Source organism: Haemaphysalis longicornis, unplaced genomic scaffold (genome assembly GCF_048455015.1).
Source record: "Haemaphysalis longicornis isolate Haplotype H1 unplaced genomic scaffold, Haemaphysalis longicornis Haplotype H1 scaffold_9, whole genome shotgun sequence".
Taxonomy (NCBI): Eukaryota; Metazoa; Arthropoda; class Arachnida; order Ixodida; family Ixodidae; genus Haemaphysalis; species Haemaphysalis longicornis.
This window is the reverse complement of record NW_027526460.1, coordinates 152070431-152193330: the sequence shown is the minus strand read 5'-3', so window position 1 is coordinate 152193330 and position 122900 is coordinate 152070431. Positions and strand designations below refer to the sequence as shown.

The 122900-nt window shown below is 45.8% G+C and overlaps 1 protein-coding gene across 1 annotated transcript; it reads right to left on the bottom strand.

The window, feature by feature from the left end:
• Positions 1-3490: 3490 nt before the first annotated feature.
• Positions 3491-116209, bottom strand: LOC144151660 (protein O-mannosyl-transferase TMTC1-like). Its single transcript, XM_077682778.1, has 18 exons — positions 114465-116209; positions 52699-52876; positions 48580-48653; positions 45537-45758; positions 34979-35057; positions 29797-29900; positions 25781-25979; positions 23457-23623; positions 21797-21955; positions 20821-20934; positions 17373-17516; positions 15895-16106; positions 13081-13216; positions 12487-12631; positions 9673-9810; positions 7327-7449; positions 6719-6796; positions 3491-6202 (listed from the first exon to the last, which is right to left on the bottom strand). Exons 1-18 carry the CDS (start codon positions 115130-115132, stop codon positions 5945-5947), a joined length of 3198 nt encoding a protein of 1065 aa, XP_077538904.1. The 5' UTR covers positions 115133-116209; the 3' UTR covers positions 3491-5944.
• Between the last annotated feature and the right edge of the window lie 6691 nt (positions 116210-122900).

The window sequence follows — 122900 nt, the reverse complement described above, 5'->3', positions numbered from 1 at the left end:
ACCACAAACATCGACGTCGTCGACGAGCTTGTCAACGGAGCGGTGGGAAGTCGCAAGCTTTGCGAGCGAGGAGTGGTGGTCTTGACGCGGCGGCGCCCGGTTTCGATCCCACGACTCTCTGGCCGCGACGGGAGGTACGTGGCGCTCTTCCCACTGCGCTACAAACCGAGACGCGAGCATGTCTACGAACGCGCCTTATGTTCTTTACTCATTCAGATGGTGCGCGCCATCAAGAAGACCTATAACAATGTTTCACGGTTTCACCGATAAGCATCTTAGCTTCGCCCCTCTCATCATCATTCACTTCGTGGGGATGGCGGGATTTTTTTACCGTCAAATTTGGCCGTCAGTTGTCAAATCGGTGTACATTTGATTTCGCCAATAATCTGCCGATATAACGATTCAATGTCTTAGGCTTACTAATTGTGCATTTCTGTACAGATACAAGCCGTTAAACGGATTTGCTTTTTCACCATTTGTTTCGTGTTTTTGTTAGCTATATAGTTTTTATTTTTGTCTGAGTATGCAATTAGGCCACTCAATGGGTAGTCAATTTCAGTTCTGTTAGTTGATGTCTAATTTTCTAAAATTTACCTTTATAATATAACTTGTGTTCTTCGAATGTACCATTAGAACCAATATATTACGTTATTTAATTTTGTTCGACCATTTACACAATTATAACTATTGAATGCGTTAACTTTGGCAAGTCCTAATTCCTTGGCGTACACGCAGTTGGCGTATTTTCCCATTTTTTGTTTCGGTTGTCATTGTTTTTCTTTTAGTGTACGTCGTCAAGAGACAGTGTATATAAATATTTTTGCTATTGTTATTTTGTTTTTATTTATTATTTTACTTTGAATATTTTATTTGGCTTTAACCCATATTGACGCTATTATGACGGGTGAATATTTCGAAAACTGCGCCAACTGTGCATTCTATCACCTATACGCCTGTTCCTCTATAAGACACATTATTTTCTTTTTTTGAATGTTGTTCCGAAAACACACTTTTCCCAAACGTCATAAACATAAACGTTTTCCTCAGCAGACAAAACACACGCTGGTGTGTATCTAGATGTTCCCACGTGTGCATCTTCTTCATGGGTCAAAAAATGCAAATCTTGGAGTATTTTACAGAGAACATTTGTTATGGTTAGGGTTCCGTAGATTTTCCAGGTGTAGGATAGCAAACTAGGCCACAGTCTGGTTGACATTCCTGCCTTTACTTTACCTTTATTCCTTCCTTGCTTCCCCATGCACGTGGGCAAAAACGCCCAATCCTGCACGCGTATTTGGAGCACGAGGCCTCCCCGAGAATTTTGTGTGCGGAAATCTGTTTCCTTGCGGGCTTCCTTGCTTTTTTTTTTTTTTTCACTTGCTTTAACGCGAAAGGCTTGCCGCAGATTGGCCGCCTTGCGAACAGCGTCGGCCATGTTTACGCTCGCGCCTTCTTCTCTGTGTCGTGGTATCAAGCGTCGTGGTCAATAGTTTTTTTTCCCTTCGCCTCTCCCTTAATGGACGGCAGCCGTGCATGTCTACTTTGCTCCCGTTGGCGGGCACGTGAAAGCTTCCCCCGTGTCTAGTTCGTCCGTGTCCACGTGTCGGCGGTATTCGTCTAAGCGAATGTACACAAAACCAGGAATACGAGGCAATATATGTTTGCGCGCCCCTTTTGCGACGATGGCCACCGATCAAGACTATAAAGGTGTTCATACATTTGTTCAAAGTTCTGTGTCCCCTAAGTTTCACTGGTCATCCGCACTAACAGAGTTGAATAGATGATGGCTTTAGATGGCGAGTAGGTTTTTCTGGCGTTATACCTGTTCGTCAGAGTAATCTTCATTGAATAGGAGTTGCGAGTTCAGCACCGAAACGTTTGCGGTACCGTGATCCGCCATAAAGTAATATCCGACAATTGCCTCTTCGTCTTAGAATGCGGTCGTGATGTTTTGAATGGAGCCTTCCATTGGAACAATATCTTCATTGACAATTTGCGTTGTATACATCCTCCACTATCGACAAGCATGTTTTGTTCTTTCTAGAGTGTCACTAGGATAATAAATAAGCACTAAGACTATTAATTCCCTGTGAAGTTCGGTATTTAGGAGAGGTGGGCTATATACCCTTTCTGTCTTTTTTTAAATTGCTTGAGGAATTATTTTGTGGTCCGACCTACTTCCAAGGTCCGGGCCCAACAGCACTGACCAAACGCACCAAGCTGTTTCCTTTACCCACACCCCAGCTCAGAAAATCAACGCTCTTCTTCGTTCAGCCATTGCGAACATATAACCTACACTTCAATCTCATTGGTCAGTTTCATCATTTTTTTCATTTTTTTCTTTGAGAATTTGTGATCGTACTCTCGACGTTACCTCCTTACTCGCACTTCAAGAATAACTGATGCATTTTCCATTTTACGTGTATGCCTTCCTTGTTTTGTGCATTAAAACGTACCAGGTCAATTTCACGCAAAATAATATATATGCTCTGGAAGAGTGGTATTGTAGGGCCATGGCAAGCGTACTCGCGCTAAAGTTCATGCTACGGTCAAAACAATAGTTAGAAAAGAGTGAACTCACCGCTCTTGTTGCTAATGTTGTCTCACATAAAACAATTTAAGCACTACTACGTGGCTCATTCTCTCAGCACGGTGGGGGGACGGGGTTCAATACCAGCAGTGAGAGCTTTCCTGACGTAGGCAATAGGCAAAGCCTCGTGTGTCTATGTTTAGGGGCACGCAAATATCCCCACCTGATTTAAATTACTTTGCGCCCACTAAGGCGTGCTCCTGATGGCCTAGGTGATGCTCCGGCGTGTAAAACAGCCACAAAATGAAATTACGAACATGTTGAGTACAGAACAATTTTCAACACGGAAATCATCACTTAGCTGTTAGCCCAAGGACGCGGGTTCGTTTGCCTGCCGCGGCGGCCGCTTTTCTGATGGAAGCAAAAAGCGAAACGCCCATGTGTTCCAGATTTCGGGGCACGTTAGTGACCCCCAGGTGGCCAAAATTAATCCGGTGCACTCTACTACGGTGCGCCTCATCGTCTGTGCAGCGTCAGCGCGCTCAACCTCATCACTATCATCACCACCATTTAGCTGCTACAAGACAAAAGCTCTTTCAAGCCAACAATGTGTACAGCCGTCCACTGTCTTAGCTGGAGAAACGCTTTATCCACTTTTCGTCTCTTCCGGCCTTGGTCTAAAGTAATTCAGTCCCAACTGCTGCACTTTTGCAAGTTCAAGGGGCACTAAAGTCCTCTACATTCGCTTGAACAGTTTTCTATTCCACTGAATACATATTCTACTCTAAACTCAAATCTGATATTCCAGATAACCCTGTGGACCACTGTACGGCACCGGCTAAGTGCAAATAAATCCACGTCAATCACGTCAGGAACAACACACGCGCAGTGAGCTTTCAACTACAGATTAAAACCCGCATTTCTACACAAAGTTTTTATTCCTCCTTAAAAGAATTCTACCCGACATATTTCAGGCCATGGCTCATTCAGCGATACCAGTTTAGATAAAAGCTAGCCCAACACAAGGAGTATGTACAAGGTAGCGTCATTCCCACGCATGAGGCTATCAGCCAGGCCACCCTGCGCAACGTCTGGCCCGACAAGACGCACACACACAGACATCATTTAGAAACATGAAGACAAGTTCACAAAGGTTGACTTTCAATTATATATCACAACGCGTTCAACGTGGTTCATTCTTGCAGCATCACATCGAGTGTCCGAGAACATTTCGATGTCCTGGCTAGGGAAACTGGACAGAGACAATACGTTAGTCGTTACAACAGTATCACATTGTTATTACAAAATGGAGTAACACGCAGGAGAAAAAAAGGACTCGCTGCTCATTCCCTTGAAACACGGCTTCAAAGTAACAAAAAAAAACTGAAATATTCGAACAACTCTGCCTCTCAAAGCCTGTTCATCCCTAATGGCCACTAATAATTCGTACAACGTATGCGACTTGTACTCTTCTGGTTGGAGCAACAAGAAGCGCTTAGTTATGCATTTCTGAATTGCACGTTCAGAAGAAGCCGTCAATATGTGAAGTTTTGATTATAAAGCCTGACACTGAAACTCTACAAACTGATGAAAAATATTGCACACAATGTCATGTAAGCCTACATCCTTCTATGCATGTACAAGAGCGCGAAGCAAGCCGATTAGTTGGTTTTAAAAAAATTCCGCACCAGAAGGAAACACAATACCCTCAGCGCACGTTTTTTACGACTCTTGTAACAAGTACAAAAAAGAAAAGGGTTTCAATGAAGGAGCCAACGCTGAACCACAAACAATTACAACAAAGGAAAAAAACAGCCGGCGGCGCTTTTTCCAGCGCTCAATGTTTGGTTTTTATTTAGGAACCACCGACGGGCGTACGAGCTACCAAATAATTTTTCTTTGTAAAGGCTTCTACTCTCTAAGCACTATTAAAGCGCCTATCATTACAAAGGTCTTCACCGCTTTGTTAGAGGCATTTCAGAAAAGTGTGCCATTAAAAACCGTCGGGCGTGCGTTTTTTATGTATTTCACAACGCAGGCTATTTTTCCTGGATTGCGCAGTCTCTCTAGAATCACGTAAATATACAATTTTTGTGGAGCCGTTAAAAATCTTTCACCTATATTAAAAAGTAAATTATAAGATCTTAGCAAATATCTTGTATTCCCAGTGTACAGAGATGCCAATGCAGAAAGAACCTGTCTACCATTTAATAGTCCTCTGGGTTCGCTTCCTCAAATTGTGCATTTCTAATTTTTGTATACTAGTAAAAGAATTGGCTTATCCTGTTATTTTACGCGGTGAGCTAAGGAATCGGGCGGCCGGGCCGTCCTGCGAAGCAGCATGGGTAGGCACTACTGGGACAACAAGAGCGAAGCTGTTATTGCTCACCTTTAGGGACACAACGGCACACCTTACACACATACATAAATAAAGCGGGGGGAGTCCATATGTCACTGTTAACGTATTTCCCACTACCATAAAAAATACAGCGTAACAAAGCAAATATATGATACCCCGCAGTAACTTCGCCAAAGCTTCTCGCCGAAAGACAGCTGTAAGCATCCGAAAATCTCACACACTACGTTAACTCCTGTACTACCTTCTCAAAACACTTATTCCCAAACAGATTTTTATGGATACGAAGTAAAAAACAGTAAAGGCAGTATGGAGCACAAAAAACAGACCACCGTACTTTGAAAAATATCTAAACACCCTTGCGTGTTTGTGTAAATGGTGTGTCAGAGTAGGCTCAAGGTTGCATAGTTGAGTATCACCGCCCCAAAAAACAGCTTTTTTCATGAGAAAAGACGCATATTTACGCTAACAGCGCAGCAGATGTTTTCCCAACCTTGAAAATGAAACATGAGGGCGTGAGGCTAGCTATTTGTTGACTTCGCCTAGAACCCCGACTTCGCTCTTATTCCTCAACGGCATTGGCAGCAAGTGCAAAGTTCTGTTCAATCAATGCAGCAAAGTAAGTAATGTACAGCCGTAAATTTCGGCTTGTGGGAGAATCTCAATCAAATTCTCTGCAGTATTTCTTTTCTCACCTCCTAGCAAATGTAACAATTCCCTGACAGCTGTATGTGGCTTGTTCTAGATATCCTTTCTTGCCGTGGGAAACGACGTCGGGAGTATGCTAGATATAACAGCGGTAGTAGACGCACAAAATAAAGCAAAAAGACATTCGCCCTGTTTATTATCATCCACTCTGAATACCAAAAACTAAACGATTAAGGCAGTACAAAAGGGCTCACTTCATACAGCGCTTCCCCAAATGCGTGCTGAAAGGTCAGTAATTTGTGTGATTTCTTATCACAAAACGAAGGTGTTCTTGATTCCTTCTAACCACAGAAGCTCGCTTCAAGGTGCTAGTTGGGCTTCCTTTGCCGCTTTTCAGGCGTAGAGAACTGCTAAGAAGTGTTGATCTTCTGAGTGTCATGACACTTCACAAACTTTTGCTGACTGATGTGGAAAGCCGCATCGAGGCCAGCTGCACCAGGAAAGGAAACAGCGTCTGCGCAGGGCCCGTTCCCTTTGGCCCCGTCACTCGAGGCCCGTTGGCGAGTGAGCTGTCGCCTAAGTTTCGCCATGTTGTCTATGATGAGGGGATTCTTTTTGTCCAGAGAGAAGGCAGCTTGATAGTGGACGAGGGCTGTCATGTAGTCCCCCTGGGTGAGGCAGTAATCACATTACCACTCTGCAGTTTCTCTGCGCAGCAAGTTTCACATGTATTCAGTCCTTTTTTCCTCCATTAGATTAAACGTATTGAAGTTAAACACATTTAAATTTTGCCTGTGATATCATTTTCCTGTTACATCAACAATGCCTGATATATCATTCGTTTTTAGGTATAAATACATGAAATATAATTTTTCTTTCGTGCGTAATAAGAAGTGTGCACCGAAAATAACAAATACAGGCTAGATTTTGTAAAGCAGCAAGTTAATAGACAAGGGTTTGCAATCAGACCAATCATTTACAAGGGATTATGGGCATTGCACGTTTTTCGCATCTCAGCGAGACGTCCTTATTTTCTGATCGCATCATCGCTGTGCTGGTTATATCGTTGCGTCGATGCCGCTATATCGGCAAACACATGGGGAGAAGCTACACACATAGACATGAATACTTATTGCAAAAGCCCAAAATTTCCTATGATCAACCATTATACGATCTATGCTCACCTGCAAGTGTCTTATTACTGCTAGGTTGAGATGTGCATGGGCGAGGTCTGGGTCAAGTCCAATAGCCAACAGGTAACTCTGAAAGTACACGAAAACATTTCCACCCTGTTATTTACTGCACATTCTATCCCCTAAAATGTTATCACAGCCTATAACTAATGCCTTTATACAGTCATCTAGGATAGAAAATGTCGGTGGTCTTGGTAGATCTAAAGTCAGAAGAAAACTAGGTTGTAAAAGTTAACTTTACTTCTCAAAGCCTAAGCTGAAGATTTACTCAAGTATACAGTGTTTGTGACAACTTTGTCGACTACTTGCAAACTAAAAGCTTATGTTGATAGTCTTCATGGTATTGTTATATTCTTGTCTTGTTATAGTCTTTTTCTTGTTATAGTCTTCTTGTTATAGTCTTGTCTTGTGATAGTCTTGTTATGGTCTTTTAGAACATAATTTTTTGCGTTTGGAGGCTCTTCATTTTTTGAACCTCTAATACAGTAAACCACCCTGGTAGCAATTTATTTTCGAGTTAAAAAGGTGAAAGAATTGTTTTATAAAATAAATAAATAAGCCGTAAGCTGGCATCCGGTCATTCCTTGGACAATGTGTACCTGTGCTGAAGAAGTGAGGTCATTGAGGTCCTTGAGGATATCTCCGTGTTCCACATGTAGCTTTGCACAGGATTTGTCTTGTACAGCGCACAGCCTCAGAGCCTTCAAAATGGAGTCCATAGCCTGCCATGTGTCCGTGCAAAAGAGAAAAAATATTCTTATATCACATCAATGTTTTCACACAACGCACCGAATGCACCGAATGTAGCGCGATAGCGCTACATTACTGGTTAGGAACAAACGCGTCTAGTCTGTGAAGCATCCCGGAGGGTGAACTCCAAGCCCTATTACACGACAGCGCGCGCGCCTGAGAAGAACCCGGAGATAGCAAAAAATAGGAGTGCGTGTCTTCGTTGCTACGAAATATTCGGCATTCCCAGCGCAATTTCGCTGCTGAAGGAAATAAGGCGGAGTAGCGAGAAGCCCTTGTGCGCATCTTTCTAGCTAGCCGAAACGTTCCTGGCGCTGAAATGCACAGCGCTGCCTCGTTCGGCCGTCTTTGCTCGCTGCTTTTTCTGTAGTGCGTGGTTTTAGCGTAGGCATGAATGACTCAGACCCATCAGCTGGTCGTAAAGGCGAACGCCGAGTGAAAGCATGGGTAAGTATGAGAAGGATTGTCGTTTCACCCTAAAAATGCAAATTTGAAATCCTTCCACCTCGGTTAGCTGACAGCCACCTTTCTTACAGCGTCCACAATTTTAATTGCACCTGCCCAGGCGTCATTACCCTAGCTTACACTGCCACACTACATTAGTCTAGCTGCAGGGAATCCGTTGCGATTAAAGCTGTTCATCTAAATCGGGGGCGAGTTGCCCAGTCTGTGAATGTCTTTGCACATTCGTAATCATATGAAATAGAACACAACCATGGACCTGCGATATGACAAATCAGCTAGAGTCACAAAGAGCCTGCATACCGCTTATTCGCCAATCCAAGATTTACCCTTTTAAATATGCGCTAAATGATTTCTTTCGAGACATCAAAACCTTGAATAGTATTGATAAAAATGGTCCGTCTTCTCATTCCAATACTTTCTTGGTACTCCTGTAGCTCTGCTGTTACTTAATACAATATACTCACGCCACTTCCCATAGTTGCACTTTTGTGGGGAGCATTGTAAACACTATTATTCTGACGTGGTGTAGAATTATGATTCCGTTTTCACCCCTAGCCTCAAAGTACAAATACAAAGAGCACCATAATGCTCTAGCGCCTCACATACCCCAACTATATTTTCTTACTGAGAACCAGTTGAACTATTGATGGTGCATGCTCAATGTTTTCCTGCGGAGAACAACAAGAACAAAGAAAGAACTCTCGCCTTGTTTCGTTCTTTCTTCGTACTTGTTGTTCTTTGCTGCAAACGTTTGATATTTCCTCACAAACCTCACGCACAATGCTGCCATCTGTGGAGAAATATTGTTGACGAACGTGGAAAGACCTCGGGGATCCTTGTTTCTTAATGCCCACCAGAGCAAAAAATGGCTCGCATTCTTACCATTGCTTTTTCGTGTTACGAGTATACCCCTTATACCCCTGTGCGTAAGAGGTGGAACGCCTCTTACGCGCAGCCAGATTGTTTCCTTGCTTTGGTAAAAATGCAGTGCTTACAGAACTTTCTTCACGCGTGCGCGCCTGTTTTTCCCTCCTTTCTGTCATGGACTGACTACTCTCGCTGGGGGCGGGGGATTCCTCCACACAAATTGACAGTACAAGCATACACAGAGTTTACTCCAGAAATATCCTTCAGTAGAGAGCTCGGTAGCAGTTGAAGAATATATAACGGGTGCGTCTGATAAATACATTTAACAAAGTATAGAACAACATATACTGTAGGTGGCGCTTAAATTACGTGCCTTGACCTTCTCTTCCTATAATCCTTTCTGAATGTACCAGTTTCATACTTTCGGGACACAAGGACATCTCAAAAGAAGTGCTAATTTTTCCAACTGTACAATATTTTTGTGTGGCAATGCTTGCAGTGGTTGAGGTGAGCTTAAAACTGCCTGACACAATTTTAAATCAATTGCTACAATAAAGTTATACCACACAGACACCAACGTCGGTATTCTGTAAAGTTGTCCCTTTATGTGGATAAAAACATGCACAAAGCTATCACAGCAGCCTTACGCCTACAAAGCACCACCGACGCGTGGTTCAGAAAAAACTTTGAGGATAGCTTTTTTGCTATATTCGAGCATAGGTATAAGAGAACACATTGTAGATGTTTTCATTCCCTTCATTAACGGTGAGTACACGACTACTGCAACTTCACAAGGCATGTGAAACAATTTCTCTCCTGTAGAAAAGGAAGTGTACAAGATACATTATCGCATAAAGTCTTACAAGTGTGGTGCGGTTGGTGTGTTTGTACAGCAGAGCTATTTGGTGCAGCGCTTCTCGGTGACCAGTGTTCAGACGCAGGGCTTCCAGCAGTAGGTCCTCAGCAGCGCCGAAACTGCGTCTTTGCATCAGAAGCTGTGCCTAGGAAAAGCAAATAAAACACGGCTAGTATTTCTCTCAGATTGCAGAAAAGTATTCTTTATTACTGCGAACGTCTCCGCTGTTCTGATACCGCGGTTATACAGACACCGTATTTGCGAAGTAGTACATGGTTACAACATGACGATTACTTTCCTAACCGTTTATTTGATTCTCATAAAATGCAGATTTCGCGCCTAAAAGTGTAAGGAACCAGCGCGCAGAAAAATTGGCAAGCACTCCATATTTCACGGGACCACTGGATTTTCTCCTGGAAGGTTGTTTTATCTTTTCGAAAAACAAGCCTCCAGCATCATGTTACGCCAAAGAAAAGCATAGCGATAAGCTGTACATCGAGTTTTTACAACTTTTGCCCCCAAGGCAATATGAACTACCAAGGTTGTTTTGGGGAACATATAGCCCGTTTCTTTGGTATCAGTAGTACTCATTCAGTTATGAATAAAAAAATAAATATTCGCACAAAAAGTCTGCAAGAAATGAAGGAAACAGTATTTTGTTGGCAAATGTGTATAATCAAATTCTCTCCAATGAAAACGTGTGGTAAACGTGACACTGAAAAAATTAGTTTCCTGAATGCGGGAATATGTTGCGAGTGAAAACGCATATTGGAAAATACACTTTCACAACATGCTGAATGAAGAACGAGGTAGAACAGAAAGTGGGACTACCTCACACTGCATATCAGCATTACAGCTGAGATCACTAATTCCCCGTACCGTGCAATACATAAGATAGAACTTGGAAAAATTTGAATGAGCATCAAATGTGAATTATGCTTACGTGCCTGATGCAGATTTTTTAATTGCCAGATAACATGGTGTCATCTTTAGAATAGTTCCAAAAACTTCAGATGAGCAGTTTCTAGACATTCGCGCATAGCTCATCCGTTATTTTTTGACACATTTTATGACGTGTTCGAATCCTAGAGCAACAGTGCAGATAAATGTACAAGTGTGAAAGCAATGGTGTAATCAGAAATACTTTCCAACCTTATCGGTGGTTTCGCCCTTGTTAACTGATAAATGAGAGTTAAAAATTTACACCATCTTCCCGCGAGGGGAACCATAGGTAGATGCGACGCATCGGCAGCTCTTCGTTGTCGTTTACGTTCCGCATCGCGAGCTCTTCTCTTCGCAGCTTTGTCTTCGCTGGATTCGATGGCTTCGCTGGTGCTAGCATTTCTGGTATCGGGTTGGCCGGTGCTTGCTACGGTTGCGCCGACCATCGCGATAGCAGGCCTGTTAGTCTCCATTCAAATCATCGGTGGTCATCGGATGTCATCGGAGCGGCGGAACGACTGAGCGGAGCGGCGCAGTTACCGCGTTTATATGTACCGCGCGTTAACGGTGAGGGGAATGAGAGAGAGCAGCGCATGCGCATGTGTTAGGTGTTTAACCGAGCGCTAACGTGCGCTGACGCACAGCTGGCACGGCGACGGGAGCGAGCGCTAACACGCAGATGGCGCTGCAGTGAGAGCGGCGTTACCGCGCAGCTGGCGCGGCGAAGAGAATGGGGGAGGGATGCGGACTACGGACGACGGAAGACGCCGGAGGGACAAGGCGAGTTAAAGAGAGGCGTCGCATCTAAAATTCGGGCATGCAATATTATGCTGATGGTCACCTCCTATACCTCTGGGAGGTTGGCTGTCACTTTCAAAAACCAGGGCACACGTCTTCCTAAAGCTGAACTGGCATTTCCTCAACCCGAGGTGGCACCCTAATGCTTCATCATTCAGCGTTCCACTAGCACAGTTCTTTCCATGGCTTGTGAATCCGAGAAATAAGTCAGGCCTGGATTACTTATTAAAAATTTATATACCCTGCATTTTGTAAAACACTCCATACATGTATAGCGGTGCACACATTCTAAATGAGTTCGTTAAGCGCTTGCCCAGTTAGCACACACACACACACAAACGTAGCCACGCAGATAGGCATTGCGCGACCTAATTTCTTCTCATTTCTAGTCCTCCAAAGATCAAGTAGCACTTGTTCTTACCTGTGCAACAAAGAAAGCTTTCAGTTAAGCCCTCATAACGCACGGTACAGAGTAAAGTTAGTACACAAAACGTTGTTTCAGGGAGCAAGTAAGACAGGGAGAGAAACTTCATTAAAGTTGTGCGTACTGCACTGAATGATTTCAACTTCCTTCTCATGGTTCGAGGTTTCCTTGTAAAACAATTTCGTTTATTTAGAACTAAGTAACGCCCGCACCAGTACAAAAAGTAGGAGTGACAACTTTTAGGTGACTCAAAGCCAGTCGCCACAAATGCTGGCATGTTATTAAATAGGTGCGCTCTTTTATGGATTCAGATTATGGTGTTTAGTGCGCCAAAGCTACCCGTGTGCTATGAGGCGCACCTATTGGAGGGCTCCGGAATAATTTGGCCACCTGGGGATCTGACAAGTACGCCTAAATATGAACACACGGGCGTTTTCGGTTTTGGCCTCCATCAGAAAAGCAGCTGCACCAGTAAGAAGCCTTAGCCACTGAGCCACGGTGGTGCGTAAATCTTTTTGCGAAAAAAGAGATTGGGTTCGAAGCAACGTAAATGGAAGCTTTGCGAGTATATTTGCCTCAAGTTGACTTGCCCTGACGTTGATAAAAGGCGAAGGCTTAGTCGTAGCGGATTAAACTTGCTTTTGCAGTGAGTCTTACGTGGTGAACCTTGCTGTCGAGGTGGTCCGGGAACAGTTCCCGCACTTCTTCGTACACATGTCGCGCTTCATCCATCCGGCCAGCGTTAATGTAAAACACGGCCAGGTTGTCCATCACTTGTGGGTCCCGCTGTACTTTCAGGGCTCTGCGGGCGCGTGCACAGGCGAAGATTGATGTAAGTGCAAAGAGATAATGTAAGCCTACCACACGGTATACTGTTCGCATGCAATTCGATTTGCATGAATATGTATTCACAAGGGAAGTTACTATCAGTTTTCAGGGCTTTATTTATATTTCTTTCAGATATGCAACTGCAAGGCATTAGCAGCGGCCTCTGAAAGCTTCTTCAAATTCTCAAGGCTACACGCACGAGGAGCTCTATAACCGCAGAAAATTGTTCTTGCATTAGTATTTGCACGCAGTCCCCCAAAAAACTCGCAAACGTTCATCTACAAACGCTGATGCAAACTTACTTCAAGCAATAAAAGGTTTCCTATAGACTTTGAGCACTCTGTATAACTTATCCACGTATTGTCTTACCCTTCAAACCACACTACATCTTACACATTGTGGGTCGAGAAATGTGAAGCAAACCTTTTGTAAAGGCTCTCAGCCTGGACGTTTAGCTTCATACTTCGGAGGCTTCTCGCCGCGTTTAGCAATGCTGCAGTGTGATTCGGCTGGAGCTCGAGGGCCCGCTGGTATTGCGTAACGGCCTCCTCCATGCGACCTGAGGGATATAAAAGTTGACACATTTAAGGTATGGCGCGTCTGTGCAGGGGCAACAAGTAATTTGATATCCCTTTCATAAAGCGTTCAGTTTTGGCAGAAGAAAGATAATGTACAACGGATTTCCTGTCAATGTCTTTACCCGCATCTAACTGCGCTGCCATCGTTGAACGACCTTTAAACACAAAACAAAAGCTTTGATCAGTAAAAAGTCTGGATTGTCCAGGTAACTATGATCCCACCCTTATCGCAAGCGCCGAACAAATATTATAGATATTAAAGTATGAAAAGCAGTGGAAACTTCCCAGCTACTTGCCGCGTATTTTTTTTTGACGTCAAAAAATATTGCTTGTGGCATTGGTGCCCAATGCCCTGAGCCACCGCGAAGAAACATAACTGGTCGTTTGTAGCGGGACCTCTAGTTTGACTAGATCATATTACTTAAATGTTAACGTGGAGTTAACAGACCGAGAACTGTGCTTTTTATTGCTGACCTACATGACGTTACTTCTGGCCATATTGCGTAACCGCAGAGCGAATTTTTTTATGACTTGTCTGCTGTCTTGCTCCGATCCCACGGAATATGCACGCCACATACCACAGAGCACGTCGAGCAGCGAGATCCCGCAACATTAATAAACAATGCCACACTGCAGTAACTGTTTTCTCCAACTACATCGAAACAGCTGAAGAGGTTACCATCGCCCTTGTCATTATTTTTAACCATTATTACTGACTACCAAGCCGCTCGCAGGAACTTCCTAAAAGGACGCATATCGCAACTCGCCCTGACCACCCTGACAATTCCACAACAAGCGAAACCACTCCCAGAACTGCAAAGAATTTGGACTCCAGGTCACGAATCCCTTGGTGGTAACGAGGCGGCACACGCCGCTGCCCGCGATTATTCACACCGGGCCGTTTCCCACCAGGGCCACGAACTCCAATTTAAAGTAACAGTTAAGCCCATCCCACTGCAAAAATACGCTGAAATACTCGCCCATTATAGGAATGAGCGTCGGTAATACCCATTCTATCACCTGAACCTCTCTCGTGATGAAGCTACTACCTTCCGGCGACTACAGACTAACACCTACCCACATAACACTCTTCTACATGCCACCCTACACCCTGCCACATGCAAATACTGCCCCCAGCCAGGCACCCTTTACGACATGGTATGGGACTGCCAGCAATCCCCTACCCTCACCCCTAACCCCAACCATACCTATGAGCAGTGGGTGGAGCCGCTGACCAGCACCGACCTTTTATACCAGGGACGATTGGAAGAGACGGCACGGATGGCCAGCATAGTCGCAAGCACCAAGGACTAAGGATGCCTCCACCGGGCGGACGCCCTAGCATCAGCACCTCGATTCAAATAAAGTTTATTCATCATCATAATTCGTGCCTTTATCTGTTAAAAAAAGTATTTCAAAGTCTTCTTCGTTGATGGTAGTGCGCCAGATTATCTCCATATTTTACCAGACGTTCGTTCTTGGGAGCAGAAGGCGATGCTTGTACCTCGTAGATAGTAGCCCGCTGTACATGCGCGTGGGCAGTGGCATGGGTCGTCTCATTACAGGCGAGGAATGTGCGTGCAGGTAGCCATACGATCTTTCCTCGGGTAGCCCAGCCTTACTTTTGAAGACACGGAGGGCTGGTTGGGACACGCGCCCCGTAACTGAGGCAAGCTACTTGCGAATCCGTAACCACAGTGATGGCGTCCTCACTAGTCGTTGCGGCTAGGGCAATAAGCAATTCCCCTGCGGTTTTCCTGTGTGTTGTACGGACGGTGAGAGGCCATTTCTTGACCTGTTGTGCTGGTTACGCATACCACCTTGGCTGGCCGTTGAAGATGATTGAATAGCAACTAAAGTTGACACTAACTACACAGAGCTCTCATTTTTGAGCAGCAATAACTACGGCGCGAACACGTTAACAAATTATACCAATGCGTTAAAGTTTCAATCAATTCAATTTCACGTGAAATCACCCCTGGCAAGTTGCTTCTGATATTCGGCAATCCATATTTCGTCTTTCCGTCAGGCTGATTTTGTTCACTCTAGCCTATCACGGGAAACTGCCTGGTCAACCGACTTTATGACACACGTGAGCACGGATTCCTGTGCCATGCTTTGTCGCGAGCTGCTTGAATCGCTGACGAGCGCGCGTACCTTCACAGGACGCAACAGCATCGGAGCATGTCGTCGCTGCTGCAGCGAGTGGCAAAGTAACTAGCGTCATTGTGTAGTTCAGCTCTGCCCTCTGGTCGATTAAACGTATAAGGTGGCCGGCCGCGGTAGTACGAACCGTTCACGCTGCACACGCATCCCTAAAATGTGAACGTTAGTTCCGGTCGGCCCTTGTAGGCGCGGCCGTCGTGCCTCTAGGTCATTGCTTTCGTGCTCCGTTCACTTCCGGCTGGAACTGCACGCGTGCTCGCAAAGGCAATTACTTCACTAGGGCCAGGCCTATATCATAGAACGCAATAAAAACGGGGGAACTTATCGAGATTGCTAAGCTGTTTATTTGCATTCAAACAATGTGAACAAGCATTGTGAAAGGGCTAACACCAGGGCTTGTGTAGGTTCAACCTTTTTCCGGTAGTCTACCTTTTTAGCCAGCTGTTTTTTACCGGGTAGTTGAAACAGGGAGGGCGGCTCCCAGTGGACTCACCCTGCGCTTGAAGGAACGTTCCGTAGTGGTTACGAGCATCGGCATTGCGCGGATCACTGCTCAGTGCCAGCCGGTGCAGTTTCTCCGACTTGGCAGGTCTTCCCTGGTCTGCTGCAAGCGCCGCCAGCGACGAGTAGGCCTCGCAGAAGTCCGGATCCAACTCCACGGCGCGTTCCAGCAGCCTCCGGGCGAGATCGTTGTCGCCTCGCTTGCTGCATGAGATAAACCGGTGTTTGTTGACTGCAAGGCAGTTACTTATACACGTACAAACTGAAGGTATTTCCCGAATTTAAGTACAGAAGCGAACGAGTTTAGTTGAGACAGTACTAGTGGTCATTCCTTTTGAAAAGGAGGAGTTTGAAAATGACGGAGACCCGAATGACACGAAGGAGGGCCTTTCCTTTTTTCCTGAATAACCCTGAACGGCATTGTCAAGACAACCTCATCGAAGATACATATCGAAAGTGTTGACCTCAATAATTGTGGTCACATGATTGCATTTCTTTTCTTTGTAACTGTAGTGCCGTTAGATGAAGCTATACCCCTAAAGGAAAAAGGATGGAGCTTCGCTAATTGTGCCGCTTAGGCCAGGTAGCTAGAAAACGTCGCCGTCCGAGTGCGTTCCCCTAACACATTTTTTCTCCAAGAACTTTGAAAAACGTACCGGTGGAAAGTATTTTTTACCAGCTACTGTAATCGTCTCGACATCTGTTTCTCCTAAGGACAGTGCCAAATTGTCATTTTTGTTGTTTTATCACCCTTTATTATGTTATATATTCGATACTCTTCTCAGCGTTGCGCTTGCTGTTGTGAAGCTATGAAAATGAATCACCTTGCATTTGCTTCTGCGGCTGCAGCCAATGCCGTGTTTTCGTAAGCCTCGCAAATTGAAGTTGAACCATTGCATGCGATCGCACATTCCGTTGAAATTATAACTCCCCAACTGGAATTCTCGAATACATTTTCAAGCTGGTCATCTGTATGACAAGCCCTTTAAAGACGGTTTTATTTACTACGTACACGTGCATTTCTGAAAAAAAAATGTTTTTTCTGCCGCGGAAAAAACGAGCCTGGAACAAAATTAAGACGGCCTAAGGAAGGAAACTGCAACGCACGTGTTTACACGCTGCCGACGCAGTTTTCTTCTTTCTCCCCCCAAGACGAATTCGTAATTGGTCACCCGCCGCGGTGGCTCAGTGGCTAAGGCGTTGCGCTGCTGAGCACGAGGTCGCGGGTTCGATTCCCGGCCGCGGCGGCCGCTTTTCTGATGGAGGCGAGAAGCAAGAACGCCCGCGTGTACGAGATATTGGGGCACGTTAAAAAACATCCACAGGTGGTCAAAATTAATCCGGAGCCCTCCTGTACGGCGCGCCTCATCATCTGCCTTGCGTCGGCACGTTAAACCCTACAATCAATCAAATCAATCAATTCGTAATTGATGGCATAAAGCACGTGCGCTAGTATTGTCTACTACCCACCTGTACGAATTGGCAAGGTTGAAATGGGCGCCAGGGTGAGCAGGGTTGATCCTCAGAGCGTGGCGGAAGTGACGCTCGGCGTCTTCCGCTGACGTCATCAGCGTTCCCAGGTTGTTGTGTGCGCTGGCGTGCTCAGGCCAGAGCCTGCGATCATCAAAATCTTATCTCAAGATATGTTCACAGTTTATCCTTTAAATGTCGTAGCATCAAAATCCTGTCTCAAGAGATGCTCAAAGTTTATCTTTATCCTCCTATCCCAAGATATGCTCAAAGTTTATCTTTATCCTTTAAATGTCGTAGCATCAAAATCCTATCTCAAGATATGCTCACAGTTTATCTTTATCATTTAAATGTCGTAGCATCAAAATCCCATCTCAAGATATGTTCAAAGTTTATTTTCATCTCTTAAATGTCGTAGCATCAAAATCCTATCTCAAGATATGCTCAAAGTTTATACTTATCCTTCAGATGTCGTAGCATAGCTGTTACGGTAGAGTGGTACTCTAAATTTCTTAGATGCAATATCCAGCAGCTGCCGTTTCAGATTTTCAGATTGCGGATATACCTAGTGGGCATTGTTTCTGTCCCGTATTGCTTGCAGTAAATGTTACAAGCAAAACGTCTGTAATTGAGTCGGTATCTGATTATTGGGAGTGGTTATGTCCAAGTCGCAGCCAAGCTGAGGTTGTTGAAACGGTCGTGATCTTTCAAAAGCAGCACCCATCCTCATTGCAAATTCATTGGAGTTGGAGTTTTCTTGTTATTCCCGTGTTTACTTTAACGTTAAGATCCCTGCAACACTTTCGATAAGCGCTTTCACTATTTCCTTCGTGTCTGGAACCACTTCCAAAGCTATAGTTATCGCCAGCACGGAGCGGCACTGCGTGACGTGCTCGTCGCCCCAGATAGGCATACTACGTCTGCTTTGTTTATGTGGTTTTTTTTAAGTTGCTATCGAAAAGCGGTCATTGCTGCAACTGAAGGAAAACCGGCCAACAGCCGCTACATCACCTTAGTGCCGTAATTTGCGCCGTCGAAGAACGTCGAGCGCAAATCCTTCCAGCGAGTTTACGAGTTGTGTGAGGGGCATAGAGCAGTAATTTTTAGCTGAGGTACTTTGCGACCCCCTAATCTAAGTATTGGGTTTATTGAGTCACTACGTTCTGCAAGCATTTAGGGTTTGAAAAAAAAAGTTCAAAAAAGTTTTGCAGAGTTCCTTTATTATGTAGCCTAACAAAGAGCAAATTAATCAACGTGAAAATGCGACTGCGAGTATCTGCGTCCGCCTATTGACGACGTTTTCTAAATCGAAAATCACAACAAACTCTCCCCGCACACTTCAGTCAGCTAAAGCCGTGACGACCCGCCGCGGTGGCTCAGTGGATAAGGCGTTGCGCTGCTGAGCACGAGGTCACGGGTTCGATTCCCGGCCGCGGCGGCCGCTTTTCTGATGGAGGCGAAAAGCAAAAACGCCCGTGTGTACGAGATTTCGGCGCACGATAAAGATCCCCAGGTGGTCAAAATTAATCCGGAGCCCTCCACTACGGCGCGCCTCATCGCCTGCGTTGCGTCGGCGCGTTAAACCCCACAATCAATCAATCAATAAAGCCGTGACGCCATAATGGCATTGGGAATGTCTGCCAAGCTTCACTCCCAAGCGCCTTGATTCAATCTCAGGAAGCCGCATTTTTTCCTACTTTTCTTGACAACGGTAAAACACTTTCGTAACTGCGAAAGTTTTTTGTTATGCTACCGTAATGCGATAACTTTGGTCCGTCCGTATGTCTGTCTGTAACTGGATTCAGCCGACTGACCAGAAGTGGAAAGAACGCTTGATGAACAAGCATATATAGGCGAGGCTATTCGAAGTTACTACAACTACTGACAGGTGTCTTAAATATTAGGACCGTTCAGCAACAAAAAAGAAACATTAGGTATATGTTAGGCAAAACATCACTGCATAACAACCCGCCGCGGTGGCTCAGTGGCTATGGCCTTGCGCTGCTCAGCGCGAGGTCGCGGGGTCGATTTCCGGCCGCGGCACCCGCTTTTCTGATGGAGGCGAAAAGCAAAAAACGCCTGTGTGTGCGACAATTCGGCGCACGTTAAAGATCCCCAGGCGGTCAAAATTAATCCGGAGCCCTCCAGTACGGCGCGCCTGATCGCCTGCGTTGCGTCGGCGTGTTAAACGCTACAATCAACCAATCATTGCATAACAGACACTATCGCCAGTCTTTCAATAAAGATATATGTGGGACAGTATTTCGCGACAGAAAATAAAAAAACGTGGTAAAAACGGTGTCGCAGAAATGAAAGATACCACTAAACTATAACGAACAATGTGCCCTCGAGCTGTTCTAGAAAAACTAGAAAAAGGTGGTCCCAACAAATGTGCAAACGCGGCATAATTGAATCTTTCTGCAAGAACGGCCATTTTTATTTATCAAGGCTGGAGAGAGAGGGAAGTGGAACGGCATGAGTGGTGCAAGGCGGGAGCTGGGAGGGTGTTAATAGGGGTAAGAGAGGCTATGGTCGTTCGAGGATATTTTCAGCGAAGCAAGTAGATACCTGAACACTTCCTTTATTACTTTGCTCCGTCGGCAATTTAAGGTGCCCTTACAATGCAACGGCCTCTGGACGGAGGTTTTCGTGCTCCATGAGCATTTATTGCTTTCGCATTTTAAAAAAGGTTGCTGGTACATTTGTCATTTATTACTTGAGCCCACAGAATTTCATAAAAGGAAGCCTCTGAAGTTGCGCAAGTGAGTAAGCGAGCTAACAATTTTATTAGGGCGAACTTCACGCGCTGATCCTTTGGCGCCCGCCCGGTGACTTTTATTATTAGGCCTCTACTACCCCGGTAAGTGCAAATTATGACGATTTTGTGAGTGCATGTGGAACGCCTTGCGAGACAAACACGCTAATGCCGTAAACTTTGGACTTAAGTCTAAGATACCTTCAAAAATATCGAGTTTTGAGGGCCTAACATGCCGAAACTACACCTGGCGTATGCGGTGTAGCATCGTGTAGTGCTCCGAAATAATCTTGGCCACCGGGAACGCCTAACGTGTGCCAACATTCAGAAACGTGAGCGCTCTCGGTTTTCGCCTCTCTCTGAAAACCGGCGGCCGCGACCAGGAACCAACCTTGCGTCCTCGGTCTCAACAGCACACCGCCATAGCCATTAAGACACCATGGCGGTCCTAAGATACGTTATACATCTCATTTTGCGCTGTTGTATGCGTAGTTGGAATATGTAGTCATAGGAGTACGCTACGCTGAGTTTTTTATAGGGAATGGCGTGCGACGATAACTTCAGTGAGAAGAACAGAGCGTGCCAACTCTAGAAACTGTGTTCTAATATGCTCCGAGTAAGTTGGTCTCGAGCACCCAGCCGTAGCCCCACACCCTGTCCATTCTTCCCCTTCTTCCCCGCAGGCAAACGTACTCGAGAGCCAGCTTGTAGTGTTCGACGGCCACTGCGGAGTTGTCCAGATCCTTTTGCAGGTTGGCGTAGTTGTAGTGGACCTTTGCGTTTCCTGGTGCGTCCCGTATCCCAGACCTGCGATGTAGAGAGACAATTGTTTCCACGTGACATCGGCGCTAACTAAAAGATTAAAACATCGTTTGACTTTGTTTAAAGGCACATTGTTTAAATCCACAGTGTTTAAAGCCACACGCTAACCATTTTGCACACTTTTATTTATTTATTTGACAACAAAGGATGCTTTCTTTGAAATCAAAGTTTCATTCTCAGGGTTGTCGTCGTCAGGGCAATTAGCGTTGCTTTACCAGAAGCGTTGTAGGAAATACCCGCCGCAATGGCTCAGTGGCTACGGAGTTGCGCTGCTGCGCACGAGGTGGCGGGTTGGTTTCCCGAACGCGGCGGCCGCTTTTCTGATGGAGGCGAAAAGCAAAAGCGCCCTTGTGTACGAGATTTCGGCGCACGTTAAAGATCCCCATGTGGTCAAGATTAATCCGGAGCCCTCCACTACGGCGCGCCTCGTCGCCTGCGTTGAGTCCGCGCGTTAAACCCTACAATCAATCAAATACGGGGGAAACAATTTCAGATAAAGGAAACAAATATATGCAGATACAGATGCGAAATTGCAGGGTAAGAAGGAGTGGTGGTGCATACAAAGACTTCGTCATGGCTGTATGATGACGATGTCAAGAGCACTTTAAAGCCATTTTCCGAGAGCGCGCGTGCATGCGTGCAGGCGTGCATACATGTGTGTGTGCGTGCGTGCTTGCGTATCCGTCTGTGTGCGTCGGCTCGAAATAAAAGCCGGGCCGACACCACAAATATGATCACGTCACGTGGTTTCAAGTATCACCAATTGACGTTATAATGGTAACGTTGTCAAACAACACGCGCTAAGGCAGCGAACAAAGTGCCCGTAGGAATACCAAAAAATACTCACTCGAAAAGCGCCTCACGGGACGCCCATACCAAGTTTCGGTTCCAGGTTCGAACCGAGAACAGTATTGCTATTGCGCAGTAGGTGACGAAGCACGCCACACTCAGCAGTCGACCCCGGAAGCGGCAGAAGCCTTGTCCGACGAGGAGGCAGAAGCCAATGCTGCGACAGATCAAGTTTGGTGAGAATGCATTCCATTCTCTCGATCTTCACCACAGCGCGCTGCATTTAATTCATAACGCAATCGTGATAGACTGTTCGGCGTCCCATGGTTTCACACGCTGGCCTCACTTTACCGCATTGTCAATAAATGCAGGCGCTAACAAAAAATTTACAAGAGAGCAGTTCCCGTTTTCTGGCCACGTAGGGACGCGAACCGGCCACCCGTGGACAATTAGTGTAACAGAGTGGATACCCAGAGATGGGTCTAGAAAAAGGGGAAGGCCAGTAATCTGTTCGACGGGTGAAATAGGCAAATTCGAGAGTAAACTTTGGACTAGAGCCGCGCAGGACAGGAGCAGTTGTAGGCCAGTGGGAGAGGCCTTCATCCTGCATTAGACCTGAGTACACTGATGATGATGATGATGATGATGATGATGATGAGTTCACGTTTTATTTTTTGCATCTATCAGCTTTCTGGGGTTTGATAAGTAGTAGTTCGGGTTTCAAAAAATCTCCCAGTTTTCCGCTAACCAATTCTTCCCGCTCAGCGACAGACGCTACCCAGAAGAGGAAAAACTACAGGGCAAGTGCTCGACCAGTGATAATATCCATTCTCTCTTGTGTCTACCACACCTTGTGTATACCCGCAAAGATTTATTCATCTGGTATTTGTTCTCAACAGATGGCCGCCGATGCAGGCGTGGATAACTAAATCTACTCTTTCTGTCGCTCTAACTTGCCGCCGATTGCTTTTCGGGCAAAATATTGAGAATTATTGAAGTTTCAAATTTTATTTTTTGTGGTAATCCGGCAATAGTGGCGGTGGACAATCCCGCGCGATGGACATGTTCCGGCGGAGTATGAAGATGTGGCGCGAGATGAGATAGGATGGAACATGGCGGACTCGGCTGGGCTACGTGTGTGCAGCCGGATCGGCTGAGCAGTGGACCTTGGCGGAGCGGGACTCCAAGTAAAGGTGTGATCGAGGGGGCTCAGTGTCTTTCTGGGGAACCGCGGCCGGGTGCAAGAACCCCGGTACCACAATTTTTAACGCTAAAGCGTTAGTGGTTCCACCAGGCGGAAAAGCTGTCAGCGGCCACTTGAAGGGGCATGTTACTTCTTTCGACGATCACTTGCGTTATAACTCCACGAGAACTGAGCTGTTCAGGGCTGAGCTGCTGTACAGCTGCTGAGCCGCTGTTTCACTGAGCTGCTACGGCCACTTTCGCCGCTGTCGTTCCTCAACGTCGTCTCTTTCACGGTGGGCAAGCGTTTTTGACAATTTCATGTTCTGATTTCCTGAATTTGTAACACACGTTTTTTTTTAAATAATGTTTGAAAGTAGCATTTCGCTCTAACCAAAGTAACGTCTCAATAAAACGCTTCTGTCGGACTGTAAATGGAATATCCTAATGTTATAAGTTTCTATGCACCACAACTTGAAGGCCTAGAACATTGTGAGCTCACTCATTCTTAACGCACGCGGTGGCTTTTGACTTACCTTGGTATGTAGAGCACTCTCTCCGCTACCACAAAGCCGACAGGGACAAACAGGTTCGAAGCCGGTAGGAAGGGTAGCACTGTTAATAGAATCGGGAGCAGAGGACCACCGTCAATGTTGCCACCGTTGTCCGTTCTTCTGATGCAGTGGCCATCTTGGGGGGTAACCTGTTCAATGAATCGTCGTTAGGAAAAGGAAAAACACTGTCCTTATTTTGCTAAAAACTTTTCCTCAACATAATTTTCTGTGAAAATGGGTTAGAAGTTAGGTATCACCATTTACTGCAGTTGTCCAGTAATTAATCCAGTCGATTCATCCAGTCATAGTGACGCAACCACACTCCCGTACAAAAACTGCACCACTCGCAGATCAACTGGCTGACTGACTAACTAAAAAGCCCGTTCGATATCACACAGTCAAAATCGCTTACCTACAGCCGTCAAAGTTCGATAATACATTCCTTGTGTGCTGTGCAAGTGCACTAAAATGGAATCTTTTAAAGCATTATCTTAACAGCCCAAAGAGACTAGAACTTGTGTTCAGAAATAAATGAATATCGTTTTCTGCCCTTAACCTATTGCTGTGTTCTTGCGCTTCAAAAAGGCTCAGTAATTTAACATATATTCCGAATTAAGCTCAACGGTGTGCATCTGAATTTTGGTTTGATCCATGTGTTATATTCGTTCATGAATGTTTTAAGACCCTTCAGTAAGGCGAATCCATCTGCGATTGAAAAGATTGGTCAGGGAGATTCTTACACACCATTTTCAGGATTTCGGGAAACTTTGCCAAGGACGACGTTAAGGTGAATGCCTTAAGTCTCATTGAAAGGTGACTTTGAAGGACTCCGGCGTCAAAAAATGTTAAACCCAAGGAAAGAAGAAGCGAACCCAAGCATGCCAACCATGTACAAGAAAATATATATAGCAAGGTGTTTGTTTTAGTGTTTTAGTGCTTGTTTAGTAAGGTGCATTAGGGTAGGAATAGCGCGGATCAAAATGAATTCGGGTGTATTAATATCGAATGATGATTGATCAGGTTACATTAATGTGGAATAAATACATCAGGTGGGTTAAAGTAGAATAATGTGGTATAATTGAGCATAGCGTGTGATTAAAGTAGTCAAGAGTGAAGCTTTGGCGGAGTAAAATGTATTTAGGTGATGAAGGTGAATGAAGAATAATTACGGTTTATAAAAGTGGTATCAGATGAACCAAGGCGGGTTAAAAACTGGACGGGTATAAAAGCATGGCTGAAGCGTCGACTCTTGTACGTGCATATAAAACGTACCTGTAACAATAGTACGCCAAACTTTAAACGTTAAAGAACTCGGGCGGTACTAAATTCCCCGAGAAAGTTTAAAATATGTACGTTCTATCCAACATGAATCACTAAAACACCCTAATTGTGTGTCTGCCCGTTCGCACACAGGGAGCACATCTTCTTTATTTTCTAATAGGAACGAGTATAGTCTAGTTCCTGAAAGAGTAACCAATGTTTTATTCAGCTTACTGTTGACGTTAAAAAGTATTGTCTTCACGCGCATATGCTACACCTAGGCTATGAGGTTCACAACGCTGGAGGGCTCAGGATTAATTGTGCAACCTCAAGATATCGTCTGTTGACCCCAATCTTTATTCAATAAACAAAAATTTCTTTATTTCGATACACTGATTATATTGTTCACGCTCTATCGATCATCGGCCTTCGCGCGATAACCATATGGGTGAAATATGCAGAGATGATAAAAAAGTCGCACAACACAATATCGGTCACTTTCTATTGAAGCTGCTTATATTGCAGAATTGGTGGTTATAGCATTTTGTAAAGCAACAAAAACGAGAAGCCCCGTCCATACTGAACGAAGAAGTAAAAAACATCCGGCCTCATTCATGTGGCATCCAATATACCATTAAGACAGCCGTCTAGAGCTTGGTGGCAGGCGGCAGATACCGGTATCCTCATAAGGTACGCGAAGTGCACTGTAGAGAACAATACTGGCTACATTATTCTGTCATTATTCTGCATTAGAGTTTCGTTTTTTTCCCGCCAAAATAAATAACAGTGATTAAAATCAAGTTTTTCTTCACCGGCACCGAGAATATGAGGTCCAACCACCAAAGCGAAATACGTTATTGCTGCGCGTTTAGTTTGGAATTGTCATATCTCTATGAATGCTCCAAAACGCTTCGAATAAGGAAAAATGATTGTTCAGGCAATTGTTCATCCTTAGCTTCCTTTCATGACTGTTTCCTGGACTGTTTCATACGTCTTTTGACTATTTAACCTGGAAAAACAATTAACAAGCGGGTACTTGTACTCACGTGGTCTTGGGAGTGGTCAGGCAGTGCCCTCCACGTGACTGCTGCCAGCGCAGCGAAAAGAGCAAGCGTCGCCAGATTGCGCGTGTCCAGCGGTGACTCCAAAAGCGGGATGGTGCCCATTTGCCAATCGTAGGAGAGCGTGCTCGGACACACCAGGAGCCAGGCATTGAAGGCACACAAGTAGGAATAAGTCAGCAGCCTGCAACAAAAAGAGTATGGCTCTCCTGAAACGTCATAAACGTGCTAAGTCACATTCATACATGCAGTACGGGACAAATTGCTGTCCCCTCAGTTGTAGCTTGAGCGCATTTGCGTGCTACTGACATCTGTTACCGTTTTGCTGCGTGAACATGACTGACGTTCTAAACATTCCATGTTGACAGTGCAACAAAAAACGCGTGAACTGAATCCACCACTGTTTTCATTCTCCTTCCCCGGTGGCAAAGTTCGATCGGACTAGGGTCGAAAACGAGACAGTCGGAAACGAGACAATGTAAAACCGCGAATATCACACACGTGTTCGCAACGGCGTGTTCGGTACAACAGCGTACCAGGCAACGTGGTCAATCTACGACTAGCCGAAGGATGACGAAAACTAGCGGCGCCATTGTCCACATAGCTATGTGCGTCAGCAGAAGGGCTTGAGAAATGGTTTGATTTGGCAGCTTCCTTCAACCACAATTTGGTGCATATTGCTGGAACGCGAAAAGAAGCACTGACTTCCAACTTATTCCACGCCAATCACTACATTCACTGTGTACTGTGGGAGCTCTTATTTGCATTCTGTCTTCAAGTAAGACCACATGCTCTTCTTCATGCATGTGTCAAAGCTATTTGGTATAAAAGCAACTTTCGGAATACTTCAGTGAAAATATCAGTCAATAAAAGACAATACAAACGTTATTTTTAAATACATATATGGGAAAGGTTTCCACGAAAAAAAGCCGCCCGCATTTTCCCACGGGGGGAACTCCAGTAAATGCGTCGCATCTACTCGAGTCAAGCAAAGCGTCACGTCAAGCGAAAGCCAAGCAAAGACGCCCTTGACTGAATTCCGAACGCGCGCTCCGCCGCTTATATACGTTGAGGGGACTGCGTAAGCCGGTCCCAGTCGATGACGACGTTGGCGTACTTGTAAAGCGGCGTGGACTCTAGGTGTTTGAGCCAAGCGCGGATGTTGCTTCGCCGGAGAACGGCACACCGGTTATATGCGCAGCGCGCCCGAAGGAGAGGAAACCGCGGAAGAGAGAGTACTGCACATGCGCCGGCCCCAGCGCGTCTGCCGCGGCTATGACGCAACGTGCCGCGGCTATGACGCAACACAATCCAACACAATCCACTTTAATCCAATCCAATCCAAATCCAATCCAAGCCAAGCCAATCCAATCCAATCCAAGCCAATGCAATCGAATCCAATCCAATGCCCCTCGCGAGAGAGTGTTCGAATCCAATCCAATGCCCCTCGCGAGAGAGTGTTCGCTCTCGCCTCGACTCGACGCGCATGCGCAGTGAGCGTGCGGACTACGACTACGGACGTCAACGTGGGTGACATCGTGAGTTACTGAAATGCTCTGCATTTAATATGAAATTAAAATTGGTCACCGATTGGCCTTGCGTAAGTGGATGTCCAGCAAAGCTGTTGCAAATCACTACAAATGGTTATGGAGGTGGGTATGAAATGTTTATCGTCTTCTGGGCGGGCTTGTCGCTTGCGCTCGGCTTCTGTCACTATACTTGAGCACAGAGTAGCCGCACTCCTTTCTCCTATTGTTCCGTGCCGTCGCCATGATCATTGCTCAGTTCGCATTACGTGACATTTGTTCACACTGCGATGGTTCATGGGCGCCGCCATTTCGTTGTTTATGCGGTTAAGTACGTCAACTCTGGTAGGCTTAGCTTGTCCTCTTTGCTCTGCGGCTGCGCGCAACTGAAGTCGTTCCGAATGCGAATCAAAGATAAAGCGCGTACGAGCATTTCGTCAGCAGAAGCGCGTCCAAAGATGCCACTTTTCTGCAACTTCAGTAGTGTTATGAACAAAGGACCTGGTCGAAGTTACCGGCGAGGCCGTAGATGCAGCTATCTTGCTACGCTAAGTAAAATCAAAATGGCCGCCGTTGCTGCTTTGCTTGCCTCAGTGGCGGTACCCTAATACCTAATCTACTGACCTTAAGCTCCTCTGTTTTTTCAGGCAGAAAATGTTGGGTCCTGCCCAGCCTCACGCGTACGCTCGGCGCCTTTGGCAAGAACTGCTCTATTTACTAACACTAGTCCTGCCTCAAAGCCTTCAAAGATAATATGCTAACATAATATTTACCAGGAACACACAGTGGAGGGGGCCCATTGTTCACGGGCGCCCTATCATCCATAAGGCGGTTTTGATGTTTGTTTTGTGGTTTCCCTAAACGAATGCTGAGCTCTACGCTATATGCCCGACTAGCCTGACGCATTCGCTGGGAGTCTTATGCCTGGGCGCTTTGGCGTTTTTTCCCTCGGAGATTGTTTTTGCCCGAGGCGATGAAACCGTTGGGGGTAGAGATACAGCTTGTCTGTAAAAAGGGGAGATGAAAGCGGACCAACCAAACAATATAAAGCAACACAAACTGTCGCCTGCTGTCGCTTGAGCGGCGCACAACGTTCGGGGGCTTAAACCGCGCTTATCCGGTCAAATCCGCACGGTCTATATTCCTTCGAGCAAAAAAAAAAAAGAGCGGAAGTCGCCTTCTGCTTCCCGTGGGAAGTGCGCTTCTGCTAGTGGCTGCATTACACCTTCCCAGGATTTCAGCAGATATGGCCGACCTCCCCGTTTCACGGCGCTCGGTTCGCTCATATTTGATTTTCTGGGTACTGAGATGCTTCGATGCAGGTGGAGCTCATTCATATAGATTCATACTACTCCTCTGATTCAGACTTGATTTATCAAACAAGAATAATTGTCACTCCCAGAAAGTGTTTATACCATTGATTACATTTCCCATCACATATGATTTAAATTGATATGCTTTTAACATCACTTCCTCAACCCTTGGGGCGGTCTTTTATCTTTTGTATTTATCTCATCCCGATCTCAAAGAATTTGGTACACCCGCCAGAACCCATACCGGAAACACTATGTGCATGCTTCAATGAATTTATTGTTTGAGTTATTTGAAGATACCTGCGACCGTTACGATCTGCCTCGTTGCCCACCCTTTGCTGCTTGCAACACATGAGAACATTTCAATGCTTTCTCGGAATTCTGTGTTCGCATTAGCGTTTTACTTGTGAGGTAATTCTACGTGAAAATGCTAAAGTGCCCAAATGTACCCGAACAAAGCCAGTGCCAGCGTTTCTTAAGTACTACTCCCCGCTCATAACTACTGCCTCCCTTATTTTTGTAGAATAATTATTCCACAAAAATGTGGAAGGCAGTAACAAGGAGTAGAAGCGCACGCGGAAAGAGAGCTGAATTCACGATACTCGGGTGCACCAGTGATGTCTTGTCCGTGGCATTTCTTGCCTAAGAATGTGCTGAACACATTTTCAGCGCTTGCGGGTCAGCCACTGCTTTTCCGGTGAATGCGAAAATCGCCTCAGCGGAAGTAAACCGACTATTAGTAAATTTGTTAGGTTCAAGAGGCAACCACGTAGTATGTGCTGTTTGCAAATGCAACCCAGAATTGTGTAGATTGAACAAGAGGCACTAATTTTGCAGCAGTGCATTCATTTCCTCGAAGATTGGTCCCCACAAGCATGGCGTAATTGTTGCAAATATTCTAGCACTAGTGATATGATAAAACACGCAAACTAAAAAACAATGATTAGACGTTCATTGAATCCTGAGCTGTTATAAGGAAGCGCAAAAGGTGTCATCACTGCGCAACCCGAGGCACGTCAATTATATGGTGCATGAACGCCATGCACCATAGTATCGTCAGTTGCTGCTATCCCCACAAGCTCGTACCAGTGCGTGCTGGTACCGCCACATGCTTGCAAGCGTTACACTAAAAGCCACTGTGGAAGTTGGTCCCAACACTCACCTGGTCATAAAATCTGGTGAGAACGAAGCCGGGTTGTCCATGTCCGAGAACTGAGGTAGAGATCCGTGCAGCATCCAGACGCGGAAGGACAGCAGCAGGGCAAACTGCGAGCGCATTCAGTTTAGGAAAAAATGAAAGTCGAGGATGGTAGACGTGATGGAGCAGCATAAAAAAGAAATAAGAAGGAAAACCACATACCATTAAAAACCCACGTTTTGACCACAAAACTGCCGAGATTCCGGCCCGTAACAAAACAGAAATACAGCGGGCAAACAAAACAAAGCTGTTGATTTGGAAAGCTTCTATTCATCTTTGTGCATTAGTTCAAATTATCAGTAAAGGCACCTAGAGTTCACCGCAATAAAACTTAAAGGAGCAGGAACATGTGCTTTGCTAACTTGGTTACGTCCTCGCTCTTAGAGGGTGCGTCGATCTGCGTCAGAACGGACTTGTAGCGTATTTTTGTTACGGTTCATAGTAATTGTTTCGTGACCTTTGTGTGTGCCTCCATAGACACGGTCCCGTGAGTGGCATTGTCTCTTATGCCAGTTGGATAATACCTTGTGAGGCAAGCCCAACGTGCTCGAGCTCTGTGCTGCAACGGCCGGCGTTGTGCGCGCCGTACGCAGTGCTTCTTTTTTCACGTGTTCATTCAAAGTTTCTCGTATAACGCCACCACTAAAATGAATGACCACCTAAATTCAAGCGCAAAAAGCTTGTTGTGTTAGCTTATAATTGTTTAATATGCGTTGTATTTCTACCGCTCAGCCAATCGCAATGAGAGGCTCATATTACGACATAAGTAGAGTGCGACAAACTAGCTGGTCAGTCGCACGCCTATACTCGGCTTTCATCCCGCAGCCTATCTAAGTGAAGTTTGCGTTAAAATTAGTGGCATTGTTTATCTAATCAGTCGACCTCTTGAATGAACTGAACTTTCTGTCGTCATGGCCGCTTCGAGTATGTTATGTTTACGACTGACATGTTCGCCATCTCGGTACTTCGAATCAGAGGAACAGTTTGTAGGGTTGGATTTTGTGCAGTATGGGCTGGTGGCAGTAAAGATATCGCCCATGTCTTCCACCTACTAAAAATTGGGCAAGGTATAATTCTGGCTTGAAACAAGTGAGGCATGGGCCTGATCCCCCCTGTTTTCATACCTACAAAGACACTTATTCTTGAGATCTTCACTATACGTATAACCGCACCCATGTAAGCCCGCATGCCCGGGACTTCGGAGAAGGATTTGAGGATTTTATAGAACCTATTAACACAAAGCTACATCGACGATAACAGCACTTGAAAATTGAATTTCAGGACCAGTTATTAGATAAATATCCGTGAAAAAATACAGAATAGGGCAGTGCGATTCGTTTTTGCTAATTGGGATCGTCAAATTAGTATGAGAGAAAGTAAAAGTAAACTTAAATGGAAAGAGTTGACAGATCGTAGACAAAACCTCAGGTTGACATTTTTTTCATTATAACCACCATTCGAAAACTGTAATCGTTAATGAGAAGTATATTCAAACGCCATCCTACATTTCCCAAAGACGGGTCCACAGTCTTAAAGTAAATGAATTTTCCGTTAAAGGTGACGCCTTGCGGTACTCATTTTTTGTCAGATCAATACGAGAGTGGAATTATCTTCCGCGTATGATTGTATCCATTGTTTACAATAATGATTTTTACCGCGCTTTGTGTAATTAATTGTATGGTTATTTGGTCTCAAATTTTATGCTTAGTTTACGTATCCCGCTGCTATAATACCTGCAAAGGCGAAGCAGGTATCAAATAAAAATAAATAAATAAATAAATGAATAAATAAATAAATAAATAAATTCTGCTAAAAGACAACGCCTACTGAGATTTCCTGAGTGTACGTCCTACAACCAACGTGAGAGCGCATGACCTAAAACACCATGCCGTGACTTGCTCTTGGCGATTTCAGGTGACACATTTGAAAACCTATTTTTGGCCCGATCCACGTGATGTAGCGTGCCCAGGCACCATTAACCACGGTATATGTGGGGAGGTTGAAAGCCACCCAGCGTGTCAAGACAGAGTCCGAAGTGACCGGAAAAGACACAAAGTCGGTCGAACCTCAACACTGGCAACCATCAAAGCTGTTTTTCTGCCCCTAGTGCACAATTTCGCAGCATATTTTCATTCTTCATATGGAAAGCATTGGTTGGCGACTCCCCTCAGTAATCTGCCCATGCGTCCGATCCAAACACACAAAACGACGCCCCCGGTAGGTATACACAATTCTTTCGGGCGTTGATTCAAGGCCTTTTATTACTTAAAGTTGAGTTTATTACTTATTACTTATTAGTTGAGTTTGCAGAACGGAATAACCTACGCATAATGAATACCTTCTTCTGTAAACGGGAGAGTCGGAAGTGGACCTGGAGGAGCCCGAATGGGGAGCACAAAAATGAAATAGACTTCATATTATGCGATAACCCTGGCGTCGTGCAGGATGTGGAAGTGCTCGGAAGGGTAAGGTGTAGTGACCACCGTATGGTAAGATCCCGAATTAGGCTAGATTTGAGGAGGGACCGCAACAAGCTAGTACGAAAGAAGCCGATAAATGAGCTAACAGTAAGACGTAAAGTAGAACAATTCAGGATCGCGCTGCAGAACCGATATTCCGCTCTTAACGAGGAAGCCGAGTTTACGACGCAGGAAGCCAGCGACAACCTTACACGCATTATTACGGAGTGTGCAGTAGAAGTCGGGGGCACTATAGCTAGACAGGATACTGGTAAACTTTCACAGGAGACTAAAGATCTAATCAGGAAACGGCAAACCATGAGAATCTCCACCGCAGCTGACAGAATAGAACTAGCGGAGCTCTCCAAGCTAATCAATAAGCGTAAGACAGCTGACATACGGAAGTATAATATGGAGAGGATCGAATATGCTGTAAAGAACGGAGGTAGCCTGAAAGCAGTGAAGAGACGTCTTGGCGTGGGGAAAAATCAGATGTATGCACTTAAGGATAAGCAAGGCAATGTCATCACAAATAGGGATAAAATAGTCACAGTGGCCGAGGAGTTCTATAGGGATCTGTACAGTAGCCAGGACATACAGGATAATGCCGAACGAGACAGTAGTTCACAGGAGATAGACATCCCACCAGTAACGACGGAAGAAGTAAGGAAGGCTTTGAAAGAAATGAAAGGGGGCAAAGCACCTGGTGAGGATCAGATAACAGCAGACCTCTTGAAGGATGGCGGAGAAATTGTCCTTGAAAAACTGGCAAACCTGTATACGCAATGCCTAATGACCGCAATGGTACCGGAATCTTGGAAGAACGCGAACATCATCCTAATTCATAAGAAAGGCGACATGAAGGACTTGAAAAATTACCGGCCGATGAGCTTACTGTCAGTCGTCTACAAGGTATTTACCAAGGTAATCGCTAACCGAATTTCTGCAACCTTAGATTTCAGTCAACCTAAAGAACAAGCAGGGTTCCGTAAAGGTTATTCAACAATGGACCATATTCACACGATCAATCAGGTGATAGAGAAGTGCGCTGAGTATACTGAACCCCTATATATAGCCTTCATAGATTATGAGAAAGCATTTGACTCGGTCGAAACCCTAGCAGTCATTCAGGCATTACGGAACCAGGGGGTAGTTGAGCATTATGTAACAATACTAGAGGATATCTACAATGGGTCTACAGCTACGATCATCCTCCATAGGGAGAGCAGTAAAATACCTATAAGAAAGGGTGTCAGACAAGGAGACACAATCTCTCCAATGCTATTCACAGCATGTTTACAAGAAGTATTCAGAACGTTGGATTGGGAACAGGTGGGTGTAAGGGTTAATGGAGAATACCTCAGTAACCTCAGATTTGCTGATGACGTTGCCTTGCTAAGTAACTCGGGGGACGAATTGCAAAGCATGCTTTCCGCACTGGGCGAACAGAGTAGAACCGTGGGACTGAAAATTAATATGCAGAAAACTAAAGTAATGATCAATAACCTCGGGACAGCACAGCGCTTTGACATAGGTGGCGAGGCAGTGGAAGTGGTAAGCGAATATATCTACTTAGGCCAAGTTGTGACCCCAGATCTAAACCATGAGGCAGAGATAATTAGAAGGATCAGAATGGGGTGGGGTGCATATGGCAGACATTCTCAGATAATGAATAGCAGCCTACCATTGTCGCTGAAGAAGAAAGTGTATGACAGCTGCATCTTACCGGTACTCACCTACGGGGCAGAAACTTGGAGGCTCACTAAGAGGGTTCAACTTAAATTGAGAACAACTCAGCGGGCAATGGAGCGGAAAATGATAGGTGTAACATTAAGGGACAGGAAGAGAGCGGAGTGGGTCAGGGAGCAAACTGGTGTTAAGGACATATTAGTAGAAATTAAGAAGAAGAAATGGACGTGGGCAGGACATGTAATGCGAAGGCAAGATAACCGCTGGTCATTAAGGGTAACAGAGTGGATCCCTAGAGAAGGCAAGCGTTGCAGGGGGCGGCAGAAAGTTAGATGGGAAGATGAGATAAAGAAGTTTGCGGGGATAAATTGGTCACAGTTGGCACAGGACCGAGGCAATTGGAGAATAATGGGAGAGGCCTTTGCCCTGCAGTGGGCGTAGATAGGCTGGTGATGATGATGATGATAATTACTTAAAGGGTTTTCGAATAAAGGGCCCTTGGTTCCCAGGCCTTAATCTGCAAGGCAAACGTAGGTAGATGTTTATTTAAATATTTATTTGCAAATGTTTAGTAGTTACATAGCGGACTCATACGTACACGGGCTGTGATGAGCCGCTACAACAAACGGTGATCCAAACGTTTGCTGACAGTGTCAACGATTGCAGTTTACATATCAGAGAGCAGTGTACAAATATAGTGCCAACCTTCATGATACATTTCAATCTTAATAGCAATGATAGCAAATACGCGGATAGGCTTATTCGTACATAAACAAGGTTGGTAATTTGGTGCAGCAGAGAAAAGAAATAAATCACACCGGGCGTAATAAAAACAAACTTTCGTAAGTTGAGACAACGATCCGGATTCCATAAATGACCTAATCATCATTGTAACAGTGCTTTGATAATGAATATATTGTTATTATTTAAATTCTCGGTACCTCATTATTACCGGTCCTGCTGGTATCGCAAAAATTCCACAAAGGGGTAACACTTACCAAGGCCGTGAGTGTAACCAGACACGGGTCTCGAAGGCCGTTGTGCGCCGTGTCTTTAACTGTACAGAAAACGGCGGACCTGGGCAAACACACAGCACTCATTGTTAATACCCAGTTTGGTTCTTTAATACTACGCAAGTAAATATTCCTGAGTCCTATTTGTTGGTGAATAGTGAACAGCAGACTGCGCGGCTCAGCCCACACGCACGTGCTACGTCCAATGTCGTGTGTTGTAGCGCTTCAGCTCAAAAATTCTTCCCCCGAAAGTCCAAAGCAACACGGTTAGCGATGAGAAGCAAACCATCAAGCCTTTTTTTTACGCTTACCACTCCTTGTTTATAGTGTATGGTATTGACAGTCACAGTGTGTCTTTTTAAGGTCTTTTTCCTCCTTGGTATACGTATTCTTATGTAGTTTCAGGATGCGAAGGCAGCGCTCTTCTTTCTGGCTTTCCTTACGTTTGTACGAGGAAGTAAAATAGTTTTATCAAGGTTGCCCCTATTCATTTCTGAAATACGCCACATACACAACAACAAAACAAATGAAACTGGAACAACGGGCAGGTATCACTTTTCTAAATATTCTGGGAGCCCGACTTTCCTAGTTTGTCATTTTTTGTTCTATGGTTCAATACAAATTAAAAGTTACAATACTTTACATTTGTGGTTTCAGCGCTTGTCTTTGCGCCCGTTTTGAGTAGCAAGAGACAAAATGCTTTAATATGCGTATATTACAGCTGAAAGATGGCGACATCAGTTCTTTTAAAAAATACTGGAAAAAAATTGTAACGAAAGATAAAAAAGGGGGGCTCGCCGTAAGAAACGTTCTGAAGCATAGTATTCCTTCCACAAACTACATTTTCTATTTTCAGCGTGCTGCAACACAAGAAAAAGCAAACACGTTCCGACTTCTCTCAACGGCCGAGAACTCTCGGAGTGTGCTGGAATATTCATTTTATGTAGTACGCATTTGCGGTACCATCTGTTTTCCTAATTGTTGCAGAGTTTTGTACGCGGTATAATATTCGATAGTTAAAAATGAAGTTCGAGAGAGAGCGCTTTTCATTTAGATTCTGGAAAAACACCAGCATTCACACGAAACCCCAAAATGTGAGCATGTTAGAAGGACACTGGAAAAATAACCAGGTTGCACGTGTCGAGGCACGATCCTGTAATTTCTATAATTTACACCTGGCGCAAGTATATGCCGTAAAACGTTATGCGTTTAGCAGAGAAATAAATTGGAATATTAATCTCTGCATCTTCATCAAGAAGGCGTTTATTAATAACGTTCCTAAATCAAATGCTCCTGTCCCAAAAATACAATAACGAACAGAGAAGTGCAGTCCGGGCACCCCAGGGCATAAGCATTATTAAACACGGCCGCAGTGCGCAACAAATTATCATTTTTTTTCCTGGGAACGAAGTAACCACGCAGTAAATTTCTATAACTTAGAGAAAAATGCAGCTCGACGAGGAGTTCGCTTTTTTTTTCATTGTTTACACCAAGACGGTGGAAAACCTGATTGCTTCAAGCCGGGTATATGTACGTCAAGCAAATCAAAACGTGTCTTGAGAAGTCGGTTCGCATGGCCATGATTTACAGCGCCATAACGGGCCATTCCTGATCCTGCTTGGTCACACCCTGTCAATATATGATTCTAGAGATATGTAAAAAAGAAAGGGAAGTCGGCCGTTCCGTAAGAAAGGTTTTACTATATTTTACAAACACCAGAAACTAAATATAGTATATTAGAAAAGTAAAGCTATAAAAACCTCTTCGTCGGGCAAGTTTGCCCGGCCATTCAAGATACCACCACATTAAAATATAAAGTATTTAAAATAAGGAAAGACACCGGTGCTAAATTTTTAACTGATAAAGGCGATAGAAAAAGCATCCGTAATTTTCTACATAGTGCAGATTTCTTCGGAAGCTTTTCAGAATTGTTTCGGCACTGCACCGAACAAAAAATTGAACAGTGCATTCTCTGCTGAAACACTGGCCGGCCGCCCATACCCGATTACTCTCAACTGCACGTGCTTCTCTCGCTGTTAATAGCCATGGCGGGACATTGGCACGACCGTTTACCGGCATAACGTATGCTGGAACAACTTTTCACTCCAACAAACACAGTATATCTTAGGCACGCCCTGTTGTATAATGATCATTACAAGAATGAACGCAAGCAATGGCCTGCAGGGGCTGCGCAAGTAATCTCTCTTCTGGGATAAGAGCATTGTAAAAAATGCATTAGGTGAAGCAACCTAGGCCACAATTATGCTCAAAGCGCGGCATTTCTATCAGAGTCAATGTGGCCAGTTTGTTACGGTGGCAGTTGTGACTCCTGGCTGCGTAGGCACATGCTATACACTAAACGCATTGATAAAGTTACCTTTAATGATTTCTTAAGCTGTTTAGGTCTTTTTTTTACTTTCTAATTGAAAAATACTTCGGCGAAACCATGAGCATGCATAGCATTTAGATAATACGAAATCATGTTGGATATGACGCACAGCTACGTTTCTAAACATTTCGAAATGATTCAAAAATACCTACATTCACAATATATTATTCACTCGCATTGCTTCTTCAATCGCAGTCAAATGGTCATAACAGTTTATTACCGTCCTTTATGAACGCTTTACGTATACTATTCAGGAGCTTATGCGCAGCTGAGAACCTCAAAAGCGCTGCAAAATGAACCAAGTGTAATAAACATTTATGTTCTCATGTGCTCCTCAAGTGAATGCCATTTGACTGTGAGTCACAGTTGGTATTGATTGCGAAGACTTATTCTTCCATTCACGAGCAATGTCGTGGCAGGGTAATTGCTTCTGCTCTTCATAAAATGTGACCAACTTCCGAACTCGAAAACCATAGCTTGCTCTTTGGCAGCGAAAGGAATCGTTATGTATTCTTGTACTCTTCCCATACTCTAACCAAAACTACAATAAAACTTTGAACGACGCCAACACTTGTTTTTTCTGTACGGAAATTCCAATGAAACTCTCAAATCTAAATAGAACGCAGTTGCTGATCGCAAGCCCTTTCACGCGAACGGAGCCCCGCAGACGACAACCTGAAACGTAAAACAAAAAAACTGCAACAGGCAATAAGAAAGTGGTATTGAGGGACAACAAACATTCGTGCGCGCTTGCAGTTCCTGCGTTCTAGAATGTCATTGGCTGTAAAATTTTGAAGTTCACAGCCGGCGGTAGCTCAGTAAGAGTTGTGGTGTTGAGGCTGAGGGCGCGTCTGGTGCCGCCGTATTTTTATGGATGCAAAAATCAAAAAGATCTTAGGATACCCAGGTTTCCAAAAGTAAATTTCAGCTTTCCACCACAGTGGCCCTCACAGCCCGGGGTCGCAAAACACCAAAATTTGTAACACCTAATTTAAAACGATAGGATCGGCTGAGCTGTTACTTAAAAGAACGGTGAAAGTTTCTACAAAGATAACCAAGTTTCTGCCAAGACATCGGCCTCTGTAAAAATTACCTCAATATGAACAGTGCACACCGACCACCGCGAAAATTAAAAACTTGCTATCAATGTAATAATCAACGCCTAAAATTACGACAGCGTAAAAGCCTTGCCACTTCTAACAGTATTGTTGGTGAACTCTACATTCGTACAATTAGCACCGGTCTGCCATGTGCAACACTTGCAGCCAGCGGCAATGTGAGGAGAATAACGTTAGTGCGACCGTACCTTTCGCGGCGGCCATTTCCATAGTAATTTTACGTGATATTTTCTCGAGCTCAAGCTCTTAAGCGCCCGGTCCTGTGGTTTCGTGGCGCCGCAGTCCCTCGACGTAACCGAGCGAACCAAGAGGATACTGAGGACAGCGAGACTAGCGGAGGAAGAAAGCAGGGCGACAGTGTGAGGGGGACGGCTGTATGCCGAGGCCACGCAAGAACTGTGGACGGAACACCGCGCCTTGACATCTAGTCGCGCCCGAGAAAGGACACGAAAAACCATGCACCCATGAAAGCACCAAAGCCCAGAACACTCTGCGTGCTGCGCGTGCATCGGTCCTTCGTCGCCCTCAATGTTGCGTGGCTCATCCGAACCATGTGGCGTTTGCGCGAAAAATTCAAACACGATTCAAACATGACCGACGGCGGCGACGCGCTGTGTGATAACGCCACAGTAACGCACACCGTCGCGCTGATTACGCGATCACTTCCTGAGATACAGAAGCAGTGCACCGTGACCGAGAAGACTGCAGTTCACGCTGCGCTCAAATTTCGCATGCGGGAGTATCGTAATCGTCAATCTTTTTCTAAAACAAAGCTTTCTACCTCTACCAGTGAACAGTTTCTTCGCGTGCGGATGAAGAAACTCCCAACCATACTAAATAAAACTGCTGGCTCCGCCAGGGATCGAGCCTGGGCCCGTAAAGAAGCGGAGCCAGAGCCCGTCGTCTTAGCGACTAAGCTACGCCCACTGGTGTAGACGGGGACACAGACGCTGGTTTTGATTCAGTGACTGAGGAGGAGAGGGCGCTTTGGAGGCGATGCATGGAACAGTAGTGACAGGGAGGCAGTGTAGCCGCGTGTGCCACCCATTTCCTCACCCTTCGAAAGACGCTCCTCTCCGTTTTCGCCCTGTCGACGCACGGCAGACGCTGCTGCGTTCGGGATGCCGCCCCCGGGAATACCATGTAAACGCTGCAGAATCTCTGGTTTCACTCTTTTTAGAGCCACGTGTGCGAATTCAAGTGACGTTGCATGGGCAATTGTTGTGGGTTTCGTTTACATCTTTGCTTTCCAAACACCTTCACAGCGTGGATTTGAGCCAATTTTTTTTGGAAATGATAATCATTGGAAATCCCCTGAGAAGGTCGTACGCTTTGACGTGTCTTTCTCGTTCCGATCAAGTGCTGCTACGATCACGGCGAATGGTGGGGTCTTTCGTGTTCCGAGCAAGTGTTGCCACGATTAAGGTGAACGCTGGAGTTTTTTGGAGACCAATCTTGGCCAATCTCCCTAAGTGGGTGTGCTTGGCTTGACATACGTGCGCCGAGGACGCTGGGCGGTCGTCGCTAGGCACGCACACACAAGCGCTAGGAATTTTCATGGTTTTGTTAACTGCCAGGCCATCGCCGCGAGGCCCGCACTCACGTGCGCGCTGAGCAATTTCTTTGTATTTTCCACTGCGCACACAAAAAATTGCGTTTTGCTAAACTGCGTTGCTGTAAAATATTCAATAAAGCATGAATAGAAATCGTATGTAGCACGTATGGTTGTCATGTGGAACGTTGGTTAATACCTTGCTGGGTATTCTTTCTTTATGTTGCAACCGGAGGGCTTAACCGGAGAAACGAAACGGGGCAGACATGTTTGGCTCACACATGACCACGACTGTGCACTTGTACTTAAATATGCGCTGCCGAAGACCAGACATCCGTCCTCGTAGTCCTTTTGCGTTCCATTGCATAACGAAGGAATTACGAAGTCTCTCTTCCACTAACGTTGTACTGGTTTGTTGCGCCTTAAAACTCACTGAATTGCCTCAATGACCGGCTCTAACGCATCTAGAACCTGCACCACAATTCTGCCAGATTGCCTCTGGAGAGCAGCGATAAGCTTTCGCATAGTGCTTAGCTGATTTTCAAGCCTGCGGAAGACTTTCTCATTGGCGAGCCTCTCTTCATCGCTGTGCTTGTTATGTGGGCCTTTCACTTCAATTGCTCACTTGTTTGCAAGAAGCCCTTTGTGCCAAGGGAGGCCAGTCATCTACGGGTACAGTTCCATCTGCAATGTCTGCGCGCAGAGGAGGTGGTCATGGTTCCTCCTGTGTCAACACTTGTGGAGGTGGCACCAATGGTGGCGCCGGTGTGGCTTGCAATTCATTGGGGCGAGAAATACTGCGATGTTGTCGACGTCTCCGAGGGGAGTTTCGAGGACGTCGCCGAACGGACGCTGCAGCCTTCTCTGGGTGGTGTTATCTCTCACCATAGTGCACAGAACTCGACGCTCATACATCATTTTGGCCATTCATTGAAAGTTGGCCTGTAAGGGCTTGAACAGTTTGCAGACTTGAGAGTGCCTTTTCATCTCCCGCGGCCATGCGCATTAAAACACCGCTTGCATGCTACGGCATTCTTACAAGCAGCACTGAAATTACCTAGCTTCTGAAGTTATGGCATTCAAGGGGCCGTGGCACATACGGACGCACATGATGTCGCACGTAGCCTACCTTCACAGACGCTGGCAGCGAATCGCACTGAAACACCACCTTCACGCACCGCGAGCGGCCGATGCGATGAATGTCCAGGATGCGCACCGTTGACGAAAGGAGCTGCACTAGGTCACTGTTGTTTATCTCCAGGTCTACATCAAAGATGATACCATTCGTTGTTTCCTTCCAATTTACCAAAAAAGAACGTACCTGGATGTTTCGTAATCCTGTGATGGCCTTCAATGTGTATACGATGCCGTCCGTGGTCGCGTCAACCTTGAGAACGTTCATTGGGCATTGCTCCGCATTTCTTTAACTTTTTTAGCCGCAACCCGGCCAAAAACCTTTGTCAGATCCTGACGGTTCACCATATTTACGTTATCGCTCTTCTTGACGGGTGCATAACCAAACATGAAGACCTTCTGAGCAGTGGTCTTTGCGGCTGTCGTCTCACTTGTCGTTGAGGTCCGGCGGAATTCCCTTTTCAAAACCCATCCCTTGGAGGGCAACTCTCCCTCAGACACGATGGTGCAACTGCACTGGAAGGCGAACTCTATGCAATCAATGGTGCCCTTAATCATATTTGCTACGACCTCAATACCCCACCACCAGCTAAAATACGAATTCTAACGGACTCGTTCGAAGCAATTCAAGAACTTCGCAAGCCACTCTCCCTCAACCCGCTCGGCAACTTTATAATCTTACACAAAGAACTCTTTAAAAGCCACAACGTGCACATCAGAATTGACTGGATTCTAGGCCACGAGGAGACCGGCCCAGGGAACCAGTCCGCCCACGAGGCGGCACAGGAGTGTCTGAACTTTACGCCTCCACTGGTTCCCCTTTCAGCCTCCACACCCACTCCTCCAGCCCTCCTACTTCTCCGACTAAAGAAACCTAAAAGACAACGTTACCAACAGGTTACACCCCCTGGGTATCTTGCCAACATTGTCTCCTGTAGCAGATCCGAGGAAGTATTCATTAACAAGCTGTGCGCGGATGCCGCCTACACTCCTCACATTACCCAGAAATGGACAAGATGCCCCAACACGCACCCACGATGCCCCTACTGCAACACTGACGTCAAATCAGATCTTCACCAGCTAGTGTAGACGTGCCCACCCTTTGCCAAACATCGCCCAGAGAGTTTAACAAACATTAATCCCGACACCCTACCACATGAAGCACATACTGGATTAGACGCATTTTTATTACGAACAATTGCCGCTTTTGCAGTTATGAGTGGTCTGGCGCGAGTAGTCTAACTGGGGCCGACCCCGGTGAAGACTTCCAGGCCCCCATAACACGAAGCCCCTCTTTGAATACGGACCTTGATTAGTAATCCCCTTCCTTCCATCCCTCTCCCCACTCTACGGCAAACGCCCTCCTTGCTCCAATAAAAAGACTCAATCAATCAATCAAATGACGCCCTGTGACGACGATGAATTCGCTATCCTAGTCCATTTCCTCAGTTATGGACGCTTCCGACTATTCGTAGCAGCCATGAGGATTCCAAGTTGTCGGCTCCCGACAACGCACACGACACCGACCGTTGTACAGGGTTTGGGGGACTGGGAGGGGGGGGTGGCGGGGGTCATTACCCCGATCCTAGAGGATACCGTGTTGATAAAACAGTTATTAAGAAAACTTGCGAGAAACCTAGAGAGCGCAAGAAACATGAATTTCCTTCTGCTTCTGCTTCTTGTCTTTCCTTTCGTAAACAACGTGAACGCGAGGCAAACCTGCCACCCAAAATCGCATCACTCGCTTCGCCGAGGGCAAGATAACAGTTTTCTATAACATACCTTTATTGCGGCCAGGACTCTACATTGGCCACACTGGCCGCTGCCTTAGCGGTGGAGCACAGTGTATCGGCCAGAGCTGTCACGGCTTCACTACACCGAACTGACCGTCACCCCTATGCACACGCTCTCCTGCTTTAGAGGTGACACTGGCCCTGCCCAACTGTGCAGCGCACACAAAAATAAAAATTTATGGAGCTTTACTTCTTTATTCTTAGCATGGCAAGCGCTTTTCAGGCACCCACTCTATTGCCCCCACGAGTAAAGAAAAATTATTCACAGAGGAATTTGTCAGCCACGCGTGTGTATTACCCTTCTCATTTATTGTAAAGTGTGTATTCTCTCATGTAATAATGTCAGTGAAGACTGCCGTTCGCCTCTTCTGCATTTCTAGTCCTTTGTCTTCCCCTGTGGCTGTTATGCTGTCAAAAGTGAGCAAACGACTACCACAAATTTAATGACTTATTATTTATTAACGTCCGTGTCCCTTGCTAACCGGCTAGGAGAGGTTGCTGAATGTTCATATAGGCCTGGCTTACTTTGTTTATCAGAAACGTTCTTACCTAAGCTACGCTAATCCCGTTGGTATTTCAAGATTCACAATAGGTGACGTTATAGAAGGTAGTGCTAAAACGTGCACGGAGTGGCGATACCCGTTGGCACCCTGTAGGGGTCTTATGTTTTAATAAAGTACTTCTGGCGCTGCAAAAGATATGTTATTTTACACAAAAAAAAACAATCTGCTTATAGAGACCGACTTGTAAAACAGCATTGTTCAGCTCGAAATGTTATCCTTGCACGCGTTTATTTTAGTTTTCGATGAAAGAAAAAATGCCTTTCTTCATTTAGAAAATCAAACACTTGTCTCGCTTCCCAAAAGACTCCAGACTATATATTGTTTGCCTAGCCACGGTAATTTTTACAAAGCTTCGCTTAAGCTGTGCTTGTGCAAACACTGAAACTCCGAATTTAAGTCAGAGCTCCAAGCACAAAAAGCCCGTCGTAATAGCTTTGCTTTCCTCGCACGGAAAGACCTCTTCGGAACGAAAAAAGGTGAACATCAGAAATAAAATACGCACGACATTTTTCTTGCTCGACATGCTTTCTCCTGCTTCGACCGTGTCGCGCATTACGGAAACGCAAAACAGGAAGAGAAAAATCTCGTCACGAGAATTAATCAAGTTCTCTTCACTGTTTGCTCTGCGCGAACCGAGGGGCGTGTTTTTTTTTTTTTTTAAATCAGCGTCCGGCCAGTTCCATTTTCCCCGATAACGTCGTCCGAGAGCGCGAGAGAAATAAGAAAACAACAAAATCACTGCGAATGAAGGATCCTCCTAATTATTCGCTTGCACGAACGGCTGTTGCTTCGGCTGGCCCGCACAATTAAAATGGGGATTTTCGTGCTTTCAGACAAGGTCCTTCCTGTCCTCCGGGGAGACAAAACCATCCTGGATTAGCTTACTCCCAGTTGTTCGCAGTGTTCATAGACTTCCGCAAAGATTAAGCGAAGAATGTTATTGTGCTTTTCGTCTTCTGTATTATAATTGAGGGAAAATATTATCAATGAAAACACCAAAACACTGTCTTTTGTAACAGGGAACAGTTGAGATCAGCGTGTTTTATCCACTCCATGAGCTGCTTCGTTCTGGAGCCTATCTCCGCCTTTATTTTCTTTTCAGTTCAAAAAACGTTTCTGAAATAACGTGATGCTTAAGCCGTGTGTAAATGGCTGTGTGCTTGCAGGACAAAATACATTTCCTGTCTCTATCGGGAAAAAAAAGAAGTTACTCCGAACATTTCAAATTTTACGTATAGCGTACGTGATGCAATTTATTTCTGTAATCCGGACGCCTAGTGCAAGCCTTCTTTCATCCAATTTTACATAAGTAATTCTCAGTGCTATACCTCTCCTTACCAAATTATTGCTCAGCAATTTATGAGCCAATCACTAATTTCAAATTGCAAGAGGCTAGTTCTTCAAAGTACGCCGAAAAACTTATTTCGGGCAATCTCTCCCCGCCACCGAGTGCGTATTGGTAAATCTCAACTAGTATACTTTATGTGGCATGCCGTTTTCGCGTTCCAGGGTACTGAAAAATAGACAGTTCGTTTTCATTTTATCAGCACAGCGACAAAATTTGCCCGATGCCTCCTCTGGCTGTCGGATAAAACCGTATGCCAGACGAGGTTACAGTGTCTTACAAGGTGTCCATTTAAAACAATGACCGCCCACTCGAGGCTTGCACAGGCAAAGCTCTAAAAATTACAACGACAGTGAAGCCTAAAAAGTGTGAGCTGAAAAATATCCCAGCCGTCTACCGCGCCCCCTACTGCGCCGAGTATTTGTCGTCTGAATTGTAAACGGGCTCAAAGAAATAAAACTTTCGGCGGGGACCTCTCTCTCTCTCTCTCTCTTCCAAAAAAAAACAGTGGTGGGGCGCCTCTCAGTACTTATTGTATTCTCTACTGTTGGCAAAGCTTCTACGGAAAATTCTGCACGAAAAAAGCGACGGGAAGTGTAACTGCCGCAGCATATGCACAAGTGCACAGACGGGCAATACAGAAGCTTACCAACGGCATTTATACCAGGGCGAGTACGGAGGTAGAGGGCTCTGCGACCGCAACAGCTGCCTCTGCGAAGCCACGTACAACGTCCGCAGCCTTAGGGTCATACAGAGCGGGAGGACACTGATTCCTTGCTCCTTGGCGACGAGGGAACAGGCGGCCATCAGTCCGCAAGCAGCGAGCCACTTGGCCTGGCAGCAGCTAAGGTGGCTGTGTGCCGTGGTACTCCTGCGCAATCACGAAGTCTTCAATTACTTTAATGCTGTCAACAGGAACCACCTGTGTACATATTGTTTATGACTTTCACTTCGAAACAGAGGCAGGAGCAATATATACAGACGCGAATGCAAGAAGGGCAAAGAAGGGCGTCACTTCTGGACGGTGTGGGGGTTATTACTTGTCAGAAGTAGTAACAATGGCGGCCAGTATCGTAAAGGATGTTGGCCCGAGGGGTAAGTCTTATACAGGGGCAAGCCTAACGGGCCTGCCGCACAGTGCATGAACTGGAAGGAATGCTTAAAAATATTAGTCTTATTACACTCTTAGGCAAAAAGGACTAACAGTTCGTCCTTTGGGGTACTAACAGCCTCTGCCACAATCATTAGTCCCTTTGGGGACTAACTGCGAGGGGACGAACGGTTAGTCCCCACCCAACCCGGATGGTCCGTTCCGATGCTCCCCAAGGACGAACTGCTGAGTCGCAGAAAAAAGAAAAAAAGTTAGCACCACCAGGGATCGTTCGAACCACCGACGCCCGGAATTAGACGCAATGAACGAGACGCGCTACCGCTGGACCAGGGCGCCGGATGGAACTCTCAGTAGATAATATTCAAGTGTACAGCGTTTAGTTCTGTGCATAACGCGGCAGACCCATAGCAACCCGAGTCCGAATTTCTATCCGTGCAAGCGAAGGTGACCGCGCTTTGCGCTTTGCGCTTTGCGCTTAGCGCTTTGCTAACTTTAGGTACTATTGCTCAGTTTGATTGTAAGTACAGCCTCACAGCCATAGTTTTTTTTCTCGTAAATAACCATGAACTCGTCGTCGCCTAGTTGAGGTAGGAGCTGGGCGATCGGACGACTCCTTTGTTTCCGCACAAATAGCGCAAACTAGGCGTATTCTTAGTGTTCGATACAGATGTTAACTGCTCTATGTAATGTGTGTGAAAGGTGTTGTCTGTTGGAGTGTTAGAATAGGGAAGCAGACCATATTTTCCTGCATTGGCGAAACCAAATTCGGTGTTTCTTTAGCCTGAATTCTTCAAGCTCGCGTCGCTAGACGATTGGGACTGGTAAATGCAAGCGGGTTTTACAGCAGTTGCAGCATTGTCATAGCTTTGGTGCACAAGGCAATTATGTACAGAGCGCAAAAGATAACTTCGAGACGGTTACCTGAGGCGAGAATTTTTATTAGCAGCTGTCATCAGCAACTATTATGTTTTCTCGTCTGTTAAACATTTACATATTCATTACGCTTAGGAATCCACGTTTGCTATTGTCACTAATTTTTGTGTTACTGTTAACGCGTTTGAAAGGTTTCATTGAACGTTATTTCCGCGCACGAATCGTATGCAACACAGCGTATCAATATAACCTAACCGAGAAGCGTCTGGTCATCGCGCTTCGCCGCTCGTTGCCATTACCCGGCGGTTTATTAATCCTAGGCGATTCTCTTATAATTAACATCGATATTTTCTCATGTGGCACCATCTAAAGGACCTGCTGACTGCAATGACGTGTGTTTTGGAAATCTAAAGCTGTTCACAGACATATGCGCGAAAGGGCAACGACGACGCATGAGGGGATTAACGACGCAGCAAAGACACTAACTGCATGCGTTTCGTCTTCCCGTTACTCCTTAGCGATCGGCGGGGACGAACAGTTAGTCCGCATTTGTGCACACGGCACATACTCTGCCGCAGATACTCCCCTTGAAGATGAGCGGTTGCCCCTGAAGACTAACGGCTGTATTTTAGTCCCTATTTTAGTCCTTTTTGACTAAGAGTGTAGGCCGCGGACCTTTGGCGGCCGTCTCTGGGCTGAGCCGCGTTGTCGGCGTAACCGAGTAAACGATGGCCTAGAACGACGAGTGAAGGAAGAAGCCAACGATCAAAGAAAGCAGAGGAGGAGGGTGTCGCGAAATTGGGAGGGGAGGGCGGTTCGCCGTGGCGACGCGAGCCAGCGCTTACGAAAGTGTGCGGTGGGGGAGGGAGAGTGCAGTATCCTGTGCCCGCACGAGGCGCTCCACGGCGCGACACTTGGCGAAAACGTGAGGGCGCGTGCGCGTGACTATGATTTGCGTTCGCTTAAGACGCCGTTTGCGGTCCCTTCCTGAAACGCACTTCGGGCCGCCGACGGAGAGGCTCATCATCGCTCCCATCAAGAGACCCCACCAGTGAGTGCTGCGTCAGAGCACTGCTGCTGCCCCCAAATATTGCAATAGGAAGTACAGTAATCGCCAGCCAATTTTTTCCTGTTTCCATTTCACATAGTAGAGTGCATGCGGCCTATAGCATCGCACTTATAACGATTACAATCAAGCTGCAAATGAGTCCACTCCACGAACCCTATCATTCCAATTTTTCAGAAAATTCACCGTAATTATTACATAAGCTATTGATAGGGCATGCCGGTTTCACCGCAGATCCGTAAATAGCGAAGAAAAAGAACTGGGGAGTACAGAGCACAAGTATATACCTCTCCATTCTAATCACGAACAAGTAAGTACAACTCGTTCCAAGCTCAAACAACTTCTTTGTGGCATGCCAATATTTCGACTTAGACAGCAGGTAAATTAGCGAACAAACTTCGTTTGTTTATTTTTTGTCTTTCATTTGTGCATGTTATAGTGAAGGCTGTAGCCGCAAGTCTCGCGAAGCCTTTGACCAAGTAAGCGTAGTTAAGAACAAAAACAACCAGTCCATCCCCTCGTTCGCTCATCGAGAAAAAATGTTCGCAAAATAGACACAACTCATGCCAAGTCATGCGTTCTATTATCGACTGCTGCAGGCAAAATACTGCATTTGTACCCTTAGTCCAGAAACAAACTCACCGGTGGTAGCAAAGAAATGACAGCAAGAAGAAAAGGCAGCAGAGGAGTTCAGCTCGTCCAACGATGCTCGCCACCTGCGATACCGAGAAGTGCAGATGGCGGTTTGGTACGTGGTACACAAAAGCTAGGCTACAGAGAACTAAGCGAAAACAATTATCCAGTAAGCCTCAAGAGCTACATAGCTACAGAAACGCTTTAGATTTTAGTGAAGCTGTCGGAAACAAAACTTCGAAGCCACAATTTATAGACAGGTAGAAGTCGCGCAAGGCTTGAACCACAGTGAAGCTGGAGGATTTCTTTCAGTGTAAGCACTGGGTGACCACCACGCACTGCGTTAAGTTTTACATTGTTTTTCATATGTCCCGTCATCTCTTTTCACTGTGGTAGTCATCATCATAGCCATCTATATCGTCATTTTCCTCGTGCATGACACGCGGACCCGGATCATTTTGTCTGGAGGCTTTCACATTTCCCCGAAAGTGTAACGCGTCAGAATGCGCTAGAACCGGCGGCAACCGCCTTTTCGACCTGGGTGTCTGTAGCGCGAGCTGTTTTGTGCTGCCCCCTTGAGGCGCGGGCACACGTGAACTATGTTCTTGGTAATTTTGCTGGCGCCACGCGCAAGCCTCGACGACGCCGGGCGCTCCTCGTAAATCGCTTTATCAAGTGAGCGATAAACGGTAGCAGTAACTATGCCCCGTGCATTTTTTTGATGACGCCACACAATTACGGCCAGCAACAGCAGCTCCGCGGTTAGCTCGGTTGGTAGAGCTACAGCTCCGGTTAAGCTGTGCTCCCGGGTTCGAATCCTGGACCAGGACGAATTTTTTCCAACTGCCAAGTTCCTGAGAAAGCTGTATAGCTTTCCTTTGTAGCCGTTGGCTGCAGTTAGGTGGATGTCAAACTTTCCTTCGCAGAAACTTACTTCACCTTGGGGATTTTCCCTAAATCTGTTCGATTAACACCTGTCCTTCACTTCGAGTTGTTGATCAGTTCGCTTTCGCGCCACAAACGACTAGCCTCCTGGTTAGCTCAGTTGGTAGAGCGACTGCTCCGGTTAAGCGGGAGTCCCGGGTTCGAATCCTGGACCAGGACGAATTTTTCTTCACCTGCGAAGTTTCTGAGAAAGCTGTATTGATTTCATTTGTCGGACTTTCCTTTGTCGGTCACTTCTTTATCAGAAATGCCGGTCTCGCCTGTCGGTGCCATTGTGGTTCCTACTGCCCCCATGTCCAGTGTATTTGAATCCTCCCTTCGGCTGTAGCACAACTGTTCGCCGAGCCTCTGTGATCAATACCTGCATCAGAGCACCCCGCCTCCCAATTTACGCGACGAGCGGCTACTCACGTTGCCATTGTCGTTGTTCTTGGTTTCACAGACGGCAAAAATAGGCCGCACACAAACAGAAAAAAGAACTAGGACTCGAAAGCGCTGAAAGAGCACCGTGGCGGCGAGGTTGGATGGGTAGATTCCCTGCGGTGCGTATCGCCCGAAGCCATTCGGATGTGGTGGCTCTCAAGCTAATGAGTTCGTCGGGCTGCGGCCGCTATATATCGCGTTCGCTCCGCTCGTACCTTTTTCACCTCAAACAACTCTGCTCCATTTCGAATTTCAGCTGACATTCCAAGGTGTTCCTGCGATTCAAGTATGCGCGTAACTTTTTCTCGGTAAATTGCAGTACGAAGAGAAAACTGTTCCGACATAACCGAATCGAGTATATCCACTGCACTTTGAATTCTGTCTGACCACTCGGTAACCAATGAGCTAGCATTAGTCGGAACCGATTCGATTTTTAATACGAAAGTGTTTTTTTCTGGGTACGCAAGGATTTCAGTGATGTCATATCCGTCGTGACGGTGGAAATGACGCCAGTACAACGAAGCAAGCGTCCTGTAAAGGGTGCACCTCTGCAAACAGAGTCTTCTTGCCGGGAAGCAATCTTTAGAACTAAAGAGTGCGTTATAATTAAAGTTGTTCGTTTTCGTGTTTTATACTTTAACACTAAACTTTTTATGCCGGGACACACGAAGATTCACTGACGTCATATACGTCACGGAAATGACGCCAGTACACCTTTACCGAAGCGGCCCGCCAGCAAGACGTCTCTCGCCATGCACACCCACAAGACAGCCGCCGACCCACAAATCATGCTTAGCTGCAGATTTCGCTGCACATTTCACTTTCATGTTTTACCGATTCCTATGACAGAGAAATCAACCAAAGATTTTTTATCTCGAATTCTACATCCCTAATTTTGCTTATTACTGCCTCATAAAAGTTCACTGCTTCCTATGCCTTGGGGAAGCTTCCATCAACCACAAACAGACTGTATTACGGACTACGCACCATCGCAGTGGGCACACCATCCTGCGCACTGTTGTCCATTATATTAAAGCAAAGCTTTCGATGTCCCACTCATGGCCTATTTCGTGCCAAACCGCACTGCACGAAAGCCGGCGTTCTCTGATTGTTAGAGTTAGTGAATGAAAAAAAGACACTTCCTGTGGTCTGAAATGAAGCCTACGTCTACTGAATTTCGCCCTTCCGGCACGGTAACAGCAGTTTGGATTTGGAGACGGGTGCGTGGACGAGGAACATCAAACAGAAAAGTCATACACCCCTCCACCTAACGACGATGATAGGTGACGAGAAGGTTTGTTCGTGCGGATTCAAATGGTGAAGGATCAAAGTCAAAACCGCATTGGTCAAAAGTTCAAACTGGGTGAGAGTCAAAGTCAAGCCTCAATGAGTCTAAGCCAGAGCTGAACGACTCAAAATCCAAACCGCCTGCGAGCAACAGTTGAAACTCAGACTACAGCCAAGGGATTCCTTACGAAAAGCTTCGCGTTCAACCATCAGGGTCGGTACACGGAGGGCAGCATTATTTTGTTTGTAATATCTTCATAAATTTCCTTTCCAGCCAGTGGTTATACGACATTTCGGCGAAAAAAACAAATTGTTTTTCGCGACAGTTGAACATCTGTTTCTTTTGCTTAAATACTGGGTAAAAACGTAGCCATGTTCTGCACTTTGTTTTGTTTTTTTCTATTAGTGAAAAGTGATTCAGTCCACCTCTTTTTTTTATTTCATCCACATCTTCAGTGTGGTTTTCGCGTGCAGCCGACTGGTATGGCGCAACAGTGATATTTTCGTCTCGGCAGTCGCCCCCATTTCTTGAAGTCAATAAATTGTAAGAAAACTGAAAATATATCTGGAACGTTCTTATTACAAGAAAACAGCTGTTTGTTTCCTTTAGTATCCCCAGGAGTACATTTAGTTACTTCGTTTGCTCTGGTATGCACTGCCAACTGTTGCATTCGCCTCCTCGTGCACTCGTACTATTTCTTATATATCTGAAACTCGGAGCAGAGCCTTATCGTTTGACACATAGGGCCACATTTTTAGAGTCCTTGTATAAGTTTGGTGTTTCGCTGCCCTGGCAGGTGTCTTTTGTTTGAATTTCCAGCGAAAATAAAGCAAAAAAACGATACCCTACAATAAAAAAGGCGGCCCCGGAAATTTATCAAACGAGAGTGAAGCAAGCCAAGAACAAAAACTGTCGTATGTATGTCGTGGTTTATTTGATAGCGCCTTTCTTCCTCTAGTAAAAACTATATATAGGAACTCGCACTACTTTACACATTTCTCTCACACATACCTATGGGCACTCGCACAAATTAACAAATGGCCGCGTCTCCGTTTAAAAGGCTTGTACCTGCGTGCAACGTTGCTAGCAGTGATTGCGGCGCAATTAGCCCTTTCGTAAAGTGCCCTTCCGATTTGCTTCGAATTTATTGTCAAAATCTTCACGACGGAACACGACCCAGAAAAGGGGTTCCCAGGTGTTAAAACGATTCTAACTAAATTTAATACGCTAAGATTTTGGAATAAAACAAACATATATATTCAGGGGAGCGGTAGTTGTGCGCTTACCTAAGCCGCGTTTCGTTCTTTTTTTACTATAGTAGGAAAGCCTAATGCGATTAAAGCAGTGGATTTTATGCCTTCATTCTTGCTATCTCGCACTCAGGACACACGCGGCATGTTTCGCGTCACGCTCTTGGTTCTCTCAAGACATATCGGTCAGCAAAAAAGACGGAAGAGAGTTCAATGACTCACGGCTTCCGTGTGCACAGGATGCACAGCGAATAGTGTCGCAGCCAAGCACGCTGGCAGCGGTCGCATCTTGACTGCAAGTTGGGCAACCGCCACGAGAAGCACCGAGCATGCGCAGTGCAGTGCCACGTTGACCGTGTGGTAGTTGCGTACGTGGAACCCGGAGGCCATGAAGTTCAGCCTGCGGACCATAGAAGAATGGTCATGAAGCCAACGTTTAAGTTCAGTAAGGCTTGGGAATGGGCTAGTTGGTGTTTTAACATCTTGCAGAGGTGCGCTGCCTGACACGAAAACGTACAACAGGGTGAATAACACAAAAGCAGACAAGGTGAGGCGCAAACTATCAGCTGTTTATTATCATGTGAAGGGGGGCGGTTATATATGATGGAAATGAAAAACATACACGAAAAATAACAATAAAACGCTACACGTGACATGATATCTATTCCTCACTTAGGAAACCTATGTCACTTGCCGACGTGCGTTAGCGCCCCTTCAATCCGGCTTTCAGCGCGTGAAATAGGTTTCCTAAGTGAGGAATATATATCATGTCACGTGTAGCGTTTTATTGTTATTTTTTCGTGTATGTTTTTCATTTCCATCATATATAACCGCCCCCCTTCACATTATAATAAACAGTTGATAGTTTGTGCCTCACCTTGTCTGCTTTTGTGTTATTCACCCTGTTCTACGTTTTCGTGTCAGGCAGCGCACCTCTGCACTTCAAGATGTACCAACGTTTAAAGTAGTCATACTTCCGAGAAATCGCTTACATGCTATCATGACATGTTGATTTGACAGCACAAAACAGAGGGGGAAGTACAATGTCATCGTGAGAAGAATGGTGGCAATGCGTGCGAATTCCTACTAGGTGATAAAATGTGTATAGTGCTCGCCTTACATCTTGAAAGTGCGAATGATGAGTCAGCTGTCCCTTCAAAATGCCTATTACATTTGCAGATACAGCAACCCCTTCTCACTGGCTGTGCGGTGCTGCACTAATAATTTCATTTTTACCTAGTGTTTATTAAAGCTCCGGCACACTCCTCTGGACTACGCTCAAATTATAGCAATAACATTTAGTTGAATGAACCAATCGACACAAAATGCGAAACTATTGCTTTTCAGTAAGAAAGTTGGCCAAGTGTCCGCTCGCTTTGCTGGAAATCACGACGAAAGACGATAGTCTTCCACCATTCCTGTCGCCGAAATGCCTCCCTTCTTTTTCCCGCCCACTTCTCCCACTCTACCTGTCTGGTTTCCCTCCTCCCACGGTAAGCGCAGTGGAGTTTTGTTCAAGTCAATTCAACTTGTCGGCCTTCCACTCCTTGCGCCATCTACTAGAAGCTTTTGTTACTTTGGAAACTTGAACCTTTGTCACGAGATGGCGCCGCGAGCGCGTTTTGTCTTTTTATGTCAAGGCATTTTAGTTTCCAGGCGTTTTTTTTTTACTTGCTATGGCAAAAATCAAGCAGCCATATACTCAAATTAAACGAACAATGCAAGTACCACTGGTGTATTAATGTCTTGCGTCAAATGTGTCTAATGCTTTTTTTTCTCAATAGCGTTGGAAAGTATCGACAGTGTCCACATGTTAAAGGAGTCATGAAGAGAAAGTGCAAGTTTGTTCTATTCGAAAGCTTTCGTGTTTTATAGTGCCCCCAGCGCTTGTCCGGATACAAACGGTGCTTTATTCACTGAGAAATTATTCAATTTAAGTAAAAATTTTGATTTGCCCGCTAAATCGTTTGTTTTCGGGGTCTGCAATGACATCACAGCAACCGACCGCTCTGCAGCCTAGAGTGCCTTGATTCACGCGTCCGCCGTACAGGGTAGAGACACGTATACGCTGGCGCCGCCATTTTGGCTCGGTCGCTCACCGCCGAAGCAAGTCATTGTGTCAAAAGCGCGCTTAAATTATCGCCGCAACGCGGTTTACTGGCGAAGTTTGAATCTTCTCCGTTTTGCGTTGCTAGGTCTCGTGGGAAACGAAAAGAACGCGTTCAGCACGCTGGCCCAATTGCGGCGGCACGGGACCGTTAAAAGGGTGTCTTTACTCTGTACGGCGCTGCTTTCCTCCAGGTACCCTACGGTGGCGTTCCCGCGTTTCGTTACATTACCTGAACCTAGATGGCACCACCATACCGTGGCAAGCCTTTGGTTTGTTTCTGACCCTATTTGAACCTGGCTTCTTTTTGTTCTGGGAGAAAATAATCGTTCCCTGAAACAGTGCTCGCTCGACAAATAGGGTCACGTAAGACACCGTTGCTTGCGTCAATCGGCCAGTGTCATCTGAGACAACCCCAAGCCCCGCAGTGCTGTGCAGCTAAACCAAGCATATAGCGCGCGCAGTACCAACAGCAGTACGCATCAATACTTCTATGTTTACATGTGCTTTCGTAACTTCCACTGTTTGTCCCACCATTCTTATTGCTTTGTAAAGAATGTGCCCTAAATTTAAGCGCAAATCGCTCGTTCGGCTAGCTTCTAAGGTCTACCTAATTTGCGTCTGCTTGTGCCGGCCTCCGCCAATCGCAGAGCTGGCTCGAATGACATTATAGGTTCTGTTGCGGGAAATGAGCTGGTGGGTCGCATGGCCATTCCCTTTTTTCCTAATTATGTAGCTTATTTGAGCGAAGTTTTCGTTAAAAGTGGTGTCAGTATGATTCTAACGAGGCAATCTTTTGAATGAACCAAACTTGTGTTTTCTCTTCATGGCTCCTTTAAGTAGTTGAGTGATGTTTTGCACACATAAACGTCTCGTTTATATAGGAAACCGGGCGGCTGTATCGAGGGATCGAGAGACAGACATACAGAGCAAACGTTTTGCGTTAAAGGCCAACTGCATTCACGCACGACGCAAACGGCTCTGGAGGATCGGCGTTTTCGGAACGGAAACTTAAAAAAAGGCGGCCATCACCTGCGGCAAGACGTGACGTAGGTGATGGAACGGATGCGGGTACGCCAGTACGGGCGGCTGCTCACAGCAGCCTTTAAGTGGGGTGGTAGCGTCGCGTTTCGCATTGTTATTTCAAATGAACTTCCGCTACCATTTGTCCATGCTAATAGACTTAGGCGCAATTCCAACATCCCGTTGCCATCAATAATGATGAAGTAGACCATCGGACAGTTACTTTTGCATCGCAAAAACTGCCGGAGTAGCAATCCTCCACATTGCGAATAAAAAAACGGGTCCAGGTTTCCAAAGCTCCTTGCTCGTACGGTGTTCAAAAGCAGCTCTGGTTAGCCGACGCCTCGGGTCTCATATCGCTCTTTTTCACAGGGACAAACCGCGTACTGGCGGAGATTATTCCCTATTTTTACTGTGTCATTAGGTGGATACATCTTTGTGAATATCGGCCCAGTGCTTTTCACCTCGCTGCACATCGAGGATGAAATCGTAGAATTGGCTTGAAACTGTATGTCAGCTTCCACAGATAGATGATGCACTAACCCAAAAAAAAAGTTACCTATTTACCGCTATTTTCTACTTTTCCCTGAGACATACCCAGATGATAGCATTTTCCAGTAAACTACATCTAGCACTCTACAAAAATGAATATTTTATTTCGGGGTTGAAAAAAAATGTAGTTTATTGGTTCGGAGAGGAGCAGTTACGTTAGCTGAAGGCGATGGCTGATCTCTATGCGTATGTATTTGCTACACAAAGCAAGGCTTATTTTGTGGCAGAGATACCGCGGCGGACGCGGTATCCCTGTGGCTGGTAGACCGCCGTGCAAGTTGCCGGAAAAGCGCAAGCTCCACAGGGCAGGTTTACTCTTCTCCGTCACAGACCACTCGGAACATGTCTTCGCGACTCTCCGCCAGGTGCTAACGTCGTCTGCTCAGAGCTACTTTGAACGACGGTACCTAGTGCTCCCTGGGCTTACGAGGCTTGGGATTTCGCAATGGTGAATTCAAGATCATAAGTTACTTGCTTTGATCAAATTGGGGCAAAGGAAAATTTGAGTGTACTTGGCAATGAAGCTCAAGACTATTGCGTTTAATAAAAAATGAAGTTCATTATACAGCATGTCGGTACCAATATACGAAAATGACCCACGGGTAGCATAACAAGATACTTAAACCTGCAAAGCTGTTTGCACAGCTTTTAGTCCGAATTCCACGTGTGCGTGTGTGTGCGAGCACGTGTGCAAGTGTGCACGCGCGCGTGTCTGTGCCTGTACGGTGTGTTACGGTACGGCAAAGTTGTACTGGTACAAGCAACTGTTAGTAGATAGCCATGTCAATACCAATATTGCTACAGTGTGGAGGGAGCTAAATAGCTAAGCAATAAACTACATTCTAAATGAAAAAAATTTCAAAATGTCGACGATAGTTCGCAAGCAATCATCCCAACGCAACCAATCTGCCTAGGCCGGAAAAATAAAAATCCATCTCACAGAAGTTAAAATAGCTACTAAAATCTATTGCCTGGAGATGCAACAACTCGTCAAACTTGACAAAACTTCCCTAACTTGCATTCAGATCATAAAAACAGAAAACAAATTGCGTCGTAAGAAATTCAGCACCCACACACTCCCGTGTTTCCTGGTTCTTCCTACCAGCTTCATACTTCTCTTTCTTTCTGACAAGGGCATCTGTCGCCGACATCCAGATGTTGTACAACTCCTGTCGTCAGGGTTTTTTTTTCTATTGAAACTCGTCTTGCCCTGTCACGTTCGGGGTTCTAGTCTTACTGGTTGGCGTTTCCTCAAACGCCTCAGTCTTTCGTTTTGGCATCGTAGTCGCACCGCAGCTGTTCAAACAAGACGTGACTTGAGGGACGACAGCGCACTCGAAATCAGTTGCTTCCAGGCACGTACCAGAATCCAGGAAGCACTTGCTGCTTTCTTTTTATACGGCGTGCACGACCGTGTTGGAAAAGAACTCGTGGAAAACTGGGAGTGTGTATAGATGTTTGAATCATCCAACCAAAAGTTGCTAGCATACATATCCTTCTCAGAGAAGGAAAACGGGACTATGGGGAATGTCGACTGAGCAATTGATACGAAACACGAGTAATGCTTCGTTTCTGATTCAGAAATTGTCATTTCGAGTTTGCTGACTTCTCTGTAAGACGAAAACTTACTGCGCACATTTCCACGAAAAAGATTTGTGGCCTATTTGCGTTGTGACGGGGTTGAACCGACCGGGAGTCATGCGTTCTTTGTAACACTAGCGCAATTCTATGTAATCACGATTTCCGAAAACATTTGTACAGTACTGACCGGCGTCAGTCACCTTCTAGGTCAGGATCTAGAGAGAATCGTGTGTCTCCGCTCACACCATATTTCAACAAGGCACGAAATCGGACTCTCCTGACTGTATCAAGATTTCACCTCAGGAAAGCTGGTATCTGCTCTGTCGAGCATTCGTAAATGAAAAGCCGCAGGCACTGATGGAGTACCATATTTTGTATTTTGAAACCTCCGTCGACAAGGAAAAATAGTAGAGCTGTATGCCTACAATAGACTTTGGGGGAGCTAACGGGAGCTAACGTCGTGGAAGCTAGCAAAGTACTGTTAATACTAAAACGCGGGAAAAGCACTACACCGCTAGAACCATTCAGACGATTCAGACGAATGAGCCTCACAAACAACATATTAATAGTCATCAAGTAATTATCAATGTATGCTATACGTTCTGGATGTAAAACCAGCGAGTTCTTACAAAAAACAACCTCCTTAGTTAAAAATCGACAAGACCATTAGTATAACAATATATAGCTAGGAAAACATTTTTTTTCTTTCAAGGGGAATCGCAAAATTCTAATTTTTGTGCGGAAAAATTACGCAAACTTATCAATATCTGCGTTGTCTGCCGTTCACCAATAGTACAAGCACAAACTCCCGAAGACCACATTTGTTAAACTTTTCCAGAGTATGGATGCAGTCATATACTCACAGATCGATACACATACACGTCACCTCCCTTTAAAATTTCGTAATGCACGTTCCTTTCGCACCACTTCCCCATACCTAGTTCTCGCACGACATTTTGTGAACGACTCATTACTATGCCTTTTCAAAGAAATTTTAATAGCAGAGCTGTTTGAGGTTTCAGTTCCGCCTTGGAGCATTACCACAAAAAAATACCAGGAAAAATAGCCTGGTACTCGTGAGGAGCGCCCGACGAGGTCCAGGCTTCCGCATGGGCTTTTGCCACGTGAGGAGTTTGCAAAAAATACCAGGAAACTAACGAAAGCTCACTCTAAGGCGTAACACTTGAAGGTAGCGAAGCTGTACGCAACCTTCACGACCATCACGGAGGTTTAAGTCCATGATTGCAGCCGATTTGCTTCTTCCCCGCCGCAACGACCTTTACTCCATCATTGTTGCTATAAGTGTGAAATTCCTTCATTTTTTTGGAAGTTACAATCGTTCTCCCTTCGCCGGACACCCGGCGGTTGAACCTCACTTGGATTTCTGAACTTGCCGCTGAAAGTTATCCATGAATGGCCGGCCTGGATAGTTTTGCTCGCAAGCCTCACCCTTAAGAGTGTTACACTATGACGTGTCTTTCTCGTACCGAATAAGTGTTTCCACAATTACGCTGAACGCTCCAGCTTTTTTTTTTTTTACCAATCTTGGAAATCTCCCTAACTGGGACTGCTTGGCTTGACAAACGTATGCAGGGGATGCTGGGGCGCGGTCGTCGCGCGGCACGCACACGCGAGCGCTTGGCTTTTTCTTGGTTTTGCTAACTGTCGGGCGGCCGCCGTGAGGCCCGCGCTCGCGTGTGCGTGCTCGGCCATTTCTTGGTGTTTTTAACTGCGGACATGAAAAATTGCGATTTTCTGAACAGCTTCGCTAGTAAAAAACACCAAGCTCACGTGAGCGCGCGCCTCGTGACGAGCGACCGGTGTCGGCCAGCTCGACCTTCGAGAACACTCTGCGTAGCGTTCGTAGTGTGATCTCTTGTGTGCTCTTCTCCTCCCCAGTTCAAGTGCGTTCGCGCCTGAAGTGGGCAGCACGGACGCCTAATACGCGCTACGTACATGCTACAGACGCCAAGCTCGCGAAGGCCGGTTGCCGCGTGTTCATGCGTGTGCTCCGGCGATCCACTTTGGGAGGGATGCGAGAGTATGCGGACAAAACCGTCCAGGCCTGTCAGTCATGCAGGACTTTCAGCGGCAAGTTCGGAAATCTATGTCAGGTGCAACAGCCGGGTGTCCGGCGAAGTGAAAGAGACCGCCAGACCTGCTCTTTCTCCAACCTTGTAACACTAGCGCAAGCTGCGCCATTTTTTTATCTTTTATTTCCTTTGTATTCCTTTAATAATTTTTGCAAATTAATACATGTACGACCAAGGGTTTGAAGCATTTTGTCGGTTACTTTTCAAGCTTTATGGTTGTGACTTTTTTTTTCGGACCTTTCACAATTTATATCTACCCCACGGTGCTGTGCTTGCATGCGTTAGTGTCAGATTACATGAGATACTGAGCAATGGCATGTTGCTCGGGGAGCATGTAACTAAAACGGGGTAAGCCTACTGCAAATCCTTTGTAACGTTCTACAGCAACTCTTTTCCGGATTGAAGCACGCTCGCGACCCACCCAGAAGTGACACGACAGGGTGATCCATGTTAAGTAGACAGGTATTTTTAAAATTAGGCGCTTAGATTTTCGAAAATACCGCCTCTACAGTGAGGTTATACGCACAGGGGGACACACAATGCTGTGGTAATTATTGATGCCGGTGGCTTAATTAACTAGAACTGGATAATTAACTTTTTAGCGGCTGCAGTCAGCAGGCATGTCTGTATTGAAAAGTTAGAGGCAATCGCGTTTCCACGCAGTTCAATTTGGCAGAATTCTTCTAGCGCATCCGTACTCCGAGATATGGATCTGCCAAGTTTAATTGCGGTTCGCATGATTACGCATGCAAGACCGTGAAATCAGGACCAAAGCTCCTTCCTTTTGTTACGTGCCTGCTGTGTACGGTGTTTAGTACGCAGACGGGGTGGAGGCACAGGAAAATGTGGTAACTGGCACCCTTTCAGCCTTGGCTGGAATCATCGCAATCTGCAGTACTCGGAACGGCTATAAAAACACAGAACAAAAAGGATGAGCTGCGCGGCGATCTTCAGTGTCTAGTATGCGTAATTATGCGAACGGCAATTAAACTTCGCAGTTCGATATCTGGGAGTACGGATGCGATAGAAGAATTCCGCCTAATGAAACTGCGCGCACACAGGATTGCGTCCAACTTTTCAATACAAACATGCCTGCTTACTGCAGCCACTAAAAAGTTAATTATCCAATTTTAGTTAATAAAACCACGAACATTATTAATTACCGCCTAGTTCCGTGTCTCCCGGGCGCGAAGCCCCACTGTAGAGGTGTTCTTCACGTGAATCTAAACCCCTAATTTAAACAAAAACTGTCGACTTAGTTTTTATCACTCTGTATAGCAGTAGAAATCCCCACTGCAGGCCAGTCAATAGAGTAATTATCGTCTATTATATTTGAACTCTATAATTTCGTGGAATATTTTGGTTAATTGACCGCTCATTGTTTCTATCTGTATTAGGCCGTAACATGTGCAAAAGACAAAAACTGAACATTTCGAGGTTGCACTTTCTCCTAATTCAGTTTTCTACCATGTATCTGACAATAATTTTTTTAAATCAATTCTGAACTAATAAAAATGAATCAACGAAAATTACCAAAATCTTAAATTCGTAATCTCGACGGGAACTGGCAAGGCTCAAAGATATTCTTCATTTAGCACGCACAAATATGCGACTCGACCTATCGGCCTTACTTTGTTCAAATCGCGTCCCACGAGGTATTATCATTCTGCAAACTGCATGCATACAAGCGAGCACTAAAAATTGTGAGTATTCATTTTTTTCGCGCTATAACCGACTCGTATAACCTTCTGCCTGAAATTATTTTATCCGATAGTATGCAGAAATGTATTCGTCAAATGTTTGACATGATTTTTTTTTATTTCTTCGACTTGTGTTCTCAGATAATATTTGTATTGCCTTGTCTTACTGTTTTTGCCCCGATACAAATTGTATGATTGGCCTAACTTTAACGTAACACCTCTACTCCTGCTTGGGCCGATTTGTGGCAGACAGTGCTTTATAAACATATTAAATCATTCGTAGACAACCGATCAAGCGCCCAGCTATATTAGGTGGTACCTCCTTACGTTGAAGTGAAGTCGTGTTAGTGTGCCATATTTAACCGCATATTTAGTCTCGCGGTTATTTAACACGCAAGCAGCTACGATCTTTTTACACATATGATGGGAGTTTTTCAGCAATTTTCAATGCATTGTTTTTTTTGTCGGTGCTTTTTTTGTTTAGCCTACATGCAGTGCTTTTGAAACTGTGCAGACGTATAATGTTACGGAGGTCATAAATACAGCATACCACTGCGCTTTATTTTAAATATGATTCACGCTCGTTGTAACGCCAATGTAACCACTCCACACTCACCAGCTACTTCCCCGCACTCCACAATTGGCGTCACCATAGCCTAATTTGCGCCAGTGGTTGGTGATTGCGAATGCAACCGCAAATAAAACAGGACTGCCAGCCGGAAGAAAACAATTCTCGTAGGAATATTAAATAGCGCCATTTTCTAGCAACACCGACAACAACAATTTCCTACACTACAAAAGTTAACTCCAATCCAACATTTTTTTCAGAGTGACTACAATGTAATTCAGAATATATGTATGACTTAATTTTAACTTGGAGCAAGTCTCATGTGCAGCTTTCCCGCTCATGGCAGTCCTTTCAACAGTGATTACTCTACAATTTTTTAGCGAAATGAAAACTGCTTTTTCACAGCTACTATTTGAGGTGAATACTTGCTTTGTGCGCAGTTTCAAGTCGCGCAAGTTGCGCGACTGGGTTCCTGAGCCATGGGAACTGTCCCATAGAAATGCATGGGGAGTTAGATTTGACAACGAATTACACAAAAAAATATTCCGGAACCTGAAATGTTCTTTCAGCGTTTTAATCTTCACGTTGGCTTCTAGCTTTATGCCAAATATCATTTTCCCAGAGTGGTTGTTCAAGGTTCCCGAGAGGTTGTAATTTTGAGAGAGAAAGCTGGGTATGCTATATTTTGCTCGTTACTTCAGCCTGTCTGCAGAGCCCATAAAGCAGGCTGTACTATCACGTATGGCATTCACCATCCTATAAAAGGGATACATATTTATTTGCCACCTTTACTACACAATAAAACCACTATGTAACCGAACCGTGAAGTAATCTTAAAGCCCCGGTCAGTCATTTTGTTACAGTAATCATTGAGGGATTCGGTGTCATAGAATAGCTTTCACGTCATTCTGACAAAGAAACCCTCAAGTTGGAGAGGAAAAAGAAAACACGTACAAACAAACTGTTAGGAAACATCTTAACAAATACTACAGTGTAAGTTTCAAACGACATCTGGTCTACCACTAAAATGGCAGTCTATATGTACGAGCCTACTAAACAAAAAAAAAGTTAAGAAATGTCTTCATGCTTATGAGCTTGTCTTCCCAATTAGAAAGAATGCCAAACGTCCCAACATTGCCCCCGTGAACACGCATATCGGGTATATATTAGACATTTATAAATGCCTAGTATTATTAGACTGACTTATCCACGGCTAAATTAGATGCCAGCCATCATAAGAGCTAAGCCTGAACTGCAATGAGGACTCCCGCTAAGACACATGAGCAAAACGTAGGCGCCCATGGCTCGCAGCGCATCTTTCAGATGCACCCAGACACAGTTTCTATGATGTGTAGGTTTACACTCTTCATTGGGCACTCAAGTGAACCCTCATTTCTGGCCATTACCGTGGCAACGGAAAAGTTGGGGAAATCCTCCAAAGAAGAGGGTCCAACAATCCCATGGCGAAATCTACGGCACCGTGAGAGCGATTGTCCCTACTCTTTCTGCGAGCACCGCTACTCTAGCCTCGGAAGGCCATCAATTACGCTTGGCGGCCGAGGGCCGAGCCCACGAAAGTACGAAAGTGCAGCTACGTGACAGCACACCTTCACTTAACTGTGCTTCTTCTAAAAGAGAATTGCTCCCCTCCTTGGCTTAGTTTTTCGCCGTTGCGTGGCCATTGCTTTTCTTTGTAGCCGCGTCGTTAAGTCAACCAGCACTGCCGATACCGGAGACCCAACATTTCCCTGCCTTTGTTCCTTTCATGGCCTGACTAACCCAAGTCAGCGCTGACCAGGCGATAAAAGGTTGCCGGAAGGAGCGTTTGCTGTCCCGAGCGAGTTAGTAGCTACCGTGAGGTTATCTACTAACGTTTTTTCCGGGGAGCTAAAAAACAACCTTCGGAGACCACAACGTCGTTCAATCCTAACCACGTACATTCGGAACACACAGCATTCAATTTGAAGAATTCTCGAAGAGAAGTTGTGATCCAGCTCCAGCTTGGAGTGGCATTGTGTGAAAAAATAAATGATAGAGCAGAGGTGCAAAAGCACTTTGTAGTTGCAACGGTGCAAGGAAAATACGAGTACGGAAAACGCACCAAGGCGAAGCAGTGCGTTTTAGCTGAAGTTTTTTAAAGCGAAAGTTTTCTTAGTGGGGCAGATGGCGTCCTGTCAAGAAGCTAGTGCGATTCCCCTTATTTATTTATTTATTTATTTATTTATTTATTTATTTATTTATTTATTTATTTATTTATTTATTTATTTATTTATTTATTTATTTATTCATTTATTTATTTATTTATTTATTTATTTATTTATTTATTTATTTATTTATTTATATGTTTACGGAACCCTCACGGCCACACCACATTGGAGAGAGGAGTGGATACATACACTAAAGTAATGATGAAAGCAGTAAATAAAAAGGTTACAGAAATGGCATCTAAACATGAAGTCACAGCTGACGCATAGTAAGGCAAGTACAAAGATAGCAATTTAGCTTCTACTTATACAATATTAGCTGATGCACAACAATGCGACAGTAAAGAAAGAAAAAGGACCACATAATTTTACAATGCTAGCTAGTGTGTTCTTAAATGACTCATGATCAATTATGGCAGCGGTTGTTGCAGGAAGGTGGCTCTATTCGACTGAAGTTTTGGGTATAAAGACTAATAAAGACGCATTTGTTTTTGACAATGGTCCTCAAACCTTGTTACCATGATTTAAGCGAGACGAGATAAAATGCGCAGGCAAAACGAGCCGACAATGTAGTTGTGGGTGATAAAATATTTAATGTAACAAGTATAGACGCGCAATTTTTTGGTGGCAACGTAATGGTGGCAGCTGCAAGCTACATTTCATCGCAGTTATGCTAGCAGTGCGATTAAAGTTAGAAAGAAAAAAAAACAGTCATTTTGTACCATTTATAGTGATTGTGTTAGAGTATCGTAACTTGGATCTGTTACTTCTGCGGCATACTCGAGTTTAGAACAAATGAATGTTTGCACATTAGTAATTTAAGTGATGAAGCGGCATTTGAGAAGTTGCGTCGGAGATATCCTAACGTGTGATTAGCATTGGAAATTGCATACTCGTTGTGAGTGCTCCGTGGGAGATAGGATGAAATGGTAACACGAAGGTATTTATAAGAGGACACATGATCTAAACGGGTGTTATCAATAAAGTGATTAGGTTACTGGTGAGCTGTTCTGGTGACACGTAAATTCTTACATTTGTTAGCGTTCAGTTCCATGAGCCAAGTTTCCCATGAGGAAGAAATAGCGTTAAGATCGGATTGCAAGCCGGTTATGTGAATGTCGCAAGTTATTTTCCGGTACACAAAACAGACTTTGGAGAATAAATGAATGTTAGAAGAAATTCACGCTGGCAAATCGTGAATGTAAACAGAAAAAAGAAGAGGACCCAGCACTGAGCCTTGTAGCAATCCGGAGTGTACACGTGTTAGAGTTCAAATTATTAGCGGACACAAACTGAGAACGGTTGGTAAGGAAAAACTCACGCCACGATAAAAGTTTGGAATCAATGTTAAGCTGATGCAGTTTAAACAACATTTATTTTTGACAAACCTTATCAAATGCTTTGTAGATGTCCCGCAAAATGAAATTGGCAAAAGAGGACTGGTCAAGAAAAGTATGTAATTCATGAGGGAACAATGCCAGCTGCGTTTTACATGAATACGTTTTTTTCTAAAGCCGTGTTGTGAGAGATAGAAATAACAGTTGCATTCCAAAGTTTTAAATAGAATCCAGAACAATATATAATTAATTAGTGTGCATTGAAAACTACTAATGAAATAGGGTGGTAATGAAGGGGTGAGTGTGTACTGCCGGACTTGTAAAAAGGAACTACTTTCCTATTTTAAAAAGAGCTGCTAGGACACATGATCAAGCTACTGCTGAAAATCTTTTGTTAGAATTGTGAAATAATGGGATCACCCGCCGCGGTGGCTCAGTGGCTAAGGCGTTGCGCTGCTGAGCACGAGGTCGCGGGTTCGATTCCCGGCTGCGGCGGCCGCTTTTCTGATGGAGGCGAAAAGCAAAAACGCCCGTGTGTGCGAGATTTCGGCGCACGTTAAAGATCCCCAGGTGGTCAAAATTAATCCGGAGCCCTCCACTACGGCGCGCCTCATCGCCTGCGTTGCGTCGGCGCGTTAAACCCTACAATCAATCAATCAATCGAAATAATGGGATCAAACATTTTGAACAAATCCGGTCGTAACCAGGAGAGGTTGATAGTCTTAATGACCTAATAAGTTTTTTAAACCACAAGCATCGATGGCAAGTGAGGCATCTGGCTCCACTTACCAGTTGGTCGATCGAAAAGCTCTGATAAAATCTCTGGATGCACGGCGCGTGCGTGGAACCGGGTTTCCATCGTGTAAAAACGGTTACTTGAGCTTCGCCAAAAAGGAACGGTTCTAGATAAGACAATACACGCATCTATCACGGAGAAGAAGTAAAATAGTGTACCTTTATCTCCCGTACCACTATGGGTATACGTTTATATCGTTTGTAGATGAGTTTACTTAGCGCGCGAAAAATCGTGGCATGGGTTCGCTCTTCGTTTGTGATTCGGGTCTTTGAAGATACCACGATCCACTGGACGTACTTTCAGCGAAGTTTGCACGTACTTTTACGGAAGATTCTGGCGCACTTTGACGCAGTTTTTGTGCCAGAAACCTTTGGCGCGTTTCCCAACTTTATTTAGGAAGGGGTGTTAAAGGTTTTACCGCGACGCTGTTAGCCTCTCGTTGGTCAGAAAATTTTGTGCCGTAAACAAAACACCCAGGCAGCACCCAGCAGCCCTCGGCCAAGACGCCGAGTGCACGCGTCAGGCTAATCACGCGTGCAGGATAGATCTCAGTATTGGTGTAAATCAAAAACCACAAAACAAGCATCGAAACCGTATGATGGGTGATAAGGTGCTGGTGAACAACGGGACCCTCCATGTGGTGTGGTAAGGATTGCGTTGCAGCTGCTCTCGAAAGGGGAGAGGCGTTGACGTCATTAGAGGGATGTCGCATGCGTCAAGCTAGGCAGGAATCAGCACTTCTCGGCGAAGACCCCGAGCGCATGCGTCAGGACCCAGCATTTGCCGCCAGAGAAGCCGACTTCAAGTGACAATCCCACCGAGACAGCGAGGAGCATTTCATACCTTCCCCCATCAACATGTATATGTACGTCGAGCTGTTTAAGCCTCGCAAACAGCAGCGCCATTTGCTATATCCTGGTGGTTCGGGGGGTCATTTCTTGTAGGAAAGATGCCACGCATGCCACGGGCTCTGTTCGCAGCATTCATATTACGTTAAGTGTCATCGCCCTGTCCTGGACAGCAACAGCCGGGATTATCACGAGTCACGCACGGGCGCCCACACAAAGAAGGCATCTAAGGTAACGTCATGATAACAAGGCCGAGAACAACGAACAGTTTGAGTGGCGCAGAGTAAAATACGTTAGCTGTTGATATTGTAGAACACCAGACAGATCGCAGATAATACAAATGGCAGGGAGGAACCGATGCATTCATCACGGCCGTTTTTACACCGTGTGTCAGGGTCAACCGCATAGATCGTTGCCACGGTATGCTGCAGGCAGCGGGTGATAACGGGTCGAGGAATCGCCACTCTTTTACCGATGCCCTGGCGTGCGCTACAGACAACTGTAGTAGGAAAAGTGCTGCGCTCATAGCGGCCTCTGCCCGGTACAAGGTGCCTATAGTGTTTACAGCAGCTGCACTGGACATCCACTTTCGCAGGGCAGGATAGCGTCCATTTCTCGTTAGAAGCAATCCATTTTGTGCGCAACATCAGCGTAAAATAATATAGAAGTAACAACAAAAAAACACCATAAACACCACACGGGTACGTATAGGGGTCAAATTGGCCGCACACCTGCATGCTTTGCTCCAATTATTTAAAACGTGATAGTCTTCTGCTACATCTGCAACGTAGCACCTTCTCCCCTGTTTCCTTCAACACCTCACGCTATTTCTCCCACCTCAAGCTCCGCCCAGGGTGAATGCAGTATAGTTCAATTTAATTTTACCTTATGGGTTTAGTGCTGGCATACAACCTGTTGGAAGGTTTTATTTCTGCGCCGCTCAGAACGGCTCAAACTGGGCCTGTGTTAAGCATGGTGGCGTTAAAAACGACGGCGAACCTGCCGGTTTTCTCCGCCTTTTTTACCGCTTTGTTATTTTCATATTCCAGGGTTTAAAAAGCAAAAACCAGAGTTTTAAAAGCAGTGTTTAAAAAGCAGGGTTTAGAAAGCGAGAGAGCAAGCAAGAAATCAAGCCAACAAGCCGAGTCTCTGCATGCAGCTTATATAAGTTTGTGCCAACCGCCTACTGTTGACATGTACTTGAAGGTGGAAAACAGCGACGCAGCCTCATTTTCTTAGCACCAGATAGACCTACAGACCTTTTTAGCACCCAAATATTCTGTACATTCTTCGCCAACCGTATGTGTGGGCGTGTGCGAGGTATACGGATATCGGGCTGTGGCGGTATTTTTTGCTGCAGATATCTCTCTAATTCTTCCCAGCAACCGCCTGTATTTTTGCGGTTAGCGGTTTTATTTGAGGCGAATGCTCCAGATAACCTTTCCCCCTCTTTGTCTTCATACAAGTTAAAACTGTGGCCCATAAAACAGGGCAGTCGTACTTACATAACGCGTAAGCAATGGCGGCCACATGGTTACGTTTGTCATCTTGAAAGTAGGCACTGCCCGCGTTTGAGCTAAATCGAACGAACTGGCAGTTGTGTCTTACGTTTTAACTTGGGCGAAAAAGTTTCATTGCTCCCTGATGCATCCATGCTAGTATTATCAGATTGGTTGTGTTTTGCTTAGGGCATTCCGTGGCTCATACCATCGCCCCGAAGGTGAGGAGCGGGCAAAAGGTCTTCGTGTCGGCAGTCTATTGCGGTGTGTGTCAGCCACAAACACAAAGTGCAAGTTCCGAGTGCAGCTCCAAACCAAATGTCCTACATACTTGCGTTTTTGCTCTTTCGCATTCACCCGCGCATTCGCCGCAGCGCACTAAAAAAAAACGCAGCCACTTCAGCCCCACAACACGAGGAATATAGAGAGCGACCGACCGGAGAGGCTTGCGTTTGGCACGCGGCCAACTCTGTTACGGTCTGTGTTTGATCGCTCTGTGCCTGGCTTTTATTCAGGAGCGAAGTTCTCAACCATCACGTCCTCCTCTCCCGGTCGTTTTTCTTGCGCCATCCAGTGTTCCGTGTTCAGAGGCGCCAGCTGGCGCCACTGCGCTCACAGCTATGAAGAAGAAGTCTTTGTCTGCGGTCCGCATGAAAACGTCAGTTTTTTAGAGGACCGCATTAGGTCGACATACGCAGGACAAAGAAACATAGCCGCATGTTTGTTGCGCGTCATCGCGACTACATCCGTAGTTTCCATTTTTCGCCAGCTCCGGGCGTTTCACAGGTTTAGACAACTGCTCTTACCGGTATATTTTACTTGCTACCTGTATCCGTACGTGCATTAACTGGGCATTTTAATTGCTATTATACATATTGTGGCTTTCACAAGTTTTGCTCTATCCTAGATCCTTATTGCTTATTTAGAACCCCGTATTTCCTAATTAATTGCCCATGCACAACCACTTCAGAGAGCAGTGTGATATATCAACGTATACGTTCTTCGTGTGCAGACCATAGCACACAACAGCAGATAATTGGAGTGGGACAACTTAGGCACCCCTTAGTCATGATCTTCGCGAAACCCTTGTCTCCAAGACCTCGCACTCCTAACTGTTCTTTCTCACAGAATGACTTCTGAGTAATATAATACTAATTCCGTCCGCTTTACGAAAAGCTTCCGCTGTTGCCTATCATTAAAAATACCCTCCGCACTTTTGGTACCTCGTCGAACTCTTTGGATGATAGCCTCGGTGTGAGAGTTACTATGCACTTGTTTCTAACTCCCGGTCTCGATACCAGCCGCTATGCCGCTTGAGATGTACCTTGGGGCTCTCATGTGAATACCAATATTTCTGGCAGTATGTACGCACGTAGCTTGACCTACCTGTCGGCACCCATGTGAATGTGTAGTTGTGTATACAATATTCCCGCCAGTATATATGCACGTAGCTCGTCTGTTGATTATTTCTCTCGCACTTGAGTATTATCTGGCTTCCTTTTCGTAATTTAACAGTGGTGCTGTTTAAGCTACAGCTTGGTCCGGTGGCGTCAGCAAAAAAATACCAAGAAAAAACATCCCCCTCGCGAGGGGCACGATCAAATGCAGAGCATTTCCGCGGGGGGCGTGCCTGCAAGTCGTATGGATTACGTATTGGTTGTTGTTGTTGTAATTGTTGTCTTCCAGCGTAGACATTGTCGATGAAGTCGATGGTGAAACGTGAAACGTGCCGTGAACCCCCTGCCGCGGCTATGACGCAACGTGGCGCGGCTATGACGCAACACAATCCACTTTAATCCAATCCAATCCAAATCCAAACCAACCCAATCCAAGCCAAGCCAAGCCAAGCCAATCCAAACCAATCCAATCGAATCCAATCCAATGCCCCTCGCAAGAGAGTGTTATAGCGCCGAAATCGCGCCACCACACGAACGCGTGATGCTGACGTCACGATCACGCCACAGACGTTAGCGACCGGAGCGTGCGCGAACGACATATGTGGTTTAAGCGCGAACCGACCGTGGCGAGAGAGCGCGATGCGAGCGCCCCCACCTGTTCTTGCGCGCGAACCGACTTGCTCAGCGCGAACCCAACGCGGCGAGAGAGGGTGTTGCGAGCGGAGAGAAGGCGAGGAGGACGCGGGGGAGAGGGCGCACCTGTGGCCGACGGTTGAATGAGTCAAGGATATAAGGCGCGTTCGTAACGTTCCATTCTGTGTTGGCTTTGTGCCGCAGTGGGTACAGCACCATGTACCTTGCGTTCCGCCCGCAGAGTCGTGGGATCGAAACCTGGCGCCGGTAAGTATTATTTTTTTATATAGTGTAGGGGGAGCGATGCGGACTACGGACGTCAACGCGGGTGACATCGTGAGTTACTGAAATGCTCTGCATTTAAAAACTCACTCCTCTGGCGCGAGGCACCCGACACGACTTTCGCGCAGCTGCGTAGGCGGAGCCGAGCCTCGCCTAGCTATGACGTCGCGGCGCCGGTCGTGTCGCCGCGTCGGCGACACACAGCGCATCGTTACTCCGGGGCGAGCACTTCGCCACAGGGCTTTGGCGTATACTGTGTTTTCATGGTTTTCGAACTTCCTCCAAATACTGGTTTCCGCCTGTCCTTGCGTGAAATTCGATGTACGGTTTTCGGTAGGTGGAGGGCTTTTATACGAAGGCGCTGGACCGGCGACATATCTATCATAGTGTGTTACTCTTTTTTTTCTCTGAAATTTAGCCTCTATGCCATATGACGACCGGGCCTAATATTGTTTTTCTGTGACGTTCTTTTGTGGAATAGGAGAGGACGTCTCTGATTTCTTCAAGGGCATTACATCGCCCTCCATAAGGAGAGCCGTGAAATACCTACAAGAAAGGGCGTCAGACAAGGAGATGCAATCTCTCCAATGTTATTCACAGCATGTTTACAAGCGGCATTCAGAACACTAGATTGAGAACAGGTGGGCGCAAGGGTTAATGGAGAATACCTCAGTAATCTCAGAGTTGCTGATGAGCTTGTCTTGCTGAGTAACTCGGGGGACGAATTGCAAAGCTTGATAACTGCACTGGACAAGCAGAGTAGAATCGTGGGCCTGAAGATAATATGCGGAAAACTAAAGTAATGCTTAATCACCTCGGGAGAACCCAGCGGTTTGAGATAGATGGTGAGGCAGTGGAAGTGGTAAGCGAATATATCTACTCCAAATGATGACCCCGGATCCCAACAATGAGGCAGAGATAATTAGAAGGATAAGAATGGGGTGGAGTGCATTCGGCAGGAATTCTCAGATAATGAGTGGCCGCCTACCAATGTCCCTAAAGAAGAAAGTGTATGGCAGTTGCATCTTACCGGTACTCACCTACGGTGCAGAAACATGGCGACTCACTAAAAGGGTTCATCTTAAATTGAGGACGACTCAGCGAGCAGTGGAACGAAAGATGATAGGTGTAACTTTAAGTGACAAGAGGAGAGTGGAGTGGTTCGGGAACAAACGCACGTTACGGACATATTAGTAGAAATTAAGAAGAAATGGGCGTGGGGCATGTAATGCGAATGCAAGATAACCGTTGGTCAGTAAGGGTAACAGAGTGGATTCCAAGAGAAGGCAAGCGTGGCAGGGGGCGAGAGAAAGTTAGATGGGCAGATGAGATCAAGAAGTTGGCGGTGGTAAATTGGTCACAGTTGGCACAGGACCGAGGTAATTGGAGAATAATGGGAGAGGCCTTTGCCCTTCAGTGGGGGTAGATAGGCGGATGATGATGATTATGATTATATGACACAATTTAAGGACCCTTGCGGTGGTCTTAAAAGCTGGGAGGTTGAGAGCTGCCCTATCTGCTGTTCTTACATGATGTCGTCTTAATTGCGGGAGGCACTGCTCATGATCAGTGCCTGCATAAGTTTAGTCCTTTCTTTCTTCCCCGCTCTTGCCTGTACAGGCTGTTTAGCGTGTGGTCCGTATGGTCAAAAGTTTCCGGTACTTTAGCGATCGTGAGATCGGCTTTCCCGCTTCTCTGCAGAGTCATGCCAAGCATTTTAAGTGACTGTTCTCTGACACCACCTTCTGACCTATTGCTGATAAGTTTTCGTATTCACCACGTAGGGCCATTCATAGTTTTCCAGACAGCGCTTGTTCCGGTGAAAGGGCCGCGAAATATTCGAAATGCGATTTTAAAATTTCTGTAATGAGACGCCATATAGACTCTCTTTTAGTTGTTATTGGGACACCTCTTGGTACCTTTCTGGATATTTTTTTATTTGATAAATTGCCATCGGTGATGGAGGAGGAGAGGAAAAAATCTGTGAGAACAGCTTGACAAGTCCCGTCCACTTGCTGGCTACAGCGTTTGGCATAGCACTCACAACAGAGAATGTAATAAAGGCCACTTTGAATATACGGTACACAAAGAGAAATTATAGTGAATAATAGTACACGATACATATAATCTAGGCTTTCTTTGGTTTTGAAAGCACAGCGTTATTTTGGCCCTTTTTTTAGCTAGGTGACAAAATGTCGGCTCCAGACTCATTTTTGGTCATTGTAGAGAAAACTCCCGTAGTAGATAATGACAATCGTTTTCCTTGCTACATAATTGATTGAACAGGTAGATGCAAATCAATGTATACGGGAAGTATAACGAATAAACCAACTTCTCTTTGCAAGCCAGAACAACTTAGCTGTTCCACACGCGAGAGCCAAAATTAACGCAATAAATTCAAGCAGGATTTCGGAAATAATTCGAATGCCAGGCAGAGTGATAGATTTTCGCATGTTTGCGGGCGTTCAAATCTGCACGAACTGCATATAAAGCATTTTGAAGCAGTAGGGACCACGTTATGGCAAATCGTCGGCCCCCGTGTCTATGATCTGTCTCCTGGCTGTCGCTGGTGCTCAAAAACTCCCTGTCGTCAAATCTCCACTCTCCAACGTATTACCAGGTATTGGTGTCCAACCGATATTGTATGCCACGCTTATTATTACCTCCCTCGATTGACTCGGCTTGTATTTAGATTAGACGGCACGAGCCACACATGCAAGCACTTAACACCGAGTGCTAGGTTGTTGATGCTTAACGGACATCTACTGCGTTCCGAGAAGCCCTTTTGACGTCGGCGTCGCCGCCGTCAGCGAACGGGCTGCGGCGGCACCGGCCCCGTTTCATTGCCCATGCACGGTCGTTCGGGCGATGGCATCGGTCGTTTTATTAAGAGCCCGCTCTTGTTGCGCGGACCTCGCGGGTTTTTACTACTAAGGGGCAGCATAAAGGCTACAGGATGGGCAGAAACAGGTCAGCTGTTGACGTCGTCAGAAAAGATTGGGGCTCAACAGCGGAGCGTGCTGAAAGAAGGGTGTATTGCGAAGGGAACGTATGTCACGCCGGCTCGCACTCGCCAGAATGAGGCTCACTCAGCTCATTATTTATTTACTATTGCATTGAGGTAGGGCGCACGCCCCGCGCCCTTTCTTTCAACGCAAGCAGAAATAGAGAGAGAGGTTTAAAGGGACTTTGCAGGACGTTTTAAAACTTTTTTTCTTTCTAAATACTGAATGTTTTCATAACGTAGCCAACAAACACATCCAGTATTTAGAACAGGTGGTAACAAAGTACCCCAGTTAAAAATTACTGGTCTATCCCCTTAAGATAACTTAGAGATTTGCTTTAAAAATTTTCTCTCTTTCCCGGTCTTGGCGTTCTTCGAGCGCTCGAATTACGTCCCTGCAGCAGTGAAGCGCCTGTTATTTCATTCAGTTGCAGCAATAAACGCATTCGATAGTCACTCTGAAAACAAATCACAAAAGGAAAGCAGAAACGCAAAGCGCATCTGCTGCTACGAGCAAATAACGAAGTGCTGCTCAGTGTTGGCGATACCGATAGCTTTCATGATGCTATCAGACGCGAAGGAAAGAGTGAAAGCGTTTATCGTAAGTGCTGCAGAGTCCCCTTATTTCTTGTTTGCAAAAAGCTCATGAGAATAGAGGTTGAGAACCAGACATGATCCCAATCTCTCTCTCTCTCTCTCTCTCTCTCTCTCTCTCTCTCTCTCTCTCTCTCTCTCTCTCTCTCTCACACACACACACACACACACACACGCAAAAATGCCCGCACGCGCACACGCACACTAGTCATTCCCATCCTTGTGGACTGGGAAATACGGCAATGTCCCTATTCCTATCATTTTTGTGGCCATTACGTCAGACAAGTAACTGTCTTTCAAAGTGATAGCAGACAACAGTTTATTACACCTGTACTTATCGGCGTGTGTCTGCGCCATCGTGTGAACGGCAACGTGTGTCCATCGCCGTACCTGTGTCTCTCACCGGTGTCACGGCGCATGCGTGGCTGAGCAGAACTGAGATCTGAAAAAACGATCTGTTTTCCTCCAGTTGGGAACGTTTAGGGAAAGAGCCCATGCCCTTTTGACTTCGGAATGAAAGTCACATAAGCACTCACCACGATACGTGGCAAATATGAAGTTTTACTAGCATTTTTTATTCATGTTCCGTGGCCTGTTTTCTTCCGAGTCCCACGAGGCGCAACGAAATCACCACGGCTTGTAGTTTTTGCTGCAGATAGAAATAGCAACACGGAAGAAAGAACGATGCATCGCTGCTCCAGACCAGTGTCCTCCGCATACAAAACGTATCCACATGGGATATTGATAAAAAAAAGCAACGTCAATACCTGAACCAATATCTGAACAAATATGTTCAAACCGTTGTCTATCCCAGGCCAATGCCCGCATATGCGCACATGGAATATAACGACTGCCCCATTTCTGTTTCCTTGTTTAAAACAAGCGGCTTTAAAATGCATCTCGTAAAATTTTCTTTCCTGAACACCATCGTAGTGGCCCATCCGTACACCATCACCTGTCGCTGTATGGTGGATCACGTTGGGCTCACCGTTTGAGATTATTTTTCCAGTAATCGGCACAGCTATAAACATAAGTCTATTAAAGCGAGAAATATTTTAAACGGCGGTGAGTGACATACGTTTCACCGAACCCGTGCTACGCCGGTGTTCCTCACCGTACGCACCACAGAAATTACACCATCTTCCCGAGGGGAACCATGGGGTGATGCGGAGCGAGTACTGCTGCTCGCTCAGGTACTGCTGCTCGACGTTGTTGTTTCGAAGCGGCTTCTCGTTGTCGTAGCTCAGGTTCCGCTGCTCGACGTTCCCGAACCGCCGCTGCTTCACGTTGTCGTAGTTCAGCATCCGCCGCTCGACGTTCACGCACCAACGCTGCTTCACGTGCTCGAAGTTCAGGTACTGCTGCTCGACGTTGTCGTTTCGAAGCGGCTTCTCGCTGTCGTAGTTCATTGTCTGCCGCTCGCTTCAAACGTTTACGTTCAGCGTCGCGTGCCCTTCGCTTCGCAGCTTTGTCTTGATTGGAAGTAACGTTGCTGTGTGCGTTTGTGCTGCTGCTAGTATGAGGTTGCGTCAGCCCACTCGCAGACGGGGCTGTTGCTTCCATCACACTGCATCTGAAGTCAACGGAGTCAAGCGGAGTCAACTGACGTCAACCGAAGCAAGCGCTGCACTGACGCGCGCAGCGCGCTACCGCTGCTTATGTTCACACTTGAAGGAGAGGAGACTAGAGGAGGAGAGATCCGCAAGCACCGAGCATGCGCGGTGTGAGTAGAAGCGAACGCACGCGAAGCGCACGCAGCTGGTAGAGATAGAGAGAGCGAGCGGAGAGAGTAACGCACAGCTGTTGGAGAGAGGGAAGGAGGAGAGTTGCGCATGCGCAGTGTGAGTGCGGACACCGACGACGCCGACGCCGACGCGGGACAGCCACCGCTATAAAATGCTCAGCATCTAAAATTGCAAACCCGTTCCGCACACCACTGCTTCGTTATAAAACGTTAGAGCCCCCTCTTTCCTAGGCTTGCTGAGGAGATGCGAAGGATATCTTTACTCGATGTTCCAAAGATGCTCCCCGTGGATGATTGTTTGTCTCTTTTTCACACAAGGTGTCTGTCTGATAGGGCTAGCGCAAGTTTGCATTTGCCACCCTACAGACTTACATCTAGGCATCGTGGGACGTGGGGGATGAGGACGCTCCCACAAATCAAAAGCAGTCAACTGGTAGAACGCTTTTTCGCAGCTCTGCAGCTTCCAATCGCTCATAAGCAAAGCTCAGCCACATTTTTTCATGACTTTTTCGAACATGAACATACGATTTCTGCATTAGCTTTCCTCGCCTTTTTTAAATCGAAGACGACGTTCTTTTCAACGCTACGGGCACTCGAAAATTTTGTTTTGTCTGTCAGTCTGTTTTTGTATATGTCTGTCTGTTGGTGCCCGTCTGTCTGTCTGTCTGTCTGTCCGTCTTTTCTTTTGAGGTTTTCAAAGAGGAGATAAGGAAAAGGGCCCGAAAATGTCTGATATTGCTGTGTCGAGACCTCATCAGGCCTGTGTCTGTCTGTCTGTCTGTCTGTCTGTCTGTCTGTCTGTCTGTCTGTCTGTCTGTCTGTCTGTCTGTCCTTCCGTCCATCCGTCCGTCCGTCACTCGGCTCGACCACTAAACCTCCGGCCAAAAAAGTTACCTCGCATATGCTTGCTTCGCCGCACATGAGCTGCCGCATGATTCATTCACGTCCTCCTTATTAGGCGGAAAGAAAAGCTGAGGCATACCTGAGGCAAAAATAAGTGCGGAACGGGAAATACCGCCATCCTTTCAGATAGGAATAGACGCGGTATTGGCATTTACCACACGACATAAAAACAGCACGTTACAAGGGGTATTAGAAAGTGCTGAGATATGAAGCAATACCTACAACGACCCTTTTTAGCTCGAGCTACCCCGTGCAGAACAGGAACATAACAATAAGCAAAAAGACGTGCGCTCCCCTAGCATATGGTTCGAGATCCTTGCAAAAGTGGGAAGGTTTGAGTGCATTGAGCAAAACTTCAGTTCATTCATCACAGGAGGAGCAAAATGAGAGGGAAAGAGCGTGAGTGGTGAGGGCGAAAGAAAATGGGAGTTACGTGGAGGCGCGACGCAGGCTGATGTTTATCGAAGAATTTTGCTGCGATGCAAGCAGATACGCCGTCAGTTTTTAACCTCCGAAGTCGAATATAGAGAGATAACAAATCATTGCTGTTTAATGCTGAGGGCATAATTACGCAAGCAAAACTTTCACCTGAAATGGTGCCCCGCATATAAATACGACAACTTCCCGTCCCCTCTAGAGATTCTTGTTATGTGTACACCCATTTCCATAACAAGGAATCTCCTTCGTGGTTCTCAACTCCCCCTGCTCCCTCCAAAGAATGGGTTTCAGGTGCCGCATTTCGACAAAAACTCGTCCCTACTTCCTTCAATTCCTCCAGACGTTACCTCGGCATACCCTGCACTCATGTAGAAGGAACGCAGGCAGGTGACAGTCAGAAGCTTGTCAGCTCATTTTCGCCTCGTAGCTGCCGCCGCGCACTAAACTGCAAAACGTGCTTCAGTTCCGCGTTCCAAATCAGCGACAAATCTTTGTGCACGTTCTCTTGGAACTCACAAAAAGCCGTGGCTTCTCAATCATGCCAAAAATGTCTGCCTAAAGAATTTACATTCCTCGCCTTTTTTTCTCTCAAAAGATGGTGCGAACGCGACGCATAGCCCACGAGTACGCACGCAGACGGCCAACGCGCCCCCCGAGCTCGTTGACTGCTGGCACACCATTTCTCGTTTCCATGACAAAGGGAAGAACCGCCCCTTCCCTTTATTCCGTTCTTCCGGGATTTCATCCGGGCCTTTTGACAGCGACGCTTCCCGTCGGATGCGCTTTCATCGTGCCCCAGAGTGACAGCGGCTGGGTCGTTCCGAATTGGAAACATGCCGCCGACACGCCATTGTGTGCGGAGGTGCGCAGCACGACAAGCTCGACCCCGTGTCACACGAGCTCTGCGTATGCAAAGAGGCCGCCCACATTGCACCTACGGGTCACAATTTTCCACTGATGTCCACATGTAGGCCTCAACGTAATAGTTGTTTTATGGATGCTTTTTGCATAGTTTTTAATGTATTCATCAGAGGGGCTTTGTGGTGCAGCATATGCAGAAAGGGCTTCTTATCTTGGGGGTGCCGGTCAGGCATAACCCATCACCGCTTTCGCCGTCACGCACTAGCTGGAGCGCTGCACTACGAGCGGACAAGGAAGAGTATGTGGCTTGCAGCGCCCGACTTCATCCCTGTCCTCACCCTTTGTTGCCGAAAGCTCTTGGGGAAATACGGCGGAGCGTCGTAATACGTACAATCTACGGAATTCATCGTAGCCCCAGACTGATGGTGGATCTTCCCAGAAACACTAAATAACTCATTTAGTGACTCCATTTTTTTATAGAAGATTTCTCTCTCTCTCTCTCTCTCTCTCTCTCTCTCTCTCTCTCTCTCTCTCTCTCTCTCTCTCTCTCTCTCTCTCTCTCTCTCTCTCTCTCTCTCTCTCTCTCTCTGTCTCCTTCTAGCAGACGACAGCGGGCAGTTAAGAGCGGTCTGACTGATCTTATACATAAAAGGAACCTCTGAGCATCCATGAAGTCATTGTGCAACAGTCAAGAGTGTCATCAAAAACTAATATGCCGTGTTCCACGCTTTATGCAACATCTTCAACGTTTGCGTTGTCCTCGGATGTATTCGATTACATTCCATAGCTGGAATGTAATGTGTACTTTTCCTTTAATAAAGATTATTATTATTTTTTTTTTGCTGTTTTGCTTTCTGGGATCTCTGTAACTATTTTTATCTTATTGTTTCTTTCATATATATGGTTTTCTGTTTTGTGTTGTCTTGATTTTAGTTTGTTTTTATGAATGCTTGTATATGGTGTACCAGTACCAAGACCCTAGGGTTGTTCCTGGGCACCAAAATAAAGTTTGATTGATTGATTATTATTATTATTATTATGGCCACGTGATGGCGCCCAGTAAGGACAAGTGCCTCCTCTGCTGCCTCGCTTTCTTCGGCAGGCAGGAGTTTTTTCGATGTTCTGCGTGTAAACGCCGTGCGCACGGAAAGTGCATTGTTCTTCCGGACGAGGAACTGCAGCGTTTGACCTCCGGTGAGCAGCCGTTCGTCTGTAATCTGTGTGTGGCCGCGGCGTCACCCGCTAGGCCTAGCGACCCCGGTGACCAAAACCAGCGAAGACGGTGAGCCAGCGAACATCCCGGCCAAACGAGTGGCGTCCCCTGTCGGAGCATGCTTCAACCCTTCGGCGGACCTACGCGCAGAGGTAGCTGCTTTGAAGAATCTCCTGTCCGAAGCCTGTGACAGCCTCTCTTTTCTTGGGGATGTTGTCACCGAGCTGCGGGAGGAGAACCGGCTTCTGCGGCGGGATAATGTGGCTGGGCTTGCCCATCAGGCTGCAATCGTCGCGTCCCTGCGTGAGGAGGTTCGCTGCCTGCGAGGGGAGCTCGCCCGTCCGCCGCCTTCCCCGAAGCCTGCTAGCCGTTCCACGCTACCGGTGACGTCACCCCACTCCGGTCTCCCCATGAGGTCGTCGTTCGCCGCAGCTGCCGCCGGTGCAGCGGGCGAAGGCGGCCCTCTCCTGTCCTCGACGAAAGCTTCGGCATTCTTAGAACGCTCCAGCGGTCAACCAGGTGCGGTGTTGAGTGATTTGAGTTCCCCATCGGACTGCCCCTTGCCTCCGCCTCTACAGTCCGACACTGCGAGTAATGACCCGCCGGTGAACTTAGTGAAGAAAAGAAGCCCTCCTCGCGTTGGTGCATCGGAAACTTCTGAGTTGGTTGTGGTGCGCCGACCGCCGAGCTCCAGGGCCATCTTTGTCTCGAAGTTGTCGGCTAACACGACATCTGGGCAACTGTTGGCCCACTTGTCGAATGTGCAAGTCAAGCCATTGTCGTGCAAACGCCTTAAAACCAAGCATGACTCCTATTCTTCTTTTTGTGTAACTGTTGACGCAGAGTGTTTCAGGCGCCTGTGCGACCCGTCTATGTGGCCAAAGGGCTGCCTCTTTAAGCCGTTCCAAGGCAAGCTCCACCCTGGCATGGTGCACAGCTGTGAAACTTCTGAGAATGACCAGTAAGAACGACACTCTCGACATCTATTATCAAAATGCTCGGGGTCTACGTACTAAGTCCTCCGAATTTCTTAGAAATGTTGTGTGCTCCAAATTTTCTGCTATTGTTATTACTGAAACTTGGCTTTGCGATGATATCTCATCTTCCGACTATTTTCCTCCGACCTATGAAATTTTTAGAAGTGACAGAAAGTTAACTGGGCCTAAGCAAAAGGGTGGCGGTGTTCTCATTGCCATCGATCGCTCAGTGCAATGCGTGCGGCGTGCAGACCTCGAGACTGAGGAATCAGTCTGGCTTGAGGTAGGCCTCAAGAGGGGCGAGAAGCTGCTCATCGGTGCATTCTATATAACCCCGGATGTCTTACCTGCTGAATATAATCTCAAGCTCACATCTATTGAAAATGTTTCCAATTCACACTCCAACCATAAGCTAATTATACTTGGGGACTTCAACACCCCAGGTATTCACTGGAACAGTCTTTCATTTCAGCATAAAAACCATTACGCAGCGCAGAAATGCACCATGTTATTAGATTTTCAATCGTTCACCTCCTTGCAGCAGTTCTGCCACATAGAAAACTTCTGTGGTAATGTCCTAGATGTGTGCTTCTCGAACTTGAAAAACGTACAAGTGTGTGCCTCCGAAATATCTCTTGTACGCCCCGACAAGTTTCACCCCCCTCTTATTGTCTCTATCTCTGTCGCTGCCCAGCATTGCTATGGTGGTGTTGACGATTGTGCAGTCCCGCGATATGCTTTCAAGCGTGGAGATTATGTTGGGCTCTATCACTTTTATTCATCTGCTGAATGGTCTAGTGTTTTTGATGTCAATGATGTTGACGAACAGGTTCGACGTTTTACCGAAATTGTCAGGAGTGGCATGGAAAAGTACATCCCTTTTTATAAGCCTGTTCATTCCAAATTTCCCCACTGGTTCTCTAAAGAACTTCGAAGTTCGCTTAAACTTAAGGACAGTGCCCACAAAAAGGCCAAGCGGTCTGGGCTTGACAAGTGGAAAGCGGATTTTAGTCGGTATCGCTCACTTTGTAAAAGCCTCTACCGGCGTGACCACCAGCTCTATATAGAGTCGTTAGAGGCTTCTGCGTCTCAGAAACCGGCTGACTTCTGGAGGTATGTACGCGGCCGTTCTAAGGCGTCTAAAGAACACATTAGTCTGATTAATTCCGATGGGGAACAGGTTGAGGATGTCGCCACGAGCTTTGCTCAGTACTTTCATTCTGTCTTTCAACTGCCAGATGGTCCCGACGAACGCCTATCGTTTAATAATATGTCTAATTTTAGTACACTTATGTTCGATGAAAAACTTGTCAATGATAGCCTTAAACGGATGAAACCGTCATTTTCCTGTGGTGCAGACGGAATTCCAGCAGCCCTCATGAAGGCTTACGGCAACATTTTTGTGCCTGTCTTAACTTCCATTTATAATAACTGTTTGCTTTTCGGTAAATTTCCTCGTGCATGGAAGATTGCTCGAATTTTTCCAATATTTAAGTCTGGTGATAAGTCAGCCGTTACCAACTATCGCCCAATCTCACTCCTTTGTGTCGCCTCAAAACTCTTTGAGTCAGCTCTGCACAACATTCTTGCTGCCTGCGTCAAGAACGTTCTGATACCAAATCAGCACGGCTTTTTCTCGGGTCGATCGACGGTTACAAATCTTGCAAGCTTCATTACTCAGGCTTCGGCTGCAGTTTGTGAAAACGGCCAGTTGGATGTAATTTATTTTGACCTCAGTAAGGCGTTTGATGTAGTGAACCATAAATTATTAATTAACAAGCTTACTATCTCCGGTGTTGATGCAAGTCTTGTTGCCTTGTTGTCCAACTATCTCCTTGACCGGTCCTTTTACGTAGATGTAAACTTCAAAAGGTCTAGTGTTTACACTGCAACGAGTGGTGTACCTCAGGGTTCTGTGCTGGGTCCACTATTGTTTTCTATCTTTATCAATGATGTGTCAACAGTGTTAACAAAATCTTCATTTCTTCTCTATGCTGATGATGTCAAACTATTTAGGCACATTAGCAGTTTTCAGGACTGCTGTGCCTTGCAGAGGGATGTGTCGGAATTATCGGTCTGGTGCAGCAAAAACTGTCTAATTTTAAATCCAGCTAAAACAAAGGTTGTCACGTACAGCCGGAAAACCCATCGTCTACTGTTTTCCTACAGTATAGCGGGAGCTCCGTTGCAAAGGGTTGAGGAGATTAGGGACCTCGGGGTTCTTTTCGACAGTACCCTCTCTTTTTCTTCTCATATTAGGCTCATCACCCGGCGAGCACTCCGAAGTCTTGGAAATGTGTGTCGGATTACAAAGGAATTCTCTTCTCCAGATCCATTTCTAATGCTATACAATGCAATATGTATCCCCCAGTTAGAATATGCTTCTGTTGCCTGGAACGGCATCTCCAAATCTAGTAGTGAATTAATAGAACGTGTGCAGAAGAAGTTTTTATCCATATTTAAGCACCGTCATCACAATCACAGTTCGGGTCCTGATTCTGACTTACCCATAGTTCCTTCCATTCCTTCGTTGACCTGCAGACGTATGCGTGCAGACCTTACATTTCTTCACAAAATTGTTCATGGTGACCTTTCTTGCGCAGACCTGCTTAACTGTTTAGAGTTTAGTGTTCCACAGAGGCCCACCAGGTCGCATCGCCCTTTCTTGACCGCTGCGCGCAACTCCAATCATTCTCCTGTGCGCAGAATACAGAATTGCTACAACCGCTTCTCTGAACGCCTTGACATCATTCCTTTACAATTTACCGTACTGCTTTGTTGAACACAGTATGTTAAACATCTATGATATCTCTGTCGTTCGTTTTTCTTTTTTTTATTGCTGAAATTTGGTTTCTCTGTGGTTCTGTTTAACCACTATAGTTGCCTGTTTTTGAAACTGTTTACTTATCATGGTTGTCTTATCATTTGTCTCTATACTTTGTCATTGTTCTTGTCGTCTTACTGTTAAACTTTGTTCTCTGCTTGTTGTGTATTCATTACAATAAGCTGAGCCACAAAGGCATCTTCTTTTTCTTTTTTACCTGTACCCAGGCTCCGCCTGTGCTTTATTTCTGTAATTTTCGCTACTTCAATTTGTGTGTGTTGTGGCTTGTTTATTTCTTTCAATATGTTTCTTGTATTTTGTTTTCATGTAACTATCCGTGCGCCAGCACCCAGGCCTCTGGCTGTTCCTGGGCACGTAAATAAACATGATTGATTGATTGATTGATTGATTGATTATTATTATTATTATTATTATTAATATTATTATTATTATTATTATTATTATTATTATTATTATTATTATTATTATTATTATTATTATTATTATTATTATTATTATTATTATTATTATTATTAGTACAGCGCTGTTGAATACAGTATGTTAAACACCTATGATATGTCTGTCGCTATTTTTTTTCTGGAATTTGGTTTCTCTGCGGTTGTGTCTATCCAACTGATAGTTGCCTATTTTTGAAACTTTATTGTCATTTGTTCATATTATCATTTGTCTCTACACTCCGTTGTTTTTGTTGTATTACTGTCAAACTTTGTTGCTCTGCCTGTCGTGTGGCCTTTACGACAGGCAGAGCAACATAGGCATCTTCTTTTTTTATTTTTTACCTGTACCCAGGCTCCGCCTGTGCTGTATTTGTCATTTTCACTACTTCAATTTGTGTGTCTTGTCGCTTGTTTGTTTCTTGCTATATGTTTCTTGTATTTTGTTTTCATGAAACTACCCGTGCGCCAGCACTCAGGCCTCTGGCTGTTCCTGGGCACGTAAATAAACATGATTGATTGATTGATTGATTGATTGATTGATTATTATTATTATGTGGAGAATAGAGCATTAGTTGAACGGCAACTCTCTCCTGCCCTGTCGAAAACAGAAATTGTTCTGTTAGCAGGAATTGTAGCTTCATTGTCTGATTTCATGCAAGTTCCACTATCAATCGCAAGTCTATTGCTCCATGTAAGGGATACTCGGTTACGTTTTCATTTGCACGAGAAACATCGCTTCACTCTGGTCGATGATACATTTTTACGTTGCCGTTACAATTTAGGTTACTATTATGAGACTAAACTGGCAACCTCAAGAGCCAATTCCAGCCGTGTGGAGTTCAGTCACCGTTGTAGCAGTTAGTGTGTTAAGCATTGTTTGTGTATGTAATACACAGACTTCTTTATAATTTACTTTAACAAAGTGATCGCTGCATATCTCGGTGTTCCTATGATTGGCTGTGATGTAGCGTACACACCCGGTACGCGAACGGGCTGTTCGACAGAGCAGGATATTCACTAGGGAATTTCTTCTTATTTATCTTCGGAAACTTACTACAGTTTCCACGTGGAGGGCAATTGTTCTGAAAAATAAAATTAACCCCTGATGCTAATAAACGATTATTCACGTTTCAACAGAACACGTGGAAGCCGGAGATCAATGGCTTCGATTTTCCAGACCAAATTTTTATTTATTCTAGGTCTGTAATTACGCCTAGCCAAATACACCAACTAGCCCACCAAGCCATCCTCGTGATCGAACAATTACGTATGAGCTCTGAGCACTGAACCTCGGAAATAAGCCAGAAAGGACAAGTTACACAAGATCTTCCGACCGATGCTCTCAAGAAAGTTGTTCTCTTCCGTCTCATAAGTTGCAAACTTGTACGGGGTACAGGTTGAAATTGTTTTGGGGTGTCAGAAGCTGACAAAATAACTGAATTGCTGGAACTACGCTTTTTAATGCACTAAAGCATCAAAACGGGCGATTTCTAGCACAGGAACTGCTGCCTCTAAGAAGCGGAGTGCAGCAGACGACACCGGCCCGAGTCCCAATTTCATTTATTGTACCCTGAGGGCTTTACAGTATTGCAGAGGAGACGTCAGGGGCCAGGGGGCACAACTCAAACATCGCAGCGCCACTACCAGCGTCTTTCTTAATAAAGTTTGATTCTTTCCTTCCTTCCACTACCAGCAACCGGAATATATTAAGGTCACTTATCTCTACAGAGATGATATAGATGGGTGTGTCCCAGCATAAGGAAACGTAACGACATGCCGCAATCACGTGTGTTCGCTTTCTTCCTGGTTCCTTGAGACGCAGAGAAAAACATGAGCACTCTAGGGGTTGCACAATACTGTGATTTGAGTTTACTGGGAGAAGTGATCACAAGGCTCGCTTTACTGCTAAATTCCGGCGAAGTTCTTTCAAATGCGCAGATTTCTACACAATATAAATTACAGGCACGCGAGCGCACGCACAAACAAGTGCTGAGGTCACCACTAAAGGACAAAAGAAGATCTGGCAATGTTTTTTGACTAAAAATTCTGTAGGTAATATATCCTTATGTTACCCCACTGCGACTGCATTTAGATGAAAAAATACATTTGGGGGAATTTAAGTATTTAGCTGGTGCAATATGAAAATCCATCCTCTCGACTCTCTTCAAATATTCGAAAGTCATCGTTAGGCAAAAAATGGTGGAACAAAACAATGTTTAAGCAAATCCCAGTGGCTAGGAGTGAATGTATTTTTTGAAGTCTGAGAACAAAAAAATTAGCCCAACAAACAACGAAGCTGCCTTGCTTTCCTTAATCGCGAGGCTAAACTTCATAGAATTTCACAAAGCCAGCAGATTTATTCCCGTTCGCGTCGATTCGTGCCGTGTTCCACCGCTTTAGCCTTCTATGGAACCTTTTCCTACTTTCGAACTCGGAACACTGCCAGGAGGGGGCGCGGCGAGCGATTTTTGTTTCTTCTCGCTGTATTCTCTATGTGCTATAGCAAAAATCAAGCAGCCGTGTATGTTTACTTAAACGAGCAAGGCAAGTATCACTTATGGGTTGATGTCCTGCTTCAAATATGCTTAATGTTCTTTTTTTTGCTCAGCAATGTACACAAGTACAAACACTGACACCAGATTTATTAGTTTATAAAAGCTTTGCCTATAGAAGGTTTCGTTCAAGCATTCCTTTTAAATTAGTGCATGTGTGCTTGGCACTTGCTCTCCTCCTCGCCTAGACTATGCTCTCCACCCGTCTCTGCAAGCGCTTTACACATTTCGTCCCATAAAAGCATCGACCAAGAACAGCTTCGTTGTTAAAACACCCGAGGTTGTTCCACGTGTCAATGCAGTGAGAGGCCTGCTACAGCGCCTGGCATTGGAGAGCGAACGCCCCCATGCGTGTGCTAGTAGCACGCAGCGACCACCCATCCCGGATGCTGTTCAAAACGCACTATTTACGTCACGCATACGTGTTTCACCATTTCTTTACGCATTTCAAGAAGATTAATTATGAATAGTCCCCGTTTTCAAGATCATTAGAGCCAAAATAAATGTGCGCGCGTATGTGTGTCTTAGTTATGACCACCGTCAACGATCGAGAGAAATAAATTTTGCTTATACATTTCCTCCAAAGTGCGTGTCTCCTCACGGTAGTGTGCTTAAAAGCTTCACTGGTAATTCACATTCACACAGTGTACTGGTTCGTTATTTTTTAACTCGAAAGTGTTCTATTCTCGGATACACAAAGATTTCACTGACGTTATATCTGCCACGCAAATGCCGCCAGTACAACGGAGCAAGCGGCCTGCGAATGGTGCACCCGGCACACACGGTCTTTTGCAGGGAAGAAACCTTTAGTACTAAGGAGCACATTATACTTAGAGTTGTTTTCGCGTTTTAAATCTTAATACGAATGTGTATTATGCCGGTATACAACAAGATTTCGCTGACGTCATATCCGTCACGGAAATGACGCCGCTACACCTTTGCCGAAGTGACCCGCCAGCAGGACGTCGCTCGCCAAGCTCACCCACAAGACAGCCGCCGACCCGCAAATCATGCGCAGCTTCAGATTTTGTTGCACATTTTGCTTTCGTGTTTTACCCATTCCTATGACAGAAAAATCAGCCAGTTTTTTTTATTATTAAATCCCTAACCAACCCTTAACGTACCCATGCAGCAGAGGTTTTTTTTTGCGCCATACACAATACCCAGAATTCGAACAGTTGTTTTTGAAACTATTGATTCGTTCAAAAATCGAGAGAGAGAGAAAGACAAAGAGGGAAAGAGAAATTTTTCTCCCTTACGAGGACGTCATTGCGTCCTCGTATTGATTCCGCTCGCCGTCATTATATACGCCCGAACACAAACACTCCCGAACATCCCGAGACGTGCCATGTCATCTTTTCACAAAAAACAGAAACGCCTTTTCCTAACCCTCTCCCTTCCTTCCCTGACATTGGTTGCAGGCGTCCTCGGGGACAAATGTCAAATGTCTTCCGCTGGCTGCACGCTCGCCGCATTCGCGAACGACGCGACGGAGTCATTCGCACTGCCGCGCGAACCACGGTCGCCCTTTGTGGCGTCGCCGCGCACCGAGGAAGCGAACACGACCACAGAGCGACGCGTCGCCGCTTCTCCGGAGATTGATCGTGGTTTGCACAGCACTGTGCATTTGCAACGACTAAACAAAGAAGCTAGATGGGAAAGCGTGATTTAAGTTTTGCAAGAACAGGAATACTTATCGCGTTCGGTGCTTTCCCCACGATCGTATTGTGATGGATCTATGAGTAGTGTTGGTTTAGTAAGGCGGTGTTGTATTTTTTCGGCTGTTTTGTTCTTTTTTAAATGCAGAGCGAAAGCTAGGCCAATTGTTAAATCAATCTTCCTATTACGAAATCTTTTCACTGGCAAGAATGTTTAAAGTTAAGAGGGAAGTAACCCATTTGAAGGTTAATTTCCTTGAAATAAAAATAGCCTACGTTGAAAGTGGAAGACCAACTGTTTGACACATTTTGATAAGATTCTTTCAGAGAAATTTCTGCTCTCGCAATAACATGTTACTAGTAGCGTCTACCTAACAAACAAATAAGCAAACAAACTTCGCCGGATCTTTCAAAAAATGCCTGATTTAGCTTGTACATTTTCGCGACTCTCATACCCCGTCTACGTCTACATATGGACTCAGGTTCTCGCTTTGAATACGTCCACAATTAGCTAAGCGAAACAGTTGTCTTGAGAGAAAGTTCTCATATTTAACGGTACATATTCAGTCTTGCTTGCTAGTCGAATATTAATGTCATATCCTCTAAAGCGCACGTAAAATTAGCATTTTTAAGAATATAACAACGCAAAGCACCCCCTGAAGTGCAGCTAACTGCCTTTAATACCCTTACAAGACCAACCCTAGAATATGCAGCCCTCATTTTGGACCCCCATGAACATTGTATAATTAGGAATATCGAACGAATTAAAAACGTGGGCGTTCGGTATGTTTTCTCAAAATATTCTAGACATACTAGCATAACAAATCTAATAAAAAAAGCCCCAACTGCTAAACATTTGCAGAAATAATTTTTAAACGAGTACTCCTTTGCAATAAGATATTTTGTACTATTGGAAACAAAATCAGCGTTTAAATGTCAGAGCAACGTAAGATAACGTTTAGAAATGCGAATTATCTAATCTAAGTTAGCGGGCGCTTGACTTGCCCGGGCTTCCTCGAACACTAGAGCACTCTTCCACGTGCGAAGGCTGCAGGGCTGCAGTCATGTTAGTTACCTTGCGCGCATTTTCAAAGCGAAAGGCTCAAGTGTCCCAACGCACGAATAACCGATATTTTTTTTTTGTCCTTCGGTACAAGAGGTGGCCGTCCGCGTGAATACTGAATAAAGCACACTATTGAGTTCCCGTGGGAATTGGACCAGACTTTACAAAGTGGGAGCCGAGTGCTCTACCACAGCGCTGCCTGGGCACTTTTCTAGTACTGCCGCAAGAGTCAGTGTAGTGCCTGTGGCGACGACGCCGTGTCGCGCGATATGTGAACGTCACGGCAGGCGAGTAGAACCTGTGCACACCACTCACAGAGAGCTCATTTTACGGGTATCCGCTGCGGGAAGTGTCACCAGCCCACCTGCCTCATGGGTTCACTCATGGAGCACACTGTAGATGGCGCGGAGAATTTACCCAGCGTTCTCCGCGTGGAGGTGCCTACTCGCCTGCTGGAACGCCGACAGTACGGCTTTGTCGTCTGCTTTAGCGACGATTGTTTTGTGTCTGTTTTGGCGCAGCTTCGCGTCCATTGCGCGCTTCCTCCTCACGGCTTGATTAACGTGTTCGACAGCCCCGCCTGGGTAACCCGGGCCTTACGGAATTAAGGGGTTGTACGGCAAAGATACGTTAAGGATTGTTTTACAGGGCGGGCAAACAAAATGTGAAGACAATACAGACATCTGGCCGCTAGAGAAACGCTACCTTTCGCGCACTGCTTGCCACGAATGGGACTCCGTTTTCTAAATTGGTGAATACAAGTTCGGTTGTATTTTAGGAACTATTACAACAGGCGAAAGGAGCAACTGGTTCTGACAAATAGCGATTATAAAAGTTCCCTCAGCATTCTCGCAATTCTCAAACTTACTAAAACAACTAGTTTAAATTGGTATAAATGGAAATCACTAAGCTCGCATGCCAAATTGTTTCGGTGCCTCCGCTTCTGTCGTTTGTTGGTGCAGCCCCGAGCTAGCACATCAGGATGGCTAGGTTGCATATCTCACCCTTCGAAAGACGCTCCTCTCCGTTTTCTTTCTGCCGACGCACGGCCGGGCTACAGCTGCGGCGTCCGCCGCTCTAGCCCGGCCGTGGTCGACGCTGCTGCGTTCGGGACGCCGCCCCCGATAATCCCACGTAACTGCTGCCAGAACCTCTGGATTCACTCTTTCTGGAGCCACGTGTGTGATTTCAAGTGACGTCGCATGGGCATTTATTGTGGGTATCGTTTACAGCTTTGCTTTCCAACCACCTTCACAGCGTAGATAGGATCCAATTTTTTTCTCCTGTTTGTTTCTTTACAGCGCAAGCTCTGCGAATGACATGAACCATCAAACCTCAAGTAATTTGCTCGTTTTAACAAAATAAACTTGGTACTTTGGCTAATTACTAAACGTAATTAACGTAAAATGTTACTAAAGGTAATTAAGTTATACTTGCGTGAATGCGTCGTCATGAGTTCTGTTCGCTACAGCGAAGCTTTGCAGGCACATACAGCACTTAGTACCCTCCTCTGCTCGCTTATGCAGTGCAGTAAATATCTAAAATGCCCCTACGCTGCACTTGGCAAAGCCATTCAAGCGTTCTCACGGTACCTTTTGAATATATCCCTCCCCTTAGTCAGTTTTCTAAACGCAAAAAAGAAACCGATACATCTCAGATGATTTGAAAACTGGGCTGGTTTAACATCACTTGGAGATGAAAGCAGCTGCTCGGATGAGACACGCGAGGAAGTAGACGAACACTTGCGCTGACTAGTAACCGCGTGACCTGTTTGTTCGATTGTTCGAGGGGCAGGCTGTCTACAAGGGCGCCTAGCTCCCCTTCGAGCCCTTATTTCCTCTTTTTTTCTCTTTTTTGGGGAGGGCATTCCACCCTATTCATTCAGTCTGTGCCCCTTACTTACAGATCGTTTTGTTGCAAGTCAGCGCAAGTGTTTATCTCAATCCTTCTTTGTCCCGACCGGCGTGTTGTTGTCTTCATTTCTAATTTCAGGAATACAATTGCCAAACTGCAATGCAAGCTCGCAACAGCACAACACGCCAGGTATTCCATGCGTTGATTTCTCATTTCCATGAAAGATACAGAATACAAATACAGCGAACTGTTTGCATTAGTCGAAGAAGCGTGCCTCAACTAACGTTTAGTCCTGCGTAAAACAAATAGTTTCCGCAAAAGGAGCCTTGTGTTTATTTTGTTCACAGACAACACGTCGTGTTGACTGCCATAGCAATGGGTCCGTTAACGCGTACACCGCCCATGCTATAGTTTTTTTTAAGTTATTCGCTGCTTTATTTAAACGGGTAGAAAACATTGCAACCGCCAGTGCGTGATATCTTGCCAAGCGTATTATGATGCAAGGCGGAATTCCCAAAGAGAAAAGAAAAAGCCCCATAACTGCGTGAATAAATCAGGGTGCGCAAATAGCGCTTATGTCAGAGTAGAGGCCTTTTGTCTTTCTAGTGGCTCGGCCCCTGACCTGCTGTTCTTTTCGGGGAGCATGGCAGTGCGCGACAGCTTGGAGAAAGAACGTTGGGCGACCAAGGCTCCGAAAGATATTAGCAATTCAAATGTATAAAAGTCATATACGCCACCGAACATTGGTGCATACATATCTGTACGACGTTATGCAGGGTCAGCAAATAAGATTCCACGTAGCCGCCTAAAAATAAATACATTCTGCTCCTCCCCCGCCTTCGATTCAAAATGAAGGTCGCATTTTTCCAGAAATATTTTTATTTCGTCAGGAGTTTTTTTCTTTTCCTCCTTTTTATTGTATCTAAGCGCTATCTCGTCGCGAAAAAAATTCAAGTACAAAGTGGGGTGAACCGCCCATGAAGACTACTTTACTACTTTTATTTAAAATACCTCTTCTTTATATGCCGCTTAACTTCGTTGTGTTTTGAAAAGACGTTGTTTTCACGAAAACACATTATAGCAGAAATCGAAAAACAATCAAACTTCCTCACACGCAATGCTAACGTTGACGTCATTAGGTAAGCACCACAACAGTTATCAGGGGTATGACATTGTGCTAGCAATCACGTGACGTGAGCAAACCAAACCAAAGGGCCCAATACAACTGCCCCTTCATGTTTATGCAAGGTGGCTGCCTGTGAAATCATCAGGAAAGTGTGGGAAAGTTGCAACTGATTTGCTGCACCTGGATGGCTTGTGCTCAATCCGTAGCCTAATGCTTGAGGTTTCCCGTCAAGTTGGCACGATTGTTATTCTGAGGGGGCAAACTTCCAAATGAATAAAACTTAACAGTCTTCACATTTCATAAAAAAATGCTTTCGTTAAACTATTGTATCACTTTTCGTGGACGTCGCGTAATTAAGAAGACGTTTATCAAAATTCATTCCGCAGGAAGTGGTAAAGGAACTGGTCAATTACAAATTTAAGGGTCCCGATTCAAACTACGGATTTACACTCACACTCTCCCATCGGTTCGTGGATTTGCAGAATTCCACTGATAGTCTAGGTACTTGTAATTCCCCACATTTACAGCCACAAACTGGTACCAAAAGGCGTAGCTGTTTCGACTCTTATCACGCGCAAGCAGAAAAGCTGTTAAAAGAGTGGACGGAAGTACAAATCTTACCTCCCGGCACATCCACCTATTTGGATCTAGAATAATGCATAGGTGCAAAAGCACAGTTCAAAAAGCGGAGTTCTAACAATCCCACGTTGCTGTTCTCAATTTTACCTCTTATTTTGCAATACGTGAATACAATACCAAAAGATTGGCCGCGCAGTTGCTTGCTTCAAATGTCGTAGAAAACGATAGTTGTGTGCCGCCTCTTCCGCCCGCCGAATACCCGTTCTCCGCTCTCCGCAACCACAACTCGAGACTTTTTTCCTGTCTGCCTCACAATTCTCGTGATGAATAGAACGCGGTTTGTTCAATTCCATTTAGTTGTCCCGCCTTCGCACTCCTGGTACAACGCCCATCCTTTTATTATATTTTGTTTCTTTTCCCGCCTATAGAACAGCACGAGCGGGGGTGCTGTTCTTTTTGTACATGCTTTCATCTCGCAAGTGCTGACGCCTTTCTGCGCCAACTTTATCGCGTCGTTTTTGGGGCAAAGCCCCTTAGGGGCTCGCGCTGTCGCCGTCTCATGTCGTCGTCGTCGTAAGCATTGTCTCGTGTTGTCATGGTACCAAAACACCGGGACACTCGTTTACGCCTCGTGCTGGAACGCTTCGTAATGCGCCCTAAAAAACACCGGGACACTCATTTACGCGTCGCGCTAGAAGGGTTCATGCTTCAAAGACACGATACTTTTACAGAAAAGCTGTATACCTCTACTTCAGTAAAATATGCTGTTGGGCTAGTTGGTTCGTTGCTTAAGGAAAAACGAGAGCTACAAACGAGGACAGAGCATCTGTCTGAGAAGCGCATCTGTCTCGTCGTTCTTCGCTTTTTCTGTCCTCGTTTGTAGCGCTCGTTTCTTCTGTATACCTCTACCCCCGACGGTTTCATCTCCGTTAGCAAAAATTTCAGGGCTCCAAGAATACACTTGTGCATGCTTTTTGCTTCGCCCCTCCTCAGGGTTCACGTTAGTAGAGATGGCCCGGGATTTGTTTACTTCCGCCGATTTCTAAACGCAGCACGGACATACTAGAGCACTACAGGCTCTCCAGAAGAATACAACCGCCACCTCACCCGAAGCTATATAAATAAGAAGCCACACAATTCTGAAGGCTGCAAAGAAACGCATTTCCACACGCCATGTGGCTCCTCTTTAGCTACGACTGCAACTTCTCCTCTGGGACGCCCAACACAGGCGTGTACCATACGGTGTGGGAGTATATGGGCTTCACAGACCTACCAGAAGTCCTCGCACTGACACCGGAGCAGTGGGAGGGCCTGCTGACCAGCGATGCCCTGCAAAACCACCGTGACCTGGTGATTAGGGCCAATCGAGCTGCAGCTGGCCATGACACCCCGAACTAGGGAAGCCGCCCACCATGAATGACTGACAGGCATCCCCCGCTTCTTTTTTCCTATTCTATGGGAGCAATAAAAATATTTCGTCCTCTTCCGCGACCACCTTTTTTTCGCGTACTCTCGTCATAACAAACCCAATTTGTATTCCTAACTAAAATAACGCGGGAACTGCAGGTTACGTACATAATATTTTGCCTCAAATGTCCCTGGGGTTTTCTTTGCGCTATACAACCGGACATTTATGCCTAATGCCAGCGGTTCCGGGAGTTTCGAACTGTACTGCCGATATAAACTAATTTTCAAGTATTTTTTTCACTTTGAGCCGGAAGGCTGAATCGAGGACAGACAGACAGACAGAAACACACACACACACACACGAAGTGTCCAAAATTTTCCCGTTTGAGCAACCAGATGAAGACTATCGTCTTTAAAAAAACAAAAAAAAACATTCATCCACTTATTTCCCATGTCGTGTATTGCCAGCCTACCCTGCCACATTAGGACCGCGTGAATCGTTACGTTATATCAACTTCTTGTTTCCCTAATTATTTCAGAGTGACCGTCACGCCGAAGGCCTCGTCAGAGTCCCCCAGGTAAGAACAACTGCTTCCGGGCAGCTTTTCTACCTTCCGCCAACTTAGGAAGCTGATCACAGGGCAGTCTCTACTCCTTCGACTATACGGCTAAGTTGCTCCCCGACTACAGTTCGGCTGCGTTAATAAAGCTCTTTATATAACACCGGGCCGGGAGCGGAGAGCCGGACCGTGTGCCGTTCGGCCTGCCGAGGCTTCAGGGCAGTCTGGGTTCCGCTCCCGCCGATTCCCGGGGGGCACCTGGGGTTGTTCATTCCGAATGACCGTCCCAACTCCATCCAATATCGATCCGGCAGTTACTCGGTTACACCGACACTAGTGGCCCGGGTGGACCTTTTCTACACGCGGCTTTGCGCAATCAAACAGGACCCTCCACCATTTTTCGTCATTCTCTTCCTCCGTGCTTCCCGTAGATCCTTTTACCAGCCTTTTTATGCATGGCTTCTTTGAAGGTTTCCTCACTTATCCACGCCGTATTTCAGTCTCATTTCTAACCCTTTCCGCCTGATGTACATGATTTGTACAAATGGAACTACTACATACTATGTTGCAGAACCCGTGGTTCGTCTGTGTTCTCCAAAACTAAATTGCGTTGGCCCGGGAGCCATGACCACGGTTGAGTCACCTTTAAGCTTGTAATTGAAACAAGAACTAGGAGTTTTCAGCGTTTTGCCCTGACTGTGTATAGCGTTAGAGCGTGGTTCACTGGTCGTGCAAAGCACGGCAGTTACATAGCAAGTGGTCGAGGTCAGCGACTTCTTGGCTGTCAGGTAATCCACATTGTTTGCAGATGCCGTTGCCTGGGTGATTTCAATTGCGCTTGGATTTTGCCTAGTTGTGCTGTAAATGACTTCAACAAATGTGCACTTGACTCCAAGATTTATCAGTTACGCTGATGACATGCTTCTCGCGCACTGGCATGCGCATCACCTTCAAGCCGCCTGTAACTTACAAACAGATGCTTACCTGCTGAACAGCAAGAAACTATTGCTGAACAGCAAGAAACTAAGCTTACCTACTTTCATTATGCCTTCACTTCAGAGGGACACGTAGTCAGATGCAAATATTTGCTTGTCATCTTACCGCAACAAAGTCTAGAATGTGTACAACACGTTCGGAGTTTTTCCCAACAGATAAACACAATTTTTTTAACAGAGAAATGTGTCTTAAGTTCTGTTCCTCCCTTAGTGACGCTGGCTACGACCACACACTTGCGATTCCGAAGGGCTGAATTCGACAGGTTGAGGTTATCCTTGACGTGCATAACCAGCGTATGAACAAACCAAATTCGACGTTACCATAAACTGAGAGAATATAGATATTTTGATAGCTGGGATGGCATAGGGTGATGTGGCCACCGGAAATTGACGCAGGGTGTTTTCCATTGTTCAAATGCTTGCTGGTGAATTCAAGCTGTGCACTTCCACGTAACTCTAATACTTCGGATAGCATGTGTTAAAGTTTGCAAGGCAGTAATAAATAAGCAGTTGAAAATAGTTACCGTCCGACCCTGTCCGACCCATATAAAAACCCTGTTGTTTTTATGTTTTTCAGCATGTCCCTTTTAAAAGTGACTGTTGTGCGAAAAAAAATGCGCGCACTGTAAAATATAAAACGCCCATCCTCATTCCGATACGGTGCAAAAAACATAAACTAGCCTGTGTTGTACACAGTATCGAGGTACAGTCATGGACAAGGGAAATCCGAACATGAAAATATGAACCAGAACATGCAAAATTTTAAAAAATACATTTCGTTGGGGTCCAAGGATGGCGTGCTATTCGTATAGTTGTAAAGCCACATTGCCCAACTTTGGTACTGTATCTAAGCCATGCGTCTTTTGATTTGCATGGAAAGAAATTGCGCTATTTGTGTGTTACGGCTCACATTTTCGTGTTCGCGTTTCATTTGTTCGTGACTGTACTTTGCCCAGTGTGTGTACGAAAACAAATTTTCCATTACCTAGCCCAGACAGTGCTGGTGTGCTACATCGATTGTTTCTATTTTTGTACACTGTCTGGCGCTGTACGATAGACCACGTCATGAAAAATATCATACGGGCGTTACTGTACAGAAGGAATTGTAGAGGCGTTGCGATTCTCTTACTTATTTAAAGAGGTGAATGTTTACACGTAATTATGCAAATTGTAAGCCTGCAAACAACCAGTTTATTCTACCGGCCACGCTTGCGCTCCGTATATCATCATAAGGAGCGCAAACGTGATGCTTTACTAAGAAACTAAAAAGCAAACCTTGGTCGGGCCAACGGGCCATGGAGCGAAGAATCATGGAAGTAACGCTTAGGGACACCAAACGAGCATCCTGGATCAAGCAGCCAACTCGAGTAGAAGATATCATAGTTCAAATTAAGAAGAAGTGGACTTGGGCTGGCAATGCAGTGAGACGAAAGGACAGCACACTGCATATCCAGAGACGGGACTACAAGACGGGGAAGACCATTAACTCGATGGAAAAACGCAATAAGAAAATTCGGAGGCAAAAAATGAACTCGGGCACAGCAGGGCAGGAGTCGGTGGAGGATAACGGTAGTGACCTTTATCCCTCACTGGACCTAAATCGGCTGTTGATGATTTATTTTGATGATAAATGCTCAGATAGGTAATACAGGAGAGTTTGTTGCTGGGCTAGTTGGTGCATATTAAGTTTAGAAGAAACCAGCTGAACATGCATACGAAGGACTAAATGTTAACAAAAACTGACAGGGACAATGCTGGACTAGCAACTGAATGTTTATTACAAAGGTCAAACATATATACGGGTTGTGAATGCTTATCAAATGAGATATGAATAACTTGCTGCGTCATACATGTCCATTCAAGGCCGAAAAACGATATCGCGCAAATGAGTCCTCCTTGACACCCGATGAACTTAGTCTCGGCACATGCCTGCCTAAGGTACAGCTTTTCCTTTTCGGTCAGCTGTACTGACGGGCTGCTCACGCACGCGCTGCCTTTTGTGTCTATCATAATCGCTTCCATTATTTCTCTCGACAGCTTGTTTTTGTTTTTTCCTCTGTTAGCAATATCAAACAGGTTTGCGCTGCATCCGCACCGTCGGCAATGCATACTCAGATTTCCTGAGGTGTTGTCTAACAAAGTTTTCACTGCTTGTATAATCGATGGGAAAGTAAGGGCCACCTTAACGTTTTACTGCGACGTGATCCCAAAATAAGTATTGTGACTTAGTTCGAGAATCACTCGTATGCTTCCTCCTCGTAGGCACTGACACCCGATCTTTCCTTATGCTTTGGCAGGCCTGCTTTCATTGCGAATAAGTTCACTTATTAAGAAAAAGGTTAATGCGCACAGGCTTCAGGCATCTGTCCCAAGGATGAAGGCAATGACTTTAATGAGGGCGTTACTTCCATGCACGGCCTCTCCACCGCACAACCATGTCTGTCCTCTCCCCCTTCACTACGGTGGCAGAGGAAGTATCCAACCACCTCAAGGGCCACTTTCTTCACAAGTTTCATATCTACACCCTCCCCAGGATCCTCTGTAGCTAATGTGAACCCCGCTTACTCTGCTTAGGAGGGAACGAGGCAGCACAATCTCAGCTCGAGAACTCATGACCCAAGCTCCTGCTTCTTCTGCTCTTGGACACAGCATCCCCACCCCACTATACACATGCCCGGACGTTACACTCCAGCACAGGCTGAACCATCAAACACTCTCACCCCAGCCCCACCCTATCACGAGAGAAAGTCCGCAGGTGGCGCATCATCCGAGCGCACACTTGCCCCACCCCACAATCTTACTACACTCCCACCCCCGCCTGCTTCCCTAACCCCACTGCCCGCACTGCGGTGCACTGAACACACACTTTCATTCCCTCGGCCAGTCCAGTGCCTTACGTATCCCCCCTACACACCTCAGGCCTGGGAGCAGGCCTTGCGTAGCTCCGAGCTCTCGTACCGGGTGCTAGTCACCTCCTGAGACCTCCAGCTCGCGGCGGCCCTGTGGACAACGGCCACTACCCCGTAAGGCGGAACTTTTCGAATAAATGTTATTTCTCTCCCTCCCTCCCCCCTCTCCCTCACACGCTGTTCGACCTCTCCGGCCAAGAGGTAGAATATCGGACCTCGGACCTTGGCGTGATTAACTTCGGTTCAAGCCCCAGCAGCGAAAATGTTTTCTTTGTGAAGGCCCCTATTTTTTTGCCATAAGATGTTGCAGTCGCTCAATTGTGCTCATTGATTTCGTAAATAATGGTGATTTGGTGTCTGATACGTCGATTTTGGGACCGGGTAGCGTATTCCCAAACCATATCCCGTAGGGGCCCAGGCCGACCACACCCCCTAAGCAGCGACGCAGCCAAGGAGGTTTAAAAATTTTTTTTTTTCCTCCTTGGACGCGGCACCGTGTTGTCACTTGCTGCGTCATACATGTCCATTCAAGGCCGAAAAACGATATCGCGCAACTCTCCTCTATGTGCGCGACTTCATGCGAGGTGGATTTTTTTCTTTTTTTCCCCCTCCCCTCGTTTCGGCTGCTTTGTGGGCGGCCGATGGTTTCGCTCCGTGGGCGGGGCTGGCCTGCGGCGCTGGGGAAACTGACGCACATGTGGTAGAAGTTAACCTTTTGTACCTGAGCCCCTGATCTCTCCGCGCTCTTCTTGCGCGCCTGCAAGTTGACGCTAACCTCCGATTGTGTTCCTAGATAAACGCTCGGCTCGGTGCTCGAAGTGCGTGCGCGCGGATGGACGTTTTCACGTACATGTGGCTATTATACACGTTCCGGAAAGCAAACACTCTCATAAAAATGAAGAAAAAAATTTGTTTTGATCTTTCGTGATCGCGCTGCTTCGCGGCGGCCGATGGTTTCGCTCCGAGCGCAAGCCTGGGGTACGCGCTGGGAAGATGAAGCTCGCTCTCCGCGCTCTCTTGCGCGCCGTCAGTCACTCGTCTCTCATGCTGTTCCTAGTTAAGCTAGCGCTCGGCGCGTTGCTCAAAGTGCGCGCGCGGATGAATGCTTTTGCACGTACATATGTAGTTATTGTTTACGTTCCGGAAAGCAAGCACTCCCAATAAAGTGAAGGCAAAAAATGTTTTTTTGGACTTGGGTGGTTCTTTGGACTCCCTACCGAAGCGCAGAACGTTTGCTCTCATTCGGTCGAAAGCACACGCCTACGTCGGTTGCTCGTCTGCTGCGAACATCAGCGAGCGTGTTATTCGCTATACTCGTCTGTACCTCGCACTCGCGCAGAACTGCCCATCACAAGGTCCGTTCTCATAATTGCGTGCGCCACGCGCGTTCCCCGCGCATTCACGCGATGGTCGCGAAGCTTATAACTTCTGCTTCATGGATAAGCACGAGCAGCCGCTCGAGGTCATCAGAGATGACCTCGCGTCAACAAATCATGAGTCTGTGTTCCGCGAGAACCTGCCTGACGAAGTAGCAGTCAACGCCTTCATGGACACGTAGAGCGGGTGCACCAACACAACCTGGATTGTCCAAAAGGTCCAGAAACAAGGCGAAAGGTATGTTTTTCGATACGGAGCGTTATAGTGCGTGAGGCGGCGTTTCGAAACTTCTGTTGTACTATTTATATTTTTATCCGTGCTATTTCTTGTTTATACATTTGTATACTTTTTTGCGTGTGTGCGGCTTACAGTTGAGGCGCGAGCTGTGACGCAATGCGCGAGAATTAAAAGGCCAGACACTACAGAAATCTATATATGTGGTAGCTAAAAATACGTCGCAGGAAACGGACACAAACTGCTCATCTATACCCATAAGTGGATCTCAAAAAGTGACATTTTTTGCCGCTATTTGGACTCCCAGATCACTATCCCAAAAATAGTGCGCCCAGGAGATAACTTTTTTTAAAATAGTTTTATCTGTGCTGCGACTACCGTGACTTCAAGCTCACGCGCAACTACTCATTAGTCCGAGCGAAAAGAATATACATATCTGAGTGAGTGAAACACTTTATTAGATCAGAGGCCACGGGGCCCTGGGGGGGGAGCAAGGATGAGGAGAAAAGGGGAGGTCACAACTCACACAATGAACACAGTTGCAGTCTTGGGGTCCAAATCGCAAAATGAACACATTAAAGTCAGTCAGTGGCAGCAAAACACACAGTTCACACTTAAACGTACAGTTCACTCTGTAGACAATGTGGTTCACACTGAAAACAGTGCACGCTGCAGACAGTTCACACTGTAGACCGAACGGGGAAGTCGGTCAGGCTGCTACACCAATTTGTAGAGTCAGTTTTCAAGGGCGTACTCGGTAATTGGTTCTAGTGCGGTGGGATCGTCACGGACCCGAATAACAGGTTCCTGTTCAGTCGCAGGGGCGGGACCTAGAGTTAAAAGCTGGTGGCGATTACGGTCGAATAATGGACAGAGCCAAATTAAGTGGTAACGATTTGATGTGCCTTCCCGACTACAGGGGGGGCATCAGCGCCATTCGGATCGTGCTGGAGCTGTCTATTTATAAATAACGTATCTTATGCAGCAAAATCTGTGTGTGCATGAAGCACAAATTGTTAAAAATAACTAATCGACATTGGCAACAGTGTGAGAGGTAGAACGCATGGTTACTGATATCAAACTGTGCCCTGTAGGCTTCAGTGAAGAGACTGTGGTCAATAGCACTGTGCAGACGACATAAATCAAACTCCTTGAGCGCTTCAGAAGCTGTAGAATCCAACTATTACTTATCCCTTGGTTGGTATAAATTTTTGATATTGTTTCCCTAAAATGTTATGACCAGCACTGCAAATTATGCAGCATTCATGACCGAGTGTAAAACGTGTATGTTTGAGCTGGTGTCTTTCTTATTAACGTATCACCTTTGCAAGAACGATTCACACCTTCCATTGCTGTTAACAAAATGTCAATGTTTTCCTTAGTGGCACTGTTCCTGATAAAGGATTAATGCATGGAAGTTAATGTTAACGACATTCAATGTAATAGTGCTTATGAAAGTGCCGAACTGTAGCAGCTCATGCAGCTGCAATATTTCGCAAGAGTAGGACAGTTTGTAAATGTAGTCATGGGTAATTGGCTGCCTTTCTTGTAATCCTTACCTCCAGCACCGAATCGTGTATTGAGGTGTGAAAGAGCACCCAACTCAATTGTATACCCTTCTGTGTGTTGTAGAATGAGCTTCCAATGAGGGTGTTTTCTTTCCGGAACGTGTATAATTGCTATATGTACGTAAAAGCGTCCATCCGCGCGCACGCACTTCGAGCACCAACCGAGCGCTTATCTAGGAACACGACCGGAGGTCAGCGTCAACCTGCAGGCGCGCAAGAAGAGCGCGGAGAGATCAGGGGCTCAGGTACAAAAGGTTAACTTCTACCACATGTGCGTCAGTTTCCCCAGCGCCGCAGGCCAGCCCCGCCCACGGAGCGAAACCATCGGCCGCCCTCAAAGCAGCCGAAACGAGGGGAGGGGGAAAAAAAGAAAAAATCCACCTCGCATGAAGTCGCACACATAGAGGAAGTGACGTCACGGTGCTGCGTCCAAGGAGGTTAAAAATATTGCAATTTTTCAACCTCATTGGCTGCGTCGCTTCTTAGGGGGTGTGGTTGGCCTGGGCCCCTACGGGATATGGTTTGGGAATACGCGACCGGGTACGACTTAGTAACACGCTTAATCGACTTTCCGCGTCGCACTGAAGCGGCCTGGCTTGTATCTATTTGGAAGTAAATATAGCCGCCCGATGCCTGACCACCTGGGCCAGTTACGTACACCAAAGCGTTCACCAAAACGATACAGCATGGCGCTGACGGTTCACTGCTCGCTGCCGGCCTGATTATTCCCCTCCAGTAGCTATGCAATGTGTGAACACCGCGCTTTTCCTGACTTTGCGTACACGGCTTTAAAATGTCTCAGGCCGACCTTATTAGCGCTGGTCTGTAACATTTTCCAGGTCTTTTATGTAAAGAAAGAGGCGAGGGAAGGGGGGTCACCTTCAAGTACCGTCTTTCAATTCCTCTGATGAAATTCAATACGCGAGGGCTATCAAATAGGCCCAGAAGTCGTTAATGAGTCTCACAACAAAAAAATCCCCAATTCGTTGAGAGGTCTGAACTTCCTGATCATGGTGATCACGTGGTTTAAATGCGTACGTGTTTTTAATCTAACTGCGGTTTGTTTCTTAGGTACGGTGGGTATGAAGACGCAACGTTTAACATAGCGGAAATTATGGATCGTACTTTTCGTGGTTTAGCGTGCTTATGGATATGCTAGAAATGGATACGCATATATGAATTAGAAAATACACTTACACGCCACACTATTTACTCCTGGTTGTGGTATGTTGCTTGGAATATAACTTAGGTGCACAACAGCGAGTAAAGACAGCGGAATGGCGTACGTGGCTGCTGTCGGTGCTCTTTTCCGTTCGTCGCACACAAGAGAGAGAGAGAGAGAGAGAGAGAAGGCTCTTTATTGGAAAAGCAGAGAGGTTTGCCGGCATTTACAGACGCCTACATGCTTCTCTGCTGTGGGTTGGGGATGGGGGAAGAAAAGGCCAAAGTAAGAGCTGGGCAGGAAAGAAAAAGAAAAAAAAACTGTCGTGAACTTGGCGCGGTAGCGGACTTTTGTTCTGAGCTTGGGCCACATAATTTACAATTTTGAAATTAGACCAATTTCATCCAAATAAGAGAATAAACTCCGTAGAGCTTGGCGCTGCTTTGACGGATGAATCCATGGTCCTAAAATATTTCTGAGAGTAATTGGTCCCTGTTCTAGACGTTCCATGCTTTCAAGGAAGTGGGATCTCGGTTCCATGTAGGCCGCACATTCTAATAAAATGTGTTCAATTGTTTGGACACAACCACAATTGTCGCACACAACCATCATGTGCTCCATCACCTGCTTCGGCCATACAACTAGGCAAGTTGACTACACATGAAGGAGGGCGTGCAAACAGCAGAACAAGGCGGTTCAGCGCAGCGCTAAGGACGTTCATGGCATGGTGCGTCATTCTGTCAGCTAGAATGACGCGCCCTCACCTTTCTTCCTGGTTCCTGGCCTCTTTCCCTGAGCCGATAAACTGCTCTGCTCAATCCCACGCGTTGCCTAGCAATGGAAACAACCGCCACCTCTTACTTATTGAGTCGGAATTATTTTGCTCGGGAAGGTTCAAAGACAGGATGAAGTTTCTCGCTCCTCGCGCATAAAGGCACATTTATTTCAGGCAACATTGCAGGGGCGCTAGACTGTGGAAGCTTCCGGAGGCGGGTTAAAATGATGCGACGAAACGTGTTTCCAAATAACCCCGGAAGCGGCGTATTTTTTGCTTTCAACGAACAATTGGTTCTGCGGAGGTTGCCATTTCTAAAGTACAGTTTGCGCAGCACTGCAACAAACGAAGGCATTTTTGAAATATTTTTATAGCTCTGGGCCACGTTGAACCAATTTCTGTGCCGTCGCCTGAGGACAAATTCTCTCGACATAGAATACATATAAACTTTCATTCCGGATTATCGATTCTCCAAGCAAAGTTAGTGTAGAATACTTCACAACTTAAATTTGCTCCGAATCTAAGAAATACGGCTGCACAATATTCTGGTAAGTCAACGCAAGTTTTGAGAAAATTTTTGCATCAGTGTCAGAAAGCACGACATTTCTTTACAATGCATGGCAAGGTGTGACACGCTGTTGCTGCGTTATACTCTGTACTTGCACCAAAACGATTGACAACCCTATGTATCGCGGCATCATCGCAACAAGGTGTAGACGATACACTAAGGTGTAATTAGAAAATTTCACAACACAATACATAAAATCACGCCAATTTTTTTTACGACGGCTTAGCCCCGCTGGCCTGTGGAACGCACTTGATGCGTGCACAAATGCTGCACAACACTGCAATGCTGCACGTAAAGCTGTTACCCTTTGCCACCCCCTTCCCCGTACAAATAATCATGTCGAACATTTACAACGGCTTTACGCAGCGGCAATGAAAAAGCGGCCGGAGCGATTGTGTTGGCTGCCCTCAAACCGCACAGCAACGGTCCTTCAATGCGCCCAAACGATGGCAACTGAAATAGGAAAAACTCAGAAAATAACATTTCAGTGGATTCCCGGGCACATTGGAATAAGAGGAAATTCACGAGCTGACCGACTAGCAGCAACCGCTCATTCAAATTCCACGTGTAGCGCCGTGCCTTTTACCAGAGGTGATGTTAAAAATTATTTGAAAAAACTAAGGACACACATTACTTTAGAAACCAGGTTGACCGATAAATATCGTTCATCGCTGTTATACCAAGTGGACCCGTAACTTACATACCCGTGTGCGTCTCATCTGGGTCGTTCGGTCGACACGTTATTACATCGCCTTCGCCTTGACGTGGCCTACACCAAGAAATTTTTTTACCGTATTCGATTCGCTGATGACACCTGCTGTGCCTGTAGACACCAAACTGAAGATGTGCGTCATGTCCTGCTTGAGTGCCCTCTATATGCGACCGAGCGGAAAAAATTAAGTGATAAGCTTAACCTGCTATCTTGGACACTCCTATTCTTGCCGAAACTATCTGTGTCGCGTCGTGGTTGTCGTCTGTGTATAGATGTGTATAGTTCTCGTGGTTGTTTTTTTTAACTATATTCCACTGCTGTAAGGAATCATGTATATATATATATATATATATATATATATATATATATATATATATATATATATATATATATATATATATATATATATATATATATATATATATATATATATGGGTGTGCTTGTGTACTACACAGAGCAAGTAGTTACTGAGTGGGCATCTTTCATCCGCTGCTGTCTCAATGTACTTACTCTAACCCCTTGTGGTTCCTTAGGGCAAGTATTGTACTTTTTGTATACTCCAATGCCTGGAGTAGCCAGCTCCTGTTTGGGTTGGAGCTAAACTCTCCAATAAATAATTATTTCTCTCTCTCTCTCTCCCGGCATCTGCGTGCAATACATGGTTATTTCCTTATAGCAGAAGCAGCGCGTTAAAAAAAACGCCCAGTGAGGTTAGTTATTCCGTTGGTCCTTCAAGCCAACTCAAAACGTTGCCTTGAAAACTTGGATATAGAGACTCAAAAGTGGCTTTAGGAAGTACGCTGTTTATATGAAACAGCGTTCAAAACCGAAGCAGTTAACTGTAATTGGATAACAGTCTGGTCTGATTCGATACTCTCCGTAATAAAAACGACAATCGGCGCGAAATTTCTACAATACACAAACGGTCAGAAATGAACTAAGCCTTTCCTTCCTTGACCCCTCTGGAAACGAAAAGAACCAAAATGAAAACGCAATGACAGCAAAACGAAATCTAATACACTTCTGCCAACATCGAATCCTTATGTCCGAAAAGAAAACAAAAAACCGTCGATCGACCAAAACTAAACCATTTCATTTCACTGGGCTTTCCCCGAACGCGGATGTTTGGCATACGTCATTGTACATCATTCTTCCGCGATTATCAGGAACGTTTACGTTCTTTGATGACTGCCGGCTCTGGTGAGGAGCAAAAAATGCGCGGCCTACCCATGCCGCGCTGGAGGCGGAACTGCTCGACGAGAGCCTCCGCACCTGCGGTGTGGCGCAATGCGATCGACGACGCTGACTGGCTCCCATTGTGGCGTGGCATAGCGCGACACATGTGCGGTAGCGCCCACGCCAGCTGAGAACAGAGAGCTTACACAAACTTTCTGTTAGGCCCAACTGTGGCGAAGTCAACACTTCATTTCTAGCCAATCTGCCTTAGTGGGCAGGGCGAAACATTTCGCGGGCATCATGATCATCATCAGCATCAGCATTGTCATCATAGCACAATCAAAAAGTTGGCTTTGCCGCAAGGCGCTTCGGTGCACACCACCATTTACGGCACAAGTCAGCCAATACAAGCTTCGTCTCAAAACACACAACATGCGCGCATTGTGTGTTTGTTGTTAGTTCCCGCAATGTCAAAATTTCAGGCTGTTTGTTCTTCGTATGAGTAAAACTTCACGCAAATTTATGCTGTAGTAACTCGCATGTGAGCAGCGGCGAAAACGCAAGGCACTACCACACACGGAATGCTGGGCACACTATTTTAAAGTTTTGTATAGCCGACCAAATTTATTCTTACCCTACACCGTTCAGTCCCCAGGAAACCTGGTAATCGTCTTGCGAAGAAAAAAAAAAGCGAAAGTGAAAATCGAGAACATTGCGATTGCGATCTTTACAAAAGGGATTCCCAGGAGAACGAAAAGCCAGTTCGAGCCGTTTCCAGTTTGCGGAATGCGCGCATCGAGCGTTCGGCTTTTTCTGCAGCATAGTACGCTACGCTTTGCCGTCGGAGCAATCCTAGCCGGTTATATGGTCGAGCAGGTCGCTGCTGTATTGTGTACGCCTATTCATGTGCGTTTATAGAAGACATGTGGCCCGGCTATGAACATTTTTTCTTGGGTTATACACTGGGGCAACTGCTTTATCGCTGTGCTCAGTTGTTACTGGTCTGGTAAGCTTGGATTGCGCACAATATATGTCGTAACTTCGGCGGCGTTCCTGAAGAGCTTGAGCTGCACTGCCAAATTGCTCGAGGCATGGATTATTTTATTTTTGTTCAGAGAATGGACCAGCCAATGTTGGAAGCCGGAATCAACATCTCCTGTAATACGTTCATATTAAAAACCAGGCCTCGGAGACCGGTAAATGCAGAGCCTAAATTTTGTTTTTGTCATTTCTCGTGACGGGAAATCAAAGGCTTAGGAAGGGCAGACAAACGTAGAAGTACAAAGAAACACAACATACGCGAATGAATTGCTTCTCTACCCTTTGTATGCGCAGTCGTATTGTGCTCGAGAGTTCGATCGCGTGATGGGCCTGAGCCTGCGAAAAAGCAATTTCTCCACTCTTGCGCTGAGCGTGCAGAACGGTAGCGTTCGCTGCGAGCCAGAGAAAACGCAATGTTTGCCTTCGGGCCGATGATTGCGAAGGTTCCCCCGGCTTGCGGGTTTTACGGGGTCCGGGCACCCATATTGTGATTTTCACTTGGAAAAAAATAGCAAAGAGGAATAAGCTGGGTTGCTCCTGAACGCTTCCGCGCCTAAGTGCGTGTGCCTACCGCCGCCTGCGCTCCTTCATACAGCGGAAGAAGTGTAACCCTGAAATTCGCCCGACTGAAGCGTAGGGTAGGGACAACCATCTGAAGCATGATGAATTGTCCCTGTCCTGAACGTCGATCAACGTAATTCTCTGCCTACAAAAACTACATGTAGTACCTCCAGTAACAGGTAGTCATAAAAGTAGAAGGTGGCACAGAGCTGGCAATTTTGTCACGCGTTTAAATACTCCCTCGTGCACGTCATCTACAAGGCTATTGTTTTTCGCCCCCTGTCTGCGCCTCTTTACAAATCCTTCCAGTGTACCACACACACTTTCTTTATTTGCACTCCTTGGCACCTTCTTTTGTAACCAGTTCTTATGACAGATGGGGCTGTTATTAGACGCTATCCTTTACTATGTGCTTTACTGCTGGGAGATTATATTACAAAGGAATTCGGTGGCCAAAACTAGCGCCATCGTTTAGACCTAGCATATCCAGCAACCGAAAGTTTCTTGGCACGTTCTTACTTGATTCTAACAAACATGGTTTCGCAACTCCCTAAGATAACGCTCTCTATTGGTGACGTAGTAATCTTGGGCTCACAAGTTTTCCTGACCTGTTTTTAAATTACACGTATAGCGGATCTGAGGTTTATGGCCTAGGAATTTTTTTTACCAATGTAACACTGCAGAATGTTACGAGGGGCACTAAAATCCGGAGTGATTATGGCAACTTCGAGTTTAGCAAAATTAACCTGGAACGCCACGTTATTGAAATTATATTTTTAAAACAAGTTAGGTGGGGCCAAGGTTTACGGTAATTGGGCACCTTTGAAAAATCTAGTAACCCATCTAATCGACCTCTTTATGCTCGTGAGGGATCATTTATTATGCCCCAGATGCCCGTTTGTATAAAGATAATACCAGGCGTTTACCCAACACAAAAAAAGCGCTTTTACTGCTTATTCACGAAATATCAAAGAATATACAAGGTGATCAAAGTTAAGCCGACAGGTTTTTTTTAAATTGGGCGTTTAATTTTACCTGAAGACCACCTCTAGAGTGAGGTTATGCGATTAGGGGGAAGCAGAATGAGGTGCTAATCATTGATGTCGGTGGCTTGATTAACTAATATTGAATAATTAACTTTTTAGTGGCTGCAGTAAACACGCATGTTCGTTTGTTTTTTATTCAGATACCCTAAAGGCCCTTGCGGGCATTACATAGGGGGGATTACAACGAGATATTTCAGAAATTTAAACACAATTTGCAGATAAATGCAACTTATTACATATTACAGGTTACCAAACAATAAAGAAATAAAAAAAGAACAGAAGAATCAGGAAAAAGAAATGGGTGCAACTAAAAACACTCAATACAAAACCTGTAAATTCGGTTCATGTAGTAAAAAGCACACAGTTCTGTTTTTACACGACACGCGCGTTCATATTGCGCTTCAGTTGTGCAACAAATGAGTCGTGATCACGAATAGCAGCAATTTCTTTTGCCAGCTTGTTCCAGTGGTAAATGGCCAGAAAGAGCGGTGATCGGCGAAGGAGATTTGTACGTGCAAAAATGGGGCGGACTTTGAAGGGATGGTCGAGGCGCGGAAAAGTTTGATGAGGCGGCTTGATATGGGATGCAGTGAAGCATGACGGGTATGATACATTCTGTGGAAGTGCGAGAGCAGTGCCAGTAGACGCCGTTTTTCTAGGGAGGGTAATTGGAGGGAATCTTTGATAGCCGTGATGCTGGATGTTCTGGAGTAGTTCTTGGTAAGGAAACGAGCTGCTTTATTTTGTAACGACTCGAGCTTGTTTATTAGGTACGTTTGATTTGGATTCCATATTCTAGAAGCATATTCCATTTTTGAACGAACTAAAGCTGTGTAAGCTAATAGTTGAGTTGACTGATTTGCTAAATACAAGTTACGCCTAATGAAACCCAGTGTTTTATTTGCTTTCGAAATTGTTTCATCAACGTGATCATTCCATGTAAGGTTAGAACTTAAATGAACTCCTAAATATTTTAACGTAGTCACAGTTTCTATGCACAAGTTATTCATAAAATACGAAGTGAACTGAACGTTACTAGATCTGGTAAATCTCATTGCTTTTGTTTTAGAAACATTAATTTCCATTTGCCAGTTCTCGCACCAAAGGGAGATTTTGTTTACGTCGGCCTGTAAAATATTAAAATCTTCAGAGGTTTTGATTTGTCTATAGAGAACGCAATCGCCCGCAAATAATCGAACTGTTGAAGACATGTTTTTACTGATATCATTAATGTAAATTAGGAATAAAATTGGTCCAACTACTGAGCCTTGAAGGACGCCAGATGTAACTTTTGCTAAAGCAGAAGACTGATCGCTTACTGAAACAAACTGGTAGCGATTGGTTAAAAAACTTGTAATCCAATTTATAATGGTACTATGGATGTTAAGCCGGCTAAGCTTCATCAATAGTCGAGCATGGGGAACTTTATCAAATGCTTTCTTGAAGTCAATGAATATAGCCTCAATTTTTATTGAATCGTGAACAGCTTGATGAAGATCCGTAATGAGTTCAAATAATTGTGTTTCACAAGAGTGGCCTTGCTGAAAATCATGCTGATTATTAAAAAAAAAGTTATGCTTACCTAAATATTTCATAACTGCGGAAGATGTTATATGTTCAAGTAATTTACCCGGAATACTAGTCAAAGATATCGGTCTATAATTGGAGGGCATTGAACGGTCCCCTGATTTGTAAATGGGAGTGATACAACCGATCTTCCAATCATCTGGTACTATTCCTGTATCTAGAGACTGCTGGAAAAGCGCGGCAAATCCGTGCGTGGAAAAGTTAGAGGCAATCGTGAATCCATGCAGTTCCATTTGGCAGAATTCTTCTAGCGTATCCGTACTCCGAGATAGTTAACTTCGAAGTTTAATTGCCGTTCGCATGATTACGCACGCTTGACAGTGACGACCGGCACAAAGCTCCTCCCCTTTGTTCTGTTTCGATAGCGGTTCCGAGTACTGCAGATTGCGATAACGCCAACCAAGACTGAAAGGGTGCCAGTTATCACTTTTTCCTATGCCTCACCCCGTTGTAGAACTAAACACCGTACACAGCATGCGCGTCACAGAAGGAACGAGCTTTGCGCCGGTCTTCAGTCTTGCATGTGTAATCATGAGAAGGGCAATTAAACTTCGCAGTTCGATATCTCGGAGCACGGATGCGCTAGAAGAATTCTGCCAAATTGAACTGCGTGGAAACGCGATTGCCTCTAACTTTTCAATACAAACATGCCAGCTTACTGCAGCCGCTAAAAATTAATTAATGAATTTTAGTTAATTAGGCCACCGACATCAATAGTTTGATTGTCTGATTGATTGATTGATTGATTGATTGATTGATTGATTGATTGATTGATTGATTGGTTTACTTATTTGTTTATTGGTTGATTTATTGATTGATTTACTTGTTTATTGATTGATTGATTGATTTATTTATTGATTGATTTACTTGTTTATTGATTGATTGATTGATTGATTGATTGATTGATTGATTGATCGATTGATTGATTGATTGATTGATTGATTGATTGATTGATTGATTGATTGATTGATTGATTGATTGATTGTAGAGTTTAACGCGCCGACGCAACGCAGGTGATCAGGTGATGAGGCGCGCCGTAGTGGAGGGCTCCGGATTAATTTTGATCTTTAACATGCGCCGAAATCTCGTACACACGGGCGTTTTTGCTTTTCGCCTCCAGCAGAAAAGCGGCCACTGCGGCCGGGAATCGAACCCGCGCCTTCATGCTCAGCACCACAACGCCTTAGCCACTGAGCCACCGCGGCAGGTGATATCAATAGTTACCACCTCATTGTGCGTCCCCCTTGGCGCATACCCTCACTCTACGGTGGTCTTCGCGTGCATCTAAGCGTTTAATTCTAAAAATACCTGTCGACTTAACTTTGATCACTCCGTATGGTAAAGAATATTCTAAAATTTAAAATTTCAGATAAACGTTTTCTGCAAACACGCAACCGGACATGTTGCGTAACGTCAACTGAAGATTTTGGTGCGTTAAACCTGACGACAAGAGACAAATCGCACTAATGATCCTAATAATAAACGCATACCGGACCGTGATTCCACTGCTGCGCTGTACGAAGCAATTTTTCATATTTTTTTCGCGCACTTGACACCGTAAAAACTAGAATTTTGCCGTCACGAGTTATTTCGCAATACCTTGTGCTCATCAACTCCAGTGCATTGTGCGCGGTTGGTATAGACGGTTATAAACTAAGTTTTCTAGAAAGTACCAAACAATGCGGTTGAAATTGTTAGCCAACGTTCTTCGACAATCGTTAGACGTAGGTGAACTTTCGCCGGAATGAAACATAGGAAAGGTGTCTTTAGCGTATAATTCAGGTTATAAGCATTCACTATTAAACTATCGACCCGCGTCACCACCGTTCCGTGGGAGATTCTTTAACATGTTGCAAACTACTTGTGATCAAATTCATTTTTTTTTTCATTCACATAACGCGGTTTTTCCAATACGTCTTCATGCGTGTCATGCTGCCAGTTGATGAATTGCATAGTATAATGTTGATCGTAGTTCTATTGCCAACTGCATCTTTTTAGACTTCGCAAAAGCATTTGATTGAGTTTACACTGGTTGCAACCATTGAAATAAAATTTTGGTCGTGACACAATTCTACTAGAAGGAGCAGAAAGCTTCCTTACTATCTGCCAAGAATTTGTTGTCGCTAACGACATAAACTCTTCACCACAGCTTGCGCGATGAGGCGTCCACGAAGGCGGCGTACTGGGGCCATTACTGTCTCTTCTCCATAATAATGACTTGCTTACCTGTGTTTTTTCTCAGTTCACATATTCTCCAATTACCGCGTCCACTTCGCTGAAAAACTACCCCAACTGGTTGGCGTGCCACTTCCCGTAGAAACGCTATCTCCTTTTGAAGCCACAAGCGCAAAATGGCGCTGACTGTTGACAAGGGCACATTTACGCGAATTCGCATTGGCACTACTGAAATGTTTTTGAGTCACTCAAATACCACTTGCTTGTAACTAGTTTCCCCTCGTAAATATCTGTGCATTCATATTGCATCCGACCGAGTATGAAAAGTTCGCATCGAGTTCACCCCCAACAACGTAACCTCGTGCTCTGTTGCTTAAAACGCTCTTTCTTCCATCAAGCTTAATCTGTACAAAAGCGCCGTCTGCTTGCAACTTGAATGTGCGTCGTCAACCTAGGAACCTTCTGTAGGAAACCTCACTCATGTGCTAAAATTGTACAAAAAAAGTTAGCACGTTTCAAATGTTCAAACTGCCACAGGGCATCGAGCCTTTGAAGAATAAAAAATAATTATGCCTTTCCACAACTTAGTTACGGTCGCAAGGTCGCACATCTTGGATTTTTTTATAGTTTTGTTTCGCATCCCTAATGACATCACTCAATCCCTTCTCTCCCACACCCGTCATTACGTCTATATCCTACGCGCAAAGCTGGCGGCATCTTCCATGTACTAAAAGATTCCTTCATTCCTTCATGCCGTGTACAATTTTACAAATTTTTAATGGTGTAACGCACGGACACGACACCTTTGCTGCAAGGTGTAGCATAGTGGAAGGGTGTGGATTAACTTTCATTACCTGGGGATCTCTATTTTGCGCCTAAATTTTGAAACAGGGGCGTTTTTGCTTTTCGCCTCCATCAGAAAAGCCGTCACCATGGCCGGAATCACACCCGCGTCGTTGGCCTCAACAGCACAACGTCATTGCGCCACTGAGGCGGGTGACCGGTACGGTTACTTAAACCTCCTTTCCCCTGAGATTGTGGAAATGACGGAAAAAAGTTATTTACGGCTGCTGTGTTCTGTGTTTTTGAATGTTATATTTGCGCGATTCGCCCTTCGTACCTGCTGATATGTGTATTCCCCTCTAAACGTCCGTGAGATCGACAGTTATAGGGGATTGCAATGTGCCATGGGCATACTGGTACAAATGCGTTTTTGTTGTTGTTGTTGCGCCGTACTTTAGCCAGTTGTCTTTTTTGTGCGCGTGTCTGCAAGCTCAGCTGTCTTGACATTGTTTTCAGTCTCCCGTCTTCAAAGCATTAGCCTGGGTTACAACAAATAAACAAATAAGTTCTTTCATTTTTGCATATTTATTGCACGTGATACTGCGTTTATGTCATTGTTTAGTCCTTTCGCATTGTTTATTGTGCTGTTTTGTTGCATAATAAGCGCGCTGTTCTTTATGGTTACGCCACTTTCGGCAAGCTCGAAGTTTATCGCATGGCAAAGCGTGACCTGCGGTTTTGCAATCAGAATATTTCCGTAAAATGTATTATAATCAGAAGAATTGCAGCTAACCCACAAATATATAGATTTTTACTTTAAGAAAAAGTGCTGCACTGTCAGGTTGCTCATTCTGCAGCTACAAATATTGAGGCGTCACTTTACCTGAAGCTGAGAACGGTGAGAGGCCTGTAGGACTTGTGACTCTGGACATCGGCCATCGCTCGCCCCCAAAAGTCGTTCATCCAGAGCGAGGACGACCGGTGTGACGACCGCGTCCTGTGTTCGCCGGTGACGTCTGGGTTTCCCACAATGGCCACCATGTCGTCATGCACAAACTGGCCGTCGAGCGAATTCAGGTAACACAGCACGGCCACAACACCGGCACACACAGCTGGCAGTTTGGCCGCAAAGCCGCCACCGGCGTGCACGACCTCACCGTCATCATCACGGCGGACACTAGCGCGTCGCTTCTGATGCCGCTCTCGCTGTAGATGGGGATGATGACCTATCGGCTGTCTTCTACGAGACGACGGCTGTGGTGCATCTTGTGGGGCACTAACAACGTCTCCTTTTTGGTGTCGGTAAGATCGGAGGCAGGCCCGGAAGGAGTGATGGGCAATGTTCAGACACTTGGTTATAGCACTCCCAGCGGCGTCTTCTTCAGAGGCCGTATCATGAGGTTCATCGGCTGAGACACTGTGTACGTCAACCAGTGGTCTGCTGGCTACCCTGCCTGCCGCATGGCCTGGCAGCCAGCCGCTCGAATTGAGCATGTAGCGGTGAAACAAACCGGCTTCCCCTCTTGTACCGATCCAATTTCCGCAGGCCATGCTTCCGTTGTATTACGGGCAGCCGGTAGTAGGGCTCTTTTAGTCGATCACAACGAACACAACACCCCGTATGCAAACTTTCAGCAATTGTTGATGCTCGCAATCGATGAATGGAGGTTTAAGGAACGGTATGAACATAAGTGAGCTAACATCGATATATTGCAGCGCTTATATGCATCCCCGCCTAATTGCAACTGGGGTATAATAAACCCAAACATTTGAAAAAAGAATACAGCCGCGAACACCGACCATGTTGCATCGTTCGACTTCTGAGGCCATAAATTGCGAACATAAATTGCTGGGTTTCGTTTCGAAGGTGTTTCTAACAAACTTAGCAAGCGCACTTTAAAACCCCTAACCATACATCCCGATACTTTTGGAACAGAGCTTGTAAAACTAGAGATCAAATGAGCATTGGTTTACTGCTGGACTGTTAGCTGTTGACGGATGCGTCGCAAAAGATGCATGAAGAAGTTAAAAGCGAGACGTTCGGTTTTAAAACTAGCTTCTCGTCCCAAAAAGTCCAGTTGATTACCTGGAAACCGCTAAGGAGGTAAAATAAACTGCATCCACAGCAGCAAGACAGTGTCGTAATTTACATATACTTTCCACCTAAACTGCAGGTCTAGCGCGGGCAACGATCAGTCATAAACATGCGTGGGAACTCCCCTAAACTATGAAACGTTTTTCTCGCGCACAGGACAACCTCTTTTGAGCTGCGGGCGAGTGGAATTAAGGGACTTAGAGGAGAAATTCCCAACGCCGATATTCCTTTTCAAAGCCCTAAGCGACCACAGATGCACACCGCCGCGGAGTCCGCCGTTCCCCTACCATCGGCTTCTGCGAGACGCGAGACGAAGCCCGGCTAACAAACCGCTACCGGGGTGCAAGGCGCAGACCGCTGACGTCGCCGCTACACCTGGCTGCAGGAACCGCGAGGAGGAGGCACAGGGCGGGAAGGCGGAGCGTGGCCTCGCCGCGGAGGCGCCACGCTGCGGGCGAGGGGGAGAAGCGCTGCTCCCGGCGCGGGATGATGCGGGGAGACCTGTAACGACCGGGCGGCGCACCACCACTGGCGCTCGGACCCGAGGCTCAGGCCGCACTCGCGCGGAGAAGGAGCGGCGCTGCGCGACAGCTGATCGTTGAGCCCCACCAACGGTATCGGCTCGCCATCTATCGGGGCGAGGCATCTATCGGGCGTTCGATGCTGATCCGGCGAGCGCGCATGCGCGGCTGCACCAGCGTCGGTGCGGGAAAATCGAACAAGCGGTTGCGTGTAGCCGCGATCGCCAAACCCCTTTCCTGCGGCAAGCTTTGGGCAATCACAGCAGTCTACCTTCCGTGTAGCATTTGGCCTCTTCTACCCTTAGGTTTAAAAGGGTCATTAAGAACGAAAGTTTTCTCTGAAACGTTTAACCTTTGGTAACTCACTCAAAGTCAAATTCAAATTTCAAAGTCAAATTTATTTTTTTGTAATCTCAAGAGATAGAAATTTTTTACAGCTGGACCAGAGTCCCATAGTGCCGACTGTAACCGAACCCTCGATGAGAAATGCAAAACGCGAATTTATAAAGCAGCAAAACAAAACAGATGATTGATTGTAGGGTTTAACGCGCCGACGCAACGCAGGCGATGAGGCGCGCCGTAGTGGAGGGCTCCGGATTAATTTTGACCACCTGGGGATCTTTCACGTGCGCCGAAATCTCGTACACACGGGCGTTTTTGCTTTTCGCCTCCAAGCAAAACAAAACAAGTAGTAATGACCACGCCTAGTCGAGAAAAAAATCCAAATAACAAGAGAAACCTATTCAGAATCAGCAAACACTCAATTAAACAAAAGGACATCAATCAACAAAGCAGGAAACAATATTCAAATGAAATACAAGATTTAGTATAAAGGAATACAGGAGCAAACAATATTGCTAAGAACCATAGAATGTGTGATTTTCTATTTCAATTACAAACAACAAAAATCTTTGAGGCATTTTTACAGCTCATTTGCATGACGATGACTTCATTTTGAGAGGGAGGACATTTTCCAATCGAATTGCAGCGAAGCAAGAAGTTTTCTTGCCGTAATTAGTGTGAGCAGTAGGTAATAATAAGTTGTTATTGGCTGCAAACCTCCGACATTTTTAGTCCTTAAGCGACCAATGTCGATGGCATCGTATGAAATTCAACAGTGAAGTAACTTGCAAAAAAATATGCCTACCTTGTAGTTAAATGATTGATTTAGGGATAATATCTTGTTAACGCGTAAATGTGGGCTAGTTGGTTCGAACTGTGAAACATGGTTACGTACGGGACAAAAGTAGAGACCACACAGGACTAGCGCTGTGTGGTCTCTACTTTTGTCGCGTCTTTACCGCGCTACGTAACCATGTTTCACAATATCTTGTTCTCACGCAACAGAGGTGCACCTCAGGAATGATATGAATTACGTGTGATAATGCGAAGGGATCCATTCTGGATGTGTTGGGCTGATGGGATATGGGAAGAATATGCGTTACCCCTGGAGGCCAGGCCATAATTGATATGACTATGAATGAAAGCGAAATACAATTATAGCAGTGCATGATGAGAAAAGAACGACCATTTTTTCAACAATGCTCGGATGCCGAATCCGGTTTTCTGCTTAAGAGAAGAAAAATGAAACAAAACGTAGACTATGGTCGCATTCGATGCCAAGAAATTATGTATGTTAAGATGGAGAAATGGTGCGAGATCCGAGCATTGTGGTAGGGAGAATGCTGGTCTGCCTATTAGAAGTCCTATAAATCAGATATTAATTTTTTTGTGAGAAGTGAGAGAAATTGTCGATTGATCTCATAAAGGCATTGTTGTATCATCTGCATATATGAAACAATAAAAGGAATGAAGTAAATTAGAAATGTCATTAATCTATAAAATAAAGAGCAGCGGGCCCAATATGCGGCCCTGGGGTACGCCTTGGGTAAATGTTGTGGCTTCTGAAACGGTATCAGCCGCATATACTGTGTACTGCCTGTCAAGCAAATAGGGGGGGGGGGATGGGGAATCCGACTGCCACCTGCTAGTGGTCCCCCCTGCCAGCTGGCTGGGCGAAGGCGGTTTCGGCTGCCTAGCTTTGGTCAGTTGCCAACGGCAGCGGTGGGTGGGTGCCAGGTCTCACCCGGGGATGCAAAACCCCAAGGGAGTGGCAGCGACTCCCTGGAACTGTATGGGCCAGTTCCTTGCCCCAGAGCCGATGCTGGACGCGGAGGCAGGCCCGGACAGCCTGGGTGGCTACCGAGGTTGGCTCTGGGAACTTGGCTTAAAAGCGGTGAAAAAGGATCTCTTATTAAGGTTCCGCCGCAGTCACCCCACGCGGGCACGACTGCTCGCTGCCGACACGAAGGTTCCTGGACAACAGGATCCAGGGCCTTCGATAGGTGCTCATGATGGCCAATATCTCTGGCCTTTAGTAGCAACCAGTCTAGGAGGCGCGCACTTGCTAGGACCGAGGAAAGAGGGATAGGCTCACTTCTTAGGGAAGCTTCTCGTCCTCAGTATCGGGAGTATGGCTGGTCGTACTCTATAAGGATTACTCCTTCCACCTGATGGCTGCTGCCCGTATGGGGGGCTCCCTGGTGGGTGAGTGGTTGGCATAGGAGCACATAAGAGGTCCACCGAAACCCTATAAGTCACATAGGCCTTCCTATGGAGATAGGTGATTCAGGTGCACATAGGATCGAGATGCGTACAGGGTACAGTTTACCCCGTCTGTCGGACAGTTAGCTTTACCAGTATCCGAAACCGTTGAGACGAGGGGGATTAGTACCTATGTAGGCTGGGCAGGTGTCTTTTGAGTACTCGGGGGACCTGGTGGGTGTTAGCCGGGGGGCTGGTTGTGAAAAGGGTCCAGAGATTAGTTGTCGTCACTCCGTCGCGGGTTCTCCCTGTTCTTCGCTGTCGGAGCTCAGATAGTTGGAGCCTATAGTGGGGTCCGCTGAATTCCAATTGGAATCGTCTGACGCCCATCCTGAGTTTTCAGGCCTATTTTAGGAGTCAGACATCTAAGGATTAGAACGAAAACCTCGCTGTCCCCATTCCTACCCACTTTCCCATAACCCATTCCTTATTACCACCATCCGAATCCCTCATCCCAACCTTTCCTGCTACCGTCCCAGGGGAGATCAGGGGAGTCTCCCCGGGCCCGCTCTCCTGGCTGTGGTGTCGCTGTGTAGCATTTTTCCCTTTTATTTTCCACTTCGGTGGGTTTTTCCTTCTCTTCAAAACTCTAGTTGACTTCGGTCCAGTTTGTTTATTTTTAATTGGCGTCACCCGTGATACGTATGTGGTACGGGTTGGCCTTTATTTTATATTATAGCCCTTTAGCTTTATGTCAAGCAAATAGCTTTTTATAGTGGCCCTGTTACACCATAGGCTTCTAATTTCTGGCACAAAAAATTGCGATTCATTGTATCAAACGCTTTACTCAAATGTAAAAACTGAATCCACAAAATCTCCGGTGTCGATTGATTTTTTTATATAGTCTGCTAAGGAAAGTAAGGCTAGGTTAGTGGAACGTAGGATTGGAAACCAAGCTGGCAATTAATCAGGAGATTGGATTTACATAGATAGCTATTAAGGTGTTTGGGAAATAAATGGTCCGTTAATTTACTAATAGTGGGTAAAATGAAAGTGGGGCGAGAATTTGAAATTGACAGCCTGTCGCCTTTTTTAGCTTTGTTCCAGCCGCTAAAGCTTTTTTGACCAAAACAGAAAGCTATGAAGCGTTGAAACGCCGTAGACTCACAATAATTCACACACGGATGACCAGAACTTCTGGAAATTTCCAAATTTTAATTGGCCCGCTACGTTTTCAATATATTTTAAAGTGGGTTATTTCAAACTGCTCCATTACCCGCCGCGGTGGCTCAGTGGCTAAGGCGTTGCGCTGCTGAGCACGAGGTCGCGGGTTCGATTCCCGGCCGCGGCGGCCGCTTTTCTGATGGAGGCGAAAAGCAAAAACGCCCGTGTGTACGAGATTTCGGCGCACGATAAAGATCCCCAGGTGGTCAAAATTAATCCGGAGCCCTCCACTACGGCGCGCCTCATCGCCTGCGTTGCGTCGGCGCGTTAAACCCCACAATCAATCAAATCAAACTGCTCCATTGCACAAATTCGGTTAATTCGTAGTTTTTGCTTGTCCTTGCCGGACAATATATGTTCCAATAGCCGGTTTGAGCTGCAAACTTGCATCTTTATATAACTAACAATCACGAATAGAGCCGATTGCCTGCATACACGTGCCAAAGCGAAACACCGAACGTTAACAACCGCCCGTGGATTGAGGAAGAAAAAAAAATTGGCCGCATATCTGCTCCTTTCGTTGCATATGCCGTCAAAAGACGATAGTCTTTATCGGCTTTTGCGAAGTAAATGTCTCCCTTCGCTTTCCCGCTCACCTCTCATGTTGTTCCTCTTGCGTCGCGCTCCTCCCAAGGTAAAGACGCCAAAGGTTTGCTTAATTAAATCATTTTAAATTTCCCGCGTTCCACTACTCCAAACCGGGTGTCTCGATGCGAACGCTGCCGTACGGCGAAGACGCGCGTTAATCGAGGCGCCCTACTTCAACGTTTATAGAACCGCGTTTCCCTACTCCACGTGCGTTGCAAGCAGAACGTGGAACCTATCTAGTGCAACCTTGCGTAACTGTTGCCGGTTGATTTCTTAAAATGGCGCCAGAAGCTATAGTGTCGCGGGCGACAGCAGGCGACGGCGGAGTGAATTCTTTTTCTGCAGTTGATGAAGTATTTAATTTCGCAAAAGTCAAGCATGTTTGATTTTTTTATAAAGGAACACTGCAAATATCACTTCTGTATTGATTAGTTGTCTCATATTTGCGTAATGTCTTGTTCTTCTTCAACAAAGTTGACAAGTATGAACATTACACCGGACATAGGCGGGTAGATTTAGCTGTGACTATATAAGACTATTGCGCAGGCATTGTTTTGCTTTGGCCGGGTGGCTGAAGGGAGTCACAGACAGACAGACGGACAGACAGACATACAGACAGACCAAAATTTTTGGGTTTAAGTAGCCCAAGAAAGACTATCGTCTTTAAAAACAACGACAAACGGGGCAGGCATGGCATCACTTAACCTCTACCAACCTTAGCTTTCCAAACTAAAAACCTCGCACCATCCCATTTAATAAATTATTCTACTCTAACCTATGCATGGAAGTCACACGCGTGACTCTCGGCCAACTCCGCACGCGCCCAAGCGCGTGACCAGTCTATCGAGTTTGTGCTTTGTTGTAGGATTAAATATGTGCGAATGTTTCATTGCAACACAGGTTGGTATGTTACCGCGAGTCATTTTTATCAGAACTTCTGATAATTCAAACTTCTGATAATTCAAACAAAAACGCTTAGGTCCCTGCAAGTTTGATATTTCCCGGGGATACTGCATTCTCTAATTTCGCGATGCAGTGACGCAGCGGAGACCGGTCCCGGTACGGTACCCGGTAGGCGACTGGCGCTGGTGTGCGTGCGCAGAGGCGGAAAAAGGGCCCATCTCCCCGCGAGGGGGACTCGAGTAAATGCGTCGCATAGGGGGTGGGTGTATTGCGTTAACGTTTAGTGTTTGGGGAGTTGGTGGTAGTGAATGCGTTGTATCAGCAGCTTCTTGGCGTAGTTTGAATGAGTCATGGAAATAAGGCGCGTTCGTAGCCTTTCATTCTGTGTCGGTTTTGTGGCGCAGTGGGAAGAGCACCATGTACCTCGCGTTCCGCCCACAGGTAGTGAATGCGTTGTATCAGCAGCTTCTTGACGTAGTTTGAATGAGTCAAGGATATAAGGCGCGTTCGTAGCCTTCCATTCTGTGTCGGCTTTGTGGCGCAGTGGGTAGAGCACCATGTACCTTGCGTTCCGCCCGCAGGGTCGTGGGATCGAAACCAGGCGCCGGTAAGTATTATTTTTTTATATAGTGTAGGGGGAGTGGTGCGGACCTGTTGTTGAGAGCGAGGAGGGTAGCGTGATGCGAGAGAGGAGGAGTGGGGGAGAGGGCGCGCCTGCGCGCTGAGCTGTTGCGGACGCACGGCGGACGCTACATGTGAGTTAAAGAAATGCTCTGCATTTAAAACTGGTTGGGCGCCGGTGTACCGGGTACCGTACCGGGACAGGTTCTCCGCTCTGCTATAACTCTCTGTTGTAACGAGTGACGTATGATTAACCACCACTAAACACGACGTGACCAGCGTGTTAACTGCAGGTTAGCATCCTAGTCATACAATAAACGTAAATAGAAGCCGCACCACAACAAACCAATTCTATTTTAGGGGGTGCCTGACGCCGGCGCCCACCAATCGCACAAACAAGATCCCGTGACGTCATACAAAAATCGCCGGAAGGTGGCTGCGAAGTGGCCACTGGTTCTCATGGCAGTCTTCTCAGTAAACAAAACAAATTTCGTTTTCATGGCCCCTTCAAAAGAAACTAAAATAATTAAATTTCAGCCTTACCCACCTAGGAAAAAGTGAAAAAAGTAAATGCGTATAGAGAGAAGGGGGCCAGGAATCCCAAAGAACTTACTCCGGAAAGGACGCCGGCGCCGTGGACGCTAATGAAGGCGGCGTGCCGTCACACTGCCGCCAACTTCATTACCAGCCGCCGCCAACGGAGAGGCTGCGCAGAGAGGGAATGCGAGAGGGGAAGATGGCGCCGGTGAAATGCCCGAGCACGGCCAGATGCGCAGGGATGATTTGGAGAACCTTTGAGGACGGAAGTTTAGCCATTTGTTAT

Excerpts from the sequence above, each read along its gene's own strand:
- LOC144151660 (XM_077682778.1), bottom strand. The coding sequence starts at position 115,132 with ATGGCCTGCGGAAATTGGATCGGTACAAGAGGGGAAGCCGGTTTGTTT. Across the intron at positions 20,935-21,796 it reads TCCCGTGAGGCGCTTTTCGA|GTCTGGGATACGGGACGCAC; the intron begins GTGAGTATTTTT and ends TCTACATCGCAG. Across the intron at positions 6,797-7,326 it reads ACCTCACTTCTTCAGCACAG|AGTTACCTGTTGGCTATTGG; the intron begins GTACACATTGTC and ends GTGTACTTTCAG.